The 129,329-nt window shown below is 48.1% G+C and overlaps 7 protein-coding genes, 1 long non-coding RNA gene and 1 pseudogene across 14 annotated transcripts in view; 5 read left to right on the top strand and 4 right to left on the bottom strand.

Moving 5' to 3' along the window:
- The window catches only part of LOC117657830 (GTPase IMAP family member 8-like), a 7,527-nt gene extending 6,919 nt beyond the window's left edge, over positions 1-608 (bottom strand). The window contains exon 1 of one of the 2 annotated variants that reach the window (XM_087894321.1): positions 272-608. In XM_087894321.1, the coding sequence (XP_087750447.1) occupies positions 272-500 (229 nt within the window). In that variant the 5' untranslated portion in view covers positions 501-608. Of the gene's footprint in view, positions 232-271 lie in introns of those variants that run through there. The other variant, XM_087894320.1, reaches the window with a different exon arrangement.
- Positions 609-9,539: 8,931 nt separating this feature from the next.
- LOC148114425 (uncharacterized) lies at positions 9,540-48,776 on the bottom strand. Its single transcript, XM_087893700.1, has 9 exons — positions 48,642-48,776; positions 29,257-29,315; positions 27,849-28,631; positions 19,518-19,655; positions 16,595-17,212; positions 15,519-15,775; positions 14,111-14,437; positions 12,364-12,418; positions 9,540-10,787 (listed from the first exon to the last, which is right to left on the bottom strand). Exons 2-9 carry the CDS (start codon positions 29,270-29,272, stop codon positions 10,147-10,149), a joined length of 2,835 nt encoding a protein of 944 aa, XP_087749826.1. The 5' UTR covers positions 29,273-29,315; positions 48,642-48,776; the 3' UTR covers positions 9,540-10,146.
- On the top strand, positions 14,425-17,847 carry LOC148114426 (GTPase IMAP family member 2-like). The gene is made up of 3 exons (XM_087894333.1): positions 14,425-14,768; positions 15,845-15,903; positions 16,657-17,847. Exons 2-3 carry the CDS (start codon positions 15,888-15,890, stop codon positions 17,409-17,411), a joined length of 771 nt encoding a protein of 256 aa, XP_087750459.1. The 5' UTR covers positions 14,425-14,768; positions 15,845-15,887; the 3' UTR covers positions 17,412-17,847.
- On the top strand, positions 47,788-55,612 carry LOC148114424 (GTPase IMAP family member 3-like). Of its 4 annotated transcripts, none has more exons than XM_087894328.1 (6): positions 47,807-47,972; positions 48,710-48,746; positions 50,367-50,436; positions 51,010-51,037; positions 51,724-51,765; positions 53,797-55,612. In XM_087894328.1, the coding sequence occupies exons 3-6, from the start codon at positions 50,404-50,406 to the stop codon at positions 54,633-54,635; spliced, it is 942 nt and encodes a 313-aa protein (XP_087750454.1). In that variant the 5' UTR covers positions 47,807-47,972; positions 48,710-48,746; positions 50,367-50,403; the 3' UTR covers positions 54,636-55,612. The 4 variants fall into 4 exon arrangements, with proteins under 4 accessions (XP_087750455.1, XP_087750454.1, XP_087750453.1 ...); XM_087894327.1 differs by having other exon boundaries at positions 48,684-48,746; XM_087894329.1 differs by lacking the exon at positions 48,710-48,746 and having other exon boundaries at positions 47,788-47,972.
- An 8,835-nt stretch (positions 55,613-64,447) lies between these two features.
- LOC148114423 (GTPase IMAP family member 2-like) lies at positions 64,448-70,397 on the bottom strand. Its single transcript, XM_087894337.1, has 3 exons — positions 70,367-70,397; positions 67,450-67,491; positions 64,448-66,276 (listed from the first exon to the last, which is right to left on the bottom strand). The coding sequence occupies exon 3, from the start codon at positions 66,086-66,088 to the stop codon at positions 65,627-65,629; it is 462 nt and encodes a 153-aa protein (XP_087750463.1). The 5' UTR covers positions 66,089-66,276; positions 67,450-67,491; positions 70,367-70,397; the 3' UTR covers positions 64,448-65,626.
- Positions 70,398-78,081: 7,684 nt separating this feature from the next.
- Positions 78,082-79,558, bottom strand: LOC148114422 (GTPase IMAP family member 9-like; annotated as a pseudogene). The gene is made up of 2 exons (XR_015734295.1): positions 79,389-79,558; positions 78,082-79,267 (listed from the first exon to the last, which is right to left on the bottom strand). The product of XR_015734295.1 is annotated as a GTPase IMAP family member 9-like (transcript).
- A 14,747-nt stretch (positions 79,559-94,305) lies between these two features.
- LOC148114421 (uncharacterized) lies at positions 94,306-101,930 on the top strand. Its single transcript, XR_015734299.1, has 2 exons — positions 94,306-94,430; positions 97,181-101,930. It is a non-coding gene; the product is annotated as an uncharacterized LOC148114421 (long non-coding RNA).
- A 5,579-nt stretch (positions 101,931-107,509) lies between these two features.
- Positions 107,510-111,509, top strand: LOC148114420 (GTPase IMAP family member 2-like). Of its 2 annotated transcripts, XM_087894332.1 has the most exons (4): positions 107,510-107,601; positions 108,496-108,560; positions 109,391-109,418; positions 110,512-111,509. In XM_087894332.1, exons 2-4 carry the CDS (start codon positions 108,528-108,530, stop codon positions 111,276-111,278), a joined length of 828 nt encoding a protein of 275 aa, XP_087750458.1. In that variant the 5' UTR covers positions 107,510-107,601; positions 108,496-108,527; the 3' UTR covers positions 111,279-111,509. The 2 variants fall into 2 exon arrangements, with proteins under 2 accessions (XP_087750458.1, XP_087750457.1); XM_087894331.1 differs by lacking the exon at positions 107,510-107,601 and having other exon boundaries at positions 108,383-108,560.
- Positions 111,510-127,346: 15,837 nt separating this feature from the next.
- Positions 127,347-129,329, top strand: part of LOC148114419 (verrucotoxin subunit beta-like) — a 16,161-nt gene continuing 14,178 nt past the window's right edge. Inside the window, exon 1 of the mRNA XM_087894319.1 lies at positions 127,347-127,487. The gene's annotated coding sequence lies outside the window, so the exon portion shown is untranslated. The remainder of the gene's footprint in view (positions 127,488-129,329) is intronic.

Below are 129,329 nucleotides of genomic sequence, written 5' to 3'. Positions count from 1 at the left end.
AGAAAGGGAGGGAGGGAGGGAGAGGAAATAAAGAAAGAAAGAAAGAAAGAAAGAAAGAAAGAAAGAAAGAAAGAAAGAAAGAAAGAAAGAAAGAAAGAAAGAAGCCCCCTCCCCCGAGTACAGATCCTATCTACAAAGAGGGGCGCGCACAGGGACAGGCGCTTGGGGAAGACGCAGCCTCCCTCCCCTCCCGCGGCTGGGATCGCCCATTCCATCCTTCTCTTCCCCCCCCTCCCCATTCCCGCCGCCCAAACCAGCCGCACCCCCTTACCTTCGCACTCGGGATCCGCGCAACTTCGGAGGGGCCGGAAGGGAAGCCTTGTTGCGCGCCTCGAGCGGGAGAGGAAAGGGCGGCTGTCACGCGCGTAGGAACGGAAAGGGAAAGTGCCAGGCGATCTGCGCCGAGAGGGAAACTGAGGCCGGGCAGAGGCAGCTGAAGGCTTTGGGCGCCTTTGGGGCGAAGGAAACTTTCCTTTGAATGATTCGGGCGTGGATTCCATGAGGTGGGGGAGGGGGAGAAGGCGGAGGGGGAGGGGTTAACCACTGCAAGGTTTCCTTCCTCGCGAGTGTCCCTGATTCGTTTGCTAGCAGATCGGGCGGATCGAGGAAGGGTGGGGACCGAACCTGGGGGGTGGAGCCGGGGGTCTTTGCGGGTGGGGAAGGGAAGGGAAGGGAAGGAAGGAAGGAAGGAAGGAAGGAAGGAAGGAAGGAAGGAAAGGAAAGGAAAAGAGGAAGGAAGGAGAGGAAGCAACGGAACGAAGGAGAGGAAAGAAAGAAGGAAAAGGGAGGGAGGGAAAGAGGGAGGGAAGGAGAGGAAACAACTGAAAGAAGGAAGGAAACGAGGGAGGAACAGACAGAGGGAAGGAGAGAAAACAACAGGAAGGGGGGAGGAAGGAAGGAAGGAGAGGAAAGTAAAGGAAAGGACAGGAAAGAAGGAAATGTGGGAGGAAGGGAGAGAGGGAAGGAAAGGAAACAACAGGAAGGAAGGAGAGGAAAGAAAGAAGGAAAAAGGAGGGAGGGAGGGAGGGAAAGAGGGAGGGAAGGAGAGGAAGCAACTGAAAGAAGGAAGGAAATGAGGGAGGAACAGACAGAGGGAAGGAGAGAAAACAACAGGAAGGGGGGAGGAAGGAAGGAAGGAGAGGAAAGGAAAGGAAAGGACAGGAAAGAAGGAAATGTGGGAGGAAGGGAGAGAGGGAAGGAAAGGAAACAACAGGAAGGAAGGAGAGGAAAGAAAGAAGGAAAAAGGAGGGAGGGAGGGAGGGAAAGAGGGAGGGAAGGAGAGGAAGCAACTGAAAGAAGGAAGGAAATGAGGGAGGAACAGACAGAGGGAAGGAGAGAAAACAACAGGAAGGGGGGAGGAAGGAAGGAAGGAGAGGAAAGGAAAGGAAAGGACAGGAAAGAAGGAAAATTGGCAGGAAGGGAGAGAGGGAAGGAGAGGAAACAACAGAAAGGAAGAAAGGAGAAAAAAAGGAAAGAATGAAGGAAAAGGGAGGGAGGGAGGAAAAGAGGGACGAACAGACAGAGAGAAGGAGAGAAAACAACAGAAAGGAAGGAAGGGTTAGGGTAGACTGGGCCGAAGCTATGCTGGCCCAATCTTTCCTCTTCGCATTGGGTAGACCAGGACTGCCCCGTGTGCCGGATCCGACCACCTTGCCTGCAGGCCTTGAGTTTGACACCCCTGAGTTAGGACGTTCTGTTCCTGGACTTCATTGACTTGGATGGGGGTGTTACCTTCCTCACATCTTCCCCCCCCCCTCTTTTGTATGTGTGTGTGTGCATCGAAGCCATTGGACCGTGGCCGACTGGAAACAAACTACTGACAGACTGCACTTGCAGGGGAACCTGGGAAATGACGAAGGGGTTTAGCGTCGTCAAACAAACACTGTCGTGGCTGCCGTTCTGTTTCTCGCTTTGCCTCGCATCTTGACAGCCTGACATGTGCAGTGGCGAGGTGGGTGGGTGGGGAATATGGGTGATTAAGGGCAGGAAGGATTGGGATTGAAGCAGAGCTGGCCCCGACCATGAGGAACACCCGTCGAACACAAGGACAGCCAAAGGAATGCAGAGACGGGAAAGGCACTGTCAGACCTGCCCCAGTCCGATCCCTTTGGAAAGGAAGACCCTCGACTCCCTTCACTTTGGTTGAAGTGATGGGTTCTTTTACTAAAAGATGCTGGCTGCAGTAAAGTCAGGCTTGAACTGAATTTCCCACGCTCAAACGATTCAGAAAGTTTTCCCCACACCTCAGCCCTCCCCCCATTAGGACTTATTGGTCTTCAGCCAATAAGAGTCCGCCTAGGTCAGTGATGGCTAATCTTTTTGCCATTGTGTGCCAGGAGGGAGGTGCGGGGGAGGTTCGTGTGCGCATGCCCACACCCATAATTCTATGTGCTCCACCCTGCACACACGCACGCAACTATCCTCCCCCCACGTTCCTGGCATGTGATGGCCTCTCTAGGAGTCTCTGGAGGGTGGGCACAGCAAAAACCATAACTTCCTGTCCAACCGGGAGTTGGGAAATGGGCCATTTCAGGCAGTGGTGGGTTGCTCTCAGTTCCCACCGGTTCGCAAGAACCGGTAGTAAAAATCTGTAGTACTTCGGAGAACCGGTAATAACATTGGCTGGCCAGGCCCCCAAACCAGTCCCCGGCCCAGTCTCCACTCGCTTACCCCGCCCACCTCATCAGAGGCTTTTTTTTTTTTTTACTTTTAAAAGCATTTTTCCTACAACCTCTTTGGCCCAAAAAATGCTTTTTTTTTTTTTATTGCAAAAGTTTTACAATTACATTTTCACCCCTTTTCTCCCCCACCCCCCCAAACTTCCCAACCTCCCTAACCCTCCCTAACCCTCCCCTCCCCCCAGACTTCCCTATAATATACTCATAAAGAACCCTAATATCACACTTATATGTAAACTTGAACCCCTCCCTCCCCTGTATAATTTTTCTCTTTACCTCATTACATTAAAAAATTTCCAATACATTATTTTCAAATAAAAGCTATTTGATACTTTCTAGTTTGATATTTGTTCTGAACATATTCTATCCATCTTTTCCATTCCCATTCATAAGTCTCTTGTGAGCAATCTTTTAAATATGCTGAAATCTTCGCCATCTCTGCAAAACTGGCCATCTTCAAAGTCCATTCCTCAATAGTGGGCAAAGCTTCATTTTTCCAGTATTTACCTATCAACAATCTTGCTGCTGTTATCATATACAATATCAGTTTTGTTTCACCCAATGTAAAAGCCTTAACTATACCCAATAAAAACAGTTGTGGAGAAAATTGAATTTTTTTCTTCAAAACATTCTGCATGACCCACCAAATTTTTATCCAAAAAGCCTTAACTTTCCTACAGGTCCACCAGACATGATAATACGTAGCATCCAAACATTCACATCTCCAACATTTTGGCTGAACATTAGGGTACATACATGACAACTTTTGGGGATCTAAATGCCATCTATAAAACATTTTGTAGAAATTTTCCCTCAAATTCTGCGACTGTGTAAATTTAACATTCTGAACCCAAATTTTTTCCCATGTTTCCAACATCACTGGTTCTTCTAAATTCTGTGCCCACTTAATCATACAGTCTTTAACTAATTCAGTTTCTGAGTCCCTTTCTAGCAAAACATTATAAAGCCTTTTGATATGCATTGGACCTTTCTCTCTTATATGTCTAACCAATTCTTCCTCATGCAACATAATACCAGTTTTTTGGTCCTCTTTCCATCTCAATTGTAATTGATTATATTGTAGCCAAGTTAAATTAATCCCTTCGTCCAACAGTGTCTGCAATGTCTTCAGCTGCCATCTGCCCGCATCTGTAAAAAGAACCTCTTTATATAAACCCCCCCCGAGGGACATTATATTTGTATTCCACAAAGTATGACCAAGATCCAGCCATAGCGGTATTTTATAATCCCATTTGAGTCGGTGCTTCTTCCAAACTCTCATCAAAGAGTCTCTAAGTATATGACTTTTAAATACTTTATCAACTTTGTCATCATAAAATAAGTAAGCATGCCATCCAAATTCAAGATCAAAACTTTCTGCATTCAATATTCCAGTCTTTTTCCTTCCAAACCAATCACTTGCTAAAGTTAAAGCTGCTGCATCATAATATAACTGTAGGTTTGGAAGTTTAAGACCTCCTCTTTCTGGAACATCTTGCATAATTTTCAATTTCACTCTCGGCTTCTTCTCGTTCCAGACGAACTTATTCACTCCAGATTGCCAAACTTTCAATTGTTTATCACTTTTAAGCACCGGAATCATTTGAAACAAAAAAAGAAATCTTGGCAAAATGTTCATCTTAACTGCTGCTATTCTTCCAAGTAGAGACAGCTGCAGTTTTTTCCAAGTCTCCATGTCTTTCTGCACCTCTCGCCACAACACCTCATAGTTATTTTGAAACAATTTCATGTTTGATTCTGCAACCTGAACTCCTAGATATTTTACCTTAGGTACAGTCTCAAAACCTGCCCTCCTTTCAAGCTCATGTTTACGATCTTGTGTCATGTTTTTAACTATCATTTTAGTCTTTTTTGGATTCAGTCTAAAACCTGAAACTTTACCATAGTCTTGTATAATGTCCTTCATCAAGATTATTGATTCCATTGGTTGTGATAGGGTAACAACCAGATCATCTGCAAATGCCTTTATTCTGTAATCCTCTTGCCTAATCTTTATACCTTTCAAGATATTAGAGTCCCGTATTGTATTTAGCAAGACTTCTAGTGTTAAAATAAATAAAAGTGGGGACAACGGACATCCCTGTCTTGTTCCTTTTTCAATTTTAAACTCTGTTGTCAGACTTCCATTAATAATGATCTGTGCCTTTTGCTCTTGATAAATTGCCGAAATCGCCTGTATAAATTGATCCCCAAAGTCCATCTTTTTCAAAGTCTTTAATAGAAAATTCCAATCCACTCTGTCAAAGGCCTTCTCTGCATCCAAGAAGACCAGCACTGCAGGGATCTGTTTATTCTTCTCAAGATATTCCAATAAATCTATTACTTGCCTTACATTGTCCTTCATATATCTGCCCTCGATAAATCCCGCTTGATCATCATGAATCACCTTCTGGATTACTGGCATCAACCTGTTGGCTAGTACTTTCGCAAAAATTTTATAATCTGTATTCAAAAGAGACATTGGTCTATAGTTCTCTGGTTTTTTAGGACCGGTTTGTTCTTTTGGTATCAAAGATATGTAAGCTGTTGTCCATGATGGGGGTATTTTACCCCCTTGCTGAATATTGCAAAATAAATCTCTAAGTTGTTCCACCATTTCAGCTTGCAAAGTTTTATAATACACTGCAGTCAAGCCATCCGTGCCAGGAGCTTTGGCTGTTTTTAACTGTTTAATTGCTACTATTATCTCCTCCTCTGTTATAGGATAATTCATTCTTTCCTTTTGTTGATCAGTAATTTTTGTAACTCTTTTATCGTTTAAATATTTTTCTATAAGTCCATTCTGCACCTCCTCTTTAGCATATAATTTAGTATAATAATCCACAAAAGCTTCTTTAATTAATTTTTGTTGAAAGATTTCTTTCCCTCCAATATCAATACTATCAATAGTCCGTATACTTTGTTTTTTCCTCAATGTGTAAGCCAACCATCTGCCCGGTTTATTAGCGTTACAAAATGTGTTATGCTTCGCATATTGTAAATTTGTTGCAACTTGTTCCGCCATAAGCATTTGAAATTGGTCGTTCAAAAGTTTTATAGCACTACATATTCTTTCATCTGTTGGATTTTTAATAAGTAACTGTTCTTTATTCTTTATTTCTATTTCCAGTTCAGATCTTTTCTTTTGTCGGAACAGTCTATGTTTAGAGTTCATGTAGATAAGTACCCCTCTCATATAAGCTTTACTTGCATCCCACACAATTTCAATTGGGGTACCTTTATTCAAATTTATTTCAAAAAATTCTTTCAAATGCTTTTTAAGTTCTGTTATATTTTTTTCATATCTAAACAAATTCTCATTTAATCTCCAAGAACGTCTCTCAACCCTGTCCATCTCAATTTCTATCCATACTGGGCTATGGTCAGTCAAAGTTCTTGGAAAAAACTTTGTTCTTTTTGTCTTAACAAGTAAATCATCTGTCAACAAAATAAAGTCAATCCTAGAGAAGGATCTGTGTCTGTCAGAAAAAAAAGTATAGTCCAATTCTTTTGGATTATGTATTCTCCAAACATCTTTTAGTTCCATATCTTCTTTCATGTCGAAAAAGGTCTGTGGTAATCTGATTCTAGACTTTGCAAAACTCTTTTTATCTAATTTAGAATCAATTACTCCATTCCAGTCTCCCATAATTAAAATAGATCTGTAATCCCATTGCAATATTTTAGTATGTAACATCTTATAAAAATAGTCCTGTTGTTGATTGGGAGCATAAATCCCAATCAGAAGAATTTGGCCATTCAATATAGACAATTCAATTGCTACAAACCTACCATCTTCATCTGTTTCTATAACTTTAGCTGTTAACTTTTTATTTACATAAATAACCACACCATTCTTTTTTTGCGAAGTTGAAGATATAAAATGTGTTCCTAGTTTGGAGTTTATCAAATATTTTTGATCTTGAGTTGTGATATGCGTTTCTTGTAAACAAATTATATCATTATTAAATTGTTTCAAATATGTAAATAATTTCTTCCTTTTCTGTGCTGAATTCAACCCATTAACATTCCAGGATAAACACTTAAGCATCATCAGCCTCTTTCTGGAGCAAAGAGCAAAATAATTGAAGGTCATCCGAAAGCTTCGATCTCGCTCCTCCCATAGCTCCAATCTCTTGTGCAGTACTCTTATCTGCCTCCTTGTCTTGTCTTTCCTGTTGTTGTTGTTGCTTTTGTTTAAGTAACTTAGCTTGAGCTCGACTTATACGTTGATCCTTAACTTCAATCATCCGAGCCGGGTCCAAGATTGGAGAAGATTCCAGCAAGGGCTCATCCAGAAAACCTCCTTCTGCACCTTGCACTTCTTCTAATTCCTGCTTAGACTGTTCTTGCAGTTCTCGTTGAGGTTGCTTCTCTTCACTCTCTTTAATCTCCAAAACTGTAGATGTACGTGGGGATGGTGTTCTTTCCTTGAGAATAGTAGTGTAGAAGTGCTGTGCCTTCTCCACGGTATTCAAACGGTATCTTTGTCCCTTGTATCTGAAAATTATGCCAACTGGTGCGTCCCACCGGAAAGGTATCTGTAAATTTTGCAATTCCTTAACAAGAAAACCAAATTCTTTTCTAGCTTTCAGCATTTTAGGAGGTAATTCTTTATAAATTCCAATTCGTGAGCCCCCCGCTTGTACTGAAGTGTAAAAGGATTTTTGCAGGATATCATTTCTTATTTCTCTATCTGTAAAATATATGACTACATCTCTAGGTAATTGTCTTTGTCTGGCCACCCAAGAGTTCACTCTGTAAATTTTGTCTATTTTGTGAAAAACCACATCTGGATTAACTTGTAAAATCTTAGCCAGGGCCTCAGAACAGACTTGTCTCAAATCCTGTCTTTCCTCCTCTCGAATTCCTCGAATCCGTATAGCAAACTCCATTGCCCTGAATTGTATCATGACAATCTCGTCTTCAACTCTCTGCATTTTATTGTCAACATCAGCAATTTTATAATCATTGTCTTTCATCTTAACATTAACTTCTGATTTAAATTCTTCAACTTTAAAATCAACTTTCCCAATAAATTCTGCCAGGCCAGATGCCACTTCTGATATTTTTTTTGGTCACCTTGTTTTGATTCTGTTTCACCATATCTTTAACTTCATTAATTTCCTGCATAAATTCCTGGTGTGATTTTTGAAGTTTGTCATCTATCCCCTGATGTGATTTTTGAAGTTTATCATCTATCTCCTGTTGAGATTTTTGAAATTTATCATCCAAAGTTTTAGAAATAAATTCTTTTAAATCTCCCACATCAAATTCTTTTTTCTGAGTCTGTAACTGTTGAGCAGGGGGAAGTTGCGTTTCATGTTTATGTGTGGGGGATCCCCCCCCTGTTGCCTTCCCTTCCTGCTTCTTTGAAGCCATCCTGCCACGTGATCTAGTTTTTCTAAAGAGGGAAGTTCCTTTTCCTTTCCCTCCTGCACAAAGACTTCTAAAAAAGTCCCCCAGATTTGATCAAATAAAGGTTGAAGTAAAGCAAAGTCAAATTTTGAAAGGGAGAAATTTTCCAATTGTTTCTCTTATAACAAGCAAAGCAACTTTGTAGCAACTTGGAAACTTTGTAACAAAGCAAAATAACTTCACCAATCCACACTCGCTGGCTCGTTAACTCTGAGGCTAAACGCCATGTTTTTTCTAAGCACTTTCACTCATTCACGTTTTCTCAGGTTGAAAAGTCAACAAAGCGCTGATACTTGCGTTTCCAAGATTCAGGATTCAGATAGTTTCACTGTTGATTAAAGCTGGTTCTTTCGCTTTAAGTTTCCTGCAGCCGGCTTGTTCTGCAAAGGCAGAATCGTCCCACGTCGCCCGGAGTTTCAGCAGGTTGGGAGGGAGCCACGCCTGTTCTCTCCCCAGAAGCTTCCCTGGGGGGTTACAGGGGCTCGACCTGTGCCCTGCGATCTCTCCTTCTTCAATCCTACGGATTTAGAAGTTTTCGAGCCGCTTCCTCGTCTCGGAGTGGCTCTACGGGCGGCGGGGCTGGCGGAGCTTCAAAGGGCGCCGCCGTCGCCGAAGACAGGGAAACCGGAAGTCCTAAAAAAAATGCTTTTAAAAGTAAAATAAAAGCCTCTGATGATTGTGCGGCTCAGCTGGGATCATCAGAGGCTTCTAAACGCAGTTTTTCTGCAACCTCTTAAGGTTGTAGAAAAAATGCTTTTAAAAGTTTTAAAAAAAAAGTTGGCCACGTTACATTACCCCCACCACCAAGCCATGCCCACAAATAAGCCATGCCCACAGAACCAGTAGTAAAAAAATTTAGAACTCACCCCTGGTTTCAGGCCTCCGGAGGGCCTCCGTGGGGGTGGGGAAGGCTGTTTTCAGCCTCCCCAGATGCATAGAGAGGATCTGGAGCCAGGTGAGAAAGAAAAACTGGCCTTCCCCACCCCCCAGACCCTCCGGAGGCAGGAAACAGCCTGTTTCCCTATTTCTGGTGGGCCCAGAAGGCCTGAAAATCAGATGGCCGGCACGCACATGCGCACCAGAACTGAGCTGGCATGCTCACTGATATGGCTACGCGTGCCACCTGTGCCACAGGTTCGCCATCACGGCCCTAGCCTGTACCTACACAGTTCGTTTTTCTTGCTTAAGCGTAAAACCTTACATTTATCTACCTTGGATTTCATTTTGATAGATACGGCCAGGGGTTCAAGTCTGTCGAGACCCTTTTGGATCCTGAGCTTGTCCTCTTTTCCTGCCAGCTTAGTGTTATCTGCACATTTAATGAGTTCCCCTTCTGTTCCCTCATCTAAGTCATTGATGAAGATATTGGAGAGTCCTGGGCCTAAATCGGAACCTCTGCAGTCCCCTTCACCCCCCCACCCCCCATTCAAAACACACAGCCTCTTTCAAAAGCACGGAGTAGATTTAATGAGAAGATTTCAGATTGAAACAGAAATGAGTACAGAGGTGGCCTTGCAGGAAACAGGTGGCAGCTGTTGGGAAAACATGGATTCACCCCAGGAAAACAGGAAGAGCTGAGTTCAAGGCTGCCCTCTCTTGATGCTCTTTGGTGCCCGCGGGAGCGAAGGGGAGACGTTTTCAAGATTCTGCTGCTGTCATTTATATCAATAAACTGAAGCTCTAATATTTCATGTGTCGGTGGTTTCTCGGCCTGCTCTACCTCAAAGGCCCGAGAGATGGGAAGCCCAAGAGAGCGTGTCCTTCCGAAGGGACATGGGTTTAGGCTGGTAGAGAATTCGGCTGGGGGGCCAGTTGATACTGGGGGGGGCAGGATCTTCCCATTGAAGAAAGTCCTGTCATCCAGGGGGAGAAATTGGGTTCTTGGGAGAAGGAATTGGCTCAGGGCGATTCAGCCAGGAAACTCGGACTCGGCTTCTTCGGAGGGCTGGATTGGAACTCAGAACAGAAGAGGGGAAACGCAGGACTGTGGCCTTTGGGAGAGCTGCCGCCTTGGAGCAGAGGATCAAGTAGACGGGCTTTCTGGTATCTGTTACAGAATAGAACACAAGGGCAAATGCTTTTTGTCTTCCTTCAACATCTCTTCCGTGTAGCAAGGAGCATGTTTGTTCTTCTCCACCAGCTCATCAATCATCTTCATCAGTTGGGCCACCTGAGCCTCTCGCTCCTCTCCTTCGGCCTTGTTGTTGAAAGCCAGGTAGCGGTGGCCACACTGGGCCAACTGTCGCTGAAGCGATTCATCTCCCTGGGATAGGAACTGCTTCAGAGTCTGCCCTTCCAGGTCCTCTTTGCGGGTGAACAAGATGATGAGGTAATTCTTGGCGTTCAGGCTGAAAATCTTACTGATCAGCTCAGCCACGTCCTTCTCCTCCTGGGAGAAACGGCCGGGACGCACGACCTGCAGAATGACGTGGGGTCCTGGGTTGCAGTAGCCCACACACTTCTTTACCTCCGCAGCAGTTTCCCAATCGGGAACCTTGGTGTCGAAAAAGCCTGGCGTATCAACAACTTCAATCTTCCTGCCGTTCCACCGTGTCTCCTCCCTTTGGCAAGTTCTTGTTACTGAGTTAAGGGACATCCTGAACTCAAGGAATTTGCCTCCCAGGATTGTGTTTCCTGTCGCACTTTTTCCACTTCCAGTTTTCCCCACCAGGGCTATCCTCCGCTCCGGCCCTACAACCCAAAGAGGAGAGGAGACAAGAAGGGGACCCGGTCAGCAGTGTATGGCCATCCTAGCTGGTTTCTCATGGCTGACTCACGATTTATTTATTTATTTATTTATTATTTAATTTTTTATACCGCTCTTCTCCCGAAGGACTCAGGGCAGTGCACAGCCAGCAATAAAACACACATATAAATAAAATTTAAAAACAATTTAAAATATATTAAATAATTTGGCCCCAATATTATTAAAAAACTAAGACAACCATTAAAATTCATGTTTAGGCCAGCCCAGCTTGTTGGAACAATAACGTCTTGAGGGCACAGCGAAAGGTGCGTAGGTCAGGGATCATCCGTATCTCCAGGGGCAGTTCATTCCATAGGGCGGGTGCCCCCCCAGAGAAGGCTCTCCCCCTGGGGGTCGCCAGTCGACATTGTTTGACTGACAGCACCCTGAGGAGCCCCTCTCTGTGGGAGCGTATTGGTCAGTCAGAGGCTATCGGTAGCAGAAGGCGGTCTCGTAAGTACCGGGGTCCTAAACCATGGAGCGCTTTAAAGATGGTAATCAACACCTTGAATCGCACCTGGAAGACCACCAGGAGCCAGTGCAGCTCACGCAGGAGAGGTGTTACATGGGTGCACCGTGTCGCCCCCATAATCACCCGCGCGTCCGAATTCTGGACCAGTTGAAGCCTCCGAGTGCTCTTCAAGGGGAGCCCCATGTAGAGAGCATTACAGTAGTCCAGACGGGAAATGATGAGGGCATGAGTGACCGTGTGCAAGGAATCCCGATTCAGAAAGGGACGCAACTGGTGAATCAGGCAAACCTGATAAAAAGCCCCCCTGGCCACAGCCGTTACATGATCTAGAGACAGCCGTGCATCCAGGAGGACACCCAAGTTGCGAGCCCTCTCTGAGGGGGCCAAGATCTCACCCCCAATAGTCAGTGATGGTACCAGCTGACTATACCGGGACGCCGGAAACCACAGCCACTCGGTCTTGGAGGGGTTGAGTCTGAGCTTGTTTCTCCCCATCCAGATGTGCACGGCCTCCAGGCACCGGGACATCACGTCAAGGGCATCATTGGGGTGGTCCGTGGTGGAGATGTACAGCTGAGTATCATCAGTGTACTGATGGTACTTCACCCCGAAACCATGATGCAGCTTCGCTTGCAACCTGACAACTGTAACGGGGGTGGGGAGGTATTGGAACGGAAGGGAGGTTTGGGAGGGAAACTGTGGAATAAAAAAATCACTACAAGGTCATTGGGCTGGGAAAGTCCGAGGCAGCCAGATCATTTCCGAAAGTGAAAGCGAATGGCAGTGATTGATGGACCATGGAAATTGGGAAGTCGAGACGGGAGGGGGGGGAGTTTCCCTATGCCGTTTGTGTGTGAATCCATTAGAATTGGCTTTTCTGCTTTGTACTCAGAGGGAATCGTCAGTAAAGTCGTACTCTTTTTTTAAAAAACGTTCCAGGAGTTTCTTTGCCTGTCTAACCTAGTGGGATGGTTGACATCCTCCACACCCCGCCCAGGACAGGGAGTCACCCCCACAGTCCAACCCCCCACAGGGGCCCAAGACTTTACCTTGGATCCTTCCAGCCATTTCCAGAAGATTCACTTGGGACAAATCTGGGGATTTCTAGATGAAAAGCAAAAGAGAATCAGTCAAAGGAGACACTCGCCTTGCTTGGAGGTTGCCAGGAGCTCACCTGCCCCACCCCCAGATCCATTCAGAAATTGGAGGGGGGGTATAAAAGAAGCCCACTCCTTCCTGCCCCACTCACCTTGAAGCAGAGTCATTCTGATCCCCTCCCCCTGCCCTTGGGAGGATTCAGGAAAGGGGGCACTGATCCCCATATTTGAGGCTGTTCCCCGGAGCCTTCAGCTGATCTTGCCGCAGCTCCAGTCTGCCTCAACCAGTCAATCAGGAGAAAGTTGGAAGGGACCTTGGAGGTCTTCTAGTCCAACCCCCTCACCCAAGCAGGAGACCCTTTTCTGATAGAGAGCAGTCCAGTCTCTTCTTGAAAGCTTCCAGGGATGAAGCTCCCACAACCTCCAAAGGCAACTTCTGTTCCACGGGTTGATTGTTCTCACAGTCAGAAAGTTCCTCCTTATTTCCAGGTTGAATCTCTCCTTGGTCAGTTTCCATCCATTCTTCCTTGTCCGGCCTTCAGGGGCTTTGGAAATTAACTTGACCCCCTTCCTCCTCTCTGTGGCAGCCCCTCAGATATTGGAAGACGCCTCTCCTGTCTCCCCTGGTCCTTCTCTTCACTAGACTAGCCAGGCCCAGTTCTTGCAATGGTTCATTACATGTTTTAGCCTCCTGTCCCCTCATCATCCTGGTTGCTCTTCTCTGCACTCTTTCCCGAGTCTCCACCTCTTCTTTCTACTGTGGTGACCAAAAGTGGCATTCTAGGTGTGGCCTTACTAGGACTTTCTAGAGTGGTATTAGTGCCTCCCTTGATCTTGATTGTACCCCTCTGTTAATGCAACTTCGGATTGGCTTTTTTGGCTGCCAACGCACCATTGGCTCATATTTAACTGGTTGTCCACTGAGACTCCAAGATCCCTCTCACAGTCACGGCTCTTCAGCCCGGCTCCTCCCAGTTTAGATGTCTCCTTTGGGTTTTTCTTACCTGAGTGTAAGAGTTTTCATTGGAGCCCCCAACCCCAACCGCACCCCCACCACCCACCTCTCCCAGAGAGCACGAGCCCCTCGCCCCTCTCTCCCGGCATGGCCCATCAGCCACTGCCGCACCGGGTCTCAGGTTCGGCCCAGCCTTCTCCGCGGTCGGCCTCTTCGGGAACTCTGCGCCCCAGTTGCACCCAAGTTGCGGGCGCGCCGGGAGGAGTAAAACGGCCCCGGGAACCGAGCAAGAGGCGGCGCCGGCGTCCCGGTTTAGAGGCCGGCATTCCGGAGCAGCTGAGCCGGGGCCAGAGAGACAGAAATGGGAGAGGGGCTCCTGCTCGAGCAAGAGGGTTGGACTAGATGACCTCCAAGATCCCTTCCAACTCACACAGTCTAAGTTCTAAGCTCGTCTTCCGAAGTCGCGGGGATGGGGAGGTGGGAGAGGGGGTTGACTGGAAAGGGCTTTCCAGAGCGGGGGTGCGGGGGTGGGGAGGGCAGCTGCAGCCCCTTCCCACTGCCGGACCCGAAGCCCTAAAGCCTCCCTGAAATGCAGAGCCCCCCCCCACTTCCATCTATCTTTGGCCCTTTCCGCACTTACTGTTCCAGGAGACCCTCGACTCTCCTCCTGCCTGCGGGACGGTGATCGCTGCCGCCCCCTCCCCGTTTTCTAGCCGCGGAGACGAGGGGAGGCGCGGCCGGCACCTGAAACCCTCCTCCGAGACTCAGCTGATGGGGGGATTCGCGGCCGCAGCTCTTCGGGCTCCACCGTGTGGCTGCGAGTCGGTTCTGCTCCTCCGCGAAGGGCCGCGCAAAAGTTGTGTTCCTCGAGGCGGGCGGGGCACTCGGGTGGGCGGAGTCTCCTTGCCCCCTCCCCTCCACACACACACACTCCAGCCTTCCTTCCCCCTGCCCAGGGCTCGTCTTTGGCCCGCCGGGTGCTTTCACCCAGCCTGGGTGTGTGTGTGTCTCGGAGGGGGGAGGGGATTCAGGATTGAACGCACAGCTCAGATGTTTTGCCAGCCCCTCTCCCTCTCACCCCCCACCCCGCCGGGCTTTCCATAATCTTTGCATCCCACATCACCCTGCCCCCCACCCCACCCCGCTCCAAGGAAACGCGGGCGCCAAGCCAGGCCGAGCGGGCAGCAATCTTTCCCGGGGGGAGGGGGGTGGGATCCTTTGGGAGGGCTTTTGGAGAATGTCACCGCCCCCCGCCCCGCCGATTCCTGGCAAACCCGTAGGGGGAACCTTGCCCTTCGGGCCGCCCCACCTGCTAGTTGGAGGGCGGAGAAACTGCTTAAATTCCGCAGACACAAGCCAGCCAAAGGGACAGCGGCGCCTTCAATCCCATCGTCCTGAAGAGGTGAGTAACGCATCTCTTCATTTCATTTTCATTTATTTGATTTGTATACCGCCCTACTCCCGAAGGACTCGGGGCGGTGAACAGCCAAACAATAAAATACATAAATACAAAAAATTTAAAAACCAGATTAAAACGAATTAAACAATTTTGGCCCAGACAAATTAATTCTCCTCCCCCGCGCCCCGGCTTTGCATGGGATGCCGTCCAGCTCCTCTCCGTCCCCCGTCAACCGGCTCTGTCGCAGGAGGCCCCCAAATGGACAAGAGGTATCCCTTCCAGGGTGCAACAGGAGTCCAGGGAGCCCCTCAAAGGCTCAGCATCCTCCTCTCTCCCCAGCAGAGGGGACTCTGATCATCCTGACCCCTCCCCTCCCCTCCTCACCAGTGGCTCCTTCGCTCTCTGGCGTTGTGAGGGCAGCCTTACCAAATTTCACACGGTGCCCGGACCCCCCGCATCCCCCGCCCAAGTGCAGGAGGGGCCAGTGGGGCTTCAGGAAAGGGGTCCGCCAGCCCCATTGAGGGTAAGGGGCTTCCTTGGGAGTTGCTCTGTCTCCGAATCCATGAAGGCTCCTCGCTCTCTCGGAACAGGAACGGCCTAAGAAGAATCAGGCTTTCACTTGAAGCCCACCGGGAGATGGGGCGGGGGGAGCCCCCGGCAGCCTCTCTCTCTTAATTTCGGAGGCTCTATTTGAAAAGAATGGGGGGGGGAATCAACTGGACGCCCCCAGTCCATCCCCACCACACCGCCTACGCCCCGTGGCTTCCCGGGAAGCCTGGCTCGGGGCCGTGGCTGAAACCGGGCCGGAGAGGGAGCCGCAGAGCCGGAGGGCGAAGGAAGCGCCGCCGCTTTGCCAGAGGAGGAGCTGCGCGTTCCGAGGGCAGCGGGGCGGCTGGAAGTGTCCGCGCTTGCGGGGTGCGGGGGGTCCTCTCCTTGGGACTGGGGGTCCTGGGAGCCTGGCCCTCCCCACGGCTCAACGCCGGGCTCTTCCTGAGCATCCTGCAGCTGCTCTACAAAGAGGGGAGGAAGGGAGGGAGAGTGAGAGAGAAACAGCTTTCGGTTCTGCTTTCTCCCCGCAGAGATTTTGAGGAGTGGGAGATCTGAAGTGGCCTTGGAGGAGGGATGGACACCGAAAGAGGTAAAAGCTCCGGAGTTATCTTGGATATTTTTTGGGAAACCCAGGAGAAGGAGAGAAGGAGAGAAGGAAGTGGAGGGAAGGGAAGGGAATGGAATGGAAGGAAGACAGACAGAAGGGAGGGAGGCAGGCAGGCAGGAAGGAAGGAGAAAGAAAGAAAGAAAGAGAAAGAAAGAAAGGAAGGAAGGAAGAGAAAAAGAAGAGGGAGGGAGGCAGGAATGAAAAAAGAAAGGAAAGAAGAAAAGAGAAGGAAGGAAAAAGAAAGAGAGGAAGGAAGGAGGCAGAAAGGAAGGAAGGAAGGGAAGGTAGGAAAAAGAAAGAGGGAGGCTGGCAGGACAGGAGGAAGGAAGGTAGGATGGAAGGAAAGCATGAAGGAAGGAAGGAAGGAAAAAGAAAGGAAGGAAGGATGGAAGGAGAAAGAGAAAGGAAGGAAGGAAGGGAGAGAGCGAGAAAAGAGAGAGAGGGAGGAAGGAAAGGAATTAAGCAGGCAGGAAAGAAGGAAGGAGAAAAGGAGGGGAAGACGGGAGGAGGAGGGATGGAAGCAAGGAGGGGAGGGAGGGAGGGAGGGAGGAAAGAAGGAAGGAAGGAAGGAAGGAAGGAAGGAAGGAAGGAAGGAAGGAAGGAAGGAAGGGTGCATCAATAGCACTCCAAGGCCACAGTGGATGTCAGTGTTTCTGTGATGTTTTCAGACTACCTCCCTGAGCAAGTAAAAAATGTCTCGATTCCTCTTTGTAACTTTTCCTTCCAATCACGCAGGGGAGGAACTCCGGATGATCCTGGTTGGAAAGTCCGGAGGCGGGAAGAGTGCCACGGGCAACACCATCCTTGGCCGGAGGGCCTTTGAATCCATCTTGGAGGCGAAGACTACCACTCTGAGGTGCCAAAGGGGGCAGGGAAGCTGGCAGGACACAAAGATCTCCGTGGTCGACACACCTGCCATGTTCGATTCTGAAGACTACACGGAGACAGTGCGACGTGAGATCATGCCTTGCGTTGAGCTCTCCCGGCCCGGCCCCCACGCCCTGATCTTGGTGACCCAGGTGGGGCGCTTCACCGCAGAAGACGTGGCTGCGGCAAAGTGTGTCCAGCATATTTTTGGGGCAGAGTCCACCAGGCACACGATCCTCCTCTTCACCTGCGTGGAAGATTTGGGTGGGGACCCCCTGCAGGAGTACGTCCAAAAGTCCGACAACTGGAATCTGCGCGACCTGATCCGGCGGTGCGGGAACCGCTTCTGCGGCTTCAACAACAAGGCCGCGGGAGCCGAGCGGGAGACGCAGGTCTCGGAGCTGATGGAGACGGTGCAGAGGACCTTTTCGGAGAACAGAGGGAGATACCGGCTGTACTTGGAGCCCAACTTACTAGACGACTATATCCAGATGTTCAACCAGATCATCGATCTGCTCCTCCTTCTATACCGGCTCATTGTTTGGGTTTGGGTTTGGGCGTATTCCATCATAAAAGCTATGATAAAGGTATTTCACGCAGTGTATCGCTGGTTTTCCCATTAAGTGTCTGAATGACAACTTCAAGTTGCCTCCAAATCCAGAAATGACATGATTTTTTTAAATAAACAAACATACATATACAGACATACACATATAAACGAACTGTACGTAAACTAACTATATATTAAAATCAAGTCATACAGCTTGAGCTTTGAAAGTAGAGCTACTTCGGTAGTTTATATATCTGTATATCTATATCTATATCTATCTATCTTTCATTATATAACGATATTTGTATAACGATATTTAATTTTGTTTCCTCATTTTTGTGTCCTTGGGTGGTATTCTCTTATTTCATCTTCCTATTCTCTAACCAATCATACCATTTTTGCCAAATTAGATAATAATCTGAGTCTTCTTTTTCCTGTATTTCTTTCGTAAATTTGTCCATTGTTAATTCCCCTTTCTTTGCTTGAGAAATAAACAATTGCAGATCTGGTGTCCTCTCCACTTCTCTTTTGCCTTTGACTGCTGAAATGTGTGTGTGGGGAGTGCGGGTCATCCGGGGGTCTTCCTTGCCCTTGCTGGGGGGGGCCAGTGAGAGATACGGGTCCTTATCTTTGAAAATCCTCCTCCACCTTCTCAAGGGCAGCCAGATCCTGCCACACAGCCCCTCAAGGCCAGCCCGGCCCCATGTCCTTGCCTTCACCCCAGTCCAGCCCCTCCCCAGTTGCCCCAGTATCAAAGGGGTCTTTCCCCCTTCACCCGGGTGGGTGAAGTCTGTTCTGTTACCAGAGGGGAGGCAGTCAACCCTTGTGGGTGGCCCCTCTTGGCCTTTGAAGGCTGACACGGATGCGCCCCTCCCCAGGTCCTCCATCTGCCCATCTTTTGCTCTATAGGCCAGTGGTCCCCAATCGTTACAGCTTGGTGGCCCAGTGGGGAGGCAGAGAAGGAATGCGCCTGCCCAGCTGCCACTTGTCTCCCTTTCTGGCTTAAGCCCTGTTCATTGGACTACTGCAACACGCTCTACCTGGGGCTAGCCTTGAAGAGTGTCCAGAAGCTTCAGCTGGTGCAGAAGGGAGAGGCGGGGGGGATTTGGGGGGGAGAGGGGGGCTAATGCAGTTTGTGTTATACTGCTGTTCCACGAGCTGCAGTGGTTGTCGCTTTGCTTCCGGGTCCAATTCAAGTTGTGGGTTATCGGCTATAAAGCCTTTTGTTGCAAGAATCCGGCTCATCCCGAAGGATTAACTCGCCCCACTTGTGCCAGCCCAAGAGTGGTGCCGTGGCCTAGAGGTGGAGCTCTCGCCTCACAATCTGGAGGCTGTGAGTTCGATCGTCTCTCTGGGCACAAGGAGAATATATCTGCTTAATAGAAATACCTTGTGTTCTGCTCTGGGAAGTCGGGGGGGTTGGGGGGGTTGGGTGGGAGGGTTGTGGGGAAATTGTGTTTGTTTTACTAATAAAACTTTTTCAATAAAAAGAGAATATATCTGCTGCAAAACTCCGCACTGGTGATAGGAAGGGCGTCCGGCCAATAAACGCTCGGCTCCATTCAGTTGCCCCGACTCCACCCGCACAAGGGATTACAGTGTCATTAAATGAGGAACAACAACCACTTGTGCCAGCCGAAGAGGCATGCTGGAGGCAGACCCCGCCAGTCAAGGGTTTTCAGGGGTCCACAGGAAGACCCTTTTCTGCCCTATGGAGCAACCTGCCCCCAAGGTGGGATCCGCACCCACCAATCTGGCCTTCCAAAATGACTTTGAAGACCGGGCTCTATCAACCGGCCTGGCTACTGAGTTGGGGAGTGGGCGTCTAGGAGGGGGTGGATGGATTAGTCGGACCCCCTCCTCCCCAGTTGCCCCAGTATCAAAGGGGTCTTTCCCCCTTCAGCCGACAGCATCCCAGGGGGGGTGAAATCATTTCTGCTGCCAGAGGGGAGGCAGTCAACCCTTGTGGGTGGCCCCTTCCCACTGTGGTCACCCCAGGCTCCCCACCCTGCCCAGTTCACCTCCAGCCACCTGCCTCAGCCCACCCACAGCCAGCTTTCCTCCTCCGCTGGCCCCATCCCGGCCATTCTTGCTGGCCAATGGGGCCCTGGCCCATTCACCGAGACACCCTTTATCCCAGGTGTTTCGCTCCATGGGACAAGGAGATGCCGGCAATTACCTGCAGCAATGATGGCGCTGGGAAGGGTGCCCGAGACGGCTGGGATGGAGATGCGATGGGTGACAGATCCCTGCTCACCTGAAGGTTCCAAGTTCCCAGACTTCCAGGGTTTCTGGAGCTCCTCTAAGGCTGGTGGGACTGCTGGGCACCCAGATTCACACTTCCCTTTGGGCTCTGGATTCCTAACTGTTCAGTTAGTCTTCCTAACTGTTGGCGTCTACTTTATCAAATGCTTTACGGACCTCCAAGTAAATTAGTTCACTGCATTTTGCTGGTGCACTAATTTCACATCATAAACTCCACTAGAAGGACGGAAAGATCTAGCAGAGAAGCAGCAAAGGAGAACATCAGATCCAGCTGCCACCAGGCATTCCTGATCCCTTTAACAAGGTGAGCCCCCCCACCCAAAGCAGCAACCCCCCCCCAGTGGGCACTTTGGGGCAGCAGGAGTGGGCTTGGGCAGGGGGAGGGCTTCCCCTGGGCACCTGGTGGGAAGCAGGTGAAGGAGCTGCTCCTTTGACATGAGAGCATGGGGTTCCTCCTTTCTGGGAGACGCTAACACGTGGGTGGGACAGCTGAGACCCTCATTTTAGGACTGGCAATTGGAGAGGGAGGAGAGAGGCTAATGGGTGGAGATTTTAACATTAGGAACCGGACAGTTGGATCTCTTAGGACCCGTCTTCCTCGTTAGCAAAGGGAATTGGGAGCGGAGGAGGGAGGGGGAGAGAACAGCAGGTGGCTTAGCAACAAGGGTGAGACTCCAGGTAATTTCAGGAAGTGGGGGCTTGCTCCTTTTCTGAACTTATTGCTGGGTTCTGTCCAGGCAGCCAAACAAGGGAGAGCTGGAAGCGACATCTTTGAATTTGGGGGGGGGTCACTTAACTCAACAACAATGACTTGCCAAAAGGAGGAGACGCGGTGGAATGGCAGGAAGATTTGGGGAGGAGGAGGCTGTTGGGAAGAATGTCGAGATTGGTCCGTTCATCCTAACCATCTCCATGTCTTGCTGTACTCAAAAGGGGATGTTGTCCAATTGTGGTGGGGGAGGAGGAGGACGTGGAAGGAGTAGAATATACTCAAGGGCTGGGTCAGGATATATTCTCTGCCTGCCGCTTTGCAGAGCGCCCCACCCCCTTAATCCCTCACCCCTTCCAGCAGCCTCTGTTTGCCTGTAACTTTTGCTGGTCTCACTCTACAATAAAGAGCCATTGTCACTGCCTTGCTTCTGCCTCCTCAGTCACCCAACTCAACACTTTCCATCAGAATCGACCCTGAAGGAACCCCGGAGGTCATCTAGTCCAGCCCCCCCAGCTCAAACAGGAGACCCTTACAGAATTACAGGGTTGGAAGGGACCTCAGAGGTCATCTAGTCCAACCCCCTGCTCAAGGAGGAGGAAACTTACAACCCCCTGCTCAAGGAGGAGGAGAATCAAAAAGTTGGAGGGGACCTTGGAGGTCATATAGTCAACCCTTGTCAAGCAGGGGAACCTTACAGAATGACAGAGTTGGAAGGGACCTCGGAGGTCGTCTAGTCCAACCCCATTCCTCGAGCGGGAGACCTTTACCCAATCGTACAATGAATCGCAAGAGTCGGAAGAGACCTTGCTTGGACGTCTGCTCGGGCGACCCTTCCCCACCTCTGCCATGCCGCCCCTAATTGTATGTAGTCCCCTCTCCCCCCCCCCCCCCTCAAACCCCGGGACACAGAAAGGAGTCGCATCTACCTAACTGGAACAGAAGCGAGGCGGCGGCAGCGCTGCTTGGAAATCACGTGCCTGGAAAGAAGGAGTTGGAAGGAAGCCCCCCCCCCCAAACACATCGCACACACACAAACCGCAGCCACAGTAAACAGGCGGGGCGCTCAAAGCGAGCAGGCTATTTTTCTCCGGCTCTATTCATCGCACAACGGCCGCTTTGGGTTGTATCCCCCTCCCCACTTCCCCTTGTCCGCCCCACTCCGCCAAAGCCAGCCTCGCTTCCTCTACTCCCTGCCTGCCGCTTTGCAGAGCACCCCCCCTTAACCTCCCCCCTTCCAGCAGCCTTTCCATCAGAATCGAGCCTGAAGGGCGCTCGGAGGTCATGTAGTCCAGCCCCATGCCCAGGAAAGAGAACTTTACCCAATAAGAGATTGGGGAGGGGCCTCAGAGGTCATGTAGTCCAGCCCCCCAGCTCAAACAGGAGAGGAGAGCCTTACAGAATGAGAGTTGGAAGGGTCCTCGGAGGTCATGTAGTCCAGCCCTCCCTCTCTCTTCCTCCCTTCCCCCCCCCCCCAAATCGCAGGGAGGGAAACAGCCAAAGGAAACGGCAGGCTCTCTCCGAGCAGCGCTGCCTAGAAATCACGTGATTGAAATTAAATGGAAAGACCACACACACACACACACACACACACACACACGTAGCGGAGCAAGAGTAAACAGGCGGGGCGCTCAAAGGAAACAGGTTATTTTTCTCGGTCTCTATTCATGGCACAACGGGCGCTTCGGCTTGTGTCGACCTCCCCTCCCCCCCCACCACTTCCTCTCGCAAAAGCCAGCTTGGCTTCCTCTAGGCTCTGCCTGCCACATGACACAGAATGACAGATTCACAGAGCTGAAAGGGTCCTTAGAGGTCATCCAGCCCATCCCCCTGCAGGAGACCTGACACCATTCCAGACAGGGGGGCTGCCCAGTCTCGTCTTCAAAACCTCCCGTGTTGGAGCACCCACAAGTTCTGGTGGCGAGCAGTTCCACTGGTTAACTGTCCTCACGGGCCGGAAGCTTCTCCCGAGTTCCGGCTTGCTTCTCTCCTTGGTTAGTTTCCACCTGTCGTTTCTTGTCCTTCCTTCAGGTGCTTTGGAGAAAAGGCTGACCTATTCCTTGGGGCAGCCCCTTAGATATTCGTTTTCTTGCAGACGTTTCAGGACCCAACTACATAACATCATTAGTGCTAGAAGGAATGGGATTTGTAAGGAGGAGGAGGAAGAAGAAGAAGAAGAAGACTTTGGGGGCCTTTGTCCTGTGCTTGGTTGTTTTCTTTTTTTTCTTTTCTTTTTTTAAAAAAGCTTTTTATTAATAATACAATTAAAAACATTGGACATGGTGTGACTTTTCCGGTTTAGACATTTCCGTCAAGTTTTACCTTGCAACAAAGACAGTTCCTTTTTGCTATACAACTATATAGAGCCTTGGTGGCGCAGCGGACTAAAGTGCTGTTAAGTAGCACTTAGCTGCCAGCTGCCTGCAATTACTGTGAGTTCAAATCTCACCAGGCTCAAGGTTGACTCAGCCTTCCATCCTTCCGAGGTAGGTAAAATGAGGACCTGGATTGTTAGGGGGCAATATGCTATTTAGTATACTGTCTTTGGTGTAAGCCGCCCAGAGTCCTCGGAGAAGGACGGCATATAAATCGAACCAATAAATAAATAAATATATACCATCTATCACATTTCAGACACACACATTCGTTTGTCTGTGAAGGTTAACATCAATGCCAATTCCATTCCTATCTGTCACAGAAAACTAACATAAAGATTTCTAAACTTTCAATTCATCCATGATTCTTTATCCCAGCATTCCTCCCTCTCTCCAACCAATAATACATTTTATTCCAGATTTTGTAATATTCTGTTTCGCTCTTATCTTTTGAGTTCCAGAGTCAACTTGTTCATTTCAGTACAAATCAATATCTTAGCTAATACTTCTTCTTCTGAGGGGGTCTCTTTATTTTTCATTTTGTTCAAAGGCCAGTCTTGCTGCCATTAAAATATGTAACATTAGATATATTGTTCCCTTATTATACTTATCCTTTGTAATACCCAGTAAAGAAAAGTTCTGGCTTTAACTCAATATTCTGCGTTAACATCCCTTCTGGCCATTGTTTTATGTGGTGCCAAAAGTCTCTGGCTTTTGGGCATTCCCACCACATAGGATAAAAAGTCCCTGGCATTGCCTCGCATTTCCAACACATCGGTGAAAGGTTTTTGCTCATTTTAGCTAGTCTTCTGGGTGGGAGATGCCACCTATAGAACATCTTGTATAGATTTTCTTTATACAGGTGAAACTCAAAAAATTAGAATATCATGCAAAAGTTCATTTATTTCAGTAATGCAACTTAAAAGGTGAAACTAATATATGAGATAGACTCATTACATGCAAAGCGAGATAGTTCAAGCCTTGATTTGTCATAATTTTGATGATTATGGCTTACAGCTCATGAAAACCCCAAATTCACAATCTCAGAAAATTAGAATATTACATGAAATCAATAAAACAAGGATTGTACATAGAACAATATTGGACCTCTGAAAAGCATGCATATGTACTCAGTACTTGGTTTGGGCCCCTTTTGCATCAATTACTGCCTCAATGCGGCGTGGCATGGATGCTATCAGCCTGTGGCACTGCTGAGGTGTTATGGAAGACCAGGATGCTTCAATAGCGGCCTTCAGCTCTTCTGCATTGTTCGATCTCATGTCTCTCATCTTTCTCTTGGCAATGCCCCATAGATTCTCTATGGGGTTCAGGTCAGGAGAGTTTTTTGGCCAATCAAGCACAGTAATCCCATGGTCATTGAACCAGGTTTTGGTACTTTTGGCAGTGTGGGCAGGTGCCAAGTCCTGCTGGGAAATGAAGTCAGCATCCCCATAAAGCTCGTCTGCGGAAGGAAGCATGAAGTGCTCCAAAATCTCCTGGTAGACGGCTGCGTTGACCCTGGACTTAATGAAGCACAGTGGACCAACACCAGCAGATGACATGGCTCCCCAAATCAACACAGACTGTGGAAACTTCACACTGGACTTCAAGCCTCTTGCAGTGTGTGCCTCTCCATTCTTACTCCAGACTCTGGGTCCTTGGTTTCCAAATGAGATGCAAAAGTTGCTCTCCTCAGAAAAGAGGACTTTGGACCACTGAGCAACAGACCAGTTCTTTTTGTCTTTAGCCCAGGTAAGACGCTTCTGACGTTGTTTGTTGTTCAGGAGCGGCTTGGCAAGAGGAATACGACATTTGAAGCCCATGTCCAGGATCCCTCTGTGTGTGGTGGCTCTTGATGCACTGACTCCAACCTCAGTCCTCTCCTTGTGACACCCCAACACTTTTGAATGGCCTTTTCCTGACAATCCTCTCCAGGCTGCGGTCATCCCTGCTGCTTGTGCACCTTTTCCTCCTACACTTTTCCCTTCCACATAACTTTCTATTAATGTGCTTTGATACAGCACTTTGGGAACATCCAACTTCTTTTGCAATTACCTTTTGAGGCTTTCCCTCCTTATGGAGGGTGTCAATGATGGTTTTCTGTGATTTACGGGAGTCGACTGGGATAGTTGGGTTGTTGGGGACCAGGGTTCGAACTCTGTCAATGGTTTGTGTGTTAGTTTGTTTAAATACGGCGTACAGCACCCATGTGGCACAAGGGGCTGGGACTGGGTGGAACAGTTCTGCGCTGGTGCGGCTCCTTTCTCCAATTGGGACCAATATCGGTACTGATACCGATAGTGGGTGAGTGGTCCAGCCCTCAGCCACTCTTCTGTGGTGTCCTTCACAGCTCGATACGTTCTCCACTCCTTTTCAACATTGGTGTAAATCCGGTGGGCGAGACTCTCCATCCCCACAGCTTGAGCAGGGTTCTACTTACCTTTACTACCGGTTTGCAACAGGGCCGCGCGCACGCGCTCTTCTGCACATGCACAGAAGCGTTCTGATGACGTCGGGGTCAGTGGGCAGAGCCTCCCACAGGTTTTACCGGTTCTATAGAACCGGTGCGAACCGGGGGCAACCCACCACTGAGCTTGAGGAAAAGATTAAGGTTGTCAAACTCAATTTCATTGAGGGCCACATCAGGGCTGTGGTTGACCTGGGGGGGGGCGTAGGGGGTGTGGCCAACTGGGTGGGCACGGCCAAATTGACACCACTCCCCAAACTGCTGGCATGTTTCCTCTTCGCATTGGGTAGACCAGGACTGCCCCACGGGCCGGATCCGACCACATTGCCTGCAGGCCTTGAGTTTGACATGCCTGAGTTAGGACGTTCTGTTCCTGGACTTCATTGACTCGGATGGGGGTGTTACCTTCCTCACATCTTCCCCCCCCCTCTTTTGTATGTGTGTGTGTGCATCGAAGCCATTAGACCGTGGCCGACTGGAAACGAACTACTGACAGACTGCACTTGCAGGGGAACCTGGGAAATGACGAAGGGGTTTAGCGTCGTCAAACAAACACTGTTGTGGCTGCCGTTCTGTTTCTCGCTTCGCCTCGCATCTTGACAGCCTGACATGTGCAGTGGCGAGGTGGGTGGGTGGGGAATATGGGTGATTAAGGGCAGGAAGGATTGGGATTGAAGCAGAGTTGGCCCCGACCATGAGGAACACCCGTCGAACACAAGGACAGCCAAAGGAATGCAGAGACGGGAAAGGCACTGTCAGACCTGCCCCAGTCCGATCCCTTTGGAAAGGAAGACCCTCGACTCCCTTCACTTTGGTTGAAGTGATGGGTTCTTTTACTAAAAGATGCTGGCTGCAGTAAAGTCAGGCTTGAACTGAATTTCCCACGCTCAAACAATACAGAAAGTTTCCCCCACACCTCAGCCCTCCCCCCATGACCACTCCGTCTTCAGCCAATAAGAGTCCGCCTAGGTGATTTGAGAATGCTGAGGTGTTTAGGGCAATTCACATTCTTTCTCAGGGAACCTGACCTTGGATGCCGAAGCAAACCAGTTCCAAGCTCTCCAGCTCTTCGTTAAGCTGTCAACCCCCCTCCCAATTTCCCATGATGTACACCAAAAAAGAAATCAACACAAGGTTCCTATTTGTCTCCCCCCATGCTCCCCTCCTCCCCCTTAGCCTTTGATGGCAAGATGCCAGCAAGCCACCAGCTGAAGATGGCAGGACAGGTGCGAACACAATATCCGTTTCCAAAACACCCTGAGAACTTTTAATTGGACATGGACAGGTAAGAGGGGGGTGGCCAGGAGAAAAGGGAAAGTTCATTGCATCGTTTTCGCCCCTAGCCAGGAGATTCTGCTGGCTCTAATCCAGAGGCCCTCCGACCCCGACCCCTACATTCTAGTCCAACCCCAGCTTAGGCTGCAAAGTCGTTTGATCTTTGCAATTCCAGGCGTTGTTCTGCGCTGTGTCCTGTTAGGAAATGACTATTACCTAACTTGTTGGGTTGGCAATATATAAACCATCAATGTAGCTTTAAGACTGCTGTATTGCATCTTACTGTGTCCTGATTGGTTAGCTCTATAGCCAATGTCCTTAAGAGGGAGCTAGAAACATGGTTTGTTCTCTTTGCTGTTCTTGCTCTCTGATATCTCTGTATGCTACTGTTTGCAACTCCAGAAGAACTGTTTATTGTGAATGACTATGACGACTGGTAAGAAGACTTTGTTATTGGAATATCCCTGGATTCTCGTTTTGGCTATCTCCTGCTTTATATGTGTATGACCTGGACTATTTATTGGACTGTGCCTTAATATTTTCTGAAAGTAAACACAACTCAGTGTATCTGTGTGTTGACTGTGTTTATTCGTAACTACTCTCAATCGCTTTCTGCTACTCAAAGGTTACTCTGCGAATTCCTTAAGATGTCCATTGCACCTGTCTAGATTTCCTGACACCAAAGGTGCCTTTCCCAGGGCTTTAGAGGTCATCTAATTCAGCAGCCCCCAACCTTTGGGGCATGGCAGACTCTCTGTGGAGAGGTTTTTCCACAGGCCGGAGGGAGCATGGTTTTGTCTGCAGCCTGCATCCTGTGGATGGAGCTTCCGGTGCCGTTTCTGGCATGCCGTGGCCTATTGCCAGTCCATGGTTCAGGGTTGTGGACCCCTCCTCTAATCTGTAACCGATTTGTTCTCAGTAAAGTATACTCTTGGGGTGGGAAATGAACCAGGAGTCTTTCTTTGCTAGATGACAAATACATTGAATTCCTGTCGTGTGCGCAGAACAGATTTTACCCACCCGGGATGCTGTCAGTTTAAGGGGGAAACATCCCTTTGATACTGGTGCAACTGGGGAAGGGGGCACTCCTGGGCCTGACTGGGGCAATCGTAAGGATATGAGGCCAGGCTGGCATTGAGGAGTTATTATGGAACAGGATCCTGCTGCCCTTGAGAAAGTGGAGGACGACCTTGAAAGATGAGGACCCAAGTCTCCCACTGGCCCCCAGGAAGGGTGAGGAAGACCCTGGCTGACCCCTCCACACACACACACACATTTCAGCAGACAAAGGCAAAAGAGAAGTGGAGGACACCAAATCTGCAGCTTTGCAATTGTTTATTTCTTGAGCAAAGAAAAGGGAGTTAAGAATCACATCGTTTCTGGATTCGGAGGCAACAGGAAGTCGTCGTTCAAACACTTAATGGAAAAAGCAGTGATACACCGCGACCAATACCCTTCGCATGAGGGAGTACACCTTTTGGCAAAACCAACAGACAAACCGGAATGGACACAACAACAGGTTGAGGATCCATCTGTATGGATTTTGGTTCTGTTTGACAAATAGCCGGACGTGGTCGCCCTGTAAATTGGGCTCCAAGTACAGCTGGTTGACGTAGTATCTGTCCCCATTCTTGGAAATGGTTCTCTGCACCATATCCATCAACTCGGAAACCTGCCTCTCCCACTCAGCTCCCGTGGCCTTGTTGTTGAACCCACAGAAGCGGTTCCCGCACTGCTGGATCAGGTCACAGAGATTCCGGTTGTCGGACTTTCGGACGTACTCCTGCAGAGAGCCTCCGCCCAAATCCTCCACACAGGTGAACAGGACGATCGTGTGCCTGGTGGACTCTGGTCCAAAAATATCCCGGACACATTTTGCAGCAGCCACGTCTTCGGCGGTGAAGCGTCCCGTCTGAGTCACCAAGATCAGGGCGTGGGGGCCGGGCCAGGAGAGCTCGATACAAGTCATGATCTCCCGTTGCAGAATCTCATCATAGTCTTCAGAATCGAACATGGCGGCCGTATCAACCACGGCTATTTTTGTGCCCTGCCAGCTTCCCTGCCCCCTTTGGCACCTCAGAGTGGTGGTCTTGGCCTCCAAGATGGACTCGAACACCCTCCGGCCAAGGATGGTGTTGCCCGTGGCGCTCTTCCCGCCACCTGACTTCCCAACCAGGATCAGCCGGAATTCGCCATCCTCCCCTGTGAGTTTGGAAGACAGCATTACAAAAAGGAATCGAGATATTGCCCAGGAAGGACCTCTGAAGACAACATTCCAAAAACGCTGACATTCACTGTGACCTTGAAGTGCTGTTGATGCACTCTTTTCTTTTCTTTCCTCTCTTCCTTCCTTCCTTTCTTCCTCCCTCCCTTCTTCCTTCTATTATGCCTCCTTCCTTCCTTCCCTTATTCCTTACTCCCTCCCTCCCACGCATATCCTTCCTTGCTTCCTTCCCTTACTCTTTCCTTTTCTTTCTTTCCTCCCTCCCTTCTCCTCCCTTCCTTTCTGCTTCCTTCCTTCCCTTACTCCTCCCTCCCATGCATATCCCTCCTTCCTTCCTTCCCTTCCTGTCTTCCTTCTCTTGCTCCTTCCTTTTCTTCTTTCCTCCCTCCCTCCCTGCCTCCTTCTTTCCCTCCTTCCTTCCTCCCTGCTCTTCCTTCCTTCTCTCCTTCCTTCCTCTTTTTCATTTTATCCTTCCTTCATTCTTTCCTCTTTTCTTTCTCTTTCTTTCTTTTTCACTCTTTCTCCTCCCTCCTTTCCTCCCTTTCTCCCCCCCTCCCCTTCTCCCTTTCTCCTGGGTTTCCAGGAGAACTCAGGGATTTTTACCTCTCTCGGCATCCATCCCTCCTCCAAGGCCACTTCAGATCTCCCACTCCTCAAAATCCCTGCAGGGAGAAAGCAGAACCCAAAGCTGTTTCTCTCTCTCTCTTCCGGCTAGAGTCAGGGGCTCCAGAGGAGGGTCTGTCCATCCCAGGAGGACACAGCTGCTGCGCTCTGAGGACCCCCTTGGTGGGGCAGGCTCCCCCCTCCAGCCGTGACCAGTCAGTGACACAGCCAGCCTCCCTTGGTGACCCCCAAAGCCCTCAAGCCGGGCTCCCTTTGGAGGAGCAAGTCCCAGAGCCGAGCAGAATCCGTCTCTGGCACCCTCTACCTTAGAGACCCCAGACCCAATTCCCTGCCCTCCCGATCTGCGCCCCCTCCACCGCAGCCCCCTTTGCAAAGCAGCTGCAGAATGCTTGGGAGAGAGCCCAGGGCTGAGCCTCGGGCTGCAGCAGGCTCCCAGGACCCCTTCCTTGTGGAGGAGAAGACCCCCACTCAATGTGCCTCGGTCCTTCAACCCCCCTCCTCCCCCCCACACACACAGCTTCTGCAAAGCGGCTCCGCCAGGAAGCCGCGGAGGCTTGGAAAGGGAGGCGGGGGAGGGGAGGAGCTGGGCGGGGGTTTCTTCCTCCCCCCCCTTTCCCTTCATAAGCCGCGGGCGCCCCCAGAACCATTTCAGCACGGACGAGCTTCCCACCGGATCCGAGAGAGAGACAAGGCGCTTTTCCGGGCAGAGAGATCGCGCAGCGGATCGAGCAGCCAGGCGGAAGATCGAAAGCCCGAGACTGCCCACCCCACCCCACCCCACCCCCGCCCCCGCCCCCAACCGCCGAGCGTTTCGGGGAAAGCACGTGACTCCTGGCCCGAAAGTGAAAGTGAAGGCTGAATATAATTTTGTATTGGCCAAATGTGATTGGGCACACAAGGAATTTGTCTTGGTGCATAGACTCTCAGTGTACATAAAAGAAAAGATACGTTCATCGAGAATCATAAGGTACATCACTTAATGCTAGTCCTAGGGAAACAGTCAATATAAATCATAAGGATACAGCAACAAGGTTACAGTCATGCAGTCATAAGTGGGAGGAGATGGGTGGGGGGAACGATGAGAAGATTAATAGTAATGCAGACTTAGTGAATAGTTTGACAGTGTGGAGGGAATTATTTGTTTAGCAGAGTGATGGCGTTCGGGACAAAACTGTCCTTGTGTCTAGTTGTTCTGGTGTGCGTTGCCCTATAGTGTCACTTTGAGGGTAGGAGTTGAAAGAGTTTATGTCCAGGATGCGAGGGGTCTGTAGATATTTTCCCAGCCCTCTTTGACTCGTGCAGTATACTGGTCCTCAAGGGATGGATTGTTAAGAGATGCAGTCATAGGTATACAGAGAGAAGTGGGGAGAGGACACAGCCTTGGGGGGGGGCTGTGCTCATAGTACAGGTATCTGGTATGATTCTGCTTAGCTTCACCTGCTGCTTCCTGTCTGTTAGGAAGCTTATGATCCACTTCCAAGTGTGTCCAGGCACCTGTAGTTGGTTTAGCTTAGTTAGAAGAGGGTCTGAAATGATGGTGTTGAATGCTGAACTAAGGTCTACAAAGAGGACCCCTAGGTCTCTGGAGATTCCAGATGTTGCCGGACGTAGTGCAGAGCCATATTAACAGCATCATCTGTTGACCTATTTGCTCGGTATGCAAATTGCAAGGGATGGTTTTCAGGTGGGACGTCACTAGCCTTTCAAAGGCTTTCAGGACCACAGATGTTAAGACTACAGAAAGGAGAGGCGGCCACACAGGGTAGCAGCGGAGCAATGGGGAGGGTAGGGAATGGGGGGGGGAGGCCTGCCGGTGATGGGACTGACAGGTGGGCTGGCCTTTGCAAGTGGGGAGGTGGGGGTCCCACTCCCTAGGGGAGGGACCTCCATGGTAGGGCAAGTTCCCCCGTCCAGCCATGACTGAACAACACAGCCCTTTGGAGGAACAAGACTCAGAGCTGAGAAGAATCCCTCTCCAGCACCGGAGATGGGGATGGAAGCGCAAAGGGATGTTGTGCCCGTCAGCGGCTTGTGCGGCTTGTAGCTGATTCTGACAGCGAGGAGGCTGGTGTAGTGTTGGGACAGCAGCCTGTGCAGCTGGTGCTCGAGCCAGACAGTGAGGAGGCTGGAGAAGATGTGGTGCCAGAGACGGGGATTCAGCCGGGGCCTTCAGAACCTCCAGAAGCTCCCATAAATGAAGAGGATGAAGAGGAGCAGCCTCTTCTCAATGCATGTATGCGCAGAGCTGCCAAAAGGCAGGAGTGGCTCCTCAGGAGGAGGTCTCCTTGAGAGTAAGCCTTGGGGCTAATTGGCCACTCCCTTAGCCTATTTAAGGAGGAACACTGATTACAGCAAGCTGTAGGGAAAAACTTTAGTTCACTTTCCTTCGCGTCTGGATTCTCTGCAAAATTTGCTTCTGGGCTTTCTGCCAACTCTAGTAAGACTCTGATTACCTCATCTTAGAATGCTTGTAGGCTGTTAAGGAAGTTTATTAACAGCCTTTGGTTGAAAAAGACAGAGTTATTTGAGTAAAATAAGCTTTGTCTAGTTTTTGTGCGTACTGCGTTCTTTGGGGTCTGTAGCTGGGGCAGAACAAGGAGTTTTTTGCTCATGCAGAGAAAAAGAGAGGGCAAAAGGGGGATCTTTCGAGAGAGTTATGTCAGAGGTGGGTGACACATACTGTAACAACCGGTTCGCCCAGAATGCGAACATGTGAGTGTCAGCCCCACTGCGCCGTGCCTCGCAGCTTGGGGCTGTCATTCAGGCAGGACCGGGGAGCTGATCTGGTGACGCTCAGAAGTATGTCTGGTCACCCAGCCTAGGTGTCAGAAAACTGCTGCCGCCTCTGTGATTGCCACCAAAGGTTGGGCCGCCACTGCACAGCTGAGAGGCAGACCCTGGACACAGCTGAAGTTCGGGGTCTTGCCTACGCAGAGCCAAGCCAAGCCTTGGCTGGTCTGATGAGCCAAGAGGAAAGTTTTAGTACCGCTTTGTAAAGCCTTAGTAAGGCCACACCTGGAATGCTGCATCCAGTTTTGGTCACCACAAAAAAAGAAGAAGAAGTTGAGACTTTGGAAAAAGTGCAAAGAAGAGCAACTAAGATGGTTCAAGGTTTGGAGTCTAAAACCTATGAAGGACAGTCGCAGGATTTGGGTTTGGCCAGCCTGGAGAAGAGGACTAAGGCGGGACAGGATAGCAGTCTTCCAGTATTTGAGGGGCTGACCCAGAGAGGAGTGGGTCAAATTATTCTCCAAAGCACCAGAAGGCAGGACAGGAAACAGTGGCTGGAAACTAATCCAGAAGAGAAGCAACCTGGAATGAAGGAGAAACTTCCTAATAGTGAGGACAATTAACCAGTGGAACAGCTTGCCACCAGAAGTTGTGGGTGCCTCTATCACTCGTGTCGGGACTGCCTATGCAAGGGTGAAATGCTCCTGGTTCGGACCGGATCACCCGATCCAGTAGCGATGGAGGCGGGTGGTTCAGAGAACCGGTAGCGAAAATCCCTGCTCCCCCCCATGCCCAGCTAAGCCGCACAATCATCAGAGGCTTTTTTATTATTATTATTTTTAAAAGCATTTTTTCTACAACCTCTTTGGCCGAAAAAATGCTTTTAAAAGTAACAAAAAGTAACACCCAGAGAAACAATCTGTGCTGGTTTTCCTTGATGCCCAAAAAGCATTTGATAACTTAAATTGGGAATTTCTAAAAGGACAGCTAAAGAATATGCAATTGGGATCGAATTTGGAAAATATCATAGGGAAAATATATACAAAGCAAACAGCGAAGGTAATTGTGAATGACTGACCAATTTGACATAACAAAGGGGGTCAGACAAGGCTGTCCACTTTCCCACCTATTGTATATCCTATCCTTGGAGATCTTACTAAAAAAAATTAGAGAGGACCAAGAGATTAAAGGATTAAAAGTGAGACGAGAAGAATATAAGACCCAGGCTTTTGCCGACGATCTAGTACTCATAGCAGAAGAACCACTAGAAGTAATTCCGAAGCTCCTTAAGAAAATAGAAGATTATGGAGAAGTGGCCGGGTTAAAGATAAATAGAAATAAATCAAAATTATTAGTTAAAAATTTGATGAAAAGTCAGGAGATAGAGTTGGGAAAAAATATACAAATTCAAGTGACTAATAAAATTAAATATTTAGGTATTTGGCTGTCACCAAGAACATCCTCTATAAAAGAAAATAATTATGACAAACTAATAATACAGATAAAAAAAGATTTGGACCATTGGAAAAGTTTACAAATTTCATTGACGGGAAGAATTTCCATTATTAAAATGAATATATTACCAAAATTACTGTATTTGTTTCAGGCGGCGCCAATCAAATTAGGGAAAAAAAATTTTTGTGAACCTAAACAAGATAACTTCCAAATTCATATGGCAGGGAAAGCGCCCACGAATTAAACTAAAATTACTCCAAGATTTCAAGGAAAGAGGTGGAACAGCACTCCCCGATTGGGAACTTTATTACCAAGCGGCAGGATTATTATGGATCAAAGATTGGATGGAGTTGGGTAACAGTAGAATACTTACCATTGAAGGCCATGATCTACAAAGCGGCTGGCATTCTTTTTTATGGGATGGAAAATATAAATCACATACTTACTTTCAGAGACATACATTTAGGAATGCTTTACTATTAACTTGGTTAAAAATAAAAAAAACATCAATATATAAATATTCCGTCTTGGTTCTCACCTTAAGAAGCTTTAAAACACCCAAATCTAACAGACCCCAAAAATATACTGAGATATAAAGATTTAATTGACTACCAAGGAAAGCTGAAATCTAAACAACAACTGGAAACAGAATTAAATAAGGAAATTGACTGGTGGACTTTTTCGCAGATACAATCCAAACATAAGGAATATACAAAAACATATCAAATATGTAAAGAGAAACAGGAATTAGATATTATCATATTAGACTCTGGAGAGAAATTAATCAGTAAAATTTACAGATTTCTGTTAAGGTACAAGATGGAGGATGAAACAGTCAAACACACAATGATTAAATGGATGCAAAATTTTAAGTACTCAATAGACTTAGATAGATGGGAAGAATTTTGGCAAATGAACATAAAAACAATGCTGGCGGTGGCATGCAAGGAGAACCAGCTAAAGATGTTTTATAGGTGGCACATGTCTCCAACGAGACTGGCTAAAATAAACCCAAAAAATAGTTCGGCGTGTTGGAAATGCAAAAATTCACAAGGCACTTTTTACCACCTATGATGGACATGCCCAGTGGTGAAGAAATTCTGATCAACTATCAAGAAATGATTAGAACAGGGCTTCCGGTTTGGTTTCCATCGCTGCCAGACGGTCTTTCGGGACCTCCAGCCTCGTCACTGAAAAACTCCGTCTCATTGAGGAGACGTGAGAGAGAGCCGGCGAGAGCAGGTAGAGCCCTCTGCGAACTCCCCAGAGTTCTTTTTTTACTCTTGGGGAGGAAGCAGAATGTGGCTCCCTATTCAGCTCGCCGCTGCTCCGGGCTTCGGGGGAACTCTGCGCCTTGCAGAGCAGGCGATGGGACCAATCCAATCAACGAAAACTAACAGATTGCCTGAACAAGCAGGATGAAATCTGGATTTGGGACTCTAAATTGCAAGTATTTCTAACAACCCTATGAGTGATTTTAAAAGTGAAGAAAGAGTGAAAGGGGGAAGAAAGAAAGTTTAAAATGGCGACTGGCTGAGGCTTGAGAAGAAAGCTGAAAGCGAAAGTCCTTCCGTTTGAATAGTTTAATATGTTACAAAGTATCTGAAGCAATAGTGCTGGCTAAAAGTGAAGAGAAAAATTCCTATTTCATGCTTCTTCCTTCTTGATATTGAGACTTGATATTGATATTGTTTGGAGAGAAGTCTTTTTCTTTAAAAAGAGTCTGTTTGTGTGGCAGGATGGTGTTAAAACTGATAAAGCCAGACAACAAAGCTGCGGCGGGGGGCTCCCCCATTTACAAATCACATGAACAAGTTTTGAGCTTGCAGATGCAGAAGAATGGCTTTAAAGACCTAAAGGAATTTGTTTTGGAGGAGATGGCAAGACGTGATGAGATTGTGAACCAGAATCTTGAAAAATATAGACAGGAAATTAAAGAGTTGGTTCAACAAAAGTATGATAACCTGAAACGATATATTGTAACAGCTTTGAAAAGCTTTTCAGAAATAATTATAAAGATGGATAAAGATATCAACTCAGAAATAGAGTCTAAAATGAAGGAAGCTGATTATAAGATTCATAATCTGGATAATAAGATACAAAGAATTGAAAATGATTTGATAAATATTTAAGAAAATAGCTCAGAAGTAGAGTCCAAAATAAAGGAAGCTGATCACAAGACTTATAATGCAGATAATATAAAACAAAGGATTGAAAATGAAGTCACAATGATGCAATTTAGATCCATGCAATTTGCGGTCAGAATAAGGGGATTACAGGAAAATAACAGAGATGATTTGAGAAAGATGTCTGCTGAAGTTCTGGCTGTGATTTTAAAGGTTAGTCCTGAAGAGGTATCCTGTAAGATTGATAAGGCCTACAGAATAAATTCTTGGGTGGCAAAGCAAAGGCAGTTGCCTAGAGATGTGGTGATCTATTTTATTGATAAAGGAATAAGAAATGATATTGTGCAAAAGTCTTTTAACTCCACTCTAGAAATGAATGGAAGGAAGATTTGGATATACAAAGAGCTGCCGTCCAAGATGTTAAAAGATAGAAAAGACTTTGGATTTTTGGTGACTGAGCTAAAGAAACAAAACATCCCATTTAGGTGGGATGTTCCAGTTGGTATAATATTGAGATATCAAGGAAAAAGATATCAACTAAATACTGTTGAAAAAGCGGAAGAATTTTATCACAAGGTTTTTAAAATGGATCCAACATCTCCACGTATGTCATCAGTGTTAGGAACACAGGAGGGGGATAAAGAAAAGCAAAATGAACAAGAGATTGAAACTCAGGCTAAGCAGATGGAGATGGAGGTAATGGAAAAACAACAAGTTACAGAGGCTTTTTTGGATGAGCCGCTTTTGGATTCTCCTTCAGAGGCTATAGCTGGATTACCTATAAATATAAGAGAGCCGGCTTTGGATTTCAATTTGATGTCTTATCAAGTTACAGACCAGCATGTAATTCAACCAGCTGATATACAAGTCCTAGAAAGGCAACCAGGATGGAGATCTAAATCACAACAAGTTAAGAAAAGAAGAAGCAGGTTCTACAAAACTAAAAAAATTTAAACTAAATAAAAAACTTTTTTTTCTTTTTTTTTTAGCCAACAGACTAATGCCAGTTATATAAGAGACGATTAAATATTATTTATTTATTTATTTATTTATTTATTTATTTATTTATTTATTTATTTATTTATTTATTTATTTATTTATTTATTTATTTATTTATTTATTTATTTATTTATTTATTTATCATATTTGTATACCACCCTACTCCTGAAAGACTCAGGGCGGTGAACAGCCAAAAATAAAATACAAAGACATACAAAAGTTTAAAACTATTAAAAACAGATTAAATAATTTAGGCTCAAAAAATCAAAACATCCAATTTATCTAAAAAACATTTAAAACCCAATTTAAAAGCCAATTTAGGAGGGAGAGTTAGGCCAGACCAGCCTGTTGGAATAAAAACATTTTTAGGGCGCGGCGGAAGATGCGTAAGTCTTGGATCCTCCATATCTCCGGGGGGAGCTCGTTCCAGATGGCAGGTGCCCCCACAGAGAAGGCTCTCCCCCTGGGGGCCGCCAGTCGACATTGTTTGGCCGATGGCACCCTGAGGAGCCCCTCTCTCTAGGAGCGAACTGGTCGGTGAGAGGCTACTGGTGGCAGAAGGCGGTCTCGTAGATACCCCGGGCCTAAGCCATGGAGCGCTCTAAAGGTGGTAACCAAAACCTTGAAGCGCACCCGGAAGACCACTGGGAACCAGTGCAGCTCGCGCAGGAGGGGGGTCACATGGGAGCGCCACATCGCTCCCATCACCACCCGCGCGGCCGCATTCTGGACCAATTGGAGCCTCCAATAATAAGCGGGATTTATAGAAGGCTGATACATGAAATATAATTGAGGCAAATTACAGACTTATACTATTTTGAGAAGAATAACAGATTTCTGCAGTGCTGGTGTTCTTGGGATGTGGAAGATGGCCTTTAATTGAGCGGACTGGAACTTTCTATTTTGGACTCTTTGAAAAATGGATTACGTATATGCTGAGTTATAAGGCAAGAGAATTATGGAATTGGGGCATGCAGAAGATCTGGTTGTTACCCCAATGTGGTGGTTGGAATTAATAATCTAGACAAAAGACACTACAGAAGATACTACATGGAATATAAATATAAAGTCACTCGGGTGGTTTTTTATATATGAAAACACTTATTATTGATGGGGACAGATGGTAATTGAAGACACTGAATATACTGTTGGAAGCAGAACTTGATGTTACCCTAACATGGGTGATGGAATTAACAATCCAGTTGAAAGACATTACAGAAGATACTATATGGATTACAAACTTAAAGTCATTTGAGGATTTTATTTATATATGGAAATATCTTTAGTGGTGTGGTGTGGGCAGAAGAACAAAGATATTAAAAATATTATGTATGGTAGACCTGTAGGAAAGTGGGTGGAGATAGGTTAGGCTACTGATTGTTTAGTTTAGGAAAAGGGATGTTATGTTTAGATATAAATATATGCAAAAGATTTGAATTAAGAGATATATGTATGGGGGTGGAGGAAATGGGTAGATTATGAGTTGAATAAATGCCAAATTAGGATTTATTATATAGTTTTATAGCTGAAGGTTGCTTTGAAATGTATAGTATAGGGGGGATATAATAATAATGTTAGAAAGAAATGGTTAGCATATGGGGGGGGTGTAAAAGGATGGTAAAGTATTATACAATGTGATATCAATTTGGATTTTATTTTGGAGAAGCCAAGGGGGGGAGGGTGAGGGGGGGTTAGGGAGGAGGGGGGGAAAGGGGGAAAAATCTGTATTTGAAAAACTTTTTCAATAAAAAAAAAAAGAAATGATTAGAACAAATCACTAAACTACAAATTGACAAGAAACCTGAAATTTTTCTATTAGGAATCTTTTAAAAATCGTATTTGAAAGAAATAAAATATCTGTTAATACATATACTAACGGTGGCAAGGATAATATATGCTAAAAATTGGAAATTGGAAAAAACCCCAACAGAAGAAGAAGTTATAGATAAAATTACACAATGTGCGGAAATGGACAGACTAATGAAAGAATTAAAGGAAAAAGAAGATACTGAATTTTACAAAGTTTGGAATAAATGGTATCATTGGCGCAGGGCTGTTATGGAAGCAACATAGTCAGAAATTTTATAGTATCAAGATATATTTGTGTATATAACCACCTTCTTATGGGTGAAGAACCCAGAAAATGAAGGTTATACATAGAACATCAAAGTAGAAGTCTTAGAGACAGAATAGAAGAGAGGGTAAAGAGGTTAATGTAGGTAAATGCAGGTCCAGCTGGATGAAGGGCCCTCTTTATTCATAGTATTGTAAGAAAGGAAATGTGCTTGTTTGAGGGAAACCAATTATCCAGATGAAAGGCAGAGAATTCCTTTGAAGTAGAAACATTCACAAGAGGGGCCCCTCAGTTGCCAGAGATAGAGATATTTGTTTGAAGGTTAAAACAGATCAAAGGATGACCACATGTAATATCAACAAGAGATAATTTGAATCTATGCTTCAGTAATTGGCAAAAAGAACTATGACTGTTGGCAAAGAAAAATGTAAAACTTAGTAATTGGGAAGTGTCAATTAAATATGACAAATGTATATGATCACATAAACTGCTGAGTTAACAGAATCCTTTGTCTAGAAGAGTATAAAAACCATTGTAGCCAATTTCTGTCTTTGTTCAACGCTTCATGTACAGAGCTTTGAACCTATTGCGCAATATACAATGTCTCTGGCTAACCCTGAAAAGTTGTGTTGGTTTTATTAATCCACAACAAGGTAATATGAAACCATTAGATTAAGATTAAAGGGAACAAATGTAAATATATGAATGGAAAGATCTCCACGAAACAGACTCTTCAAATGATTGACTATTTACAATTGTTTAGTGTACAATGTATTTTTCTATGTGTTCGTTATTTGTGTTGTATGTTTTTTTTAATTTGTTAATAAAGTTTATAATTAAAAAAAAAGTTAAAAAAAAAGCCTCTCATGATTGCGCGGCTCAGCTGGTATGTCAAAGGATTTTAAAAGCATTTTTTCTACAACCTCTTCAGAGGTTGTAGAAAAAATGCTTTTAAAAGCCTCTGAAGATACCAGCTGAATTGCCTGATCGGCAGAGGCATTTAAAAGAAAAAAGCCTCTGCCGATCAGGCAACTCAGCTGTTATCTTCAGAGACTTTTAAAAGCATTTTTTAACAACCTCTTCACCAAAGAGGTTGTAGAAAAAATGGTTTTAAAAGTAAAAAAAGTGACTTCCGGTTTCCTCGTCTTCGGCGGCGGCGGTGGCGGTGCCTTTTGAAGCTCCGCCAGCCCCGCCGCTTGTAGAGCCGCTTCGCAACTAAGAAGCGGCTCGAAAACTTCAAAAATCCTTAGGATTTATGAAGAGAGATCGCAGGGCACAGGTTGAGCCCCTGCAACCCCCCCAGGGAATAGGGGAGGGAACAGGAGCGGCTCCCGTTCAACCTGCTGGACTCCAGGCGGCGTGGGACAAGTCTGCTTTTGCAGAACAAGCCGGCTACAGGAAACTTCAAATTTAAAGGAAAGGAATTAGCCTCAACAAGCAGCATATTTCTACTTGAACCCTGAAACTCGGAATCGCAAGTATTAGAGTTTTCTTGGCTTTCTAATCTGAGCGAAAAAATGCGGATGAGTGAAAGTGAACTGTAAAAACATGGCGCTTAGCCTTAGAGTTAACGAGCTGGCGAGTGTGGATTGCTGAACTCATCTTGCTTTGTCACAAAGTTTCTAAACTGTTACGAAGTTGCTTCGCTTGTAACAAGAGAATAAGAGAGAAATTTCTCCCTTTTCAATACTGGACTTTGCTTTACTTTAGTTTTTATTTGAATAAATCTGGGGGACTTTTTCAGAAGTCTTTGTGGAGGTGGGAGAAGAGGAAGAAGAACTTCCCTTTTTAGTAAAACTAGCTTACGTGGCAGGATGGCCTCAAAGAAGCAGGAAGCGAAGGCAACAGGAGGTGGATCTCCCACACATAAAACACAGCCTCCCCCTGAACAACAGATACAGACTCAGAAAAAAGATTTTGACGTGGGAGATTTAAAAGAATTTATTTCTAAAACTCTGGATGATAAATTTCAAAAATCTCAACAGGAGATAGATGACAAACTTCAAAAGTCACACCAGGAATTTATGCAGGAAATTAATGAAGTTAAAGATATGGTGAAACAGAATCAAAATAAGGTGACCAAAAAAATATCAGAAGTGGCGTCTGGCCTGGCAGAATTTATTATTAAAGTTAATTCTAAAGTTGAAGAATTTAAATCAGAAGTTAATGTTAAGATGAAAGACAATGATTATAAAATTGCTGATGTTGACAATAAAATGCAGAGAGTTGAAAATGAAATTGTGATGGTTCAATTCAGGGCAATGGAGTTTGCAATACGGCTTCGAGGAATTCGAGAAGAGGATAGACAGGATTTGAGACAGGTCTGTTCTGAGGCTTTGGCCAAGATTTTACAAGTTAATCCCGATGTGGTTTTTCACAAAATAGATAAAATTTATAGAGTGAATTCTTGGGTGACCAGACAAAGACAATTGCCCAGAGATGTGGTCATATATTTTACAGACAGAGAAATAAGAAATGACATCCTGCAAAAATCCTTCTACACTTCGGTGCAAGTGGGGGGCTCACGAATTGGAATTTATAAAGAACTACCCCCTAAAATGTTGAAAACCAGAAAAGAATTCGGTTTTCTTGTTAAAGAATTGCAAAATCAACAGATACCATTTCGGTGGGACGCCCCAGTTGGTATAATTTTGAGATACAAGGGAGAAAGATATCGTTTGAACACTGTGGAGAAGGCAGAGCACTTCTACACTACTATTCTTAAGGAAAGAACACCATCCCCACGTACATCTACAGTTTTGGAGATTAAGGAGAGTGATGAGAAGCAACCTCAACGAGAATTGCAAGAACAGTCTAAGCAGGAACCAGAGGAAATGCAAGGCACAGAAGGAGGTTTTTTGGATGAGCCTTTGCTGGAATCTTCTCCAATCTTGGACCCGGTTCGGATGATCGAAGTTAAGGATCAACGCATAACTCGAGCTCAATCTAAATTACTTAAACAAAAGCAACAACAACAACAGGAAAGACAAGACAAGAAGGGAGATAAGACTACTACACAAGAGACTGGAGCCATGGGGGGAGCGACTCCGAAGATCGTGGATGATATTCGGTTATTCTGCTCTTTGCTCCAGAAAGATGAAGATGATGCTTAAGTGTTTATCTTGGAATGTGAATGGGTTGAATTCAGCACAGAAAAGGAAGAAATTATTTACATATTTGAAACAATTTAATAATGATATAATTTGTCTACAAGAAACGCATATTACAGTTCAAGATCAAAAATACTTGATAAACTCCAAATTAGGAATACATTTTATATCTTCAACGTTGCAAAAAAAGAATGGTGTGGTTATCTATGTAAATAAGAAATTTACGGCTAAAGTTATAGAAACAGATGAAGATGGTAGGTTTGTAGCAATTGAATTACTTATAACATATGGCCAAATTCTTTTGATAGGAATTTATGCTCCCAACCAACAACAGGATTATTTTTATAAAATGTTACATACTAAAATACTACAATGGGACTATAGATCTATTTTAATTATGGGAGACTGGAATGGAGTAATAGACTCTAAATTAGACAAAAGAAGTTCAGCGAAATCTAGGATTAGGTTACCTCAGACCTTTTTTGATATGAAAGAAGATTTGGAACTAAAAGATATTTGGAGAATACATAATCCAAAAGAACTGGATTATACTTTTTATTCAGATAGACATAGATCCTTCTCTAGGATTGATTTTATTTTGTTGACAGATGATTTACTTGTCAAGACAAAAAGAACAAAGATTTTTCCAAGAACTTTGACTGACCATAGCCCAGTATGGATAGAAATTGAGATGGATAAGGTTGAGAGACGTTCTTGGAGATTAAATGAGAACTTGTTTAGATATGAAAAAAACACAACAGAACTTAAAAAGCATTTGAAAGAATTTTTTGAAATAAATTTGAATAAAGGTACCCCAATAGAAATTGTGTGGGACGCAAGTAAAGCTTATATGAGAGGGGTACTTATCTACATGAACTCTAAACATAGACTGTTTCGACAAAAGAAAAGATCTGAATTGGAAATAGAAATAAAGAATAAAGAACAGTTACTTATTAAAAATCCAACAGATGAAAGAATATGCGGTGCTATAAAACTTTTGAAAGACCAATTCCAAATGCTTATGGCGGAACAAGTTGCAACAAATTTACAATATGCGAAGCACAATACATTTTGTAACGCTAATAAACCGGGCAGATGGTTGGCTTACACATTGAGGAAAAAACAAAGTATACGGACTATTGATAGTATTGATATTGGAGGGAAAGAAATTTTTCAACAAAAATTAATCAAAGAAGCTTTTGTGGATTATTACACTAAACTATATGCCAAAGAGGAGGTGCAGAATGGACTTATAGAAAAATATTTAAACGATAAAAGAGTTACAAAAATTACTGATCAACAAAAGGAAAGAATGAATTATCCTATAACAGAGGAGGAAATAATAGTAGCAATTAAACAGCTAAAAACAGCCAAAGCTCCTGGTACGGATGATTTGACCGCAGTGTATTACAAAACTTTGCAAGCTGAAATGGTGGAACAACTCAGAGATTTATTTTGCAATATTCAACAAGGGGGTAAAATACCCCCATCATGGACAACAGCTTACATATCTTTGATACCAAAAGAACAAGTTGGTCCTAAAAAACCAGAGAACTACAGAACAATATCTCTTTTGAATACAGATTACAAAATCTATGCGAAAGTACTAGCCAACAGGTTGATGCCAGTAATCCAAAAGGTATTCATGATGATCAAGCGGGATTTATCGAGGGCAGACATATGAAGGATAATGTAAGGCAAGTAATAGATTTATTGGAATATCTTGAGAAGAATAAACAGATTCCTGCAGTGCTGGTCTTTTTGGATGCAGAGAAGGCCTTTGATAGAGTGGATTGGAATTTTCTACTAAAGACTTTAAAAAAGATGGATTTTGGGGATCAATTTATACAGGCTATTTCAGCAATTTACCAAGAGCAAAAGGCACAGATCATTATTAATGGAAGTTTTACAACAGAGTTTAAAATTGAAAAAGGAACAAGACAGGGATGTCCGTTGTCCCCACTTTTATTTATTTTAACACTAGAAGTCTTGCTAAATACAATACGGGATTCTAATATCTTGAAAGGTATAATGATTAGGCAAGAGGACTACAGAATAAAGGCATTTGCAGATGATCTGGTTGTTACCCTATCACAACCAATGGAATCAATAATCCTGATGAAGGACATTATACAAGACTATGGTAAAGTTTCAGGTTTTAGATTGAATCCAAAAAAGACTAAAATGATAGCTAAAAACATGACACAAGATCGTAAACATGAGCTTGAAAGGAGGGCAGGTTTTGAGACTGTACCTAAGGTAAAATATCTAGGAGTTCAGGTTGCAGAATCAAATATGAAATTGTTTCAAAATAACTATGAGGTGTTGTGGCGAGAGGTGCAGAAAGATATGGAGACTTGGAAAAAACTGCAGCTGTCTCTACTTGGAAGAATAGCAGCAGTTAAGATGAACATTTTGCCAAGATTTCTTTTTTTGTTTCAAATGATCCCGGTGCTTAAAAGTGATAAACATTTGAAAGTCTGGCAAACTGGAGTTAATAAGTTTGTCTGGAACGAGAAAAAGCCGAGAGTGAAATTGAAAATTATGCAAGATGTTCCAGAAAGAGGAGGTCTTAAACTTCCAAACCTACAGCTATATTATGATGCAGCAGCTTTAACTTTAGCAAGTGATTGGTTTGGAAGTAAAAAGGCTGGAATATTGAATGCAGAAAGTTTTGATCTAGAATTTGGATGGCATGCTTACTTATTTTATGATGACAAAGTTGATAAAGTATTTAAAAGTCATATACTTAGAGACTCTTTGATGAGAGTTTGGAAGAAGCACCGATTCAAATGGGATTATAAAATACCGCTATGGCTGGATCTTGGTCATACTTTGTGGAATACAAATATGTCACTCGGGGGGGGGGTTATACAAAGAGGTTCTTTTTACAGATGCGGGCAGATGGCAGCTGAAGACATTGCAGACACTGTTGGACGAAGGGATTAATTTAACTTGGTTACAATATAATCAATTACAATTGAGATGGAAAGAGGACCAAAAAACTGGTATTATGTTGCATGAGGAAGAATTGGTTAGACATATAAGAGAGAAAGGTCCAATGCATATCAAAAGGCTTTATAATGTTTTGCTAGAAAGGGACTCAGAAACTGAATTAGTTAAAGATTGTATGATTAAGTGGGCACAAAATTTTGAAGAACCAATGATGTTGGAAACATGGGAAAAAATTTGGGTTCAGAATGTTAAATTTACACAGTCGCAGAACCTGAGGGAAAATTTCTACAAAATGTTTTATAGATGGCATTTAGATCCCAAAAAGTTGTCATGTATGTATCCTAATGTTCAGCCAAAATGTTGGAGATGTGAATGTTTGGATGCTACGTATTATCATGTTTGGTGGACCTGTAGGAAAGTTAAGGCATTTTGGATAAAAATTTGGTGGGTCATGCAGAATGTTTTGAAGAAAAAAATTCAATTCTCTCCACAACTGTTTTTATTGGGTATAGTTAAGGGTTTTACATTGGGTGAAACAAAATTGATATTGTATATGATAACAGCAGCAAGATTGCTGATAGGTAAATACTGGAAAAATGAAGCTTTGCCCACTATCGAGGAATGGACTTTGAAGATGGCCAGTTTTGCAGAGATGGCGAAGATTTCAGCATATTTAAAAGATTGCTCACAAGAGACTTATGAATGGGAATGGAAAAGATGGATAGAATATGTTCAGAACAAATATCAAACTAGAAAGTATCAAATAGCTTTTATTTGAAAATAATGTATTAGAAATATTTTAATGTAATGAGGGTAAAAAGAAAAATTATAAAGGGGAGGGAGCGGTTCAAGTTTTTACATGTGTTATATTAAGGGGGGGGGTTGTGTTTTTTTTTTTCTTTCTTTCTTTACCAGTTATGAGTATATTATAGGGAAGTCTGGGGGGAGGGGAGGGTTAGGGAGGGTTAGGGAGGTTGGGAAGTTTGGGGGGGGGAAAGGGGTGAAAATGTAATTGTAAAACTTTTGCAATAAAAAAAAAAGTAAAAAAAAATTGACCACGCCCACCCAGTCACATTACCACCACCCCCACCGAGCCACACCCACAGAACCGGTAGTAACAACTTTTAGAATTCACCACTGTGCCTATGGCAGCCCGGGCGGGGCGGGGGGATCGATTGCGATGGCCTCCTGAAGAGCTCTGCCAAGGAAAATGGAGCTCGGGAGGGCCGCCTGATTTTGCTGGCAGAGGCACCGCGGGCCAGTCCTTTGCCGTTTCCAGGGCGGATCGGTGGGCTGGATCTAAGCACCCTGCAGGCCGGATCTGGCCCTTGGCCCTTGAGTTTGACAGCCCCTGCTCTGGGTGTTTTCAGATGACAGCACTTCATTTAGTGACCATTCAGTCACCCCAATACTGAAAAAAAGTGGCTTATGATCACGTTTTTCATACTTACGACCGTTGCCACATTCCCCCCCCCCACGGTCACATAATTGAAATTCAGATGCTTGGCAACTGATTCATCTTTACGACGGTCACAGCATGTGTCCTCCTCTTGGGTCAGGTGATCTCCTTTGGTGACCTCCTGGCGAGTCCAGTCACTGGGGAAAGCCGGATTCACTTAACGAATCCATGGGACTCACTGAACAACTGGAGTAATTCGCATAGGAACCGTGGCAAGAAAAACGAGGCAAAATTCACCAAACAAATGTCTCGCGTAGCGACAGAAATATTGGGCTCCGTTTTGGATGTAAATGGAGGACTACCTCTCTGCCTTTCCTAAGACCTTCCCCAGGTATTGATGTCAGGCTGGCCGGTCTGCAGGTTTCTGGATGTATTCCCCCCCCCCCCTTATTTCTGGAAGATGGGAATGCTCCAGGAATTTCCCGGGGCTCCGGGATCTTTGAAAGAGACGGTTCAACAGTTCATCCAGCTCTGTCACAACCTGGAAAGATACGAACCCCTGGCCTGATCGGTCTCTGCTAATGTTGCAGTCATAGAAACCACAAATAAACCTCCTTCCTTCCTTCCTTCCTTCCTTCCTTCCTTCCATTATTTATTCATTCATTTAATTAATTTTATTTAATTGTATGTATGTATGTATGTATGTATGTATGTATGTATGTATGCATGCATGCCATCCAGGGAAGTGTTGACTCTTCCTGATCTCCTCATTTGGTTCAGCTCCTTGACTCACTGTTGAGTCTGGAAGCTGCCTGGGTTGCCCACGTTTCTCATTAGGCTCTCCTGCCCAATGGAGGGAATGTGCAGAGGGAAGACTGGGAGCCCCTCAAATCCTCTTGGGAATGAACAACCAAGGGGTGTGTGTGTGTGTGTGTGTCTGAGAGAGAGAAAAAGAAAGAGACAAAGAGAAAATGAGAAGAGAGAGAGAATAAGAGACAGAGAAAGAATAAGAGAGAAAAAGACACAGAGGTAGAGAGAATGATGAGAGAGAGAGAGAAGGAGGGAGAGAAAGTAAAAGAAAGGGGGAGAGAGAGAGAATGAGAAGAGAGGGAGGGAGGGAGAGAATGAGAGGGAAAGAAAGAAAGAAAGAATAAGAGAAAGAGAATAAGAGAGAGAGGAAGGGAGAAAGAATGAGAGAGAGAGAGAGAGAGGGAGAGAAAGAGAGTATAAGAGGAAGAGAATAAGCAAGAGGAAGAGAGAATAAGAGAAAGGAGAGAAAATAAGAGAAAGTGAAAGAGAGACTAAGAGAAAGAGAGAGAAAAAGAGAAAAAGGGAGAATAAGAGAAAGAGAGGAAGAGGAAGAGAAAGAATGAGAAGAGAGATAAAAAGAGAGAGAGAGAGACGGACTGGACGGAAGGACAGCCGCCATCTCGCAAGGAGAGCTCAACGCATTAGTCCTGCTGCACAACCGGCTGTTGTGATCAAACGCTCCGGGGTTGTGTGACTCCCTCCCGGTTGCCGGGAAGAACGGACTAGGCAGGTCTCCAAGTGTCCAGCGGTCCAAGCCAGGAGAAAACGGGGAGGGGCGGCATCCCCCAGAGACCTTTGAGCCCCTCCCCTCCACTGGGCGGGATGAACTGTGGCTGCGCCAGTGCAGCCCGCCCCACACCCCGCACCCCACACCCCCAGACACAGCAATACACAAGCGGGGGGGAGGAGCGAAGTGGAACTAAGCCCCCTGCCCGACCGGGGACGCTCCGAGGCGCAGCAGCTGGCGATCCTGCGAGGCGCGTGGGGAGATCCAGAGCCAGACGGGGGTCGCGCGCAGGTTTCCCGCAGCAGGGCAGGTGGGAATGGTGGGGGGAGGTGAGGAGGGGGTCCGCCCGGGGAGAAGACGCTCCCGGGATCTCCCGGGATCCCAAGGCGAACAGCATCCCGAGAGACGCGCAAACAAGGGCGCAGTCTTCCCCGCAGACCCCTCCCCGAGATTTCGAAGAAGAGGCTCGGACGGGGTGCCTCTCGGGGATGGTGGTCCGCGGAGACCCCTTCCCTCCCGCTCTTTGCCTTCCTCCCCCACCCCTACGTCGCCTTCTCGGCCAGGAGTTGCGACCCCCGCCCTTCCTCCTCCCAGGACTTTCGCTTTCTGTTCCGTCGGTCAGCTGTTCCCACCGCTCGGCTGTTCTGTTTTTCGGGGGGGGAGGGGGCATGGAGGACGGAGGGGAACTGCCCTCCCCCTTTTAAAGGGCGGCGCAGAAACTCCCGGAGCTTTTTCGGCCCGAGTGGGGAGGGGGAAGCGGTTTGGAGCGTCGCTTGAAAGCGGAGGGAGAGGCATAGCCAATCCAGTGGGGAACCAAAACAAACCCCGCCGCCCGAAGCTTGCACAAAGAGAGTGACGCAGCGCACCATTTACTGCTAAGACAAGTCTGGAAGGACAAGTCCCCCAATCTTCCCCAAACGCCTGCTTCCCCTCTTCGCGTGCTTTGTCTCCTCCCCCCCCCCTTTCCTTTAAAAGTTACCTTTTGCCCTGGTTTCTTCATACCATTTGCATTTCGCCCTAGCGCATTCTACACCTGTGTTCCACCAGAATTCCTGCGGCCCTTGGATTGCGTTCCATGAGCCTGGTAAGCTGAGACAAGCAGCTAGGGCAGGGCTGTCGAACTCCGGCCCGTGGAGCTGCTCTGCAAAGAGCGAAGGACTGGCCTGCGGGGTATCTGCGCACGGCCCTCCCAGGCCCCGTTTCCGCTGTGATGGCCTCCTGCAGCCCTCTGCCAGCGAAAATGGAGCTCGGGGAGGCTGCACATGGTCTGCCCGGGCTCCGTTTTCAGCCGCGAAGGCTTCCTGCAGCCCCTGCCAGCAAAAACTTAACCCGGGCGTGCCACACACAGCCTCCCCGAGCTCCATTTCCGCTGGCAAAGGGCTGCAGGAAGCCTTCGAGGACGCAAAATGGAGCCTCGAGTGATGTCGAGCTGGCAATGCCCACTCCTGCCACGCCCATCTCGGCCATGTTCCCCACCTCCCAGGTAAAACACAACCCTGATGTGGCCCTCAATGAAATCCAGTTTGAAGCCTCTGGACTAATGGGCAAGATTGGGCGGTTAAAACTCTCTCATTAACCGAAAATGTAACGGAAACCTCACAGAAGACTAGTCGGTTTTCACCAACTCCGACTTGCTTTTTAGAACAACCGGACTTTTTCCGTCCTTCCAGCCTGGGCCTTTTCCCCCTGAGTGTCCCAATGCGCTATTGACCTTCTAAGCCAGGGGTGTCAAACTCGATTTCATTGAGGGCCACATCAGGGTTGTGTTTGGTCTTGGGGGAGGGGGGAGGGAAGCATGGCCATGGGGTATGGCCATCTAGACATCACTTGGGGTGGGGGTGGGGGTGCGCCGGTGGCCTGGAGTGGGGGGGAGGATCCAGTGGTGAAATCTAAAATTTGTTACTACCGGTTCTGTGGGCATGGCTTGGTGGGGGGTTAATGTGACTGGGTGGGCGTGGCCAATTTTTTATTTATGTTTTTACTTTTAAAACCATTTTTTCTACAACCTCTTCAGCGAAAAAATGCTTTCAAAAGGCTCTGATAATCCCAGCTGAGTTGCCTGATTGGCAGAGGCTTTTTTTCTTCTAAATGCCTCTGACGATCAGGCGACTCAGCTTGGATCGTCAGAGGCATTTAAAAGGAAAAAAGCCTCTGAGGATCGCGTGGCTCAGCTGGGCAATGGGGGAGGCAGGGATTTTTGCTACCGGTTCTCCGAACCACCGGCCTCTATCGCTACCAGATCGGGCGATCTGGTCCGAACCAGGAGCATTTTGCCCCTGGGAGGATCCATTGTGACAGCCTCCTTCAGTGCTCTGCCAGCAAAAACAGAGCTTCGGAAGGCCATGGGCAGCCCTCCTGAGCTCCGCTTTCGGCTGCGACAGCCTCCTGCAGCTCTCTGCCAGGAAAATGGAGCTCAGGGGGCTGTCGCAGCCAAAAACGGAGCTCAGGAGGGCCGTGCGTGTGTCTGGAGTTCCTGCGGGCCAGATCTAAGCACCTCGGTCTGGGTCAGCCAGGGGGCAGGGGGACGCAATTAAAGTGAGAAACCTGGCACCTTTTTGGTGCAAGATGGCCCAGGGGGCGTCGCTAGAAAATGCAGGGAAAGCTCCCGTTTTCTCCTCCCCCCCAAATGGGGCCTTGGGCAGTCCCTCCCTCACCTCAAGAAGGGGGTCTCTCTCCCCCCATCTTTTCTCTTCTATCCCCGCAGTCCGGGCTGACGGGATTGGCATCAGCAGCAGCTGGAAATGGCGTTGCAACAGCTTTGGAGCTTCGTTCTGGTAAGTGTGAGAAGTGTGTGTGTGTGTGTGTTTTGGGAAAGGCCCTCTGCTCTGGGCGTGGCAGAATTTGGGGGCTGGGCAAACATCCAGCCCCCGTTTCCCCCCCTCCCCATCATACGCCAGACCAGCCCTGTCTGATTTTCTAATAATGAGGGGCAAGCAAGGCTCTGAAGCTAAACTGTGCAGTGCCCCCCAAAAGAAAGGATGCCTCCCCCTGCCCCATTTCCCTCCTCCCCCTTTTCCCCTCCCCCTTCCCTCCCTGCCACTCCTTTCCTTCCTTGGTGGTGGGTCCCTTCAGAGCATCTCAGCCCCCCCCCCCCCCCCAGCCCCTTAGCAGGAGGCGGGAGATTTCTCCAGAGCAGCTTCAGGGCAGTGTGTTGAATGGGGTTGGGGAACCAGCGTGCCATTTCTGGGCACAAAGAGCAGAGGCAGGGGGTCGAAGGGGCTGTCTCTCTCAGGGCAGAAAGGGGAGGGGCTCCCTCTGCCCCACTGGACACGCCAAGGTGCTGGAGGGGGGGAAGGCAGGGGAGGGGAGAGTCATTTCTGACCCGTGTTTTCTTTCCACTCTTCCAGGGAGCTGAGGATGAGGAGGAAACCCCAGGTAAGCAAGGAGGGCACCATGCCTGGCTTATGGGGGCGTGGGGGGGGGCTGAAGAGCAGTGAAGAGGATTGGGGGCCCGGAGGCTAAAACATACAAAGAACATACATACGGTTGCAGGAATTGGGTCTGGCCCAGTCTAGAGAACTAAGGGTGGAGGGACTAAGGACTAATGTGAGGGAGCAGACAGGACAGCACCCTTCCAGGATTTGAAGGGCTGCCCTGAACAGCACTGATGACGTTCCCTAGTTGGGTCATGAAACTTTGGCAAGAAAACAACCAAACTCCGCACCAAAGACCTCCCTGTTGCCCTCCCCCTCCTCCTCTTCTCCACAACCCAACTCTCTTCTAGCACTGATGACGTTCCCTAGCTGGCCATGAAACCTGCAAGAAAACCATCCAGCTCAGAGAGCACCAAGGATCCCACAGTTCTCCTCCTCCTCCTCCTCTTCCTCTTCCTCTTCCTCCTCTGGAAATCCACTCCCTTTTAACACTGACGATGTTCCCTTGTTGGGTCATGAAACATCTATTCTCTATTTTATTCTATTATTCTGCATTCTGTTCTGTTCTGTTCTTCTATTCTATCCTATCCTATGAGACACACACCCTGACATCCCCTCCCTCCCCCCACCCCTCCCGGCTTCTATCCAGTTCCAGATTCCGTGATTGATGCTCTTCCTTGTCTGTAGGGAAAGGTCCGGATGAAGACTTCGAAGAGCTGACGATGGAAGGTAATTCTTGTCATCTCCTTGACTTAGGAAGGGTCTCTTAGCAGCTGTTTTGTGTGATAGTGGATATCCCACTCCCCCCCCCGGAAAAAAGTTTCTGAGACTCCTGAAATTACACTGTGATGAGCCGGGAGGAGGCGCAGAAGCAATACAGCCAGAGAGCAGTTCCAACTCCCCTTTATTACTCCGACTTGTCCCCCAAGCGTCCCCGCGTTTCCTGCAAGTCCTGGAGCAAAGCTCTCCCATGGACCCCCCCACCCCCCTGACAGCCTCTGGCAGCCGGTAGTCCAGCAAGCCAAGTTAGCAAGGCAAAAACCGAGGCAGGAAGTCCAGCCAGGCAGGCAAACTCGGCAAGGCACACAAGACAAAGCACAGCAAAATCTGGACGTCGGCAACGGATTCAATGCTTGTTCCCTTCCCACAACGTCTCTTTAAGTCTTATTCCCCACGGAGCTACTCTGGAAACAATGAAGGACCAGCCCGCCGTGCCTCTGCCAGAGAAAACAGTGCTTGGGAGCGCTTCGTGCCCCTCCCCAAGCTCCGTTTCCGCTGGCAGAGGGCTGCAGGAGGCCGCCGCAGCTAAAAACGAATGTGGAGCTGGCCACGCCCCCACTGCCCCTCCCCCCAGCCCCTCGAGGTCAAACACAACCCTGATGTGGCCCTCAAAAAAAAATTGAATTTGACACTCCTGGTTTACAGAGTCAGCCTCTTGCCTCTCTCCCCCCCCCCCACCTCCCAACGATCTGGGTCCTCCTTTGACTGACCTCGGAAGGACGGAAGGCTGAGTCGACCTTGAGCCGGTCCGGATCGAACTGCGGGCGTTATGGTGCAGTACTGCATTCTAACCACCATGAGACACGGGGGCGCAGTAGAGGCTCTCGAGCACGGGGCTGGATTAGAAGACCTCCCAGGTCCCTTCCAACTCTTGTTATTCTGTATTCTGGGATGGCCTGTTGGGACATTGTTCGGACATTAAATTTAGTGGCTGGAAGAGTCAACTTTACCCTGGGCTGGAAAACGCAGGTGTGGTGGACTACTTGGAGAGTCCTGGCTCCTGCCTGAGTCAATCTGTGCTGTGATTGGTTGCCTTAAGGATAGAGGAGGCGTTTCCTTCCTTCCCCCCTCGCCACCTTTATTCTGCATGTTCCGTATGCTATTCCCCTTTATCTTGTCTGCGGCGAATATCAATGGAAAATATATTTATTTACACAAAAATGCACGCGCAGGACCGAGCAGCCCATGCACACACACACACACACACACACACACACACACACACACACACACACATGCACTCCACACATGGAGCCTCCTCCTCTGCATTGGGGGAGTCCCACATGAAAAGGCACAAACCGAAATGACGATTGGGTCTTGAAAGCACACGTATACTCACTTACGGATTGCCTCAAAGTAGGAGCGAGGGACGACATGAATCTCACAATGTAGATCTGGGTCCGGTGGCATTCTCAATTCAGAGCCTTCAGAGAGGCTGCTCTGTGTGTGTGTGTGTGAGAGAGAGAGAGAGAGAGAGAGAGAGAGCACTCTGCTCCGGGACTTGCCATAAATATGGGAGCGTTTGGGGGAAAGTTGGAGCATTAAAGGGGAGTTTGAACTCTTAGCTGGCTGTGTGGTCTTCATGTCTTGTCCCGGGTCATCACACCTGGCCCAGAATTCTCATCACGCACCACATATCAGCAGCCCTGAGCCTCTTTTGGGTCAATCTCAGTTTGCTTAGACCCAGCTTTGCTCATGGAGAGGGAGGGGGGCTGGACACAGTGGCTGTATTCAGCTGCTAAAGTGGGGTTCGCACGTTGTGGGAATCTGCATGGCTGAGCAGCCCATTTTAGCAACTCTGGGAGATTCACACACACACACACAAAAACCATCATTGAATCACTTCAGGGCACGGATGACTCTTTTCCGAAATCAGCTGGTTCAATGATGCCCCAACATGGATTATGCCCCCCCCTTTCTTCCTGGGCTCGTGAGAAATATTTTGATTCCTCTTTATAATATTGTCTTCCAAACCCACAGGGGTGGACAACGAACTCCGGCTGATCCTGGTTGGAAAATCCGGAGGCGGGAAGAGTGCCACGGGCAATACCATCCTCGGCCGGAGGGAGTTCGAGTCCATCTTGGCGGCAAAAACCATCACCCTGAAGTGCCAAAGGGGGCAGGGAAGCTGGAAGGGCAGGAAGATCTCCGTGGTCGACACGCCCGCCATGTTTGATTCTGAAGATTATGATGAAATTGTGCACGATGAGATCAGGGATTGTGTCAAACTCTCCCGGCCTGGCCCCCATGCCCTGATTTTTGTAACCCAGGTGGGGCGCTTCACCGCAGAAGACGTGGCTGCGGCAAAGTGTGTCCAGCAAATTTTTGGGGCTGAGTCCACCAGTCACATGATCCTCCTCTTCACCTGCGTGGAGGATTTGGGCGGGGAGCCCCTGCAGGAGTACGTCCAACAGTCCGACAACTGGAATCTGCGGGAACTGATCCAGCGGTGCGGGAACCGCTTCTGCGGGTTCAACAACAAGTCCAAGGGAGCCGAGCGGGAGACGCAGGTCTCGGAGCTGATGGAAATGGTGGAGAGAACCGTTTATGAGAACGGGGGGAGATTCTACATGAACCACCTGTATGAGGTGCCCAACTTATGGGACGCACACATCCAGATGTTGAGTGAGCAGAATCAACTGGCAGAGGGAATCAAATACATGCTCTTGATCTCTCTAGAAAAGTTCATTTCAGTGGGTCAATTCCTGTTATCATTCTTAGATGATGACATGAATGCAGACAGAGGTCCCCCTCAACTTACAACCAGTACTTCTCTGACCGTTCCGAGTTCTAACGGCCCTGAAAAAACAGACTTTTGATCATTTTTCACCCTTACGACCATTGCAACATCCCCAGGATCATGCAATCAAAATGCGGGTGTGTGGCAACTGACTCATCTTTATGATGGTTACAACGTCCCGGGCTCACAGGATCCCCTTTGGCGAATCCAGTCGGCAAAATCCAGGGGGATTCAGTGAACAACTGTGTTACTAACTTCACCCCTGCACCAATTCGCTTAAGAGCGGTTGCAGGCAAGGTTATAAAATGGGCCAAGCTCACTTAACCGTCTGCTGAACAACAGAAATGGGTTCATTTGGTTCAGCTGTGGTTGTAAGTTGAGGTCTTCCTGCATCGGAACTTCACCGTTCCTCCAAATCCAGAAATGATGTGATTTTTTAAATTCTGCCTTTCTTCGCTAGAGAAATAAACAATTGCAGAGCTGGTGTCCTCTCCACTTCTCTTTTGCCTTTGACTGCTGAAATGTGTGGGGGGGGCGGAGGGGGGATCAGCCAGGGGTCTTCCTCTTTGAAGACCCTCCGCCACCTTCTCAACGGCAGCAGGACCCTGCCCCATAGCCTCTCAAGGCCAGCCTGGCCTAATGTACAATTATGATGATAATATTGATAGAATAAATCTGAAAAGAAATTGAAAGAAAGTATATAATTATGTATAAGAAAAGTACATTTTATATTATGTGTATAAAAATAAAACTGAAAAAACTTATTAAAAGAGAATATATATGATTAAAAATGGAGAAAATAGAATTTGAGGGCAAAAGAAGATATTGTTTATTGAAATAAGAATAGAAATGTTAAGATTTGATTAAAAATATGGAAAAAACACTTTGGCAGAAATTGTAACTAAGTAAAATATATTTGGATATGATAAGTTGTATATGATATGATATGATATGACATGATATGATATGATATGATCAATACTATGTTTCATAAAATATGTAGGTGTGTATTAGGGGAGAAAAAAACTAATAAAACTTGATTCAAAAAACCAAAAATTTCAAGCTGTGTCAATTTATCAAGCCCGATCACATAGTTTCATAGCGGAGCACGGGTATTCACCTAGTTTAATATAAACGAGGGTATTATTATTAGAAATATATGTTTGTTAAACATAACAAATATGATGAATAATATTTAATAAAAGATGTTATTATTGTGTATTTAAACTATGGAGATTGGCATATAAACAACAGAATTACTGATTAAACAAAAAATAAAAGATGATAATTCAAAACGCATATGTGACAATATGCTAAATGTGACAAATATGATTAATAATGCCTTAGTTGTATTATATAGAATATGGTGATTAATATAAAGGCAATCTATTGAAATATATAAGGCTGTATGTATGTTGCACGACTTCTTCTGCAGCTGCTTGCAGCCGGATTCAATGTGGTGCTTCACGCCGGTGTTGCTGCTCGCGGCAGGATGCCACACTGTGCCTTGCGCTGGTGCCACATCTCACGGCAGGACCCCGTGTAGCACATCACTAACCCTAACCCTAACTGTTGCGAACCGGTAGTAAAGGTAAGTAGAACTCACTCCTGGACTAGATGACCTTTAAAGTCCCTTCCAACTCTGTTAATCTGTTAGATTCCCCACCAGCCCTCAAGGAGTTTCCACAGAAGGTTGTGGAGAATAATAGAGCTAAGAATCTATGGGAGTTCCGGATCCAGATTGACAGGCAGGCTGTCAGACTGCGGTGCTATCTCAATCATTAAATGAATTTCCAAACTGCCAGTCTTTAAGGAAATCTTTCTTTAATTGAGCTCAGCCACCGGATCATGACTCCACGCGGACAAGACTGACCTTTTGCCTCCCTTTCCGACCCCCAAGTCTCTGCTTCTCATTGGCTGTCTTCCAAGTCCTTCTTCAGACTTCTTTTCCCCGTCATTTCTCAGGAATGTGCCCCCTCCACTTATCTCCACGACAACCAGGCTTCAAAGGGATTTTGCAGGCAAAAGTTTCAGAGTTTATCTTTTACTGTCCTCTGCTCTCTCTGTCTATGCCAGCGTTGCAACACTGACACGCATTAGATAATCAACCAGGCAATGTAGTAGTAGGCAAATTAATAGACAAAGACCAGAAGAGCTCAGGTGGCCGGGAGGCCACACAAGTGGATGGGCAAGGTGAAGTGCCCCTCAACGTGAATGATCATGCCCACCTAGTCATGCCTTTCCAGCCGGTCATTAGGGCAGAGAACCAGTTGCTAAATTATTTGAATCCCACCAGTGGTTGAAGTGAGGGGTTCTTTTACTGAAAGGTGCTGGTTGCAGTAGAGTAGACTAGAACTGAATTGCCCGTGCTCAAACAATAGAAAGTTTCCCCCACATCCCAGCCCTCCCCCCATGACCAGTCCCTCTTCAGCCAATAAGAGTCTGCCTAGCTTGTTTTGAGAACGCTGAGATGTTGAGGGTAATTCACATTTTCCTGTGCGCTGCTCCCACTATCCATGCATGGGTTAATCCTTCAGTGCTTGGCAACAGCTGAGTGAAAACAAAAGGCTTTTGTTCCCCTTTCCGGCTCCCAAGCCACGCCTCTGGTCCCATGATCCCCCAGTCTTCACTCAGTTGCTGGCAAACACTGTAGTGATTTTTTGAGCTCCACAGATTGCTGGTATTGGTGAGTCTGTGGGGGCTTTCTTTCCTTTTAATTCTATAAACTTTTTGGCTTTCCCCTTTCCTTTGAGCGTTAGGTTGTTGTGTTATTTTTGAGTAGCTCCCCCTCGCGTTTTTTTCTTTTTTCTTTTGACTGCTGTGTGGGGCGATTGGAGCGTAGGAGGGGGAGTGGGGCAGAGCGCTCACACGCTCGCTCGCCAGCCTCCTAGCCTAAGCTACAGGGAGCTTGTGGCTCATCGCCCCACGCCGGAATCATCCGCTGGCCGGCGGAGCCCCAAGCGCCGGCCGCCCACGTGGAGACTAGCGGCGGCGCGCTCTTCAGCTGGCCGGCGGAGCCCCAAGCACCGGCCGCCCACGTGGAGACTAGCGGCGGCGCGCTCATCAGCTGGCCGGCGGAGCCCCAAGCGCCGGCCGCCCACGTGGAGGCTAGCGGCGGCGCGCTCTTCAGCTGGCCGGCGGAGCCCCAAGCGCCGGCCGCCCACGCGCCGAAATTCAAATAGAGGGCGCCGCGCTCATCAGCTGGCCGGCGGAGCCGGAAGCGCGGGCCGCCCACGCGGCGAAGAGCCGAAGCCGCCGCTGAAGTCGGAGCGTCGCTGGGCTGCAACGGAGCGAGGGCGCGAGACAGGGAAAGCGCCGGAAGAAGGAGGCAGCCCTCCCTGCACTACGGAAAGCCCCTCGTTAAGGGATTGCGCGGCGTCTGGCCGGACCCTCGGGCCGCCATTGTAAGTCCGCTGCCAGGTCTGCCTTGCACCACGTGGCAGCGCCATATTGGTGGACCTTCGGGCCGCCATCTGGGCGAGATCCTCAAGCTCGTGCCTCCCCAACCCACGGGGAGCCAGCTACAGACCTGCACCCCCCCCTCCCCACACAGCTGGAGGGGCATCAAACCACCTCTACCACCACCGTCTGAAGAGGTTTGGTAAGGTCCTGGGGCGCTCACTCAGCGATCACCCGTGAGCTGCAGGACAAGGCTCCTAATTCAATCTCCCAGCCGCCTCAGCCATGTCTCATTCCCCCCCATCATCAGACATGGAGCTGGAGCTAAGCCCCCCACGCACAAACGAAAAAAGGGGGAAAAAGAAATCAAAAAAGAGGCACCTCAGCTCGGCCAGCAAGGCGGCCTCAGAAGGCTCCCTACCCTTCCAGGATAGGGACGCCCCGAGGAGGCATAACACCCTAGAGCGGCAGTGGGAGAGGGCGCACAAGGCGGTTGCAGGAACCACGTCCAGGGACCCTGCACCTGGGGAGCCTACTCCCCTCTCCCCAAGAGAGGCGGAACGGGGACTAACATCTGTGGCCGACATCACACTCACCCCCAGTACCCCGGAGGGGTTTGGGCCCGCTCGCACAACGCCTCGCAACGAGACAGCGTCAAGGGCCGGATGGGAGATTCCAGCCTCCCCCGCGCCAAGTCAGCACCGCCGGGCCAGGGAGGCAAGTTCCACACCCTCAAGGGTAGACCCACAGGGTCAGGGCGGACTGGGCCTGCCACCCCCAGTGGACTTCCAGGCCATGTTCTCGGCGGCCCTATCATCCTTCTTCACCGCAACAATGCAGCAGGCGGCCCAGGTGCCCATACAAACCGCACCCAGTCAGGCGCGGCCGGTCCATCCTCAGCCCCAGCCCCTCCCAGAGCGAAGTCGGGACTCTTCTTCAGACGAATCAGACCAAGCAGAGGAGGGCCCAGAGGAGATGGAGCTATCGGAGGACGAAGGACTAGCGCCGGACACCCCGGCCTTTACAGGTCTTTTCCGCCCAGCCCTTTTCAAGTCGCTCCTCCACAAGGCACGACTTACAACCAACCTTGGAGTGCCAGGAGATATCGCAGTGCCCTCCACCTCAACGGCGGGCCCTCACGACGCCCTCTTCAAGTCCTCAAAGCCGCAGAAGGACTACATCCCTTGCCCGCAGCTATTTACAGAGGTGATTCAGAACCCCTGGGTGCAGCCGGCCTCCATGGCAACACCCAGCAACCTCGATAAAAAACTCTACTGCTCAGCCCCAGAGTTAGAAGACCTGCTGGTGCTCCCCTCAGTAGACCAACCAGTGGCTACCCTAGCTGCCAGCTCCCTGATCTCTACCGACCCTCTAGACTCGCTCAAGGCGGAGGAAAAGAGGATGGAATGGGCCTTCCGCAAAGCGCACCAGGCCGTGGGCTGGGCAATCAGATCCGCGACAGCCTCGTCCTTCTTCAACAGAGCCTCGCTTATCTGGCTTCGGCACCTGCAAGACAGGCTCCCACCTGAGGACACTAGACTGCATCAGGATCTAAACAAGATAATAGCTGCTACCGAATACACCGCCGACAGCTCCCTGAATTCAGCCAAGTTCGCCTCAAGGGCGCTGGCTTCGACCCTTACAGCGAGGAGGCTATTCTGGCTTCGACCTTGGAAAGCCGACTTCAAGGCCAAATGGAAGTTGGCGGCTTCCTCATATAAAGCACCAGATCTGTTTGGTGCCTCGCTGGAACCCCTACTCATTGAAGGGAAGGACAAGAGGAAGATCCTCCCTTCAACCTACAGGCGCCAGGAACGCAGGTACACGCCTTACCCGCTCCATCAGCCCTTTCGTGCAGGCGCCGGACCCAGGGGGTCCTCCTCGCACCGCTCCCATTACCAAGGGGGAGACAGATTCAACGACAGACAACAGTTCCGAGACCGAGGAAGACACCAACAGCCCAAACGCAACTTCCGCGGGGCCGGCCCTAAGCCCGCCAGAAGGGGAAAATGACTTCAGGCCCTCGGGGCCCATAGGGGGACGGCTCATCCACTTCCATCAACAATGGGCCAGATCGACCTCGGACTCCTGGGTAAGGCGTACGACCTCTTTAGGTCTGTCCATCGAATTCTCCGGCCAGCCGCCCCACCGGTTTGTCAGTTGTCCAACCCCTCGATCCTCGGAGCTTCAGGACCTGATGTCGCAGGAGATCGCCCACCTCCTGGAGGTCGAGGCCATAGAGCCCGTTCCGCACAGCCAGCGGGGCTCAGGATTCTACTCGACCCTCTTCTTGGTCCCCAAGAATTCCGGAGGCTGGAGGGGCATACTGAATTTAAAGCGCCTGAACCTGTCGGTACAATACCACAGGTTCAAGATGCACTCCCTCAAGACCATCCTTGCGGGAGTGAGACAGGGCGACCTCCTTCAATCAGTCGACCTCCGGGAGGCTTATCTGCACGTGCCGATTCACCCGCTTCACCGGCAGTACTTGAGGTTCGCGTACGCGGGCCGTCACTATCAATATCGGGCGATGCCATTCGGACTTTCCTCGGCCCCGCGCACCTTTACCAAGCTGGTAGCGGTGGTGGCGGCCAAGCTCCGGGCCGTCCCGATCCGGGTGCTATGCTATCTGGACGACATTCTGGTCCTGTCGTCCACGCCCGACCAAGCTTACAAGGACATGGAGATGGTGATCAAGGTATTCCAGGATCACGGCTTCACCATAAACTTTGCAAAGAGTCAGCTCATGCCCACCACCAGACTTCTCCACCTGGGGGCACAGATAGATTCGGCCAGCGGGCAGGTATTTTTATCACCGGACAGAGTCCAAAGCATCCGAACCCTAACACGGCAGTGCCTGACGAGGAGGAAAGTTGCTCTGAGCCACCTCTCAACCCTCCTCGGGAAGATGGTATCCTGCTTCGGCATCGTACCGTGGGCACGCAGACACTCGAGGCCCCTGCAGTGGTTCCTCCTTCCGTTCCAGCGAACGGGAAGGGCCAACTCCAAGAGGGAGGTTCGCCTCACTCTACAGGTCCGCAGGTCCCTCGGGTGGTGGACGTCACCGTCGCTCCTCAAGGGCTCCAGCTTCCTAGAGCCAGACCGGCTGATACTAACCACCGACGCCAGCCTTCAGGGGTGGGGAGCCCATCTCCACAACCTAGTCACACAAGGTCGGTGGTCGCAAGAAGAACGTCAACGCAGCATCAACCTCCTAGAACTTCGAGCGATCAGACTGGCACTCCGCAGCTTCCAGACGACGGTGCAGGGGCATCACGTCCTAATCCTGACCGACAACATCTCGGCCAAGGCACACGTCAACAGGGAGGGGGGCACGAAGTCCCGTACCCTGATGAAGGAGTCCGTGGAGCTGTTCAGCTGGGCAGAGAGACACCTGCTCTCGATCAGAGCAGATCACATTTCCGGGGCAGCGAATGTGAGGGCGGACTGGCTCAGCCGCGAAACAATAGATCAAGCGGAGTGGCAGCTCCACCCTCACCTGTTTCAAGAACTCTCTTCACGCTTCGGAAGCCCGGTCGTAGATCTCTTCGCAACCCCGACCAACGCTCAGCTTCCCCGCTTCGTGTCACGCTACCCGACACCACAAGCGGAGGACCACGATGCGCTGCGCTGCAGGTGGCCCGAAGGTCTCCTGTACGCATTCCCACCAGTCCCGCTGCTCCCGCGACTCATTCGGAAGCTACTGGCAGAAAAAGCCGACCTACTCCTGGTAGCCCCGAACTGGCCCCGGAGACCCTGGTTCGCCGATCTTGTAGCACTGTCCGTAGGACAGCCATGGCTGATCCCTCCACAGCAGCTCGTCCTGTGCCAAGGAGCAGTCACGCACCCAGAGCCCCAGTGGCTCCAATTAGCCGTCTGGCACTTGAACGGGTCATCTTGAAGAAGGACAGCCTACCAGACGAGGTGGTTGCCACTATCCAGGCGGCCAGACGCCCAGCTACGACCCGCATCTACGAGTCGTCATGGCAGGCGTTCTGTCGATGGAGCGCCCAACAGCACATCGACCCCACATCAGCCACCATTCAGGACATCCTGCGGTTCCTACAGGCCGGCCTAGACAAGGGTTTGGCCCCCGCAACCCTACGGAGACAGACAGCGGCGTTGTCAACAATCATCGCGTGCCCTCCATACCAATCCCTCGCGCAACACCCGCGCATCAAGGGGTTTCTGCATGGGGCCACTAACCTGCGACCCCCCACAGTTCACCGATACCCCTCATGGGATCTACCTCTAGTGTTGCGGGCACTGACCGGACCCCCTTTCGAGCCCCTAGATTCAACATCTCTGAAGTACCTATCGCTTAAGGTGACCTTCCTGCTGGCAATCACCTCAGCAAGGAGGGTCTCAGAGCTAGCAGCCCTGTCAGTCCGCAAAGACTTGTGCATTTTCCACGAATCCGCGGTGACCCTGCGCCTGGATCCGGCATTTATCCCGAAGGTCAACTCATGGTTCCACCGAGCTCAGGAGCTCATACTGCCGGACTTCTGCCCTTCACCTCGTGACCCCAGAGAGGAGAAGTGGCATACCCTAGATGTGCGACGTGCCATCCGTACTTACATCCGACGGACTGCTCCTTTCCGCCGTACAGAGGGACTCCTGGTCGCCTTCAACCCGAAGTCCATGGGTCAGAAGATATCAGCAGCCACAGTCGGCAGATGGATCAAGGCCTGCATCGCCCTGGCATATGACCTGAATGCCATAGCGACTCCCGACAAGATCCTACCGCACTCGACGCGCAGTGCAGCCACCACGGCGGCCTGGTCCACCCAAGCCTCGATCGTGGACATCTGCAGAGCGGCGACGTGGTCGTCCCTCACACCGTTCATCCGCCACTACAAGATTGATGAGTACAACTCGGCGGAGGCATCCTTTGGCCGCAAAGTCCTGCAGAAAGTACTGACAGAAGAGGACTCTGGAGGCAGTCAGCTCCCCACCCAGGGAGTTTAAGCTTGGGTATATCCCATGCATGGATAGTGGGAGCAGCGCACAGGAAAATGGACGTTGTCTTACCTGAACGTCCCTTTTCTGGGCGCTGCGTACACTATCCATATCCCGCCCGTTAGGGCTGCCTGCCACCGTTATGGCTGAATTTACGTTCTTTCCTTAAGCTGATTTGAGTTAATAAAGTTGAGTTATAAGTTACCTATAGTATGGATTCCTTTCTGCTGCGCCTTCATTCAGACTGGGGGATCATGGGACCAGAGGCGTGGCTTGGGAGCCGGAAAGGGGAACAAAAGCCTTTTGTTTTCACTCAGCTGTTGCCAAGCACTGAAGGATTAACCCATGCATGGATAGTGTACGCAGCGCCCAGAAAAGGGACGTTCAGGTAAGACAACGTCCATTCTTTTCTCAGGGAGACTGACCTTGGGTGCTGACACAAACCGCTTCCGAACATCCCTGCTCTTCATCAAGCTGTCATCTCCCAATTTCCCATGATGTACACCTGCAGGTGTTGATTTCCCACTTGTTCCCCCCATAACCCCCCTCCTCCCCTCTAGCCTTTGATGTCAAGATGCCAGCAAGCCACCAGCTGAAGATGGCAGGCCTAACAGGCGGGAACAGAGGGTCCGTTTCCAAAACACCCTGAGAACTTTCAGATGGACATGGAGAAGTAACGGGGGATCATCAGGGAATAAGGGAAAGTTCATTGCATCGTTTTCGCCCGAAGCCAACAGATTCTGCCTGCTTTACTCCAATGGCCCACACCTCCAACCCCTACATTCTAGTCCAACCCCAGCTTAGGCTGCAAAGCCTTTTGGCTTGCAATTCCAGGCGCTGTTCTGCACTGCAGAGGCGTGCCCATTGCACCTGACTAGAACTCCTGACAGCAAAGGCATCTTTCCTGGGGCCTTGGAGATCATCTAGTCCAGTGCCCCACAATCTTTTGGTTACTGGGGACTCTTTCCCTGGAGAGAGGTTTTTCCACAGGCCAGAGCGGGCACAGTTTTGTGTGCTGCCTGCATCCCACAGAGGGGTCATCACGTGCCCAGTTTCTGGCATGCCGCGGCCTGGTGCTGGTCGATGGACTGGGGGTTGGAGACCCCTATTCTAATCCGTAACCAATTTCTTCTCTAATCTTGGGGGTGGGGGAAATGAACCAGGATTCTTTCTTTGCTAGTTAAACTAAGTAGGATGGATGACAAATGCATTGAATTCCTGTTCTGTGTGCAGAAGACACTTCACCTACCCGGGATGCTGTCGTCTTAAGGGGGAAACACCCCTTTGATACTGGGGCAACTGGGGAGGGGCGGACTGGGGTGAAGGCAAGGACATAGGGCCGGGCTGGCCTTGAGGGGCTGTGGGGCAGGATCCTGCTGCCCTTGAGAAGGTGGAAGAGAACCTTCAAAGATAAGGACCCAAGTCTCTCACTGGCCCCCCAGCAAGGGTGAGGAAGACCCCCGGCTGACCCTCCCCCCCCCAGGCCCATTTCTGCACTCAAAGGCAAAAGAGAAGTGGAGAGGACACCAGAAGTGCAGCTTTGCCATTGTTTATTTCTTGAACAAAGAAAAGGGAATTAAAAATCACATCATTACTTGATTTTTGAGGCAAAAATGAAGACGTCATCAACATATGCAGGAAGACCTCAAATTACAACCACAGTTGAACCCATTTCTGTTATTAAGCAAGACAGTTAAGTGAGTTTTGCCCATTCTATAACCTTTCCTGCCACCGTTGTTAAGTGAATCGGTGCAGTGGTTGAGTTAATAACACGGTTGTTAAGTGAATCTGGCTTCCCCATTGATTTTGCTTGTCAGGAGGTGGCAAAAGGGGATTCCATGACCTGCAACCATCATAAATACAAGTCAGGGGCAAAAACTTTGGGAGAAGAATTATAAATTGACAATGTCAACAGCCTATAAAGAAAATATATACAAAATATCATGGCAAAAATGTTTAAAAACATGCTCGCCAAGTGTTGGAAATGTAATCAGTTACTAGGCTCTTATTAGCATATGTGGTGGACATGTCCAAAGGCTAAAAAATATTGGATAAAAATACGAATTTGGGTAGGAGAAATGACAAAACAATAAAATAGACTTAAAACAAGAATAGTTTCTGTTGGGTATCTTACCAGAAAAATACAATAAAGGAAATACATACTTGATTTTACATCAACGAGAATTCTCTGTGCACAAAATTGGAAAAATGAAGATATCGCTACAGAGGACAATGTAACAAAAGAAATATTTAGAATGTGCCGAGATGGATAGATTAATGATGAAAATTAAGGATAAGGAGGAAACAGAGTACTTTTTAACATGGTAGACATGCCTAGAAAATAGAAGCAGAAGTTAGAAACTTAAACTTGAAAAGAATGTTTAATTAAATAAGGTAAGGTGAATAATGAAGGATAAGCAAATATTATTATTAATATGTTTTTATGATAATTGTTATAAATACCATTGTTTAAAAAAATTATTCAAAATTGATTGTACCCAGACAACATAGTCAATGTGAATATTGAGTTTTATGTATACCAAAGAAAAATATATAAATAAAATATATTTTTTAAAAAGGGGGGGGAAATACGAGTCAGTTGCCAAGCACCTGAATTTTGATGATATCACAAATCTCCACAGTGAGAAGAACTTTTCTTGAGAGACCAAGCTGCTGAAGAAGCATTTGATTACGTTTGCCTTTTCATTCTTCTCAATGGGACAACTGGACATGGTCGTCCTGTACATTGGGCACCTCAAAGAGCTGGTTCCTATAGTACCTCCCCCCGTTCTCATAAACGGTTCCCTCCACCATTTCCATCAGCTCCGAGACCTGCCTCTCCCGCTCGGCTCCCTCGGCTTTGTTGTTGAACCCACAGAAGCGGTTCCCGCACTGCCGGATCAGGTCGCGGAGATCCCGGTTGTCAGACTGTGTGACGTACTTGTCCAGGGGGTCCCCACCCAAATCCTCTAGGCAGGTGAAGAGGACAATCATGTGCCCGACAGACTCAGGCCCAAACCTTTTCCAGACGCATTTTGCAGCTGCTGCGTCTTCTGCAGTGAAGCGCCCCACCTGGGTTACAAAAATCAAGACATGGGAACCAGGCCTGGAGAGTTCAAGGCAAGCCGTCATTTCCTGTTGCAGAATCTCATCACAGTCTTCAGAACCGAACATGGCTGGCGTGTCAACCACATAGACCCTGTTCCCCTACAGGGTTCCCTGTCCCATTTGGCACTTCAGGGTGGTGGTTTTTAATGCCAAGATGGACTTGAACTCTGGCTGGCCGAGGATGGTGTTGCCTGTGGCACTCTTCCCGCCTCCAGACTTTCCGACCAGAATCAGCCGGAGTTCGATGCCCTGCCCTGTGAGTTTGGAAGAGATAACGTTAGAAAGAGGAATCCAGGCATTTCTCATGTGGCCAGGAAGAAACGGGGTCATAATCCAATATGTTGGGGTGTCATTGAGCAGGCTAGAAATAGGGGCCACTGGAAAAGAGTCACTCCTGCCTGAAAGTGGTTTAGTGATGTTTTTTTGTGAGTTCCCAGAATTGCTAAAATGTACTGCTCAGCCGTGCAGATTCCCACAAGATGCAAAAGAGGCTCAGGGCTGCTGGTGCATGACAACGACCGTGGAACGACCAGGGTATGGACGTAAGATTGCTGGGTGACTAAGCCAGATGCCATCCAACAGGGTTGGCTATGCTGATGGGAAGTTTACCAACCTCAATTGGGATGGGCAACTAAGCAGTCAGTAAGTTCCACAGTCACCGAGTGAAAAAAAATTGACTGTGCCAGACTTATGACTTATGACTTCATTGTGAGTGGAATTACCAGGGCTGTGAATTGAGACATCGCCTCACCCAGATCTGCCTCAAGAGATCCCCATCGTCCATCGGTCATTACTTCTTGGAAACTGGTTGGAAAATGGTCTTCAACGCCCGCTGGTTTATGAAGATTGCAGAATGCGGTGAGGCTCATAAATGTGATCCCAAGTCCAAAAGTTCTTTGTGTTTTCTTCCCCTTCAACCGTTTCCATTTCAATCACTAAACGAGGCAGCCTGTAAGTGAGGACTCTATGCATGCTATCAAGCTTCACTCAGCCTTCCGTCCTTCCAAGGTCGGTACAATGAGGTCCCAGATTGTTGGGGGCAAATGGCTGACTGTGTAAACCGCTTAGAGAGGGCTCTAAAGCACTGTGAAGTGGTATATATCTCTGGATAACTCTAAGTGCTATGGCCACTGGTAGGTGAGGTGGCATGGATGAGCCTAGTGGTGTGAGAATCGGATTAAAGCCAGAGGGAAAGGTTTATGGGGGCCTGGTGTGGAAGGGAAATGCTTGCAGTCACCTGGTGGGGGGATGCTTAGAAAAGATGGGGGTTACCGCAGTGCAAATGACCGTACGGGTGCTGCAGTGACTGTAATTTCAGGACTGGGTCATAAGTAACTATTCACGGAGGTGGGGGAGTGGGACATCCACCATCACGTAAAACAGCTACTAAGAGACCGGTCCTAAGTCAAGGAGATGACAAGAATTACCTTCCATCGACACCTCTTCGAAGTCTTCATCCGCATCTTTCCCTAAGGACAAGGAAGAGCATCAATCACGGAAAATGGGACTGGATAGAAGTGGGGGTGGGGGGAGAGGGATGTCGGAGGGAGGGGTGGCTGTTTGTCTCATCCAGGCCGATCCTTAGCTCGGCTTTGGCTCTAGGTGTCTACAGAGATTCTCAATCACCCAGGTCCTGCTTGTCCCCAAAAGTGTCTTTTTTGCCGGAGGCAACCGGATTTTCTGTTTTTTCTTCTGAAGACATTTCGCTTCTCAATTTGAGAAGGTTCTTCGCCTCTGAAGAACCGAAGCCGAAGAAGCTTCCCAGATGAGAAGCGAAATGTTTTCAAAGAAGAACCAGAAAGCCCCATTGCCTCCAGGGAGGGGGGGGGAAAGGCACCTTTGGGAAATTTTGTTGGACATTAGGTTTCGGGTAACACCTGGTCTGCTTTAAGATCAGGATACGGAGCTGAGAATTCAACAATCCAATTCCACTATTTAAACTAATTAAACAAATGTTTTAATTGCTGCCCTTCCCCTTTCATTCTGGGCCTCCTTTGGCAACCTTTCTTGAGAGATTCTATTCCACCATTTCTTGGATATTTCGGTTGCTTTGTCCCGCGGTGAGTTATCGTTAGACCTCCCCGGAGTTACAGATTCTTGACTTCTGGATCCTCTGTGGTCCCACCCCCACTGTCTAACCAGGGTTCAGCTGAAACCTCTGGTCCACATCCAGCCCCACCCCCCACCCCCACCCCAGCCCCATGAGCGCTCCATGGCATAGGACCTAGCTATCTCCGAGACCGCCTGCTGCTACCGACGGCCTCCCATCAACCTGTGCGCTCCCACAGAGAGGGCCTCCTCGGGGTGCCATCAGCCAAACAATGTAGGCTGGTGACCTCCAGGGGAAGGGCCTTCTCTGTGGGGGCACCTACCCTCCGGAATCAGCTGCCCCCAGAGATAAGGAGAATCTAAGACCTCAGTGCCTTCTGCCGTGCCCTTAAAACCTTCTTTTTCCAGCAAGCCGGGCTGGCCTAACACTTTTTAAAATGTTTTTAATTGGTTTGTTATTTTTTTTAATTATGGGGCCAAATATATATATATCCTTTTAATTGTATTTTAATGTTTGTAGTTTATGTTTTTACTTTGGCTGTACACCGTCCTGAGTCCTTAGGGAGAAGGGCGGTATATAAATTTGAAAATAAATAAATAAATGAATGAATGAATGAATGAATGAATGAATGAATGAATGAATGAATGAGAGGGCGACTGCAGCCTCACTAAACCCAGGGTGGAGGTGGGAAGATGACGGTGAGCGAAATGGAATCATTGCTGTAAAGAATATAGCCTAAGTGACTCCATACTTACCCTTCATATAACCTGAGCTAACTCTAAGCTATTTAGCTGTGGAAGACACGTAGAAAGGGGAAGTATGTATGACGCCTTTTCTCAGGAAATAATGCCAGGCACTTAAGTTAGTACATTCTGAGTTGGGTCAGGCTGACCCAAGCTAAATTAGGAGAAGGAAGGAAGATACCCTGTTCCAGTTCAATGTCTTAGTTGAGGACATATTGAAACGGTATTTTTAGGAGGGAAATGACCCTCCAAGGGGGGATTCTAAGTCGGGAAAGATGTTGCTGACAAAGCCAAAATGTTATGTAACGTCCGAAAAACAATGATATAAGTGGGGGCGTTGTGATTGTTTTGCTGATTGCTTGAAAATGTATTTAAACCGTCTATTTGGAGTGGTAAGACGTTCTCTCTCTTTTACGGGAGAACCCTTTTGCAAAAGCTTATGATATATATATACCTATATATATATATACTATATATATACCTATATATATATATATTATATATACCTATATACATATAATAAATCGGCTTTTTACTTGTTCATGGTCTCTGCCTTATTTTCTATGAGGTTCGTCATTTTAAAATCTCACAGACGGCTACGGTATCGTCAGGAGATTGGTGATACTTCATCCCGTGGTGTCCGATGCCCTCAGGGAGAGGTCAGCTACAGGGGTGAGTTCTACTTTACTACCGGTTCGCAACAGGATCGCTCGCGCACCTATGACAACATCCGGGCCTTCCGCAGGTTTTACTACCAGTTCTTGCGAACCGGTCTGAACTGCAGGCAACCCACCATTGGTCAGGTAGATGTTAGAGAGGGAGAGAGAATACGGAGCTCAGTGGGACCCCCGCCCACCAAAGGAGCTGACGTGAATTGGGACTCTCTCTCCCCCCAATCAACACAGGTTGAGAAAGGAACAGGCCCAACTAAATTCTACAGGGCCTGGATCCGAATCCGACAGCCAGATCAAAGGGATGCTACAGTGGATGGTCTCCAAAGCCACCAAGAGGTCAAGGAGAGCCAGAACAGGAGATCTCTTCCGATCCCACTCTCGGCCAGAGACCACCACTAAGTGCAACTGATGTCACAACTGGGGCTGAAATCAGACTCAAAGGACTCCAGATAATCCAATAAAGGAGGATATTTGTAGCTCAGGGTGGGAAGGAGGGGTCCTTGGGGTCTCGGAGCTGGTTGGTTTTCTTGCAGACGTTCCGTGATCCAACTAGGGAACAGCATCAGTGATAGAAGGAAGTGGGGTGTGTGGAGAGGAGGAGGAGGAAAAAGACTGGGCTCCTTAGTGCTCTTGGAGCTGGGTGGTTTTCTTGCAGACATTTTATTACCCTGTTAGGGAACATCATCCGTGCTAGAAGAGGGGGGGGTTGTGGCAGCTGCTTAGATACTGGGATGCTCCTATCATGCCCCCCTTCCCCCGTCCTTCTTTCCTCTAAACTGGCCGTACCCAATTCCCGCAACGGTTTTAGCCTCCAGCCCCCTCATCCTCTTTGTTGCTCTTCAGCCCCACAAATACCAGGAGTGGCCCCCTCACTTACCCAGGGTGGCCTCTTCCTCCATGGCTCCCTGGAAGATGGAAAGGAAAGGCAGGTCAGGTGTGGCTCTTGACCCGCGGAGGCCTTGGCACCAGGGAACCAGCTGCTCCCTCCCCCCCCCGCCCCCTTGGTGCCCAGAAACGGCAGCCTGGTTCCCCCACCCCACTCAAGGCATCATTCAGGAGGCAGCTAAGGTGGGGCTGAGGTGCTCTCAAGGGACCCAAGAAGGGAAGAAAAGGGGAAAGAGGGGAGGGGGGCGGGGGGACATCCTTTCTTTGAGGGTGGGGGTTGCACAGTTTAGCATCAGAGACTTGCTTGCTCCTCATTATTGGAAAATCGGACAGGGCTGGTCTGGAGCATGATGGCCGGGGCAGAGGGGGGGTGGGGTGGATGCTTGTCCAGGTCCCAATTTCTGCCATGCAGAGTGTCCCCTTTCCCTCCTCCCCTCCCCCCCTTTTTCAGGAGCTCTTTCCCAGCTGCTGGATGCCAATTACCCCCTTCTTGAGGCGAGGGAGGGAGAGAGGAGATTGGGGCAGGTCTGGCCAAGGCCCCTTTTCGGGGAAGGGAGGGGGGAGAAGGGGACTGCTGCCCCTCCCCTCCCTTTCAAGAGACGCAACCCCCCCCCCAGAAAAACTCCAGGACTCTGTGCATCACCCTGCAAAGGGGTTGGGGGGGCAGCTCTCCCACCTCTCCGCTGGCCCCTCCCGCTCACACACCTCACCGCAGGAGAGCAAAAGCAGCCGGGCCGTGGGAACCGCTCCGGACTCCACAGAAAACGAAACTCCTGGGGAGTCGCAACTCCTGGCCGGGCTGGCTCGCCTTTGCTCAGATGACCCTCTGGTGCTGGGGTGGGGGGAGCTTTCTCTCCCGCTCCGCGGTCCCCGTCCGCCTCCTCGGCCCGTGGAGATCAGAGGGAGGGGGCCACAAGGGCGATGGGCGCGGGGTGGGGGTGGGAGCTTCCTTGGCAGAGCGGGAGGGGGGTCAACCGGGCCCTCGAGAACTACCCCCGAGAGACGCCGTCCAGCAAATCCTTCCAAAACTCTGGCAAAACTCTTTCCGACTCGCGTGGAGAGACTGCGCCCCTCTTGCGCGGCTCTCGGGATCCCGGGAGATCCAGGCAGCGGCCGCGTCTGCTGGCTATTTCCGATCTTAGCTTCGGTCCCTCGCCGCCTTGTGCCCTCCAGCTCAGCGCCTCCCCCTAGACAGACCCCCTCTCCCCTGCCCGGCCGCGGAAGGACCCTGCCTGAGATGGAATCAGGATAAATAAGAGAAAATAAAAGGTGAATAAAAGAAATAATCATTCCAAGTCAGGTATATAAAAGTCAGATCAAACCCTATGAACTCTAAGCAACCTTTGAATGAGCTCATCTATTCACTTAAGGGAACGTGCTGGCTAAAAGCAGCTGGCCTGCCTTATTAGTCAAATATATCTTCTGATGAGGCTCAGCTGTCATCCAGCAGAAAAGTTAAGAGTGGAGTTTGGTGAATAGAACTGAGCAATTAGTTCATGGATGTCCCCATAATCACTTGACCTATGGCCCTGTGTCCAACCCTCTGATTCTATACATCTTCTTAACAGAATCAAATGTGAACATCTGGACGGATCGCCGTCTCGCTCTGGATCTCCCCGCGCCTCGCAGGACAGGCTGCGCTCCGCCGCCCCTCGGGAGAAGGGCAGGGAAAAGTCTGGTTCCACCTCGCCCGCCGCCCCCCCCCCCGCCCGCTTTGAACACATCCTCTTGTATGTGTGTGGGGGGGGGAGGGTGTTTACAGTGGTACAGCCATAATCCCCCCCCCCGTGCAGGGGAGGGACTCCACGGAATGCCCTTTTGAGCTGTTGTCTCCTGGCTTAGGAAGGGGGGGTCTGGCCACCTGGAGACCTTTCTACACCCTCTTCCCTGCAACCGGGAGGGATTTACACAACCCCAGATCGTTTTACCACAATACCCGGTTCTTGCCTTCCTTATTGTGTAGCAGGACAATCAATTATACTCTCTCTGTGAGAGATGGCTGTCTGGCCTCCTCTGGGAAAAGAAAAAGGTCACACACACACACACACACACAGAGAGAGAGAGAGAGAGAGAGAGAGAGAGAGAGAGAGAGAGAGAGAGAGAGAGAGAGAGAGAGAGAGAGAGAGAGAGAGAGAGAGAGAGAGAGAGAGAGAGAGAGAGAGAGAGAGAGAGAGAGAGAGAGAGAGAGAGAGAGAGAGAGAGAGAGAGAGATACACACACACAAATCCAGCTTGGTTGGTTAATCTCAAGAGGATCTCAACATGCAACCTAGAAGTAAGGAGAAACTTCCTGATAGGGAGAATAATCCACCTATGGAACAGAAGTTGTGGGAGCTTCATCCCTGGAGGCTTTCAAGAAGAAACTGGGCTGCCCTCTGTTAGAAATGGTGTGGGGTCTCCTGCTTCGGCAGGGGGGTCATTCTATGATTCTCTAAATGTCTTCTGCTTGAGCAGGGGGATGGACTAGAAGACCTCCAAGCTCCCTTCCAGCTCTCTTCTGATGGAAGGGCACAAAGGCAACACATCCCGAGTCACACCCCAGCAATTCGGGTGTCCAAAAATGAGTGGGGGAGGCTGGGATCAGGGTCAGCCCTAGGGGAACTGAGCCCCCCCCAATTGTGGGAAAGGGGACAGGGCTATCTTTCAATTTCCAAAATCCTTTGGGTCATTGCAAGAAAACCCCAGATCCCCAACAGCCCCACCGGCCCTAGAAGAGCTCCAGGATCCCCCCCTCCCTGAAGGCTGGGAATGATGAACCTTCGTAAGCAGGTGAGCACATCCTGGATCCAGGTATAAACAGGGCCATAAAATGCAGGCGCACCTGGGACCTTGTCCGGGTTCAACCTGGGTGCAGCTGTTATCTTATCTGTTCCTCAGTTTCACTTTTGGTTGCTTCTCTTGAAACCTCGTGATTTCTCTGGACCTGATTAATGTATGGCCAGCAGGGGAGGGGAGGGTCCCTGGGCCCAGGTCCACCAGCCCCACCAGCCCTAGAAGAACTCTAGGATCCCCCCCCCCCAAGGCTGGGAATGATGAACCTTCGTAAGCAGGTGAGCACATTCTGGATCCAGGTATAAACAGGGCCATAAAATGCAGGTGCACCTGGGACCTTGTCCGGGTTCAACCTGGGTGCAGCTGTTATCTTATCTGTTCCTCAGTTTCACTTTGGTTCACTTTCTCAAAGATGAACCTCGTGATTTCTCTGGACCTGATTAATGTATGGCCAGCAGGGGAGGGAGGGGTCCCTGGGCCCAGGTCCACCAGCCCCACCAGCCCTAGAAGAACTCTAGGACACCCCCCCCCCCCGAAGGCTGGGAACAATGAACCTTCGTAAGCAGGTGAGCACATCCTGGATCCCGGTATAAAGAGGGCCATAAAATGCAGGCGCACCTGGGACCTTGTCCCGTCTGAAACTGGGCGCAGCAGGGACAGGCCGGCCTTTCCACCTGTTATCTGCTGCTCGGTTTCTCTTTCGGTTCCTCTCCAAGATGAACCTCCTGATTTCTCTGGAACTGATGGGTGTGTGGCCCGTGGGGGAGGGAGGGGTCCCAGGGCCCCGGCCATTGTCCAGCTTTCCCTTGCTTTCTCCTAACCTTCGCCCATCTTTCCCTCGCGTGACGGTTGTGCAGAGGGGTTGTTTACTGCTTTTTCTAATCTTTTTCCTTTGCCGTAAATGGCGCTCCAGAGTTCTTCAGTCATCTGCCTTTTGTATAAGTGCAAGCTAGGATTGGTCGGGTGGGGGCTGTGTAGGGGGCCTCCCTTCAGATTTTTCAGGGCCCAAATCTCCAAATAGCATGTGGAATTACTTTCCCACCAAAGTGGTACCTAGTTATCTAGTTGCAATTGCAGGCTTTCGAATTTGCCAGGACTGGGACGGGTAACGGCAGCCCCATTGCAAGGTGTTTGGGTCTTGCCCTGCCAACCTGCCAGTCAACCAACCCAGCATCTTGATTTGAAAGTGGGTGACTTCTAGGTATGGTTCCTGCACCGTGGGTCTCTGTGGGGGCAGGACAAAGAGTAACCGCGTTGGAAGGGACCTTGGCAATCTAATAGTCCAACCCCCGGCTCAAGCAGGAGAGCTTCTATTATCTCAGACAAGTAGCTTTCTAGCCTCTTCTTAAAAACCTCCAGTGTTGGAGCACCCACAGCTTTTGGTGGCAAGGAGTTCCACTGGGTAATTGTTCTGTTAGGAAATTTCTCCTTAGTTCAGAGTTGGATCTCTCCTTGATTAGTTTCCACCCATTGCTTCAGGTGCTTTGGAGAAGAGCTTGACTCCCTCTTCTTTGGGGCAGCCCCTGAGATATTGGAGCACTGCTATCCTGTCTCCCCTAGTCCTCCTTTTCATTAAACTAGAGTATCCATCCATCATATGTTTTAGCTTCCAGTCCCCTAATCATCTTGGTTGCTCTTCTCTGCACTCTTTCCAGAGTCTCAACATAATTCTAGCTTAGCTATTTTGTGATGAAATCGCCCTTTATGATTCCATTTAAATGACACCAGTTTGTCAGGAGGTCAGAATTGAGACATCATCATTCTGCCTGAGCTTCTTTCTAAAGCAAATATTCCCCAGGCCAGGAGATGAAATTTATCTACCAGGGTCATCTTTTCCAAGACCAGGCACGGACTCTGCAGTCCCTCAACATCCTGGACAATTGTGTTAATACATGCCTGAAGCTGTGAGAACGCAACCAGAAGCCAGGGGGTATTCCTCTGAGCATGAGCAACTTAGAATAGAATGGGGGGTGTCTTTGTTTTCCCCCCCCCTGAATTTTAGGACGCCACCTTTCAACGTGCTGGGAGGGGGTCTGCGCAAAGAACAGTGGAAGCGAGGCTGAAGTTTGCGGGGGAGGGGGCTGAAAATACAGCCCGAAGCTGCAGGTCAATCATGTGACTTCCAGGCTCACTGAGGCTTTTCGCTTTCGCTGCCAAAATCCAAGGAAACCAGCTTCCTGGGTTTCTGGAATTAAGAAGAACGGGGGAGGGGGGATTCAGCTGGAAGCATCGCGGCGAGACAGTCGGGGAATTAGCGGGCTCTGATGAGTTCCGCAAAAACCCGGACTGATGAACCACCGCCGAGGGGTCTTCGGACTGGAACCATCCTGTAGGGACGGGGATGAAGGAGAGGCACCTCGGAAGGCCAAGAGGAACAGGCAAGTTCTTCGAAGGTCAGAGGAAACTCTCTACGACTCGGCGGGGGGGGGGAGCAGCCATTGACAAGGAAATAAAGACGGAGAAGCAAGACACAGAGGCTGAAAATAAAGAAGATAAAGACAATGTGATTAAATATGAAAAAGTAACTGAACATGTGGATAGCAATAATGAAAAAAATAGAAAGGATGGAAAGAGACAAATAAGGAAAGAAAGGTGAAACAGAAAGAATATAAACAACTTAAATGATTACACTGGGATTTACAGTGAAAAGATAAAAAAGAGAGAAAAAGGATGGAAACAACAGGAAATATAGGGCAAAATAGAAAAATCCAGGACTTTGAAATACAGAATGATAATACAGGGATAAACAGTGGGCTAAATAGTGGTGAAATAAAAAAAAAGAAAAGAGAGGGGGAACAATAGGAAATATAGGACAAAACAGGAGAGATCAGGATTTTAAAGCACAAAAGGAAAAAAGGGGAAAGAAAAAGGTAAAAATTAAAATGAAAAGGGAGAAAAGGAGAAAAATGAAAGAGGCATATGATGTATTTAACTAGAACTGAAATATAAATTGTAGTAAGAAATAATGGTAAATCGTATGATGGTGAAAATGAATTGAATAATAAATATTCAATGGAATATTATCATTTGTATTTTTGAAATTTAGATAATGATGAGGTTTTTTTTAGAAACATGAATAAGTTTAAATTGTAATAATTGAAATACTTTTAATGGTTTATAGTGGTGTGTGTAGAAATGATTAAGTGATGATGTCAAAGCTTTCAAGTTGCCATGAGCAGGAGGGAGGGAGAACTGATAGAGCTAATTGAGTTCCCTAACTGAAGCTACATTCCATACATGCTTTCTTTCCGCAATCAGAAGGAGGGTGTTGGATTTCACAGCCAGCCAAAGTGGTTAATTGGAGAATGTGATTTCTGACACGGACAGAGAGGAGGGGAGAGACAGGGTCATAGGGGAACGTAAATCTACGTGAGATTAGTTCTAACTGCATCCGAATATTGCCTAAATGGTGCTCCTAATAAATGACTGGATTTCTTTTGAAGTTTGGCTCATGGCTCATGAATTAATTAGGGCATCTTTTGGAAACTTCACAGATGATTTGGAACAATACATGGGGAAAGCTATATGATTAGAGGATAATGGCTAGAATATTTTTAAATTTAACTAAGGAAATTGTAATAAATGAAATATCTTTAATTGCATATTGCGGTGAAAGTAGAAATGATTAATATCTACGTTTATATTCTTTTTATTTCCTGTTTGAATATATACATGAAAAAGATATTTACATAATTAATTGATTTATATTAAAATGTTGGACTGTATTATTTAAGGAAATGTGTGCTATAAAATAAGTGGGTTTACTATTCCTATAAGAATTGAACAACTGTAACGCCACAAAATTAATTAATTTGATGATGGATACAAAAACAGATGACAATGGGAAGGGGTTTAATATAGAATAGAAGGGAAAAATGGAATTTGGTTAAAATTAGAGATGAAAATGAAGGGTAATATTGGTAAAAAATAAGATGAAAATAAATATGGCAAAAAAGGAGCTATAGAAATTGTAATTTTAGTTGAAAGGACTAAAAACTGTTTAAATTTGTTAACCGGCCAAATACTCTGCTCAGCAAAAATACATTGTATGTTTGTGTGTGTGTTTGTGTAAAAAATAAAAAAAAACCTTTTTATAAAAATAAAAAAGAAGAAGTGGGGGAGGGGAAGCACATGGATCCAGTTCCAGTTGCAGATGGGACCAACGGAAGACCCTGGGGAGAACCAGCAGAGCAGAAGAATGGAATTCTCCAAGCTAGAAGGGACCCTCGAGGCCATCTAATCCAGCCCTTCCTTGGGGCAAATGGCAGGAAAATGGGGAGGGGAATATGCCTGCCTACCATCCTTCCCTCAGTCTGTGCTGAGCTTGAGGAACGGATGACAGGCAGGAAAATCCCCTTCCCCATTTTCCTGCCTTTCACAAAAATGGCTCCATTCCAGCTGCTCCCTCTGTCCCCCTCCCTCCTGGGGACTACCTTAAAGGGCCAGGCTGCAGCAGCTCCTTTGTGAATGGAGGGAGAAAAGTTAGCATTCTCTCTGCTGCATTTAACGTTAAATTCTGAAGAGTATCAAGTGGCCAGAAGAGGTGAGCGGCGACCGGCCGGGTGTGGGTGGGGCAAACGAGGGGTGATTTCTACCAGTTCGGAAAACTGATGGCAATAATTCCTAGCGTTTCACCCGAACCGGTCCAAACCGGTAGGATTTCACCCCTTCCCCAGCTTCTGGGAAGACCCTATATCCTGACCCACCCCTCGAGGATATTCTGCTCCTTCCACGTCCTCCTCCTCCACCACGATTGGGCAACATCCCCCTTCCCCTCGGCCTTTTGAGTAGAGCAGGACATGGCGATGGTTAGGATGAACGGACCAACCTCAGCATTCTTCCCCACAGCCTCCTCCTCCTCCCCAAAAATCCACACCCAGCCTCTTTTATAAGCAAGGAGGAGATTTAATCAGGTTGAATAAGGTTGAAACAGAAGCGGCCTCCCTACTGGGTCTACGTAGGCCCCTGGAACGAGGGAATCTATCAGGCAGTTGTTAGGAAAGCATGAATTCACCCCAGGAAAACAGGAAGGGTGAGTAGGAACCTCAAGGCTGCCCTGCCTTGATGCTCTTTGGTGCAAGTGGGAGCAAAGGGGAGGCATTTTCAGGATTCTGCTACTATAATCCATACCAATAGAGTCTTAATATTTCGTGTGTCGGCAGTTTCTCGGCCTGCTCTACCTCAAAGGCCTGAGAGGTGGGAAGCCCAAGAGGGAGGGTCCTTCCAAGGGGACGTGGGTTTAGGCTGGGGGGACAGTTGATCTTCCCATCTTCCTGTCATCCGAGGGGAGAAAGTGGGTTCTCGGGAGAAGGAATTGGCTCAGGGTGATTCAGCCACAAAACTCTGACTTGGGTTCTTCTGAGGTCTCCTGGTGAGGGCTGGATTGGAACTCAGAGCAGAAGGGGGGAAATGCAGGGCTGGGGCCTTTGGCAGAGTTGCCCCCTTGGAGCAGAGGATCAATTAGGCTTTCCTGTGTCTGTTAGAGAAGAGAACACCCGGGAACGCCATGGATTTTTCTGAAGTTCTTCATGTCTTCCCTCAGCATGTCCTCCGTGTAATAAGGAGCATTTCCGTTCTCACATACGAGCTCATCAATCATCTCCAAGAGTTGGACCACCTGAGCATCTCGTTCTTCTCTTTTGGCCCTGTTGTTGAAAGCCAGGAAGCGGTTCCCAACTGTTCCTGAAGCAAGAAATTTCCACAGGATATGAATTCCTTCAGACTATAACCGGTTTCTTCCAGGTGATCCTTGCCAGTAAACAGGATGATCATATAATTCTTGCCTTTCTGACTGAACATCTCCTGGATCCAATTTGCCTCCTGGGAGAAACGCCCAGAACGCATGACCCACAGAATAGCGTGGGGACCCGGAGGGCAAAATTTCACACACTTGCTCACTTCTGCAATGGTTTTCCACTCTGGAACACTGGTGTCGAGGAAGCCAGGCGTATCAACAACCACAATCTTCCTGCCATTCCACTGTGTCTCCTCCTTTTGGCACGTCATTGTTGTTGAGTTAACTGACACCCCAAATTCAAAGATGTTGTTTCCCAGGATTGTGTTTCCCGTCGCACTTTTCCCACTGCCGCTTTTGCCCACAATAACGATCCTCCGTTCAGGCCCTACAACCCAAAGGGGAGAGATGAAGGGGACCCCGTCAGCAGCTTACGGCCATCAAAGCTTGTCCCTCCACTCAGGACAAGGAGTCCCTCCCCCAATCCCAACAAGGGCCCAAGATTTTACCTTGGATGCTTCCAGCCATTTCCAGACAAGCACAGCGCAAATCTCAGGGTTTCTGGGTGAAAAGCAAAACACAATCAGCCAAAGGAGAGGAGGCCTTGCTTAGAAGTTGCCAGGAACTCTCCACTCCCCTCCCAAAAGACAGAGGTAAGAATTGGAGGGCCCCCAAAAGAGATGAGTCCCCTTCTCCTTTGCTGTTTTGGAGGCATCCTGTTCCCAAACTGTCTGGAGGAGAAAGAAACTGACTGATGCACCAGTGAATCTGGGAGACAATTCATACCTCTTCCTGTAGCCCCTTTCCTGGACTGTTCCCCTCTGCAACATCAGTACATTGATCGAAGAGGAAGGGGATTCCTTTCCTCCTGGATCCCGCACAGACCCCCCAAAGGCTGCAGAAGGGCTGTTGGACAAGCAGGCAGTACCAGAGCTCCCCCAAGAGGCCGAATGCGGGAACAGCCCAGACTCCACCCACCGACAGCGGTGCAGTTTCTGAGCTGCCCATTCTGGTTTGGCTGAGAAAGGACCCCACTGCCCAGAGAGTGGGGCAGGGACAGCCACACAGGTTCTCAAATGGATGAGATGGGGGGGCTTTCCTTTAGTAAGGTAATTAATAGTAAGCTTGTCATTCAGGTCTTGTAGGTGTAAGTTGCAGTGGAAGCAGTTCCTCTCTTCACCAGCAGAGGGCGGTGCAGGGTTGGGACTCTGTTTCTGGGTTTGATATTGGGGATGCTTGTGTGGGGGGGGGGGTGGAGGGAGGATCCAGAGAACCTATTTCCTTCCACTAAGGGTCCCTGGGGAAGATCAGGCAGCGTCTCCAAGTTTGGTTTTTCGTTGTGTTAATTATGTTCGAAGATCGTGCCCAATAACTCCATAGACAAGTTCTTAATATATCAATTACTGTTTATTAATTAAGCATCTTATCGTTACAGGTACAAGTCTGGAACTGAGGCAGGACCGCATGGCTGACCCTTAAGTACCCCCGGGGCGTGGCTAAGGTAAGGAGGGGTCATTGGGTTAGGGTGGACCTTGGGGGTTGGCTTGCCCAGCCCCCCTGCTTCTAATTCTGGATCAGAGGCAAGGCATTTATTCATGACAAAACCCCCTCTAAATGCCTGGCCGAGATAATTTTGTGTGTTATGTACTTGAGGTGTTTTTTTCAAGAGGACGCCTAATTTTGATGTGAGATACGTGTGCTGTTTATTTTGCAATGGCTTTGTTAGGATGTCTGCTGTTTGTTCTTCCGTGTCACAGTGTATAATCTTCACAAAACCTATGTCCACGAATTGCCTGACATGCTTGTACTTTATGTCGATATGCCTCGACCTTTGACCCACCGCTTCAGCCTTAGATATTTCCATGGCGGCTTTATTGTCCTCGTGCATGATGATGGGGTAGCTTGGCTCGGCCCATATGTCCGCGAGCAGGTCATCAAACCAGACCAGGTTGTTGGCGGCTTTGGACAAACAGATATATTCAGCCTCCGTGGTGGATGTGGCTACCAAGTCTTGCTTGCCTGTATACCAATGAACCGGGCTGTTGTTTAGGAAAAATATGTAACCCGAAGTGCTCTTCCTGCACTTCACGTCCCCAGCCCAGTCAGCGTCAGCATAGCACGTGAGTGTGGGTGTTGTGGTGTTCTCGGGTTCTAATGACAGGCAGGCCTCGGAAGTTTGCTTTAGGTACCTTAATACCCTTTTGATGGCCTCCCAGTGGTACACGGTGGGCTTACCCACGTGTCTTGACAGCAAATTGACTGGCAGCGCGATGTCTGGCCTGGTCCAGTTCGCAATGTACAGTAGGGAGCCTATGGTGGATCTGTATAAAGTGTTGTCCTTGAACGCCTCAGCCTCATTATACATGTCCTTCAAGAAATCTGGCTGCATTGGCGTTTCACACCCCTTGGCGTTTGTCATGCTGCATTTATGTATTAGTTCTAAAATTTTATCCTTCTGTGACAGCTGAAAACCCTTGCCTGTTTTCGTGATCTGCACCCCCAAGTATTTGTCTACCTTGCCCAATATTTTTAGTGTAAAATGTTTTCCCAGCTCATTGGCGAAGTTATTACATTTGCTGGCTTGATCACCGATATACAATATATCGTCTACGTATATCAAAACATATTCGAGGGAGTTGTCTGACTTCTTGGTGAAGAAGCAGTTGTCGGCTGAAGTGGCTGAGAATCCCATGGATTTCAATGTCTTGGATAGGCACTCATACCAACGTTTCCCTGATTGTTTGAGTCCATACAAGCTCCGGTTTAAGATCCAGGTTTCTCCCTTTTTGGTGCTTTGGCTGGGTGGCGCTCTCACGTATATCTCTTTGTCGAGCTCAGCGTGCAGGTAAGCGGTTTGCACGTCGAATTGGTGCACCTCCAGCCCCAGCAGTGATGCGATCACTAGTGCACATTTCACGCTCTCGGCCCTGACTGTGGGGGAGTACGTTTCCGTGTAGTCATCAGGGTATTTCTGGGCGAATCCCTGAGCCACCAGTCTTGCTTTGTAGAGCACTTTGTTTCCCTCTAGAGTCTTAATCTTGTAGACCCACCTAGTGCCTATGGTTGTCTTTCCTGTTGGGACTTTAGAGGGAGTGTATACATTTAGTTCCCTCAGGCTGTCCATTTCCCTTTCCATGGCTTGTTCCCATTTCTCTCTCTCCTCATTTGGTAACCCCAGTACGTCCTCATATGTGTTGGGGGTTAGTTGGTTATTGTGTAGTGATAGTATGTAGTCCCCTAACCTTTCTGGCCTTTTGCCCCTGTTTGTCCTGACTGGTCTGTCAGGAGGTGTCTCTGTGTTATGCATGTACCTAGCTTCTCTCTCGGTGAGTGAGTCTACTTTAATGAGCGGGTGGTTTTCCTTCCATCCCTTCACTGGTATTTCCTGTCCCATGGGTTTGTTCTTTCCCTGTTCAGTGTCCCTCCTTGCTTGGTGTTTCATTTCCTTTTGATCACCCCTTGGTCCATCCTTGTTAAGGGACACCTCGTTGAGGTGTATTTTGGACCAGTTAGCGTTTTCGTGAAAAACAGCTGTTCGTGATATCACGAAATTGTTGCTGTTGTCTATGAACCTGTATCCCTTCGTCCCCGGTTCATAGCCCATGAACCTCAGCCTCCTGGATACCCTGTCCCCCTTACGCCTGAGTTGCTTGGGTATGTGCACATCTGCTGTGACCCCGAATATGTGTAAGTGTGACACCTGTGGTTTCCTTTGGTACATTAATTCGTATGGGGTTTTATTTAGTACGCTGGACCACAGTCTATTTAGAGTATAATTCGAATAAATGAGTGCTTCGGACCAGAAATGCTGCCCTAGGCCGGCATCATCTAGTGCGCACCTCATCATGGTCTGTAGCGTTCCATTTTTTCGTTCCGCCACGCCATTTTGAAAAGCGGAAAACGGAGAAGTCGTGTAGTGGACCATCCCGCGTGCTTTTAACCATCGCGAGAAGTCGCTTGATAAGAATTCAGACCCCCGGTCTGTCATTATTTGCCTGATTTTGGTGTTGTGTTGTGTCTCTACCCTCGCATAGAATTCCTTAAATTTTTGAAATACTTCATTTTTGTGTTTTAGGGTGTACACGAAGCCATAGCAGCTGAAGTCATCCACTATGGTCAGGAAGTACCTCTTCCTGTACTTGATGGAGGGCCTTAGTGGCCCCACTAGGTCCATATGTACAAGTTGGAAAATCGAATTAGTTGTGCGTACTGACTTCTTGGGTCTGGGTTTGGTTTTTAATTTGGAGCCCTTACAAATAGAACACTCGAGATAGTTCTCACAATCCTTTATTTTTACACCTTCAGAGCATTCCAACATTTTCTGCACTACGGGGAAACTAATGTGCCCTAGTTTTCTGTGTAATAGGTGGGCACAGTTGTCATGCATTGGTTTCCCTATCGTTGGTTTCTCCTTCCTAGGTGTCCCCTGTTCACTGGGCTCATCGGTGGTGTGTGTGTGCTTAACCCCCTCTACTTCCTTACTTGCGTTGCCTGTGCTATTGGAGCTAACCCCTCGGTGGTTGTTTACTTCTGGCTGTGTGCTCTTGGTTGGGTGGAAGAATGGTAGTTCCCCACTGACTACTACTTTCCCTATCCCTTTACCCCCTCTGGTCACCTGTGCCTTTCCTTCTTTGAAAGTCACCTCGACATTGTTATCCTTGCTTAGTTTTAGGGTGGCAAGGATATTATATAGTATATTTGGCACTAGAAGTACTCCCCGTACCATACCTATTCCTGGTACGTATGCGTTACCTTTGCCTGTTACTTGTACGTTATTCTGGTTAGCCACTTTCACTACAAAACTTTCTCCTGTGAAAGAGGTTAGTAGGTTGCGATCATGTGTGGTGTGGTTTGTGGCTCCTGAGTCCAGCAGCCATGTGCCTTCCTCCCTGTCTTGGCCTACGTGTTGTGCTTGGTCCCCTATGCCGTACAGTGATCCAGTGTGGCTCTCCCTGGAACTGTCCCTGTGGTCTCTCCTGTCTCTAGGGCTAGGTGAATCCCTACGCCTGTGCCTGACCTCTGGTGAGCGTCCGCTAGTGTGTCTTGTCCTTTGCTCTGGTCTATCTCTCCTATGCATCCTGTCCCCTGTATTTTTAGGGCAGTCCCTCTTGTAATGGTTTCTTGACCCACATATATAGCACTCTGTGTTGCTCTGGCTCCTGCCCTGTGGCTCAACCTTTCTGCTGGGTCTTTGCTCCCTGCGGCTTAGGGAGCGTTCCTTTCTGATGCAATCCTCTGATATTAGTTTACTTGTTAGTAAGTCAAGTGAGAGCCTCCCTGTCCCTAGATTGTCTATCTGCGTAATAAAGGTGTCCCAACTGGGGTCTAGGGAATTTACTATGATACTTATCATGGTCCTCTCGCTTATGACCTCCCCCCTTTGTGTCAGCTGGACCCTAGTATTATTTAGAGATAGTAAATGCTCGCTCATGGGTGTCCCTGCCTTGAGTTTAGTGGCATAAAACTCCCTGGAAAGCCTGGTGGTGCTGGCAACGCTTTGGCAGTAAAACAGTTTGTGCATTCTCTGTATTATCTCTAATGCAGTCAGGTGGTGGCTAATACTGGGGTAAATGCTGGGGGTAATGCTGGCAATGACAATACAGTAAGCTTTGTGGTGGATGCAATCCAATTCAAAAGTCCAGGGTTTTTCTGGGGGGTCTGTAACCATGGATAGCAGGTCTTCCTTAAGCAGGGTGGCCTGGAGTTGTTGATTCCAGTCCAGGAAATTCTCCCCATCTTATAAGCAGCTGCGTCCTCTTTGCCAACGATGTCAAACTATTCAACACCGCAGACAAATCTATTACCCTTCAAAACTACCTAGATTATGTATCTGAATGGTCAAACAATTGGCAACTCCAAATCTCTGCTAACAAATGCTCAGTCCTGCACATTGGCAATAGAAATAAGAACATCAAATATATGCTGGTCGGAAATGATCTAAAAGTTGAGCCACACTCTGTCAAGGACCTAGGAGTACTCTCTTCAAATGATCTAAGCCCCAGAGCTCACCGTAATATCATTGCAAAAAAGGCATTAAGAGCTGTCAATCTTATTTTACCAAGTTTTCTCTCTGGTAATGCTATACTTCAAACTAGGGCATATAAAACCTTTGCCAGACCTATCCTTGAATATTGCTCACCTGCCTGGAACCCTCACGGTATTTCAGACATCAATCCATTAGAGAGGGTCTGGAGGTATTTTACTAGAAGAGTCCTCAAATCCTCTGCCCGAAATAAAATTCCCTATCCCACCAGGCTTGAAATTTTAGGCCTGGATAGCCTGGAACTACACCATCTACGTTGCAACCTAAGCTTAGTTCATAAGGTTATTTACCAAAAAGTCCTACCTGTAAATGAGTACTTTTATTTCAACGGTAATAGCACAAGGCCTATCAATAGATTTAAACTCAATGCAATTCGCTCTAATCTTGATTGTAGGAAATAGGACTTCTGCAATAGAGTAGTAAATGTCTGGAACACACTACCTGATCCTGTTGTTGGTCTCTCTAACCCCCAGACCTTTTGCCTTAAACTCTCTACTGTGGACCTTACGTTTTTCTTAAGTGATCCGTAAAGGAGGCGTGCATAAGTGCACTAGCGTGCCTTCCGTCCCTGTCCTACTGTCCCCATTTATATGTACTCATTCGATGTGTCTATGGCAGGGGTCTGCAACCTTAAACACTCAAAGTGCCATTTGGAACAGTTTCCCACAGAAAAGAAAACACCGGGAGCCACAAAACCCTTCCCGTCCCTGACTATTTCTTGAGCGGCCACAAAACTAGCAGATGTAGTTGAATTAAACCTTCTGTTTTCTTCTGAAACTTTTCTTTTCTTGGATTTATCCATGGTTGGCCTACTGGGGGTTGAAAAGCTCAATATATTGCGTGCCGGTGGGTATTGCACATTGGCGGTTGTGACACATATTTGAGTGACAGGGAGCCACAGCAGAGGGGTGAAAGAGCCACATGCGGCTCCAGAGCCACAGATTGCTGACCCCTGGACTATGGCTATGCTTTGCCTATTTATACCCTTTTATTTGTGCCATTTTTTTTCATGTCCATGTCTGTGTCTATACTGTTACTTGGTTCCTTGTACTTGTTGAGAAAGAAAGAAAGAGAGAGAGAGAGAGAGAGAGGGAGGCAGGGAGGGAGGGAGGGAGGGAGAAAGAAAGAAAGAAAGAAAGAAAGAAAGAAAGAAAGAAAGAAAGAAAGAAAGAAAGAAAGAAAGAAAGAAGAAAGAAAGAAAGAAAGAACGAACGAACCTCACGGTTAGATTATTGCAATGCGCTCTACATGGGGCTACCCTTGAAAAGTGTTCGGAGACTACAGTTGGTCCAGAACGCAGCCGCGAGAGCTGTCGTGGGTGCACCTAGGTACACCCACATTACACCAATTCTCTGCGAGCTGAACTGGCTCCCTATCGGCTCCGGTCCCAATTCAAGGTGTTGGTTATTACCTTTAAAGCCCTACATGGCTCAGGGCCAGGCTATCTTCGAGACCGCCTTCTGCCACATAGCTCCCAGCGACCGGTAAGATCCCACAGAGTTGGTCTCCTCAGGGTCCCATCAGTTAAACAATGCCGGCTGGCGGGCCCACAGGGGAGGGCCTTCTCTGTGGCTGCCCCAGCTCTCTGGAACCAGTTACCTCCTGAGGTCCGGACCATCCCCACCCTACCGGCCTTCCGGAAAGCGGTGAAGACCTGGCTTTTCCGGCAGGCCTGGGGCCGTTGATCTCGCTCTTGCGATCTGACGAGATCTGGCCATGAATGGTGTGAATGAGGGTTTTTTTTTCCAAAATATATATATTTTTTCCAACATAATACTTAAAATACATCTCTTTCGAGAGCAAAGTCTCGATCCGGTCATGAATAGGTACAATTGCTTACATTTTAAAAAGGCTCCATTCACAATTTCCCATTATATCTTTTAAAATTCAAAATCAAAACATAGAAAAATTTTTAGTCAAAACTCTACAGTAAAAGTTCGAAACCTATAAGAACAAGTTTTAACATAAATTCTAACATCATCATCTAAACAAATCTATTATATCAATACAATTTTAATTTCAAATTAACTCACTCATTTTTATTTCTACATATCAATCTTAATCATATCTTGTTCTTCTTCACCTTATATCTTTTTCCATCAGTCTCAAAAAAGAATTTTTTTAACAATATTCTAACCTCTTGTTTTAATTATTTACCTTACAATTTTATCACCACAAATCTTAATTTCAAATTCTATACCACTCCATTTTTATTACACTTTATAAAGCAAAGTTCTATCTAGTTCTTAGTCTCTTGACCCTTTCCTCAATTCTTAATATCTTAAACTTTATCAATTTATCTTTGATTTTATCTCCCTTGTCATCTATTACTCTTTTCATGTTACACAGATTTATCACAAAAATATGTTTTATTTAGTCTAATTTCCGGCATATTTTCTTCCATACCTCCCTCTCTTATTTGGCTATTATCCAACGTATTCTGTTTGGCTAGTTCCCAGCATATTTTTCTCCAAAACACCAACAATTTTTGGCTAATTTCAATATAATCTCCTCCAAGCCTATCACCATTATTGGCTGCTTTCCAGCATATTATATTTGGCTGATTTCCAGCATAGTTTCCTCCAGGACTCCCACTCTTATTTGGCTGATTTCCAGCATAGTCTCCTCCAACTCTCCTATAATTATTTGTCTGATTTCCAGCATTTTAACTAGTTCCAACATATTTCCTCTGAGTCTCAAACTCTTATCTAGTTGGTATCCATCCCTCTTATTTTAACTTCCCCTTAACATATAATTATCTATTTTATGTCAGCTTCCAGCACAATCTTTCAAATTAATTCTCAATATATTTCATAATAATCGTTTCCAGTATATATTAAATTAAATCACAATTTATCATTAATATCTCTGTGTTTGATAGTTTGTTCAATAAAGCCTTAGTCCAGCATACTCATCAAATTAACATTTGTTTACCAATTAAAATTAAAGCATATTACATCAAGCAGTAAATTTTCCTTAAAATTGTCTCACAATAATATATACTCTTCTTTATTGTTTTTAACCACCTGTATATCATCCTCTATTTTAATTGCCATCTCTTATTTTCTATTTTTATTACTCCAAAAGCTTTTCTGTTTTTATCCAAAAATCATATATACCTTTAGGCTTTTAATCTTTACATTTCAGTTCAGTTACATTTAAAATTTATTACTTTATTTCCTCCTTTTCTTTCTTTTTCTATCTGTCCATAATTGTTCCATTTCAAAGTTCATCCATTTGAATTAAAAAATTCTGTATGTTCCTTTAATGCTTTTATAATGTCTGTTCTGTGTGTAGTGCATCAACTTCCTGTCTTTTTTTCCTGCGCCAGGAACCCCCTTTTTTTTTTTCAAGGCTTGTTAATTTCCATTGTCTAATGTCCAAAATATTCCTTCTTTCTTCTTAAAATCATCTGGGACAGAATAGAAACCTCCAAAGTCCATAAATCCAATGTAAATTTCAAGGCGATCCAAAGTAAAAAGCCATTTAAAATGTTCCTTTTTCAAATGGAAAGAAAAGTATCTTCAATCCACTTTCCTGCTTAGTCACTGCAGACCCCATGGCAATTTTGTAGCCATCTGTCTGTCTGTCTTCATTAGCTTCGTTAACTTTCAAAGGTGTAAACTCCCAAAGAGACATTTCTCCAAACCGTTCCAAATAAAAGCAAAGTCAGTTTACTGGGTTGTTAAAAGTCAATTCTTCTAAGCCAAATTTAATAAAACAAAGACTATTTCGGGTCCTGGTTCCATTTTTCCCCCCTTTTCTTTTAAATCTTCAAGCCCCCCGGCTCTGTAGCCGCTATTTGAAGTTTGGGGTCTTATTTTTTAAAGTCCAAATATGTGTGTTGTTTTGCCTGGGTTGGTGTCACTCACCCGGCTTCGAGACACTCGCTCTCTATTCTTCTCCGCTTCTCCTCCTCTCCTCCAGCATGATCCTTGTTCCCGGCTGCCACAGTATCAGGACAGCCGCCATGGTTGTCGTTCCACTGCCGCCAATGTGAAGGGAAAGCCTCCGGCCCCGAGGAACCTGCCCGTTCCTCTCGGCCACCCAAGGGGTCCCTTCTTGTCCTCCTGTCCCTTCAAGACAGGGGAGGTCAGCAGACCTGTCGGCAGCAGCTTAGCAAACGGGGTTTTGGCGAAGCTCTGCAGAGCTCGCCATTTCCCATCTGTGTCCCTGCGGCGCCAACCGGAAGTCGCCGGTGTGAATGAGTTTTTAATGTTTTTAATGTTTTTTAATTTTTTAATGTCTTTTTATAATGATTTTTTAAATGTATTGTGAGCCGCCCTGAGTCTTCAGAGAGGGGCAGTATTTAAATAATTAAATTAAATTAAATTAAATTAAATTAAATTAAATTAAATTAAATTAAATTAAATTAAATTAAATTAAATTAAATTAAATTATAGAAAGAAAGAAAGAAAGAAAGAAAGAAAGAAAGAAAGAAAGAAAGAAAGAAAGAAAGAAAGAAAGAAAGAAAGAAAGAAAGAAAGAAAGAAAGAAAGAAAGAAGAAAGAAAGAAACTACTGGGTCACCGAATTGGATGTAAAATTAACATCCTGAGCTGGCGTGAACCAGCTGAAGCCCACCCCAACTTTGTAACTGAATCCATCCTCCCCTCCCCCCAATCGCAGGAAATGAGCAGGATCACCTCCAAAGGCCAGGGAGGGGAAATCAAAAGTGAAAGTGAAAGTGCTCACGTGATTGAAGATGCCCGAAACGACCTCCATCCATTTGCTGGTGGCAAAGAGGCTGATTCGCCCCTGGGGGCCATTCCAAGCTCTGTTACCCCATCCCCCTCTGCAAGCAAAAGCCCTCTTCACTTCCTCTGCCCTCTGCAGGCCACTTTACAGAGTAACCCCCACCCCCGGCCCCCCAGCAGCCAGAGTTGAAAGGCTGCTGCCTCAAATTCAGGGGGTAGAACCCAGGGGTGAGTTCTAATTTTTTTTACTACCGGTTCTCTGGGCGTGGCTTATTTTGTGGGTGTGGTTTGATGGTCATGTGACAATTCTTTAGGATTTAGCAGAGGTACTGGTCTACCAGGCTTTTAACTGGTTCTGAGGGGTTCGTAGGCTGGTTGTCGGTCAGTGTGTCTGTTGACAGAATCGCTTGCGGAGTGCCAGGCTTCGACAAACTCACAAATGTGGGAGATGGCCAACGAGTTTTGTGTTGTTCCAATCGAAGTGGTGTCGTTTGGTGTAGTTGAGGGTAGAGATTAAGGATTTGGGAATTGTGGTGTTTGACTGCCAGCCAGTGTCTGTGGATCCTGGTTTTGAATTGAGGAGATGTTTGTCCCTCGTAGAATCGGTTGCCCTGGTTACCGTTGATTTTGTAGATTACATTGCTTCTTTCATCTTTCTGTATCTTGTCTTTGGCTCTGGATAATTCCTGGTGGAGTGTGGCTGTGGGTTTGTAGGCTGTCGCTATTCCTAGGGGTTGGAGGATTCTGGCTCTCATTTCTGAAATCATTTTTGTGTGTGATAGGGTTAGTTTTTGCCTGGAGTGTTATGGTGTGGGTGCTGTGTGTCAGCATATGAAGTTTTTTGGACAGCCGTTATGGCAAAAGACATCAACAGCCGTTTCTCTTCCACTTTTCTTAGTGTTGTGGTGCTGCAGTGTGTCCTGGATCTTCAGAAGAGGGTGTGGGCACAGCTTCTTTTGTGTGCAGTGGCGGGGTTTGCTTACAAAGCTGAAGATCTGGTCCGTGTGCGTAGGTTTGCGGTAGACACGGGATTCTAGTTCTCTGTTTTCCTGTCTCCTTATGTGGGCATCAAGTAATGGGAGTCTGTTGCCTGAATTTGTGTATTTGTGTGAATTTGTGTGAATTTGATCCCGGGAACAATGTCGTTTAGCAGGTGGTGTGTTTGTTCTGTTTGGGAGCATTGGATGATGATGAAGGACAATGTTCCCCTGTGCTGGGTGGGATGGGACAGAACAGAGCAATTTACAGCAAAAGAAAAGCAGATATCAAATCCCCTGAACCACCGTCACGCGAGGGAAAGATTAGGAGACAGCAAGAAAGGCTGGACAAGGACCTAGACCCTGGGACCCCTCCCTCTTTCCCCTGCTGACCACATGCCCATCATTCCGGAGAAACCATGAGGTTCATCCTTGAGAGTGAAAGCAGGCAGCAGATAACAGGTGGAAAGGCCGGCCTGCCCCTGCTGCACCCAGGTTGAACCCGGACAAGGTCCCAGGTGCATTTTATGGCCCTGTTTGTACCTGGCATCCATCATGTCGCTCACCTGGGTCCCGGAGCTCTTCTAAGGCTGACAGGACTGGTGGACAAGGACCTGGGCCCAGGGATCCTTCCCTCCCTCCCCTGCTGGCCACACGCCAATCAGCTCCAGAGAAATCTCAAGGTTTATCTTTGAGAAGCAGCCAAAAGTGAAACTGAGGAATAGATAAGAGGTGGAAAGGCCGGCCTGTCCCTGCTGCACCCAGGTTGAACCCGGACAAGGTCCCAGGTGCATTTTATGGCCCTGTTTGTACCTGGCTTCCATCACGTGCTCACCTGAAGCTTCAAAGTTCCCAGCCTTCCAGGGGTCCCGGAGCTCTTCTAGGGTTGGCGGGGCTGGTGGACCTGGGCCTGGGGACCCCTTCCTCCCTCCCCTGTTGGCCACATGCCAATCAGCTCCAGAGACAGGCACCAGAGGATGGGGGGAAATGTTATCTATGCCTCTGTTGTACAGGGAGGTTTACACAACTGTGTCTGATCCCTTTTTCCTTTCCACCTTCCAGGGAGCCTCGGAGAAGAAGGCCACCCTGGGAAGCAAGATGGCCACAGCTGGGAGCCCTGGGGGGCCCAACAGGGCAGCTTCTTGGGGGTCGAGTGGATGCCAGTTCCCAGGAAGACCTGCGCTGGATGGGTCTCTCCCCATAGCGGGCAGCCAGAGTCTTTCTGGTAGCCCCAGAGGTAGAAATGGAGGGTTGGACTTCCCAAACCTCTTTCTGAGCTGAGTTACAGCGGACATTCCCTCAGCCTGAAACAAGCCCAGGATTGGTCAGGATGGGACCCCCTGGCTTCTGTCCAGCTCCAACTGATGATCCTTTAAACACGAGCCAGCCGTGTGCGGCAGCAGCCAAAAAGCTGACACGATCCTCAGTTGTCCAAACAGAGGCAGAGAATCAAAATCAACTGAAGGGTTAGGAGTGCTTTGTAATGTCTTAGTAAGGCAGCATCTGGAATCCTGCATCCAGGTTTGATCCCCAGGTTACAAAAAGGAGGTTGAGACTTTGGGAAAAGTGCAGAGAAGAGCAACTAAGATGATTGAAGCTGCAGTTCGGAAGTTCAAATCTCACCGGCTCAAGGTTGACTCAGCCTTCCATCCTTCCAAGATGGGAAAAATGAGGACCCAGATTGTTGGAGGCAATGCAGGGGAAATCCACCAGGTTCTGACAGGTTCTGGAGAACCGATAGTGGAAATTTTGAGTAGTTCAGAGAACCGGCAAATGCCATCTCTGGCTGGCCCCAGAGTGGGGTGGGAATGGGGATTTTGCAGTGTCCTTCCCCTGCCACGCCCACCCCAAGCCACCCCATGCCCAACAAGCCACGCCCACAGAACCGGTAGTAAGAAAAGTTGAATTTCATCCCTGGGGCAATGCGCTGACTCTGTAAACTGCTTAGAGAGAGCTGTAAAGCACTATGAAGCGTTATATACGTCTAAGTGCTATTGAAGGCCAGGAGACTAAAATATATTGAAGAACAGTTGCAGGATTTGGGTTGGGCCAGTCTAGAGAAGAGAAGGACTACAGGGGGGGACATGATAGCAGTCTTCCAGTAGTTTGAGGATCTGCCCCAATGAAGAGGGGGGTCAAAGCACCTGAAGGAAGGCCAAGAAACCATGGATGGAAATTCATCAAGGAGAGAAGCAACCTGGAATTATGGAGAAACCTCCTAATAGTGAGGACAGTTAACTGGTGGAACAGCTTGAGACCAGAAGTTGTGGGTGCTCCATCACTGGAGGCTTTTGAGAAGTGAATGAATAATAATTTGTCTGGAATGATGGAGGGTCTCCTGCCTGAGCAGGGGGTTGGACTAGAAGACCTCCAAGCTCCCTTCCAGTTCTCTCAACACATCCCGAGTCACAGCCCAGCAATTCGGGTGTCCAAAAATGAGTGGGGGAGGCTGGGGTCAGGGTCAGCCCTAGGGGAACTGAGCCCCACCCCCCAAATTGTGGGAAAGGGGGACAGGACTATATTTCGGTTTCCAAAATCCTTTGGGTCATTGCAAGAAAACCCCAGATCCCCAACAGCCTCACCAGCCCTAGAAGAGGTCCAGGACACCCCCCCCCCTCGAAGGCTGGGAACAATGAACCTTCGTAAGCAGGTAAACACATCCTGGATCCAGGCACAAACAGGGCCATAAAATGCAAGCGCACCTGGGACCTTGTCCGGGTTCAACCTTGGTGCAGCTGTTATCTTATCTGTTCCTCAGTTTCACTTTTGGTTGCTTCTCAAAAATTAACCTTCTGATTTCTCTGGACCTGATTAATGTATGGCCAGCAGGGGAGGGGAGGGTCCCTGGGCCCAGGTCCACCAGCCCCACCAGCCCTAGAAGAACTCCAGGACACCCCCCCCCCAAGATTGTGCTTAGAGGAGAATTTTTTCAAGAAGTAGGCACATAATCAATCAGGGCCAATAGATAGAGATGTTTTTAGTTTGCGTAGTGTCTTTTCCACAGCATCTTCTGTGAAATCAATATGTAGCAGATCGTTGCAATTAGTTGTGGTACGATTAGGAAATGTGGGGCATGAGCCGTTGATGTTGACAAAGACTGAACTGAAGAACGTGGGGAAAATATTGTCCTTAACGGCTTCATCCTTACAGTCTTTCCCGTTGGGCCCTTTTAGGGGTGGCATGGTTTTTGAGTGGTATTTACGAAAATTATAGACGCCGCGGGAGGATTTTGTTTGTAACAGTTTTTCCTCTTGTTTGCAGTAGTAAATGGTGCATTCTGCCTTTATCTGACAGCATGTAGTGGCTTTTAAAGTTAGCTAGGTGAATTGCTCCTGAAGAGATCCTGAACCGGAAAGGAAGGGGACTCGTCAAATTTGCAGCTGAGAGCAATCGTGGGGGAAAAGCTGGCACTTTGGAAAATAGGCTGAAGATCTCAAAGGCTGAAGGGCTGAAAGGCTGGGCCTTGTCCAAGACAATACAAGGCCGTGGTGAGATAAATTTTCCTTCTCTGGCCTTTCCTCCGCTCTGCTCTCCCTGCCCTTGGATTGAGTGGGGGAGGCAGCTGTTCCTTCTCAGAGGGGATCGGCTGCCTATCAGCCCCACTGCCGGTCATCAGCCAATCCTCCCCTGTGTCTGGGAGGGCAGGCAGCTCTCTGTCTGGTTGACCCCTCCCCCCAATGCCTGAGGGGCTTGCCGGCAGCATTGTCTTCAGACCCTGGCCTCTCCACCTAGGTGAAGGGAGACTGCTATCCCCTTCGGATGGTCCCTTCCTCCTCCTCCTCCTTTTCCAAGCCAGGCTCTGATGGGGCCATGACACAGAGATACATTGGATAAGGTTCGTTCTCCAAGTTTGTGGTTTGGTTTCCAAACCTTTCATTACCAGGCTAGGTGTCATTTTCAGTGGAGTTTAGGGGGTGTCAGGGTTCTTCTGTTTATAAGGGCTTCAGGTGTGGGGGTGTCGTGTGAGGGTCTTGTGATGGGAAGGTTACTTCAGGTCAGGGTCATTGGAGGGTGAATTGCTGGGGGGGAGGGGGCTTGTGTGGGTTGGTTGAGGGTAGGTGCCATCTCCGGTTGGCTGTGGGGTTGATTTGGGTTCTGAGGGGTTCGTAGGCTGGTTGTCGGTCAGTGTGTCTGTGGACAGAATCGCTTGCGGAGTGCCAGGCTTCGACAAACTCACAAGTGTGGGAGATGGCCAACGAGTTTTGTGTTGTTCCAATCTAAGTGGTGTCGTTTGGTGTAGTTGAGGGTAGAGATTAAGGATTTGGGAATCGTGGCGTTTGACCGCCAGCCGGTGTCCGTGGATCCTGGTTTTGAATTGAGGAGATGTTTGTCCCTCGTAGAATCGTTTGCCCCAGTTATCGTTGATTTTGTAGATTACATTGCTTCTTTCATCCTTCTGTATCTTGTCTTTGGCTCTGGATAATTCTGGTGGAGTGTGGCTGTGGCTTTGTGGGCTGTTGCTATTCCTAGGGGTTGGAGGATTCTGGCTCTCATTTCTGAAATCATTTTTGTGTGTGATAGGGTTAGTTTTTGCCTGGAGTGTTGTGGTGTGGGTGCTGTGTATCAGCATATGAAGTTTTTTGGACAGCCGTTATGGCAAAAGACATCAACAGCCATTTCTCTTCCACTTTTCTTAGTGTTGTGGTGCTGCAGTGTGTCCTGGACCTTTGGAAGGGGGTGTGCGCACAGCTTCCTTTTTGTGCTGTGTGTGTGTGGTGGTTTTTTTGTTTTTTGTTTTTTTGCAAATCTGAGTATATGGTCTGTGTGCGAGGGTTTGTGGGTTTTCAGTTCTCCGTTGTCTGGTCTCCTTACGTTGGCATCTAGGAATGGGAGTCTGTTGCCTGAATTTGTGAATTTGCGTGAATTTGATCCCGGGGACAATGTTGTTAAGATGTTGGAAACATGGGAAAAAATTTGGGTTCAGAATGTTAAATTTACACAGTCGCAGAATTTGAGGGAAAATTTTTACAAAATGTTTTATAGATGGCATTTAGATCCTAAGAAACTGTTGTGCATGTACCCTAATGTTTAGCCAAAATGTTGGAGGTGTGATTGTACAGATGCTACATATTATCATATTTGGTGGACCTGTAAGAAAGTTAAGGCTTTTTGGATAAAAATTTGGTGGGTCATGCAGAATGTTTTGAAGAAAAAAATTCAATTTTCTCCACAATTGTTTCTATTGGGTATAGCTAAGGGTTTTACAGTGGATGAAACAAAGTTGATTTTGTATATGATTACAGCAGCGAGATTGTTGATAGGTAAATATTGGAAAAATGAAGCTTTGCCCACTGTTCAAGAATGGATTTTGAAGATGGCCAGTTTTGCAGAGATGGCGAAGATTTCAGCATATTTAAAAGACCGCTCACAAGAGACTTATGAATGTGAATGGAAAAAGTGGATAGATTATGTGCAGAACAAATATCAAACTAGGAAGTATCAAATAGCTTTTCATTGATAGTATTATATTATATTAAGATAGAAATATTTGAACTATGTGAAGATGAAAAATGATATGGGGGTTGGGGGGGTTCAAGGTTTTTATATAAAGGGGATAATGACGGGGTACATTCTATGGAAGTCCGGGGGGGAGGGGAGGGTTAGGGGGGGTTAGGGAGGGGGGGTTGGGGAGTTTGGGGTGGGCTAGGGGGGCGAAAATGGGGTGAAAATGTAATTGTAAAACTTTTACAATAAAAAAAAATGTTGTTAAGCAGGTGGTGTATTTGTAACGTTTGGGAGCTTTGGATGATGATGAAGGACAATGTTCCCCTGTGCTGGGTGGGAGGGAGCAGGGCAGAGCTTCCAAATAATCGAAAACCCCCTCAGTCCAGGCTAGGCACCGTGAACAGCCATGTTTCTAATTCACGGTGGAAGGTGTGGAGGTCAGGAGCCAGCCGGAGCCCCAGGGGGAGTTGATGCCCACAGAGAAATCACAAGGTTCCTCTTTGAGACGGATCAAAAGTGAAAGCAGGCAGCAGATAACAGGTGGAAAGGCCAGCCTGTCCCTGCTGCACCCAGGCTGAACCCGGACAAGGTCCCAGGTGCATTTTATGGCCCTGTTTGTACCTGGCATCCATCATGTCGCTCACCTGGGTCCCGGAGCTCTTCTAAGGCTGACAGGACTGGTGGACAAGGACCTGGGCCCGGGGATCCTTCCCTCCCTCCCCTGCTGGCCACACGCCAATCAGCTCCAGAGAAATCTCAAGGTTTATCTTTGAGAAGCAGCCAAAAGTGAAACTGAGGAATAGATAAGAGGTGGAAAGGCCAGCCTGGCCCTGCTGCACCCAGGTTGAACCCGGACAAGGTCCCAGGTGCATTTTATGGCCCTGTTTGTACCTGGCTTCCATCACGTGCTCACCTGAAGCTTCAAAGTTCCCAGCCTTCCAGGGGTCCCGGAGCTCTTCTAGGGTTGGCGGGGCTGGTGGACCTGGGCCTGGGGACCCCTTCCTCCCCCCCCTGTTGGCCACATGCCAATCAGCTCCGGAGACAGGCACCAGAGGATGGGGGGAAATGTTATCTATGCCTCTGTTGTACAGGGAGGTTTACACAACTGTGTCTGATCCCTTTTTCCTTTCCACCTTCCAGGGAGCCTCGGAGAAGAAGGCCACCCTGGGAAGCAAGATGGCCACAGCTGGGAGCCCTGGGGGGCCCAACAGGGCAGCTTCTTGGGGGTCGAGTGGATGCCAGTTCCCAGGAAGACCTGCGCTGGATGGGTCTCTCCCCATAGCGGGCAGCCAGAGTCTTTCTGGTAGCCCCAGAGGTAGAAATGGAGGGTTGGACTTCCCAAACCTCTTTCTGAGCTGAGTTACAGCGGACATTCCCTCAGCCTGAAACAAGCCCAGGATTGGTCAGGATGGGACCCCCTGGCTTCTGTCCAGCTCCAACTGATGATCCTTTAAACACGAGCCAGCCGTGTGCGGCAGCAGCCGAAAAGCTGACACGATCCTCAGTTGTCCAAACAGAGGCAGAGAATCAGAATCAACTGAAGGGTTAGGAGTGCTTTGTAATGTCTTAGTAAGGCAGCATCTGGAATCCTGCATCCAGGTTTGATCCCCAGGTTACAAAAAGGAGGTTGAGACTTTGGGAAAAGTGCAGAGAAGAGCAACTAAGACGATTGAAGCTGCAGTTCGGAAGTTCAAATCTCACCGGCTCAAGGTTGACTCAGCCTTCCATCCTTCCAAGATGGGAAAAATGAGGACCCAGATTGTTGGAGGCAATGCAGGGGAAATCCACCAGGTTCTGACAGGTTCTGGAGAACCGATAGTGGAAATTTTGAGTAGTTCAGAGAACCGGCAAATGCCATCTCTGTCTGGCCCCAGAGTGGGGTGGGAATGGGGATTTTGCAGTGTCCTTCCCCTGCCACGCCCACCCCAAGCCACCCCATGCCCAACAAGCCACGCCCACAGAACCGGTAGTAAGAAAAGTTGAATTTCATCCCTGGGGCAATGCGCTGACTCTGTAAACTGCTTAGAGAGAGCTGTAAAGCACTATGAAGCGTTATATACGTCTAAGTGCTATTGAAGGCCAGGAGACTAAAATATATTGAAGAACAGTTGCAGGATTTGGGTTGGGCCAGTCTAGAGAAGAGAAGGACTACAGGGGGGACATGATAGCAGTCTTCCAGTAGTTTGAGGATCTGCCCCAATGAAGAGGGGGGTCAAAGCACCTGAAGGAAGGCCAAGAAACATGGATGGATGGAAACTCATCAAGGAGAGAAGCAACCTGGAATTATGGAGAAACCTCCTAATAGTGAGGACAGTTAACTGGTGGAACAGCTTGAGACCAGAAGTTGTGGGTGCTCCATCACTGGAGGCTTTTGAGAAGTGAATGAATAATAATTTGTCTGGAATGATGGAGGGTCTCCTGCCTGAGCAGGGGGTTGGACTAGAAGATCTCCAAGGTCCCTTCCAACACTATTCTATTCTAAATTCCTTCTAGCACTGATAATGTTCCCCAGTTGGGTCATGAGATGTCCGCAGGAAATCCACCCAGCTCAGAGAGCACCAAGGACCCCAGTCATCGTCCTCCTCCTCCTCCTCCTCCTCCTCCTCCTCCTCCTCCTCCTCCTCCTCCTCCTCTTCCTCCTCCCCCTCCTCCTCCTCTTCGCCCTCTCCCATATACTCTCCTCCCTTCTAGCACTGATGATGTTCCCTAGTTGGGTCATGAGATGTCCGCAGGAAATCCACCCAACTCAGAGAGCACTGACCCCAGTCTTCCTCCTTCCCCCCTCCTCCTAGCAGTGATGTTGCTCCCTAGTTGGGTCAGGAAACATCTGCAAGAAAACCTCCCAGCTCAGAGAGCACCAAGGACCACACAGTTCCACCTGAGCTGCAAGGATTCTCCCCTAAGAAAGGCCGGGTGTCAGTCTGTACCCAGGAGGTTAGTGGGCATGCCCAGTGCTTCCTTTCAGCCAGAACAACCAGTAAAAAAGGGGGGGTTCAGGGGGAAGTGGGCTCAGCCTCATCAGAGCCCTGGAGAAGATGAAACTGGTCCCTACAAACTGGAGACGGCTGGGGAAACGTAGGAAGTGCCTTTCTATGTAAAAAGTGCCAATGGAGACAGTGGGAAAACTTTCAGTCGGTATTTGAGGGTAACCTCACCAGCCTGATTTCTGCCCCCCAAGCAGAGCAACATGAATATTCACTGCTTATTTTTCCGTCTCCTGTTGGGCAGCTCCTTGTGCTAATATTTGGAACAGCTGGCGGGGGCTTTAAACGCCAGTCGTGTCTTGTAATTTCTAGGGCGTATCAGTATAATTATATCCCTGCCATTTCCATCTGCTTTATTAATTAGTTGCTAAATACCAGGACACGGGAATAATCTCTGGAGCTGCCTTAGACCTTCCCTGGAAGGAAACAGGGGGACTAAAGCGACTGATGCTCCCAATTCTAGCACTGTGAGCTTGAAATAAAGAATCACAGAATAACCGAGTTGGAAGGGACCTTAGAGGTTTTCTAGTCCAACCCCTTGGACAAGCAGGAGACCCTACGCCATTTCAGAGAAATGGCTGTCCAGTCTCTTCTTAGAAATCTCCAGTGATGGGACTTCCGGTTTGCTGTTTGTCGCTGCCAGACGTTCCTTTGGGATCGTCAGCTTCCATCGCCTGTCAGAGCCGCCTTCACAACGGAATGGCTGCTCGAAAAAACTCCGTTTCCATGAGGAAACGGAGATAGAGCCGGCAGGGGTGGGTAGAACTCTCTGCGGAGTCCCAAAAGTTTTTCCTTTACTTTTGGGACGGAGCGGATGAGATGCCCCGTATCCCCAGCCGCTGCTCCGGGCTTTGGGAGACCTCTGCTGATGCAGAGCCAGGCGTCAAAAGCAAGCCTGCAAATTTAACAGACTACCCAAAGAAAATGTGAGCTGGACCTGTAATACTGAACTGCAAGTATTTTACTGATTTTTTAAAAGAAATTATTTAAGAGAGAGGAGGAAAAGAAAGAGGAAAAAAAAAAGCCTTTTAAAAAATGGCGTCGGCTGGAGGAGAGGCAAAAAGGGAAAGTCCTTCCGTTTTCTATTACTACAATGTAGCGGAATAAATACCACTGGCTACATTTGTAGACAAAACTTCGCTCCTGTGTCTTTTTCTCTTTTTTTTCCCTTGGAGATCTGATATTGTTGTTGATTGGAAAGAAGTCTTTCTTGCTTTTTTTTAACAAAGCCTGCCTGGGCGGAAACATGGCACAGAGACTCATAAAGTCAGATAAACAAGAAGGGGGGGGATTCCCCCACCAATAACTTAAAGGAACAAGTCTTAACTCTTCAGTCTCAGAAACCTGATTTTAATATAATAGAATTTTTTATAGAGGAGATTGAAAGAAGGGAGGAGATTGTGAATCAGCAACTTGAAAAATTTAAGCAGGAAATTAAAGAAATTAAAGAATTGGTGAAATTTAAGTTTGATTCTTTGGAGAAAAAATTCTCAAAAGTGGCTAAGGGTTTTACAGAATTTATGATACAGTTGGACACAAATACTAATGTACTAGAGTCTAAAATGGAAGAAATTCAAGATAAATTGGACAATAGAATTCAAAAAATTGAAAATGATTTGACAAACACTCAGGATAATAGCTTAGAAGAAAAACCTAAAATGGATGCTGATCAAAAGTATGGTAATGCAGAAAATCTGCAACAGAAGATTGAAAAAGAGATTTTAATGGTACAATATAATTTCACAGAATATGCGATAAGATTAAGAGGTTTGCAGGAAAATAATAGAGATGATTTAAGGAAAATATCTTCTGAATTTCTAGCTGGGATTCTAAAGGTTCAACCTGACGAAGTGTTTTGTAGGATTGACAGAGTTTATCGAATCAACTCCTGGATTGCCAAGCAAAGGCAATTGCCTAGAGACGTGGTGATTTATTTTACAGATAAGGAAATTAGGAATAATATCGTGCAAAATTCCTTCAATTCTAATTTGCAATTGTATGGAAGAAAGATTTGGATTTACAAGGAACTCCCACCTAAGATATTGATGGAAAGGAAGAAATTTGGTTTTCTGGTGAATGAGTTAAAAAAGAGAAATATCTCATTCAGGTGGGACGCCCCAGTTGGTATTATATTTAGATACCAAGGAGAAAGATATCAGCTAAATACTGTTGAAAGAGCGGAAGAATTTTATCGAAATAGGTTGAAAATGAACTTAACATCTTCAGGTATAATACAGGATAAGCAGAAGGAGCCGGAAATAAAGGTAAAATATCGAATTATAGAGACTGTACCAGATGAATTGCCTTTGGATTTATTGGATACCCCAGCTGGACTATCTACAAATTTGAGAGAAGTGGCATCTAATTTTAATGTGATGACTTATCAAGGCAAGGATAAGCATGGAAACCAATTAGGGGATATACAAGGGATAAAAAAGAAACATGAGATACAAAAACAAAACCAACAAGACCAATCTACAAAGCAGAATAAAAACCGACCAGATGATACACAAATTGTAGAAAGGAAACCAGGATGGAAACCAAACCCACAAAAAGAAAAGAAAAAGAGAAATAGGTGGCATAAAAATAGAAATTTTTAAATTAGGCAACAGTGAAGCCAGTGACTTTAAAATATGAATGATTATGTGTAAACACAGAAGAGGCGACGTATTGGTTAATATCATCCTGAGGATTGTGGCAGATCTCTGCATGGCCGTAATCTGGGGACGTGAAACGAGCCTTAAACTGATGGATTTGAATTATCCATTTTGGAATTTCTTTTTGTGTTGATAAACATATTATATTATCTTGAATCACAAGGCAAGAGAATGATGCTGGGGCATGCAGAAGATCGGGTTGTTACCCACTACGATGATGGGAATTAATAATCCTGATGAAACCCACAATTATTACTATATGGAATATAATTATAATGTCACTCGGGTGGTTGTTTTTACTTTTATACATATAAGAAGATATTTACTACTGATGGGGGCAGATATGAGATCCTGAATAAACTGTTGCACCAGCAAGCTATGTTACCCGATTATGGATGTTGGTTCTACCAATCCAGTGGAAAGACCTGAAAGAAGATACTATATGGATTATAAATTTAAAGTCATTGTCTTTTCTTTTTTTTTATTTAGATATAATGGAAAATATAGACATATATTTTTAAGTAGTGTGGGCAGTGAATCAAAGATATTAAGAAATGTTGTGTATGGTAATTTTGTATGATAGTGGGTGAATAAGCTAGTTAGTAGATTGATTAGTCTAAGAAAAGGGATTTTTAAGTGATATATTTAGGGGAGTGGAGGAAATGGATAGAGTGGAATAAATGTTAAACTAGATTTTATGGGGAAGGCCGCTTTGAAATGTTATAGTAACATATATAGAAGATTAAATGTTAAAGTAGGACTTATCGTATAGTTTTAAAGTGGAGAAGTTATTCTATAATGTTATAGTATAATGTCTTTTTTTTTTCCCTTTCTTTTCTCTTTTCTGAAATGTATGGATAAAGGGGGATGTTATAATATTAATAATATTTTTAGTAAGTAAAGGTCAATATCTAGAGGAGGGAGTAAGTAATCTGTTATGAATTAGGTTTTTTTTTTGTTATGAAGAAGTCACAGGGGGGGATGGGTGGGGAGGGGGGGTTAGGGAGGGGGAGGGAGAGGGGAAAAAAAGGGGGGGGAATTTGTATTTGAAAACTTTTTCAATAAAAAAAAAAAGAAATCTCCAGTGATGGAGCACCTACAACTTCTGGTGGCAGGCTGTTCCACTGGTCAATCATTCTCCCTGTCAGGAAATTTCTCCTTAATTCCAGGTTGCTTCTCTCCTGGGTTAGTTTCCATCCATTGCTTCTTGTCCTGCCTTCGGTGCTTTGGAGAATAGGTGAACCCCCTTGTTCTTTGAGGCAGCCCCTCTGACTGCTATCATGTCCCCCCAGTCCTTCTTTTCATTAAGTACCTGATTCCCACAACCATTCCTGATATGTTTAAGCCTCCAGTCCTCTAATCATCTTTGTTGCTCTTTCTTGCACTCTTTGAGAAGCCATCGTGAATTTCTAGAGTTTACGTACCGTGGTGACCAAAATTGGAGGCAATATCTCACAATACACTGCCTCTTACCAAGGCCTTATAAAGCGGTACTAACACTTCACGTGATCTTGATGATGTTCCTCTGGAATCCAGCATCCAGTTTTGGTCCCCACACTATAAAGAAGATGTGGAGACTCTAGAGAAAGGGCAGAGAAGAGCAACCAGGATGATGAGGGGACTGGAGGCTAAAACATACAAAGAACAGTTGCAAGAACTGGGCACGGCTAGTCTAGTGAGGAGAAGGACCAGGGGAGGCAGGAGAGCAGTCTTCCTATTTGAGGGGCTGCCCCAGAGAGGAGGAAGGGGGTCAAGCTATTCTCCAAAGCACCTGAAGGCCAGACAAGGAACAATGGATGGAAACTGACCAAGGAGCGATTCACCCTGGAAATAAGGAGGAATTATTTCTGACAGTGGGAGCAATCAACCCATGGAACAGAAGTTGCCTTCAGAGGCTGTGGGAGCTTCATCCCTGGAGGCTTTCAAGGGGAGACTGGACTGCCCTCGGTCAGAAATGGTGGAGGGTCTCCTGCTTGGGCGGAGGGGGGCTGGACTAGAAGACCTCCAAGCTCCCTTCCAGCTCTCTTCTGGTGGAAGGGCACAAAGGCAACACATCCCGAGTCACAGCCCAGCAATTCGGGTGTCCAAAAATGAGCAGGAGAGGCTGGGGTCAGGGTCAGCCCTAGGGGAACTGAGCCCCCCCCCCCAAATTGAGGGAAAGGGGGACAGGACTATCTTTCGGTTTCCAAAATCCTTTGGGTCATTGCAAGAAAACCCTGGGTCCCAAACAGCCCCACCGGCCCTAGAAGAAGTCCAGGACCCCCCCCCCCCAAGGCTGGGAACAATGAACCTTCGTAAGCAGGTAAACACATCCTGGATCCAGGTATAAACAGGGCCATAAAATGCAGGCGCACCTGGGACCTTGTCTGGGTTCAACCTGGGTGCAGCTGTTATCTTATCTGTTCCTCAGTTTCACTTTTGGTTGCTTCTCAAAGATGAACCTCCTGATTTCTCTGGACCTGATTAATGTATGGCCAGCAGGGGAGGGGAGGGTTACTGGGCCCAGGTCCACCAGCCCCACCGGCCCTAGAAGAACTCTAGGACCCCCCCCCCCCGAAGGCTGGGAATGATGAACCTTCGTAAGCAGGTGAGCACATCCTGGATCCAGGTATAAACAGGGCCATAAAATGCAGGTGCACCTGGGACCTTGTCTGGGTTCAACCTGGGTGCAGCTGTTATCTTATCTGTTCCTCGGTTTCACTTTTGGTTGCTTCTCAAAGATGAACCTCCTGATTTCTCTGGACCTGATTAATGTATGGCCAGCAGGGGAGGGGAGGGTTACTGGGCCCAGATCCACCAGCCCCACCGGCCCTAGAAGAACTCTAGGACCCCCCCCCCCCGAAGGCTGGGAACGATGAACCTTCGTAAGCAGGTGAGCACATCCTGGATCCAGGTATAAACAGGGCCATAAAATGCAGGCGCACCTGGGACCTTGTCTGGGTTCAACCTGGGTGCAGCTGTTATCTTATCTGTTCCTCGGTTTCACTTTTGGTTGCTTCTCAAAGATGAACCTCCTGATTTCTCTGGACCTGATTAATGTATGGCCAGCAGGGGAGGGGAGGGTTACTGGGCCCAGATCCACCAGCCCCACCGGCCCTAGAAGAACTCTAGGACCCCCCCCCCCCGAAGGCTGGGAACGATGAACCTTCGTAAGCAGGTGAGCACATCCTGGATCCAGGTATAAACAGGGCCATAAAATGCAGGCGCACCTGGGACCTTGTCTGGGTTCAACCTGGGTGCAGCTGTTATCTTATCTGTTCCTCGGTTTCACTTTTGGTTGCTTCTCAAAGATGAACCTTCTGATTTCTCTGAACCTGATTAATGTATGGCCAGCAGGGGAGGGGAGGGTTACTGGGCCCAGATCCACCAGCCCCACCGGCCCTAGAAGAACTCTAGGACCCCCCCCCCGAAGGCTGGGAATGATGAACCTTCGTAAGCAGGTGAGCACATCCTGGATCCAGGTATAAACAGGGCCATAAAATGCAGGTGCACCTGGGACCTTGTCCCGTCTGAAACTGGGCGCAGCAGGGACAGGCCGGCCTTTCCACCTGTTATCTGCTGCTCGGTTTCTCTTTCGGTTCCTCTCCAAGATGAACCTCCTGATTTCTCTGGAACTGATGGGCGTGTGGCCCGTGGGGGAGGGAGGGGTCCCAGGGCCCCAGCCATTGTCCAGCTTTCCCTGGCTTTCTCCTAACCTTCGCCCATCTTTCCCTCGCGTGACGGTTGTGCAGAGGGGTTGTTTACTGCTTTTTCTAATTTTTTTCCTTTGCCGTAAACGGCGCTCCAGAGTTCTTCAGTCATCTGCCTTTGGTACAAGGGTGGGGGCTGTTTATAAGACCCTCTTCTACCCCTCTCATCCAGCACTGGGTGTCTGATTGTGAGAGTGAAACTTCATCCTTTCTATCACTAAAACCATCGGTGGGAATCCTTCCTTGTTCTCAAGCGGCCATCGGTGAATCAACAGAAAGAATATTGAGGCTGCGGTTAAAGAAAATCAGGCTTTTGATATTGTGTGCGCTGATCAAACAGATGGTAAGGAAGAAGGGGAACTTGGGCCCAAAACAGGTGGGGTAGGAGACAGGGTCCCTCAAAAAGGACTCAAATGCCCACACAGCCAAGCAGAAAGTCTGAGGAACAGAGGAGGTGGACCTGAAATCCGAGTACAGGAGCAATTGGGGCAGAAAAAGCCTCCAAGCGCCTCCAGCTTAGAGGGATCCTTGGGGGGCTAATTTGAGGTCTCGGCTGGGATTCTGAGGTGCCAGGAGGTCTCCCCGGTTTTCCACTCCCGCCCTGAATGCCAGGCAGGAGGGAGAGAGACTAGCAGCTGTAGTCACTCACTGACCTGCAGGATGAGTCTCGGGGTCGCCCTCGGCCTGGGTCCCAAGCCTGATGGTGTCAAAAGCTGCGGAGGGACTCCGGAGGGCCAGGACGGACAAAGCGCCACCATGCCAAGCCTTGCGAAGGACCGATGGGGGGTCCACGCTGTCCCAGCCCTATGGCCCAGCTGACCCCCTCCCAATGACCTCCTTTTGCTGAAAAAGGAGCGGTTGGAGAGGGAGGTTGTCCTAAGAGCCCATGAAGTGCCAGGCCAGTTCCAGCTCTGGGCCCAGGGAAGATCAGGCTGAAGCCCCCCCCCAACCCTCAGCTTGGCGGTCTCTGCTGCTGCCCCAGAGTCCAGGGCCCTGGGCAGGGCTTACAGGGAGTCCAGCTGCTCCCTTCCGCTCCGCTCCACACACACACACACACAGCCTCCCAAGAGCTCTTGGAAGGGCTACTGGGGACTGCAAATCACCAGCCCCTCCCCCTCCCCAGTGCCCCTCCTCAGAGCCAAAGCAGAGAGCGCCCCTGTTCTGCTTTCTGTTACTCTCAGATCACACCTGTCTGCCCCCCAAAGTCTCCGCCCCACCTTCCTGCGGATCCTGGGAACAACTTAGGTCGAGCAAAGGAGGATTTGCGAAGGAGCCACGCTGACGCATACTGGCCCTCTGATCATTCAGCTGGAAGATTTCCACACACGCACAAACACCCCTTAGAGGAGCAGCCCTCGATCTCTCCAACACAGGTGTGTGTGTGTGAGTGTGTGTGTGTGTGTGTGTGAGAGAGAGAGAGAGAGAGAGAACTTCACACATGCTTGCTTGCCTGTTTCTCCCACAGCCCTGGAGTTGGGGACCCCCGCCTTAGAGTGCTGGTATGAGCAGCTCTCAAAGACCATGAAAGGATGAGACCCCTTGAACCCCAACAATCCTGAACAGAGGAACAAACAAGGGCGGCCTCCCCCGGTCTGCCCCGCTGCCCCGATAACAGGCTGGGCATTCAAGCCAAATGGGGCGGGCGGGGGGCCTTCAGCGCTGCCTCCCTTGCTGCCAGGAGGTGCCCAGGAAGAGGGGGGGTCTCCTTTTGGCGGGACACAAGAGGAGAGCCAGCCCGAGTGGGGGGGGGAGGGCGCTGGGGGGGTCAAAAAACGCCGCTGGAAACAATGCTCAGCTCCGAAACCAACGCGCTTCCCCTCCGAGGTGGGAGCCCCGGGATTGCTCCGAAGCGCGACCGCCTCCCCTGCCTCTTTGGGGCGGGAGAAGCCGGGACCCGAGGCAGGAGGGTCTCCAGAGCGATTCCGGGGAGTGAACGTAAAAGGGCAGAGGAAGACCACGGGAGGAGCGGCGACTGTGCTGAATGGCCGGAGATGCCACAGGGTGTAGCGCTTCCCCGGCCAGCCAAAGCGCGAAGTAGAGAGGGAGTTGCCCCGTTTGTCTTCCCTTTCCCTCTCCTTCTGAGGGCGGGTCTGGGCCAAGCTCCGTCCCCCTGCCGCTGCCCGCCCCTGCCCGGCCGGAGAAAAGGAGCTGGGCTGCTCCGCGCTCCTGCGAGGCGCTGGGAGATCTGGAGCGAGACGGCGATCCCGCGCAGGTTTCCCGCAGCAGCGCAGGTTGGGAGGGGGGCTCCTTCCGCGGCAGGGAAGAGGGGGAGGAGGGGTCCGCCCAGGTGAGCTGGAGGGAGGGCGGGATGGCCGCCTTGGAGGGCACAAGGGGCTTCCGATCCTGGTGGCCGAAGCTAGGATCGGAAGTAGCCTGCAGACGCTCCCTGGATCTCCCCGATGCCCAAGGAAAAAACCTCCCGGGATCCGCGCAACAGGGGCGCAGTCTTCCCCCTCGTTTTGTCAGAGAAAAACAGCAGAGATGTTGAGGAAGAGGCTGGACGGCGCCTCTCGAGGGGGGGCTCTCGGGGGGGGGAGCGGCGGAGACCCCCTCCAGCCCCGCCCTCCCCTCCCCCTTTGGCTCTCTGCTCATCGCCCTCCAGGGCCCCTCCCTCTGCTCTCCACGGGCCGAGGAGACAGAAGGAGTCGCGCAGCGGGAGGGAAAGGCGGCGCCCCCCTAATCAGAGGGTCCGTGTGGGGCAGTCCGAGCAAAGGAAGCCAGACTGGCCAGGATTTGCGACCCTCCCAAGAGTTTCGCCCTCTGTTGCGTCCGGAGGAGTGGACAGAATCAACTTTTGCCTCTTGGGGCAGGGGCGAAGAGAGGTGGAAGTGCTTCCCCTTCACGGGGTGATGCAGAGGGTCCGGAGTTTTTTTGGGGGGGGCGGGCTTTGGGTCTCCTGAAAGCGGAGGGAGGGGTCAAGCGGGGGCCGACAAGGAAGAGAAATTGGCACCTTTTCAGTGCAAGGCAGCCCGGGGTTGGGGGTGGGGGCGGCATCGCTGGACAAAGCAGGAGGGGAAGGGCAGCGGTCCGTTTCCCCACCTCCACCGTCCAGACCTGCTTCCAACCCCTCCCTCCCTCGCCTCAAGAAGGGGGTCTCCTCCCACCTTCTCTTTTCTTCCCCACAGTCCAGCCGATCTACAACCATCAGTAGCCAGGAATGAACTACCATTCCCCTTGGGAGTCGCCCCAGGTAGGTCTGAAAAGGGTCCCTGAAAGCGGAGGGGTGGAGGATTTTGGGAAAGAGGAGACCCTCTGCTCCGTGTGTGGCAAAATTTGAGGCCTTGACAAGCATTCAGCTGCCCCTTGCCCTCACCCACCATGCTCCAGCCCAGCCCTATCCACCTTTCGAATACTAAGAGACAGGCGAGACTCTGATGCTAAAGCCTGGAATGCCCCCAAAGAAAGGAGCTCTCTCAGCTTTACTTCCGCTTTTTCTCCTCCACCTACTCCCCCCCACATACACACGTCCCTTCCCCCTCTCTCCCTGCCCCTCCTTTTTTCCCTTCCTTATTCCCTTCAGAGCAGGAGTCAGCAACCTGCGGCTCTGGAGCTGCATGTGGCTCTTTCACCCCTCTGCTGCGGCTCCCTGTCACTCAAAATATGCGTCACAACCGTCAATGTGCAACACCGACCGGCCTGCAATTTATTGAGCTTTTCAACCATGGATAAATCCAAGAAAAGAAAAGTTTCAGAAGAAAACAATATTTAATTCAACTACATATGCTAGTTTTGTGGCTGGCACGGGAAGGGTTTTGTGGCTCCCGGTGTTTTCTTTTCTGTGGGAAACAGGGCCAAATGGCTCTTTGCATGTTTAAGGTTGCAGACCCCTGCTTCAGATCATCTCAGCCCCCCCTTAGTGGGGGGGGTTCCAAACCAGCTTCTGGGCTGTGCCTTCAATGGGGTGGGGGAACCAGGCAGCTGGTTTCTGGGTACGAAGGGAAGGGACACAACTAGCTGTCTCTGCCCCACTGGGTGTCAAGAGCTACATCTGATCTGTGGTTTTCCTTTCCATTCTTGCAGGGAATCATGGAGGAAGAGAACACGTTGGGTAAGTGAAGAGGCTGCATCTGGTGTTTGGGGGGTATTGGGGTGGGGGCTGGGGGTCAATCTGGCAGCCACTTGGAGGGCAAGGTGATGCCAGTCCAGAAGAAGAGTTGCGCTAGATGGGTCTTTCTCTTTAGTGGGCAGCCTGAGCCTTGCTGGCAGGCCCAGAGGAGGGGTGCCTTGGCCCTCTATGGAGACCCCTTCCCCACTCCTGAACATGGCAGCCTCCCTCTGTTCCTGAAGGTCTCTGTGCCCATGGATGGTCCTCTTCAGCCTCCTTCCACAGTCCCTGTTGGTCCTTAGGCTCTTGGAGACCCACCTCAGATGGGTTTTGGGTAGGGGGGAAATGCAGGAAGCCACGGAAGGCAGCCATCTCACTGCTGGGCTGGGGAGAACAGGCAGGCAGGAAGAAGGGGCTGCCGTTGGGTGCTCATGCGGGCTGGTGGTGGACGGGTTGGGGCCTGAGATGGCAGCTACCATCATGACCAGTTTCAATGAACTCTCTGTAGTCCGTACCAACCCCTGGCAATCCCAAACAAAATAAGTTGGAAACCAGCTTCCAAGCTCTGGGGTGGGGGTCATTCTGGGTTGTCTCTGCATCCAACCCCCACACCCCCGTGGGTCAGCCATCCTCCCGCAGCTCTCTGCCAGCAGTCCTGAATCTCTTCTAGGTCACTCGGCTCATTTGGACCCAGCTTTGTTGGTGGGGGCTGAACACAGTGGCCGTATTGGGACATCAGATGTGGGGTGGCTGAAGGGGACTCCCAACAGCTGCTGGGAACCAGGGTGTTCTCTGAAACCAGAGGGTAGTTTTGCATCTTTGTGCATCCATGTGATATCAGCAGAGATTTGCTAAAGTGGGGTTTGCATGTTGTGGGAATCTGCACGGTTGAGCAGCCCATTTTAGCAACTCTGGGAGAGTCACAAAAAACATCACTAATCCACTTCAGAGCAGGGGTGACTCTTCCCCAAAATTGTCCCCATTTCCAGCCTGCTCAATGACGCCCTGACGCATTATAGATGTCCTTTTTCTTCCTGGGCACGTCAGAAATGTATGCTTTGATTCCTCTTTGTAATGTTGTCTTCCAATCTCGCAGGGGAGGAACTCCGGCTGATCCTGGTCGGAAAGTCCGGAGGCGGGAAGAGTGCCACGGGGAACACCATCCTCGGCCGGAGGGTGTTTGAATCCACCTTGGGGGCAAAGACCACCACCCTGAGGTGCCAAAGGGAGCAGGGAAGCTGGCAGGGCACAAACATCTCCGTGGTCGACACACCTGCCATGTTCGATTCTAAAAATTACTATGAGAATTTTCAAGATGAGATTAGGGCTTGCATTGAGTTCTCCCGGCCCGGCCCCCATGCCCTGATTTTTGTAACCCAGGTGGGGCGCTTCACTGCTGAAGACGCAGCTGCCGCAAAGCAGGTCTGCAATATCTTTGGGGCTGAATCTGCCAAACACACAATTGTCCTCTTCACCTACCTGGAAGATCTGGGAGGGACCCCCCTGCAGGAGTACGTCCGAAACTCTGACAACAAGAATATGCAAAAACTGATCCTGCGGTGCGGGAACCGCCTCTGCGGGTTCAACAACAAGGCTGTGGGAGCAGAGCGGGAGAGACAGGTCTCGGAGCTGATGGAGACAGTGCAGAAAACCGTCTTCCAAAATGGGAGGGGATACTACAACATCCGATGGAACAGGGACACCAGCGTACGGGATCAACGTGTCAGGATCTCCACGGAGGACCAAAAGGGTCGGAAACGGGCATCCACGGGGCTTTCCAAAAAGACCTGGGTATGGATTGGGTCGGTTTCCTTTGTGGTGGTGATTGTGATTGTGATCATTCTTGCTGTCCAGTTATCATGAGTTCTTTGCAAAGTTTTTGGAGGGAGCAGAAGATATATTGTGAGTGAGTTGCTTTTTGAATATTCTGTGGATTTGTCCCGATTGCAATGAACTTGCCATACCTGGGGAGAGGAGGAGGAGACAGATGATGATGATACAACAACATCATCATCATCAACAACAACAACAACAACAACAACAACAATAGTGCTTAGATCCTTGGTTAGGATTTGAACTGTTAAATTTTACCAGTGCCAGATTGTGAATTGAATTGAATTAAATCTAAATAATAATATTAATAATAATAATAATACATTTCAAAATCTTCAGTTGAATAATAATAATAATAATAATAAATATAAGGATGAAAAGCTTCTTGAATGTATTTGGATTAATATAAAGGGAAAAATGAATGACATTGGAGGTGTATGAAACAGACCATTCAACCAAGAAGCGGAAATAGATGAAATTTTTGTCAATCAGATCCCTGAGGTGTGCAGGAACACACTCCACAGGACTAATGGGGGATTTTAACTACCCCAATACGGGTCTAGGACCTTTAGGCTTCCACCCTTGGCTGTGCCCCCTTCACCCCCAGCCACCCATCTCAGCCACTCCCAGCCAGCTTTCCTCCTCTGCTGGACCTCCCCTGGCCATCCTTCCCAGGCAATGGGGTCCTTGCCTTCTGTCCCTCACCCTTCGGCCTGGCCCATTCCCCAGGCACCTTTTGTCATGGGTGCCTGGGACAAGAAGCCACCAGCTAGTCGGGTGGCAGGTGGCAATGATGCTGCTGGGAAGGGGGACCAAGCGGGCTCTGAGGAGTGTGTGATTGGTGGCAGGTTATAAGAGAGAGCAAGGACTGCGGGGTGGGGAGCAGGCAGGCAAATGCTGCTTGCATGCATAGTTGCTGGAAGTTCCTGGGGGAGGGAGTTCAATGGTTGTGGCGTGCAGTGGGGGATGAAAATGGGAAGCCACTGGGGGCAATTGACAGGCAGCTTTTCATTTTGACCTCTCCCCTCTGCCGTTGCCTCTGTGTCTCAATTGTGGCCTAAAATGTCCCATTCTGCCTGACATCAGCTGGAAGACAAACACAACCCAGCATTCCTATGACAGGAAGAACGGTATCCCAGACTTCCATAGGGAAAAAAAGGTGAATATTGGTGATAGATGATTCAATTCGTTGAAGAACAGAAACTAGTCTGCAGACTGAACTAGGCAGGTATGTTGTCTCTCTGGAGCAAAAATCAAAGATGTAACTGAGTACCTTACTAAAATAATCAACCTCACAAATTACTACCCTTTTCTTCTACATGTGGGGACCAATGACAAAACAATGAATCTGAAAACAATAACAAGAGATTACGAACAGCTAGGGAAGAAAGTTAAAGAGTTAGGAGTACAAGTGGTGTTTTCATCTGTACTTCCAACAAAAGGCCAACATCCAATGAGTGACGAAAGGATTTTAGAAATGAACCACTGACTTAAAAACTGGTGTCATCAAGAGAACTTTGATTTCCTAGACCATGGTCAGCATTACCTAGATCAGGGGTGTCAAACTCAATTTCATCGAGGACTGCGTCAGGGTTGTATTTGACCTTGGGGCATGGCCAGGGCCAGCTTGATATCACTCATGTCGGGGGCATCTGTGGTGGCCCGAGCGCTCTGCCAGAAAAAACAGAGCAAGCTCCATTTTCACTGGCAAAGGCTGATCCTTCACCCTTTCCAGGGCGGCCCCATGGGTCAGATCTAACCACCCCATGGACTGGATCCATCCTGTGGGCCTTGAGTTTGGCACCTCTGACCTAGATGAAGGGCTACTGTCAAGGGATGATGTGAACCTCAAAGAACTGGAAAGAAGATATTCAGAAAACAACAGGCTCGTTTTTCAAAAGGACTTTAAAATTGAGGGGGGAGGGGGCCAATCTTCATGACCTTTAGAGCCTAATTCTAAGCAAAAACCACTAGATAACCAATCACATAAGAAGGAAGAGGGTAAAAAGAAAGAAAAACATTATTTATTTATTTATTTATTTATTTATTTATTTATTTATTTATTTATTTTATTTTATTTTATTTTATTTTATTTGTATACCGCCCTTCTCCAACAGGACTCAGGGTGGTGAACAGCCATGGTAAAACATAACATATAAAATTTAAAAGCAGTTTAAAAAACATTAAATAATTTTGGCTATCCATTTAAAACAACCCGGGTTAAAACCAATTACAAATTAAAATCGAAGAGATGGGATCAAGCCAGCCCGGCTAGGTGAAAAAGATGTGTTTTAAGGACCCAACTAAAAGTCCAGAGGTCTGGTATTGTGCGTATCTCTGGGGGTAGGTCATTCCAGAGGGCAGTTGCCACCACAGAGAAGACTCTCCCCCTGGGGGTCGCCAGCCGGCACTGTGGCCGACGGCACCCTGAGGAGGCCCTCTCTGTGGGAGCGTACTGGCCGGTGGGAGGCTATTGGTGGCAGAAGGTGGTCTCGTAAATATCCCGGCCCTAAGCCATGGAGCGCTTTAAAGGTGGTCACCAACACCTTGAAGCGCACCCGGAAGACCACAGGAAGCCAGTGCAGCTCGCGCAGGAGAGGTGTCACATGGGAGCGCCCCATCGCTCCCATAATCCCCTGCGCGGCCGCATTCTGGACCAACTGGAGCCTCCAGGTGCACCCCAAGGGGAGCCCCATGTAGAGAGCATTGCAGTAGTCCAGACGGGAAGTGATGAGTGCTTGAGTGACCGTGCGTAGGGAGTCCCGATCTAGAAAGGGACGCAACTGGCATATCAGGTGAACCTGATTAAAAAGCCCCCCTGGCTACGGCTGTCATATGCTCTTCTAAAGATAGCTGTGTATCCAGGAGGATGCCCAAGTTGCGAGCCCTTTCCGTGGGTTCCAATGATTCACCCCCAATAACCAGCGATGGCGCCAGCTGGCTATATCGGGACGCCGGAAGCCACAGCCACTCGGTCTTGGAAGGATTGAGTCGGAGCCTGTTTCTTCCCATCCAGGCCCGCACGGCCTCCAGGCACCGGGACATCACTTCAAGGACATCGTTGGGGTGGCCTGGGGTGGAGATGTACAGCTGAGTGTTATCAGCGTACTGATGGAACTCCACCCCAAAGTCACGGATGATCTCACCCAGCGGCTTCACATAAATGTTGAACAGAAGGGGCGAGAGGACTGACCCTTGCGGCACCCCACAAACAAGGCACCTCGGGGTCGACTGCTGCCCCCCTGCCAACACAGATTGCAACCGGTCAGAGAGGTAGGAGGAGAACCACCGCAAAACGGTGCCCCCCATTCCCAACCCCTCCAACCAGCGCAACATGATACCATGGTCGATGGTATCAAAAGCCACTGAGAGATCTAACAGGACCAGGATAGAGGAACAACCCCTATCCCGAGCCCTCCAGAGATCATCCACCAACGCGACCAATGCCATTTCCGTGCTGTGCCCAGGCCTGAAGCCGGACTGGAGCAGATCTAGATAGACAGCTTCATCCAGGTACTGTGGAAGCTGCCGTGCCACCTTAACAATAAAACAATAAAACGAAGCAATAAAACGAAGGTTGGAGACTGGACGATAATTAGCCAAAACAGTCAGATCCAGAGAGGGCTTCTTCAGGAGGGGCCTCACCACCGCCTCTTTCAAGGTGGCCGGCAGGACACCCTCACTCAAAGAAGCATTAATAATCCTCTGGAGCCAGCCTCGTGTAACCTCCCGGGAAGCCAACACCAACCAGGAGGGACACGGGTCCAATAAACATGTGGTCGCATTCAGTCGTCCCAGAATCCTGTCCACGTCCTCGGGAGCCACAGGATCGAACTCCTCTCAGATAACACTCTCAAGACCTGCCTCAATCATCCCGTCCGGACTTACCCAGTCAGAGGCCAGGCCTTCCCGAATCTGAGCAATCTTGTCATGCAGATACTGCACAAAATCCTCAGCTCGACCCTGCAAGGGGTCATCCCGTGCTCCCTGATGGAGGAGGGAGCGGGTCACCCTAAACAGGGCGGCTGGGCGATTATCTGATGACGCAATAAGGGTGGCAAAATAGCTAGATTTTGTCACTTTTATCGCCACTAGGTAGGTCTTAATATGAGACCTCACCAGCGTTCGGTCGGATTCGGAATGGCTGGTCCTCCAACCACTCTCTAGGCGTCTTTTCCGGCGCTTCATCTCCCTCAGCTCCTCAGAGAACCAAGGAGCTAGGTGAGTTCAGTGCCGGGTCAGAGGCCGCAAAGGCACGATGCGGTCCAAAGCCCCAGCGGCCACACTGTCCCAGGCGGCCACCAAATCTTCAGCCGAGTCATGAGCCAGAGTCTCAGGAAATGGCCCAAGCTCCATCTGGAACCTATCAGGGTCCATCAGGCGCCTGGGGCGGAACCACCTAGTCGGTCCTGCCTCCCTGTGGCGGGGTGCAGCGGTTAGAAAGTCAAGTCGAAGGAGCAAGTGGTCAGACCATGACAAGGGTTCGATGGCTATATCCCCTATATCAAGGCCACTCAACCACTGACCAGAGATAAAAACTAAGTCCAGAGTGTGCCCACCCGAGTGAGTAGGGCCATGAATTAACTGAGTCAGGTCCATGGCCGTCATGGAAGCCATGAACTCCCGAGCCACCTGAGACGTTTCACCGATGGATGGCAGGTTGAAATCTCCCATGACCAAAAGTCTGGGGGTATCAACCGCCACCTCGGCTATGACGTTAAGCAGCTCGGGCAGGGTCGTTGCCACGCGGCAGGGAGCCAGGTACGTGATCAACAAGCCCATCTGCACTCCACGGCCCCACTTCACAAGAAGGGACTCACATCCGGCTATCTGTGGAACAGTGGTCTCCCTCGGATCAAGACCTTCTTTTAGAATGACCGCCACCCCCCCGCCCCTGCCCTAGAGAGTGATGGAAAGGATGGAAATCCCAGGTCCAAAATGGGTGATGTAAGAGGAGGTGGATTTCCATTATATATAAAAGATCACTACATCTCTACAGAAATACACAAAACCAAGGATGAAAACCTCCTAGAATCCATATGGGTCAATATAAAAAGAAAAAAATTGCTAAACAATTAACAAATGTATGTAGGAAACATACCACAGTATGTAGTAGTAGTACTACAGTAGTAATGGGAGATTTTAACTACCCTGATAGCAACTGGAAGACAAACTGCAGCAAGTGGGAGATCAGATTCCTAACCAGCTTAGTTGAAAACTTTATCATCCAAAAGGTAGATGAGAGAACTAGAGAAAAACTGTACTGGACCTAATTCTTACTACTTAAGAATTACTTACTTACTAGAGAAGAAGTGATAGAGGGAGTTGAAGTTGCCGGAACTTTGGGCAAGAGTTATCACCTCATACTAGAATTCAGCATAACATAAACACAAGCAATAGAATATAATCCAACCAATGTCTTAAAAGTTAAGAGATGATTTTAACTAACTCAGAGAGAACCTAAGCAAAATTTCATGGATAAAAATCCTAAACGGGAAAACAACTCAAGCAGCTTGTGTAAGGTCCTGCCTCAGCTACTCCCTCAGGAAAGCACGACTCTTGAAACCAGTGCTATTTCCAAAGGATCTTTTATTGAGAGAAAGTGATCGCAGAGAAATCAGGTGGAATCTGAAGTTCCCATGCGAAAGCGCTAAGCTAAAAGTTCCACTTTTCCAGTTCCACCCCTACTGTGAAGCACCCAATTTAGAACACAGAGAACATAGAATAATAGAGTTGGAAGGGTTAATGGCTTTTGGCAGCATGCCCAGGCTTTCAATTTCAATTCTTGATAGAAAAGTTCACCCATGCCACAACCCCTCAGTTGAGAGGCCCCCAGGGAGAACTTTGGCTAGACATCCTCTGACAGACCCCACTGGAACCCCTCCTGCTCAATCTACAGGGATAATCAAGTGCTACTGTTGTGGACAAGTGGGTCATTGAGTTGCGGAGTGTCTGGCACCTGCGCTGGTTCCACACCCACGTCCCGCTACATCAGCCCAAGGCAGATGGGACCCACGAAAGCCCCTGGATGCCAGCAGAATTGCCCAACAGGCAGTCGAGACTTCCCTTCCCCCTGGAGAGAGCAAAGAGACTGCGGCCAAAGACCTGCCGCCTGGGTCAGCCAGTAGTAGCAGCGGCGAATACGACCCGATGGTAAATGGGACCATCCACCCCTTTGTGGTCAAAGTCAAGCTGACAGTGCCAGAGGCAGGGGTGCATGGAGAGGTAGTAGCAATAATAGACACCGGCTGCACCCGTTGCTTAATTAGCTTCCCCATTGTTGAGCAGCTAGGCATAAAGACACACCTCTTAAGCTGCCCCATACGCTCTCAGCAAGTAGATGGGACCTTAAGAGGTGGCACCCCTGCTACACGGATCACTGAGCTTGTCAGATTGGAACTAGGGATCTACACAGAACTCATCTGATTCATAGTAGCCCCCAAAATGGCAGTCAGTCATCCTGGGACTCGCCTAGCTAAACAAATGGGCCCCTACAATCAAATGGGGAGACAGCTGCCAAAAAGTCATGATAGGGGTGGGGCCGTTGCCACCCATCCCTCCTGAAGCTGAACCCATTGAGACAAGCCCTCAGGGGCCCCACCAACGAGAGGCGGCCACGACGGCCATCAAAGTCCTACCTGGGTCTCCCCAGATCCCCAAAGAATACAGGGACCTGGCTGAAGCATTCAGTGAGGAGGAATGCAACATCCTTCCCCCTCATCGCCACACTGACTGTGCAGTTGAGATTGAGTCCAGGGCCAAACTCCCTAAACCAAAGATGTACTCAATGACCCCAACAGAGATGGCTGAGCTGAGGGAGTACATTGATATTAACCTAGCCCGAGGGTTCATCCAACCTGCAAAATCCAGAGTAGCCGCCCGGTGCTGTTTAAGGAGAAGAAAGATGGGGGGATGAGGTTCTGTGTGGATTTTCGTAAAATAAATGCAGTTTGTGTGGAAAACACCTACCCCCTTCCCCTCATGAAAAACCTACTGAACTACCTTTCAAAAGGCAAAGTGTTTACTAAACTTGACTTGAGAGAAGCCTACTACAGGGTGCGCATAAAGGAAGGGGATGAGTGGAAGACTGCTTTCAACTGCCCATTGGGTAGCTTCCAATTCAAAGTCATGCCCTTTGGTCTCCAAGGAGCCCCTGCTGTATTCATGCAATTGATTAACGAAGTGCTGCATGAACATTTATACAAGGGGGCTCTAGTCTACTTGGACAACATTCTCATATTTAGTGAGACATTAGAAGAACATGTGAAACTAGTCCACAAGTACTAAAGAAACTGTTAGCCACAAAACTTTATGCAAAGCTGTCCAAATGTGAGTTTCACAAGAAACTCTGGACTACCTGGGCTACTGAGTGTCGAACGATGGCATAGAGATGGATCCAGGAAAGTGCGAGCCGTACTTGACTGGCAGCCCCCTCACACATGGAAACAGCTGCAAAGTTTCCTGGGATTTGCTAACTTCTACTGGCAATTCATCCCAGCCTTCACAGAAGTGGCTCTGTTGCTTACTGCTAAAGACAGGACCCTCTCCCGCAAAGCCACGGCCGACACAGCCGTTAGCCTGGACACTAAGCTGTCAAAAAGCATTCGAAAGCTTGAAACGGCTGTTTGCAGAGGAGCCCATCCTTCAGCACCCGGACCCAGATAGGCAGTTCATTGTCCAGGCTGATGCCAGCAATGTTGCAGTGGCAGCAGTACTCCTCCAGGAAGACTCCCAGGGATGGCTGCTTCCTTGCACATATGTGTCCAAAAAACTCACGGACACCAAACGGAGATGGGCAGTATGGGAGAAGGAAGCCTTTGCTGTTCATTGGGCTCTTCTATCATGGCGGCACTTCCTAGAGGGAGCCAAGATCCCCTTTGAGGTATGGTCGGACCATAAAAATCTCAAAGCCTTAAAGACCCCATGAAGGCTCTCCCCCAAACAGGTCCGCTGGGCGCAGTACTTCAAGCGGTTGGATTTCAAGCTGAAATACATCCCAGGGGGGAAGAACCTGCTTGCAGATGCCCTCTCAAGGAAATCCCAATATGACAGCCAGAGGAAGGACGTCATCCATGCCATCATCCCAGACACGCAGAGTGCGGTGCAAGTCACTACCCAGAGACAGGCCAGTAGGCGGACTGATCCCCTCGATGGGAAGCTAACGGCCGACTTGAAGGCAGCACTATCTACTGATCCATGGCTAGCCAATAATCAAGACACTTTGACGACTCATGATGGACTAGCTTGGAAAGGTTCAAAAATTTATGTCCCCAACAGCATGAGACTCCTGGGGCTCCAGCGTAGCCATGATTCTCGATTGGCTGGTCATTTTGGATTTCTAAAGACCCTTAATCTGATTAGACAGCTGTTTTGGTGGCCAAAGATGAAAGCTGATGTGGAGGACTATGGAAAAAGTTGTGCCACATGTGCCAGCAATAAGACAAGACCGGGGAAGCCTCCCGGATTGCTTCAACAGGTAGCTGAGCCCAGCCGCCCGAGGGAAGAAATAGCTATGGACTTTATAGTAGAGCTCCCAGAAAATGGCGGAAATACTATAATATGGACTGTGATAGACCTGTTCTCCAAACAGGCCCATTTTATTCCTTGTTCTGGATTTCCTCGGCTAAGAGATTAGCCAAGATGTTTGTCAAACAGATCTACTGGCTGCATGGAGTTCCATGATGGGTAACCTCCGATTGAGGAGTTCAGTTGACCGCTAAATTCTGGAGGGAGTTCCTGAGGTCCATTGGGTCATCTCAGGGGCTTAGCTTGGCTTTCCATCCGAGTATGAACGGAGCTGCAGAACGTGCTAATGCCATGGTGGAACAATACATCAGATGTTATGTAGATTACCAGCAAGATAATTGGGCTGATTTGTTTCCTTTCACAGAAGTGGCTTACAATAATGCGGTGCATAGTAGTACAGTAGTCAGATTACGAGCGGCATGGAATTCGTCCCTATGCCAGAATAGCCGAGAGAACAGCCTTCTTCCATGACTCTGAATGAATGGATGGAGTCGTTAAAGAAAGGCTGGGAGAATACAAAAAAGCCTGAATGAAGCGGCCGAAGCATACAAAAAGCAAGCAGACAAACACCGATCTCTCCAACTCTCCTTTCGGGTGGGAGATCGCGTGTATCTTTCCACCAAATACTTACGTTTGAGGTTGAAGAGTACGAAGTTAGGACCGAAATATTTAGGTCCCTTCCCCATAGTGAAAGTGATTAACCCAGTGACTGTACAGTCAAATCTCCCCTGCATACTGGGAAAAAATCATCCTGTTTTCCATTGCAGCCTGTTAAAGCCTGCTGTGCGATCTAAATTGAGACCTCAACCTGCTGCTCCCCCAAAGCTAATTGTGGTGCAGGGTGAGACTCATTATGAGGTGAAGAAGACTTTGGACTCTAGATTGCAGAGGGGGCGTTTGCAATATTGGGTTCATTGGAAGGGAAACTCCTTGTCTGAAGCCACGTGGGCGAAGAGTTGGGATGTTCAGGCAGACACCTTAGTTAGGCAATTTCATGATAATTTCCCTGATAAGCCTAAGGGTCCTCCTGGGGGGTGGGGAGATGGTTAATGTGCTAATTGTGTTAACCCCTGACCCCCTGTCTTGTCCCAGGATGCGTTCCTTTCCTGAGGGGGGGAAGCCTGTCAGTTTTGGAAGACAATTTTCTTTTTTGCTTCTTAACTGCCACCTATTTTAGCTGGGGAAGTTGGGAGGGGGTTGTTGATGGAGTGGTAGAAAGTTAGTCATAACAACATTCTGTATTCAAGGACTTTTGCCTGCGTCTGATGGAGACTGCCGGAAGATTGTATCCGGTGGAGTTTGAAGAGTTGATTGGACAATGTGATGAACTTGTGGGTGTGGGGCAGGGCTGTGAACTCTTAGCTGGGTGGGGAAAGCCTGGAAGCTTTCAGATTCGGGTTTTCCCAGATGTGCCAACATGACATCTCTAATAAATTGGAACTTTGAGGACTCTCAGGCCTCAGAGCTTTATTTCGTTGGGGGGGGGTCCTTGGAACCCTGACAACTTGTTTTGGATGAGGTCAGTCTCTACTTCCTCAGCCAGGACCGGGGGTGGGGATGGGAGTGGGGGGCTCCCCAGGAGATGCTGATGTTGAAGACCTGATCAGTTAGCCCATCTTTAAAGCAGCTATCAGGATGTCTTGTGGCCAGTCATTGAGTCGGCAGCCCAGATCATGGAATTCCTGAGTGTATTCGGCTCCTTGCTGATAATTTTGATACGGTTCCTGGCTTTGTGGTCAGCAAGGGGATCTTTGAAGCATTTACAGAGCACTGCCATGAAGCAGTTGAAGTGCGTCAGTTCCAGGCAATCGTCATTATGGAGGGTGAGGATTAGATGAATTCATCCAGTTTTTCATTGCAGCCTATTAAAACTGGCAATAACTTCTCCCCCATGCCCTATAACAAAACTACCACCAACCCCCATACTGATTGAAGGTGAACAACATTTCAAAATTAAGGACATTTTGGACTCTCGGAAACACAGAGGGAAAGTCCAATACCTAATCTCCTGGAAGGGCTTCCCTCCCTCTGAAACCGAATGGGTAGAAGCAGTGGTGGGATTCAATTTTTTTAACAACCGGTTCTGTGGGCGTGGCTTAGTTGGGGGTGTGGCTAGCTGGTCATGTGACCAGGTGGATGTGGCTAGCTGGTCATGTGACTGGGTGGGCATGGCTAGCTGGTCATGTGACCGGATGGGCGTGGCTATCTGCATAGGGACTACTCAGAGGGCTGAAAAAAGTCATTTCTGACTGGTCCTCGCACTTTTGACCGGTCCTCGCACTTATGACCATCCTCACATTTATGCCCGTTGCAGCATTCCTAACAACCGTGTCACTCATTTCACAACTGCTTCTTTTCATCATGGTGACAAGATAGAGCAAAAACATAAAATGTGATGACAGTTGTAAGTTCGAGGACTGGTCAAAAGTGCGAGGACCAATCAAGACTTCCGGGTTGGCTCCGCGGCGCCATGGACGGTCTTTTTAGACTGCCGCCCCTGTGACCCCGTTGAGCCGTTCTGACAGCGCTAATCAGCTGTGAAACGGCTTGAAAATCTCCCCTTCAGGAAAAGAAGGGGAGGAGAGCTGGTGGGTGAGGGTAGAGCTCCCCGAAAATCCTTGGATTAATTCCAGGGGTTCGGAGGGCGAGAGCTCCCTGTTTAGCCCACTGAAGCTCCGGATCTGGGGGGACTCTGTTTTTACAGAGCTAGGCGTCGCGTCCAATTTCTGCTGTCAAATAGAAGATTAAATGATTTCAAAAAAGCAGGCGGAATGGAAGCAGGAGGACAAGCTTTTTGCAAGTATAATGCTTAACTCCGGGGATACAATGTTTCTAATTGAATTTTCTGAACTGGAAGTAAAGATGGCCTTTTTGTTGCGAATTTAAAAGTAAAAGCTAGAAAGGAAAGTGCTTGTTAATAGACTCGTGCTCAGAGACTGGCTTTAAGTTGCTGGATTAGATTTTAAAGAGCTGTTTGGGAAAAGATCATTTCGTTTGGTGATTTATAAAGAAATTGCTGAAAGCTGCTCAAGAGGACGGCTGCGAGTTTATGATTTTATGGTTGTGGGAAGAAAGAAAATCTTTTTAAAATAAAATGGCTTCTAAGAAAGAAGATCCTGAAAGTGCTGGAACAGAAATGGGACAGTTGTCTGATTTACAGAGCTACAAGGATCCTAATGTAGAATTTACAGAATTTATAAAAGGAGCCATGAATAATCATAGTGCAGCTATAAGTAATCAAATAGCAATTCTTAAAGGGATAACAACAGAAATGATGGAGGAGACAAAAGCAAGTACGGAGCATGAGGACAATGCAGGAGACATTTTGACTGAAGCAGAGAAGGTGGAACGGGTTGGTTCTCAAGAATTTTCAAGTTTATTCTCTGCTCTTTTTGAAAAAATTGACAGAATCTTTCAAAATTATGACTTGGTGTGGAAGAAAGTAGTAAATGACCAGCCCTCCGAAGTTTTAGAGGATGAAGGAGATTTGCCAGTGGCATTTATACATTTAATTGAAAAGAAACAATTGAACTCTTTTTCACAAATTCTTGACAATCTTTGGTTTTACAGAAGAAGAAATGAACTGATCTATATAAGCAAGAAGAGGCGATATGGGGGCTCTAAATCAGAGGAAATTCTCTTAAAAAGGGGACAATCTTTGCAGATACATCAACCTCAAATTAAAATTAAAAACCTCCTCAAAATAGAAGTAGGAGGGACGCAGAAAGACTGGAAAAAATATAAAAAGAAAGCAAGAATGGAAGATTAACCTTTCTTTTTGGTTTTACAGTTGTTCTATTAATGGTTAAAAATGATTATGTTTTAGGTGTTAAAAGTACTGAGGGGGAAAATGTACAAATTTAAATATTGATTTTTAAATATGATGCATTAATGGTTAATTAAAATGATTATGTTTTTTTTTTAAAAATGTAGAAATTTAAATAATGATAATGGCTAAAAATGATTATGTTTTAGGAATTAAAAGTTGGAGGGAGGAAAAAAGACTGAGGGGGAAAATGTACAAATTATGATTAATTAAGGTTTATTTTTTGTTTTAAGATTTTTAAAATATTTGAGAGTAAGAATGTAAGATTAATCTTTTTTGGTTTTCTAGTTCATGTATTAATGGTTAATTAAAATGCTGATGTTTATGTTTTAAAATTTTAAAAGTTGGAGGGAGGAAGAACGTATAAAGCGTGTCTCCCTTTTTTCCCACCTTTTTCTTCTGTGTATACTGTTTAATTTTACCTCAAGATTTTCCTGTGTTGCTGCCAATCTTGCCTGCTCATGCATGAGAAAATCTGCGCTGTGATTGGTTGCCATCATACAAAGGGGGCATTTCCAATTTTCCCTGCCTTTTTTCTTCTGTGTGTTCTGTATACTGTTTAATTTACCTCAGGATTTTCCTGTTTCCTGACTCTCTTGTGTTTCTCCTTTCTGGATGATGACAAAGGCTGCTGTGTTAAATGTTCTCATTTATATAAAAGACTACAAATTTGTGTCAGTGTCTCTGATTTCATCTGGCAATCCCTCGACCCATTTGAACCATTCCACTCTGTCAGAATATTCATGACTGGGAAGACATGGTAACAAGGTCAGCCAATGAATAGGCATAGCAACTAATTCAGCCAATTGGAACCAGGGTGTGTCTTAGTCTGCAGCTTCTGAGTCTGTGCTGAGAAAAGAGAACCTGAAACCAGCGTCTGTGTGAACTTGTCTGCTGATCTGAGCTGAAAGGAAACTGAATCTGCTGTTGGTATTGTAAACTTACTTCATGTATTATTATGCATATAAAAAAGTTAATGAATCCAGCAGAATCAGTTATCGGTGTGTGCTTCTGGATTTGATTTTTTCAAGAAACTCTGACACACTCTGAACCGAGTGGAGGCTCTGGCATTGCGCCTGGGCCTGAGCTTTGTGGCACTTTGCAGAAGGGGGTTGGATGTGGCCCCAACTGGAGCCTTTCCCCTCAACTGAGCCCTCCTGGCTCACCCCTAGTACTGCCCCTACCCCTTCTGCTCTGCCTCTGCCCCCCCCCAGTGTTCTTCCTATACGACGCCTGCAGAACAGGAAGGGCAGAGAGCCCAGCGGCAGAATAGGATGACTCAACAGTTCAAAAACTATTTTTAAAAACTTTTTTGTCTTTCCCATGTCATTTTGCCCCTCCTTTGGCATCCCTTCTCAAATGATTCTATTCATCTACTATTTCTTCGATACGAGTGCAACACTTGTCTTGTGGCAGGTTGTTCCGTGGCAGGTTGGCTGCCGGGAGATGGCTGTGGCAAGTTGTCATAGACCCCCTGGCAGAGTCCTTGTCATGGCTGCCCCCCTTTTGTGCCCTTCTGCAGTTGGCAGAAAATCTCCTGCCAAGCCAGCTTGGCTGCAGACCTCTGTCTGTCCAGAGGCCTTTAGGCCTTTCGGGTGCCCTTTATGCACCCCCCACCCACCTCTTCCCTAAGTCACATTCAATAAGGGGGGTGGGATAAACTAACAGGTAGGAAGAAATCTAGAGCCCAAGGGAAGTGTGAATGGGGGTCCCAAGCAGCCCCCAGCCTTAGAAGAGCTTCGGGATCCCTGGAAGGCTGGGAACGATGAACCTTCCTAAGCAGGTAAGCACATCCTGGATCCAGGTATAAACAGGGCCATAAAATGCAGGCGCACCTGGGACCTTGTCTGGGTTCAACCTGGGTGCAGCTGTTATCTTATCTGTTCCTCTGTTTCACTTTTGGTTGCTTCTCAAAAATTAACCTTCTGATTTCTCCAGAACTGATTGGCGAGTGGTCAGAGGGGGAGGGAGGGGTCCCAGGACCCACATCCTTGTCTACCTTGTCAGCCCTAGAAGAGCTCCAGGACCCTCCTCCCCGAAGGCTGGGAACAATGAACCTTCATAAGCAGGTGAGCACATCCTGGATCCAGGCACAAACAGGGCCATAAAATGCAGGCACACCTGGGACCTTGTCCTGCTGAAACTGGGTGCAGCAGGGACAGGCCGGCCTTTCCACCTGTCATCTGCTCCTTGGTTTCACTTTTGGTTCCTCTCAAAGATAAACTTCCAGAACTGATTGGCGTGGGGCCAGCAAGGGAGGGGTGGGTGTCCCAGTGCCCTGGTCATTGTCCAGCATTTCCTTGCTTTCTCCTAATCTTCACCCATCTTTCCCTCGTGTGATGGTTGTGCAGAGGGGTTGCTACCTGCTTTATCTATTTCCTTTGCTGTAAACTGTGCTCCAGAGTTCATCAGTCACCTGCCTTTCGTACAACGGTGGGGGCTGTTTATAAGCCCTCTTCTTCCCCTCCCATCCAGCACCAGGGACCATTGCCAGGATGGCTGATTGTGAATGTGACACTTCATCCTTTCTATCACTAAAGTCACGTTGATGGGAACGAGGGATCCTTCCTTGTTCTCAAGCAGCCATCAGTAAATCAATGGAATGAATATTGAATATTGAGGCAGCAGTTAAAGAAAATCAGGCTTTTGGTATTGTGTGTGCTAATCAAACAAATGATGATGAAGAAAGGGAACTCAGGCCCGAAACAGCTTGTGAAATTCAATGTAGAGAAGCATAAAATCTTATACTTAGCCAAGAAAATCCCAAAGGACACATATAAACTGGGAGAAACCAGGCTTAAGAGCAGTAAGTGTGAGAGGGATCTTGGAGTCTTAGTGGACAATCAGTTAAATATGAGCCAATGGTGTGTGTTGGCAGCCAAAAAAGCCAATGCAATCATAAATTGCATTAACAGAGGATTCAATCAAGATCAAGTGAGGTACTAATACCACTCTATAAAGTTCTAGTAAGACCACACCTAGAGTACTGCATCCAATTTTAGTCACCACACTATAAAAAAGAGGTTGAGACTCTAGAAAGAGTGCAGAGAAGAGCAACCAGGATGATGAGGGGACTGGGGGATAAAACATACGATGAACGGTTGAAGAGAAGAGAAGGACCAGGGGAGACATCATGGCAGTCTTCCAATATTTGGGGGGTTGACACAGAGAGGAGGGGGTCAAGCTATTCTCCAAAGCACCGGAAGGCCAGACAAGGAATAATGTAGGGAAACTGATCAAGGAGAGATTCAACCTGGAAATAAGGAGAAATTTCCTGACAGTGAGAGCAATGATTTGTCAGAAATGGTGTAGGGTCTCCTGCTTGGGCAGGGGGTTGGACTAGATGACCTACAAGATCCCTTCCAACTCTATTAATCTGTAATCTGAAATGGTATGAAGCTTCTTGCTTGAGCAGGAAGGAGGACTTCAACACCTCCAAGGTGCCTTCCAATTCGGTTATTATTTCCAGGTTCCTTTCAGGCTCGTCCTTTGCCCAAGGGGGGGGGGGAATTTCTGCCCAGATGTTCCAGCAAAAAGCCAGGAGAGACCTTTGGTCGCCCAGACTTTCCTCTGAGCTGGGTGGGGAGCTTGGCTTGGCTTCCATTTGGGTAGCCCTCCTTCCCGCCTCTGCTCGGCTTTGGATCCTTCTCGGATAAGGGGGTGGGAAAGGGGGCGCAGCGCTGTGCAGCTGCCGAGAAGCAGTGCCAATCTCCTGCTGCCAACGCCCGCCCAGCCCTCCGAAGGCCGTCCGAAGAGAGGTAACGCCCCCACGATCCGGCTTCTTATTTCTGCTTGCGGAGACTTCTTGGGCAGCCGCGCGTTTGAGCTCAATTGGCCAACTGGGCTCGGCTCCGGTCGCTCCCGACTTGGAAAGAGCCGCCTGGCAGGTAACTCCGGAGCCGGTGGAGGGAGGGAGGGAGGGAGGGAGGGGGAGAGGGCAGGACCCACCCCCACACAAACTGGAGGAAAGCAAAGGGCGCGGCGCTGCGGGCGCAGAGACGCGGAAAGAAGAGCGCACCCCAGGCGTTCGTGGGAACTCAGCTCTGGGAGACGGACGGGGCTGCCCCTTTTCTGCCTCCCCGGGGAAAAGCCGTGGAGGAGCCCACGAAAAAGATGCGCTAGTCAAAGGCGTCTCGCGCGGAAGCAGCGTGGAGATCCGGGTTTGGGTAAATCGTGAAATCCGGCGGGTGAGCTGTATTAGGAGCTCCCAGACTATCCGCGCTTCTCCCGGGAGGAATTGCGCTTGGCTGTGGGTTGACAAGGGCCCCGCCCTTCTTTCCCAGAGTTTGGGGTCCATGAAAAGAGAGAGAGAGAGAGAGAGAGAGAGACCGCACCCTCCCTGCCCTTCTCAAAGCTCGACAGCCCAGAAAACAGGATAATAAAGTTAGAAGAGATCTTCGAGTCCAACCCTCTCCTCAAGCAAGAGACCCCATACCATTTCAGACAATTGGTTGTCTAATCTTTTTTTACAAAACCTCCAGAGATGGCGCACCCACAAATTCTGGAGGGAAGTTGTTCCACTGATTAATTGTTCTCACTGTCAGGAAATTTCTCCTTAGTTCTAAATTGCTTCTCTCCTTGATTAGTTTCCATCTGTTGCTTCTTGTCCTGCCCTCAGGGGCTTTGGAGAATAGCTTGACTCCCTCTTCTTTGGGGCAGCCCCTGAGATATTGGAAGACTGCTATCCTATCCTCATAGTCCCCCTTCTTTTCGCTAGACTACATATACCCAATTCCAAGAGAAAGGGAGGGGAGAGGATCTATGGGGCCAGCCTGAGGGAGAGGAGAGGATCTATGGGGCAAGCCTGAAGGAGTGAAGGGGATAGAGAAAAGAGGTTTCTGTGGGGTAAGCCTGAGGGAGAGAAGGGGAGAGGAGAGGCCAATCATAACTACTCATTAATTTTCAAACTCTAAGTGTTGTTTCGTAGTGCAGGACGGTTATTCAGCTAGTAAAAAATATTCTGTTCCATTCTCCTCTCCTCTCCTCTCCTCTCCTCTTCCCATTCCCATTCCCATTCCCATTCTCTGTTCTGTTCTGTTCTGTTCTATATTCTATTCTATATTTGTTTACTTTTTTGGCTGCTGCCACACACTGCTGGCCCATATTTAAGTGATTGTCACTAAGACTCCAAGTCACTGTTCCACTAACTTAGTCACTCTTGCAAATAATGAAATAAGATTTGTTTAGCATGATCTCCTTTTGATAAACCCTTATTGGTATAAGGCAGGGGTCCTCAAACTTTTTAAACAGGGGGCCAATTCACAGTCCCTCAGATTGTTGGGGGGCCGGGCCAGGTGGGTGGGTGGTCGTGGCCAATTTAGCAGTCCATTAACCATACACACGAACTAAACTTTAATTTTTTAAAAAATTTGATTTATATGCTGCCCTTCTCCAGAGACTCAGGGCGGCTTACAATGCGTTAAGCAATAGCCTTCATCCTTTTGTATATTTATACAAAGTCAGCTTATTGCCCCCACAAACTGGGTCCTCATTTTACCTACCTTGGAAAGGATGGAAGGCTGAGTCAACCTTGAGCCTGGCGAGATTCGAACTTGCAGTAATTGCAGGCAGCTGGTGTTAATCACAATGCTTTTTAGTCTGCTGAGCCACCAGGGTCAGCTTCTGGGGGTGCTTTATTTGCTCTCTGTCTCCTTTCCACTATTTGAGTCCCTCTGGGGAAATTAAGATTTTAAGTACAACTAAAGTTTAGCTCTCAGGTACGTTCAAAG

Source organism: Pantherophis guttatus, chromosome 4, assembly GCF_059756535.1.
Source record: "Pantherophis guttatus breed Tessera chromosome 4, ASM5975653v1, whole genome shotgun sequence".
NCBI lineage: Eukaryota > Metazoa > Chordata > Lepidosauria > Squamata > Colubridae > Pantherophis > Pantherophis guttatus.
Note: the sequence above shows the minus strand (reverse complement) of the source record. Positions and strands in the feature narration are given on the sequence as shown.

What these genes read in the sequence shown, in the direction of transcription:
- LOC148114423 (XM_087894337.1), bottom strand. Translation starts at nt 66,088, where the DNA reads ATGTTCGGTTCTGAAGACTGTGATGAGATTCTGCAACAGGAAATGACG.
- LOC148114424 (XM_087894329.1), top strand. Translation starts at nt 50,404, where the DNA reads ATGGCGTTGCAACAGCTTTGGAGCTTCGTTCTG. An exon ending in GGATGAGGAGGAAACCCCAG is followed by an intron (nt 51,038 to 51,723) that starts GTAAGCAAGGAG and finishes CCTTGTCTGTAG; the next exon opens with GGAAAGGTCCGGATGAAGAC. An exon ending in CGAAGAGCTGACGATGGAAG is followed by an intron (nt 51,766 to 53,796) that starts GTAATTCTTGTC and finishes CCAAACCCACAG; the next exon opens with GGGTGGACAACGAACTCCGG.
- LOC148114425 (XM_087893700.1), bottom strand. An exon ending in GTATCACTGCTTTTTCCATT is followed by an intron (nt 19,656 to 27,848) that starts AAGTGTTTGAAC and finishes GGTGCCCAGCAG; the next exon opens with TCCCACCAGCCTTAGAGGAG. An exon ending in GTCTCGGAGGAGGGTTTCAG is followed by an intron (nt 12,419 to 14,110) that starts GTGCCGGCCGCG and finishes CTTTTCATCTAG; the next exon opens with AAATCCCCAGATTTGTCCCA.
- LOC148114420 (XM_087894332.1), top strand. Translation starts at nt 108,528, where the DNA reads ATGAACTACCATTCCCCTTGGGAGTCGCCCCAG. An exon ending in CCCCTTGGGAGTCGCCCCAG is followed by an intron (nt 108,561 to 109,390) that starts GTAGGTCTGAAA and finishes CCATTCTTGCAG; the next exon opens with GGAATCATGGAGGAAGAGAA. An exon ending in GGAGGAAGAGAACACGTTGG is followed by an intron (nt 109,419 to 110,511) that starts GTAAGTGAAGAG and finishes CCAATCTCGCAG; the next exon opens with GGGAGGAACTCCGGCTGATC.